Source organism: Dendropsophus ebraccatus, chromosome 7 (assembly GCF_027789765.1).
Source record: "Dendropsophus ebraccatus isolate aDenEbr1 chromosome 7, aDenEbr1.pat, whole genome shotgun sequence".
Taxonomy (NCBI): Eukaryota; Metazoa; Chordata; class Amphibia; order Anura; family Hylidae; genus Dendropsophus; species Dendropsophus ebraccatus.
Genome location: NC_091460.1, coordinates 98,997,575 through 99,138,342, shown reverse-complemented (window position 1 = coordinate 99,138,342; position 140,768 = coordinate 98,997,575). Strand labels below are relative to the sequence as shown.

At 43.5% G+C, this 140,768-nt stretch overlaps 2 protein-coding genes and 1 non-coding gene across 7 annotated transcripts; all 3 read left to right on the top strand.

The window, feature by feature from the left end:
* The first annotated feature begins 24,446 nt into the window (after window positions 1-24,446).
* MPV17L2 (MPV17 mitochondrial inner membrane protein like 2) lies at window positions 24,447-36,766 on the top strand. The gene is made up of 6 exons (XM_069977952.1): window positions 24,447-24,627; window positions 27,409-27,665; window positions 28,868-29,029; window positions 33,844-33,920; window positions 34,017-34,145; window positions 35,300-36,766. The coding sequence occupies exons 2-6, from the start codon at window positions 27,479-27,481 to the stop codon at window positions 35,408-35,410; spliced, it is 666 nt and encodes a 221-aa protein (XP_069834053.1). The 5' UTR covers window positions 24,447-24,627; window positions 27,409-27,478; the 3' UTR covers window positions 35,411-36,766.
* Window positions 36,767-50,735: 13,969 nt separating this feature from the next.
* On the top strand, window positions 50,736-121,047 carry RAB3A (RAB3A, member RAS oncogene family). 5 transcript variants are annotated; one of them, XM_069976661.1, is made up of 5 exons: window positions 50,736-50,809; window positions 100,618-100,845; window positions 114,118-114,236; window positions 118,969-119,093; window positions 120,424-121,047. In XM_069976661.1, the coding sequence occupies exons 2-5, from the start codon at window positions 100,618-100,620 to the stop codon at window positions 120,612-120,614; spliced, it is 663 nt and encodes a 220-aa protein (XP_069832762.1). In that variant the 5' UTR covers window positions 50,736-50,809; the 3' UTR covers window positions 120,615-121,047. The 5 variants fall into 5 exon arrangements, with proteins under 5 accessions (XP_069832762.1, XP_069832760.1, XP_069832761.1 ...); XM_069976659.1 differs by lacking the exon at window positions 50,736-50,809 and adding an exon at window positions 88,081-88,474; XM_069976660.1 differs by lacking the exon at window positions 50,736-50,809 and adding an exon at window positions 98,027-98,114.
* A 1,711-nt stretch (window positions 121,048-122,758) lies between these two features.
* On the top strand, window positions 122,759-122,949 carry LOC138797941 (U2 spliceosomal RNA). The gene has a single exon (XR_011364030.1). It is a non-coding gene; the product is annotated as a U2 spliceosomal RNA (small nuclear RNA).
* The last annotated feature ends 17,819 nt before the right edge of the window (window positions 122,950-140,768 follow it).

Below are 140,768 nucleotides of genomic sequence, written 5' to 3'. Positions count from 1 at the left end.
GCAGTTTGTCCACTTCACAGGGCTGTGGAGAAGGTAAGCCGCAGCTCCGACTCAGACTCCAACACCAGCTCCTTCATAAATGGCCAGTCAGACACCAGGGGAGTTATTTATCACACTGGTGTACAGTAGATCTGGCTCAGCAGCTTCTTCCTAATGTCCTACATGATCCTGTGGCGACTTCTGAGGGAATGAGGAAAGATATAAAGCGTATTCTCCTGTGTGCAGTGGACGCAGCCAGTCTCCAGCCTCCATGTCCTGAACAACTCAAAACTAAACTAAATAAATCAAGTGGTGTTTTAAAGCGACTCTGTACCCACAATCTGACCCCCCAAACCACTTGTACCTTCGGATAGCTGCTTTTAATCCATGATCTGTCCTGGGGTCCGTTCGGCAGAGGATGCAGTTATTGTTTTAAAAACCACTTTTAAACTTGCAGCCCTGTGTCTAACGGCCGGGGCTTACATTTGTATATGCATTAGGCTGGCACACCTCTCCTTCCCTCCTCCCCACCCTCCTCAGCATTAGGAATGATCCAGGAACATTTACTGCTGTTTCAGCTTTGCACAGGTGTCTTAACGATCCAGCCCATGTTCATTATGCACAAAGCTGGGGAATAGGAAGCAATCTGCCTGGAGCATTCCTAATCATGAGGAGAGTGGGGAGGAGGGAAGGAGAGGTTGTACCAGCCTAATGCATATACTAATGTAAGCCCCGGCCGTTAGACACAGGGCTGCAAGTTTAAAATTTGTTTTTAAAACAATAACTGCATCACCTGCCAAACGGACCCCAGGACAGATCTTGGATTAAAAGCAGCTATGCGAAGGTACAAGTGGTTTGGGGGGGTCAGATTGTGGGTACAGAGTCACTTTTAATGCTGACAATCTTATATGATTCTTATATTCACCATACACAAAGAAAAACTGTTAATGCCAGATACCTGTGATATGGAGGTCAGACATAAGTTATGTTTACACGTCAAAAATAGAGAAAAGGCATCAGCTTTTACAATTTAAAAAAACGTAAGTTTTTGCCGCAATTTAACTGACTGCAATGCAATGCATTGAAGTCAAGGGAAAGACGGAAGTCCAATGCACACAATGTATTGAATAATGGACGATATCTGCGCAAAAATAATGATCATGACAAATATTTTTGGACGTGGACGTTTTTTATTACTTGTTCACACACAGTTTTCCTTTTGTCACCGTTCTTTCTCCATTTTTACTGTTAAATTCAATGGACTTTTCAATTAAGCCGCACCCAAAGGGCAATTAGTAACCCCAAACTAGTAAAATGTACAAACAGCCGTCAATGCACTAAGGGAAGGCTAGACAGCTAAATGACGTGTTATTTTAGACTCAAAATAACGGACGTCATTTTAAACGGAACTGAAAAGACGTTGCGTGAACATAGCCATAGTGATATAGAGGTCAGCCATAGGCCCAGATTTATTATCTTTCTCTCTGTACTCCTGAACCATCGCAGCCCAACAGGAACTACCCACTCCGCCTGTAAGTGTCTACAGCTGTCCCCCACCTCATTCAGAATGCGTAAGCTTCTGATGGTGTGAACAGCCCTTTAGAAATCAATGGGTAATAACTCAAGTACATAATTGCAGATCCACAATTTCAGACACAATTACGGAACATGTGAATAAGGCCTTATGGTACGTTTACACAGAGATTTACCTGACAGATTTTTTAAGCCAGTCTTTCGACTAGAAAGCTAGTCCTACGACTAGAGATGAGCGAACCTCGAGCATGCTCGAGTCGATCCGAACCCGATCTTTCGGCACTTGATTAGCGGTGGCTGCTGAAGTTGGATAAAGCCCTAAGGCTATGTGGAAAACATGGATATAGTCATTGGCTGTATCCATGTTTTCCAGACAACCTTAGAGCTTTATCCAAGTTCAGCAGCCCCAGCTAATCAAATACCGTACGTTCGGGTTCGGATCGACTTGAACCCGATTCGCTCATCTCTATTTACGACATGTTCCCTGTTTATAGTCTGTTCCTGGCTTTGGCTTCAAAAATCTGTCAGATAAATCTCTCTGTGTAAACACACCATAAGAAAAACATGGCCACTTTCTCCCAGAGACAGCACCACTCAGGTGTGGTTTCCAATTAAGCTCCATTCACTTCAATGTAACCTGCACCCACACTGGAGACAAGAGAGGTGCTGTCTCCTGGTGGTACATCCTCTTTAAAGGCAAGTGAATTGACACGTCTGTCCATGGCGCCAAAAGAAAAGAACTTTAAGATTCTCTCTAGATGGTATTATGTACCAACCAGACTTCACGCCATGTTTCCGCAATCCTCAGACAGATGTTGGAGATATTTGACAGGGAAAGGGGACCTATTGCATATTTGTTGGGCCTGCCCAAATATACAGCCAATATGGGTAAAGGTCTTCAGGATCTACGAGACTTTTGCAGGCAAAAAAGTACCACATACCCCACTAGTTGCCCTGTTATCTTTACTGCTGGGGTATATATCTAAAGTTGAAAAAAGGAATACTGAGACATCTGATCACTGCAGTTCGTATGATCATTCTCTGTCACTGGAAGAGTCAGTCTGTTCCCACATTGGCAGAATGGGTAGCAGAGGTCAGAGAATTGGGTAGGATGGATGATCTCATAGCTGAGGAACGGTCGGAAAAGTGCTCTGAAATTTGGTTCCCGTGGCGCCAATTCATGGGCTTCCCTGAGTTTGCTACTCTGACCATGTCAAACAATTAAGATTTTCCTGGTCCACTGATTGCCTTGTGATTCGGAGATGGATACGCCACCGACACTGGAGTGCGACTTGTTTCTTGGGAAGAGAATCAGGTATCTTATTTATAGGAGGAGGAGGAATAGTTAAAGGGGTTATCCAGTGCTACAAAAACTTGCCCACTTTCTTTCAGCGACAACACGACTCTTGTCTCCAGTTCAGGTGCGGTCTGCAATTAAACTCCATTCACTTCAATAGAACTGAGCAGCAAAACCCCGCCCAAGCTGGAGACAAGAGAGGGGCTGTCTCTGGAAGAAAGTGGCTATGTTTTTGCAGCGCTGGATAACCCCTTTAAGTAGCGTCCCTTTTCCTTGTGTTTCCCCTTGCATGTGTTTTTGAGATGTTTTCTTTCTTACTTTCCTTTTCTGTCTTTATGGTGCATGAGAATGGTGTTCTTTGTTGCTCATATTTAAAGGGGTTATCCTGCGCTAGAAAAACATGCCCACTTTTGTCTCCAGTTCAGGTGCGGTTTGCAATTAAGCTGCATTTACCTCAATGGAACTGAGTTTTAAACCCCACCCACAAGAGAGACAAGAGTGGGGCAAAAGTGGCCATGTTTTACTAGCGCTGGATAACCCCATTAAAGCGACTCTGTACAATCACAATCAGTCCCCCCCAAACCACTTGTACCTTCGGAGAGCTGCTTTTACTCCGCGATCTGTCCTGGGGTCCGATTGGCAGGTGATGCAGTTATTGTTCTAAAAAAACATTTAAACTTGCAGCCCTGTGTAAAACAGCCGTGGCCTAGAGTGTCCGTGCCCTAACCTTGCACCACCCCTCTGTCCCTCCTCCCCACCCTCTTTATCATTAGGAATTCCACTGGCAGGATATTTCCTATTCCTCTGCAGTGAACACTGCACAGGTGCCTTTTTTTTTTTTTTTTTTTCTTTTTAATTCCAAAGAGTTTATTTGACTTAAAAAATTCACATTACAAACCACATAGCTTTCGTCCCATCAATCAGGACAATCACACACATATACATATACAAATCTTATTTCCCCCAATACATCAATCAAAAATAATTATAATATCGTAAAGAAAGAAACCCCCCCCCCATAACCCCCCACCCCTACCAGCCCCAAGACAGGAGACGAAAGAAAAAAAAATAAATAAATACATAAATAAATACATAAAAATGGATAAATTAGCCTGATTATATAAAATATTCACCACCTCCCCCAAATCCTCTTAAACTTTTCCTCTCTGCTCCTAACACCCTTTGCTGCCAACCAGTCATATCTTTTAATCACATTCACTTGATTTATCCACTCCTCTATTAAAGGTCCAGTCTTCCCTATCCAGTTTCTCAATATTACCAATCTTGCTAGAAACAGTAACCTAACCAACAAAATTCCCTCTGTCCTTAACCCTTTGAGGACCAGGCCCAAAATGACCCAGTGGACCGCGCAAATTTTGATCTTAGTGTTTTCGTTTTCCCCTCCTCCCCTTCTAAGAGCTCTAGCACTCTCAGTTTTCTATCTACAAGCCATGTAAGTGCTTGTTTTTTACAGGAATAGTTGTACTTTGTAATGGCGTCATTCATTTTACCATAACATGTATGATGGAATTCCAAATATATTATTTATGAAGATATAAATAGGTAAAATCGTAAATAAGAATGCAATATGGTAACGTTTGGGGGGTTCCTGTGTCTACGTAATGCACTATATGGTAACAGCGACATGACACTATTATTCTATAGGTCAGTCCGAACACAACCATATGCAGGTTACACAGATTCTCTAATGTTATATATGTATTTTTTTATGAAATCCTTTTTTTTGCCAATTAAATATTAATAAAATGGGCCTATTGTGACGCTTATAACGGTTTTATTTTTTCACCTACGGGGCTGTATGGGGTGTCATTTTTTCCGCCATGATCTCTAGTTTTTATTAATACCATATTTGTGAAGATCGGACGTTTTGATCACTTTTTATTGATTTTTTTTAAATATATAATGTAACAAAATCGGTAATCTGCGCACTTTTTCCCCTCTTTTCGTGTACGCCGTTTACCGATCACAATGACACTTGTTATATTTTAATAGATCGGACAATTACACACGCTACGGTATATTATATGTTTATCTATTTATTTATTTTTATATGTTTTATTTATATAATGGGAAAGGGGGGTGATTTAGACTTTTATTGGGGGAGGGGCTTTGGGGTTGTGTGTTAGTGTTTTTAACTTTTTTTTTTTTTACACTTTTGAAGTCCCTTTGGGGGACTTTTACATACACTTGTGTGATTTCTACACTGATGATTGCTATGCCATAGGCATAGCATTGATCAGTGTTATCGGCGATCTGCTCATTGAGCCTGCCTGTGCAGGCTCAGTGTAGCAGATCGCCGATCAGACCGCACGGAGGCAGGTAAGAGACCTCCGGCAGTCCGTTTCAACGATCGGGACCCCCGCAGTCAAACTGCGGGGGTCCCGATCGGTAAGTGACAGGGGACTCCCCCTGTCACTTACACTTAAACGCTGCGGCGTTTAAGGGGTTAATGACACGCGGCAGCGTGATCGCTGCAGCGTGTCATTACCGGTGAGGTCCCGGCTGCTGTTTGCAGCCGGCCCCCACCTGCTATGAAGCGCGCTCCGCTCCGGAGCACGCTTCATAGCGGGAGAAACACCCAGGACGTAAGGTTACGTCATGGGTCGTCTGGGGACAGACTTCCATGACGTAACCCTACGTCCAGGGTCGTCTAGGGGTTAATTCCGGTTCTTCCCCCAACACTGCTACCTCCAATGTGAGTTGTCCTTTGAAGATACCTTTATTATCCAAGACTCCCATTACTCCTATCCAGTATTCTTTAACCTTAGAACATAGCCAGAACATATGGGTCAGGTCTGCCTCCATCTCTCCACATCTATCGCAGCTTGAGCTCTCCCGGACTCCCACCTTGTGCAAAAACAATGGTGCATAATGAACTCTGTGCAATATTTTAAAATGTATAAGTTTGTGCTCAGAATTCTGTGATACTCTATTCACACTTTTAAGCATACCCATCCATCTAGATTCAGAAAATGATCCACACACCTTCTCCCATTTAGCCTTAAGCGCAGGCACCCCCAGTTCATATCTTTCTTTCAGTAATATTGTGTACACCCGTGAGGGAAGCCCCTTCCCTTTTATCAAAGCCATAACTTTTTCCATTCCTTCATTACAAAAAATAAAAAAACTCTCTTTATTACGTGTTCTATTAGCTGCGTGTTTTAATTGTGCATAACTAAATCTATTTTGCCAGGTATCTTCATACCCTTTAAAGAGATCTTCCCATTTCCTGAGAAGACCTTCCTCAAAAAAAAACTGTACTTTGCTATGTCTAAACTCCTTCCAGAACTTCTGGTTGGATAATTCCTCAAATTCTGGGAAATTGATATTATTCCATAGCTCAGTGCATGCCAAACTCCCTCTAATCTTACAAACCTTCTTAATTTCCTGGCAAATTTTGTGTGTTAATGTGCCGAAAAAATCTATACCCTTTGAAAAACCCTGTACACCACCTGATTCTAGCCTCTCAAAGATCCCCCTATCCCTATATTTCATACGATTTGAAAAAACCCAACTTGACTCCTTATGTGTAATAATATAAGCAAATTGAAAAGCCAGAAAGTATAAAGAGAAGTCCGGGAGAGCAAAGCCGCCCCTATCCATCCTTGGGCAGAACCGACCATACCGAAGCCTCACCCTCTTTCTACCCCATATCAATCTATTAAGTAATACCTCTATCCTCCTGAACCACTTAGTTGGTATCCAAATTGGTGAGGCAGCCAGGAAGAAGTTTATCTGGGGGAGAAGGACCATCTTGATAAGAGCCATCCTCGCCGACATTGATATAGGGAGACTTGACCACACCACCACCTTCTTCTCTATTCTGTCCACCAGAGGCTTAATATTCTGCTTTAAATATGAAGAGGGATCTACTGCCGCCATTACCCCCAAATATTCAAGACCCTCGCCCATCCTACAAACTTTCAGGTTACAGAAGCCGTCCCCTAGGTCTCTGTCCAAAGGCATAACGAACGACTTGCTCCAATTTATCGACAGGTGCCTTAATGATCCAGCCCATGGGCCGTGTTCTCACAGTTGATGAATAGGAGAAAATCTGCCTAGGGCATTCCTAATGAGGAGGACGGGGAGGAGGGACAGAGAGGTTGTGCCAGCCTAATGCATAGTCACTCTAAGCCACAGCCGTTTGGCACAGGGCTGCAAGATTAAAAGTATTTTTTTAGGACAATAGCTGCATCACCTGCCGAACAAACCGCAGGAAAGTAGCTATCCGAAGGTACAATTGGTTTGGGGGGGGGGGTCAGATTGTGGGTACAGAGTCGCTTCAATTATTGAAGCTACGAGGATTTGCACCTTCCTGTTGCCGTGTGTTTTATGTCAATACAGGTACATGCCTTGTTGGTCTGTCAGATAGGACCTTTTCATGTTTAAAATTAGACCTCTCTCGGGAATAACTTGCATTGCTTTTTTTTTTTTTTTTTTTTATATAATCTTTATTTATAAATTTTTATGTAAAAAAAACCTAAATAATTAAGAATCCAATAAGAAAAGAAATCATTATACAAAGAGAGAATCACCATATTAAGATTAATTCAATCCATCAGTCCTTCAAAGGAATATCGAATCCCCATCAAGCGAAACTGAGGGCCGGGCTTCATAAATAACAACATTCAAGATGACGTAACCAAATCACCACATAAGTTACAAATAACCGTACTATGGGCCGATGTGAGTAAACCCCGTCCCAATCAACAAAACATCCTAGATACCTTATTATAGGGTTAATCTGCAACCGTATTTACGGGATCAAGCTGAGGGACCTCACTGAACCCCAAGAAGGCGACATCCGACCAGCCAAACCTGATACGACTATCAACCAGGAAGAGATACATATTTCATGCTTTTTATTTCTATTTCCTTAAATTCATTAGGACTCATGACTCAACTAAAGTGAGTCGCTATTGTCAATCTATAACTACCACACAGCTCATCTGCCGGACACATCCATAGAGACCAGGATTTCACATAGCACTCAGAATCTATCTCAATACCCCTTGTCCCATTATTACTCCCCTGGTCTCCTAATAAACAGTGAGCATGTGTATCTAAACAGATAACTCAATACACGAGCAGTCCACCAACTTCCGTCCCCTATAAAGGGACTTACAGCCTTAAGAGATACTCCTAAAATAAAATTAAAATAAAAAAACCAGTCCGATATCACCCCATCGACGCCACGCGATAAGCCCCTCAACACATCTCCCGTTTAATAAATCCCAAGTGACTATATTAACTCCTAACTTCACATCTAACTCCTCTAGGATAGGGGTCCCTCCAATCGGCCCACAGATCACAAAGTTTAAACAAAAAAAAAAAAAAAAACACTCCGCTACTCAGAAAGTAAAAAAAAAAAAAATAAATCACGTAAATACTCTCCACGTATAATATACATTTAAATAACAATGCAACTCCCCCCCATCCCATTGACTCCCCCCCCCCCGAAAAAAAAAACAAAAAACAAACAAACAAATCTCTCACTCCTCGCCTCCTCCCCTCCTACATACACCTGAACCTACTAACTAGTACTTCTCATGCTTCCCAATCCAACCACCTCCCCCATAATTCATTGAACCTCTAAGATTCCCCTCTCTTCTTTGACTCGTACTGATCCATCATAATAACATAACTCATTTCCTTTTTCCAATCCCCAAAAGTTGGTTCACGGGGTATTTTCCATTTCTTTAAAATACAGTTCCTGGCAGCAAACAAGGCCTTATGTATGACTCTTTTTTTAGATGACGAGCAAGCCACATCTGAAAGATCTCCCAGGAGACACTGTTTAGTATTCTCACATATTTTCATTCCAGTTACTTTAGTTATATGTTGTATAATATCCCCCCAATACCGATGGAGTTTGGGACATCGCCAAAGAAGATGAATTAGATCTCCCCCCTCGTTCTTACATCTATTACATTTATTCGACTGAACTAATTTCATTCTAAATAATTTCACCGGTGTATAGTGCACCCTATAAATAATAAATAATTGAGATATTCTATGGCTAGAACTTAAGCTAGTGTACCAAACAGATTCAAACACATAATCCCAATCAACATCCGACCCAATATCAAATTCCCACTTATCTTTAAATGTAGTGTCGCTAACGACTTTGTCATACTGTGATATCTTTTTATAAATTCTGCCTATAAGACCCTTCCTTACTCTTGTGACTTTCTCATCAAATAAAACGTGCGGTATAACCAAAAAGTCGAAAGTCCTTCCACCTATTTATATAGGACATTTGTGCTGCCAAGAAATATCTCTCAAACTCGGGCCATCTCAATCCTCCTCCTTTCCTCCCGCATGTGAGGGTTGCATATTTTATTCTTACCATCTTGTTCTTCCAAATTAAAGCATTACACATTTTAGTAATTATTTTAAAATAACGTCTACTTATCCATACAGGAGAATTATAGAGCACATATAGAATTTTGGGCAATATCACCATCTTCACTATACCAACCCTGGCCGCCATCCCCACAGGGAGCTTATTCCAGACCTTAATTTTCCTATATATGTCATCAATTATAGGCAACAAGTTGTTATCTAGATATGACTTTAAATCGGAAGAGATCTCAATACCGAGATATTTAAAAGTCCCCCCAAAAGGAACAGCACTCAGCTGACCACAGTCTGCTCTATCTCCCTCAGAAAGAAACAAGATAGAAGATTTTTGACAATTGATAGAGAATCCCGAGTATAGACCAAAATTATTAATAAACTCAATAAGTAATCCTAGGGAAGAATGGACGTTGGAGAGAAAAAGTAGCATGTCGTCCGCAAACATAGACGTCTTCTCTTCTTTATCGCCATATTTAAAGCCCTCAACACCAGCAAAATTTCTCAGGCCAATAGCAAGGGGCTCCAAGGCAATATCGAACAATAAAGGCGAAAGGGGACAACCTTGCCGTGTACCCCTAGTTAACATAAAAGAAGCTGATAAGCAAGAATTAACCAATACCGTAGCAGACGGTTTATTATACAACAACTGAATCCATCGTATAAAAGTAGCACCAAAACCCATTCTCTTAAGTACTATCCAAAGAAATTCCCACTCAATGCGGTCGAATGCCTTGGTGGCGTCAAGAGCAATAATCGCCTTGCCCCCTGGGGTATTACCAGACTCTTGTATATTAACAAATGTCCTCCGAATATTGTAATACACCCCCCTAGCAGCCATAAAACCGGACTGATCTTTATGGATCAGCTTATCAACTACCGTCAGGAGCCGGTTGGACAATAATTTCGCCAAAATTTTGGCATCAGCATTGATCAGGGAGATGGGACGGTAAGAATCGGGGCTCATCGCATCCTTCCCCTCTTTAAGAATCAAAGCAATTGAAGCTTCTCTCATAGACTCTGGAAGGACATCCTCTAAATATGCGTTATTAAAGACCTCTACGAGTTCCTCAATTAGCCTACCCCCAGTCTGTTTATAGAATTCTATAGGAATGCCATCAGAGCCCGAAGCCCTACCGTCACACATCTCCCCCACCACCTTCAGACATTCGCCCTTAGTAAAAGGAACCTCTAAAGCCTCTCTCTCCTCCTGGGATATAGATGGTATATGTATCTTCTCCAAGTAAGCCTCGATTTCAACATTACTACAAGTACACTCGGAGGTATAAAGATCTCTATAATATCTCTCAAAAACCTTTAGGATAGCGTCTGTGGATGTACTAACCACCTCACCATCTTTAATTGCCACAATCCCACGCTTCCTTTAATGAACACGAATAATTCTCGCTAGATATTTTCCGGGGGCTTCCCCCTCCACTCTATATTTTGCCTGGAGAAACTGGTTTTTGAATTCTAGATCACTCAGCCTCTCCTGCTCCCACCTCTCCCTCTCCAACGTCCATGCATCCCAATCCTCCCTCAAATGTGACTCTCTATATCTCATCTCTTTCTCCTGGACAACTTCATGGAGCTTTTCCAATCTCAGCTTTACCTGCCTTTTTCTATAGGAAATTTTATGATGGAAAGAACCTCTTAACGTGGCCTTGAATGCATCCCAAACATAATTAATTGGAGCAGATCCCTTATTATCCAAAAAAAAAATTTCAGTCTCCTTCTCCAAATCAATATCAAGGTGCTGTAACCATATGGGATTAATCCTAATAGGTTGTACCTCCCTCCTTTCCTCGGTTTCTATGGTCATACCCAAAGGGGTATGATCAGAGAAACCTCTCTTTCCAAACCCAATCTTACTTACAATACCAATTGCCCTATCATTCCCAAATGCCAAGTCAATTCTCGACATAGTTTTTTGAGTTTTATTCACGCAGGAATAATCCTGCTTATCGCCCATCTTTACTCTCCAAATATCCCACCAACCCAACTCATCGGCTATCCTTTTTAGAGGGGATTGGGGTTCTATCACATCTATACCCTCCATCCTCAATCTATCCCTTGAATCTTCAAACACCGCATTAAAATCCCCGATCCAAATCACAGGGCACTCAGCCATTGAATTCACAATATGATCAATTTCAAGAAAGAGAGTCTGAGTAAAGGGTGGAGGGAAATAAACTGCCGCTAAGACCAACTCCACTTTTTCACTTATCATATTTTTAATATTCTAACTGCCAAGGCTCTATGGATAAGTATGGAAACCCCCCTGGAATAAGATGAGAAGAGTGAGTGATATGCTTCGTGAGCCCACCTCTTTTGGATCCAATGTATGGAGTCGTTGGACAGGTGTGTTTCTTGTAGACAGACTATCGCAGGTAAGTATCTATTAATGGCATCAAATATAGCGACCCGCTTTCTTCTGTCAGCCAATCCCCTTATATTCCAAGATACCATACTAAACCTACCCATTTCTCACTCTATCCACCTCACTGGGCCTAGAATAATTAACCCATAATGTTCTAATGCAACGATACATGAAAAAAAAAAAAGGGCAGAGTAAAATAATTAACAAAGTGAAGATTTGGAAAGGAGGGAAGTAGAATAGAGGTAGCCAGAGAAGAGGCAAGACAAGGAGCGAGAGGAGAGAGAAGGAAAAAAAACAAACAAAAAAAAAAAAACCGCCCCCCCCCCCAAAAGGAGAAAAAAAAAACCTCCACCTAATGGCCCTATAGATTACAGGGCAGAGAGCTGCCCTTCTCATCCAAGAACCTCTAACTCAGCTCGCCATCCCGCCCCCTCGCCCTCCTCCACCCACCAAATCAAAAACCTAATACTGATGTCCCTCATTTTATCATTTTAAATCCTTACTGTCCGCCCACTGGCAAGAGTCAACAGGATTCTCAAAGAAGTGAGCTTTTTCTTCATAAATTACCCGGAGCCTAGCAGGATATACGAGAGAGTACTTAATACCTGCATTCCTCAATCTTTTCTTTACATCAATAAAACTCGATCTCTTTTTATTTGTATCATAGGAGTAGTCAGGATATATGGCTATCTTATTGTTGTTAAAAAGCAACTCTTGATTCTTCCTATTTAGTTCCAAGACTAAATCTCTATCTCTATGAAAGAGTAATTTTGCCACAATGGGCCTAGGTTTTGCACCCGGGGGGTTAGATCTAACAGGCAACCTATGGGCACGCTCGATTCCAAAAAATTTAGACAGACCATCCTTTCCAAAGTTCAAAATCAACCAGTCATAGATAAACTGAGCACAGTCCCTTCCTTCACTCCCTTCAGGAAATCCTATCAACTTGATATTAGATCTACGGGCTCTGTCTTCTAAATCTATAACTTTCCTGATATTAGATTCAGATTCTTTCCTCAGTTTGTTAACCTCATTAGCCATTTCGTTCTGAGAGTCTTCAAGTTGGGAAATTCTCGACTCTACTTCAGTTACTCTCTCTCCCATTTTTCCCAGATCAGATCGAACATAAGACACTTCTGCCTTTAGACCACCCATCTGAGATAGTATTTCGGCAACTGAGTTGTCCAGTTTCTGGACTGTTTCCAGAATCTTTCTTAGTACATCCGGCTGTTCCCCACATCCCGCAGACATCGCACCACTCTGTAACATCTCACCTTCTGATCTACTTTCTTCGCACAAAGATGTATCTGTCTTATCTCTATGATAACTCAAAGATGTCTGAAGAAATTTAGCGATCTTCTGACTACCTCCTTTGCTACTTTGAGAGGGCAACGTAGAAAAACCTCCCGACTTCCTGCTATTAGGATCCTCCGCCCTCTTCTTTGCTCCCATTCTTTTCTATTTTTCACCTTTCTTTATCTTCTCTCCTTTTTTTCCCCTTGTCCCCTCTCTCTTTACCACTCTACTTAATTCTTGTATATAAATCACCAACCAGCAAAATTCATTAATATTACACCTTATCTGTTATAAATTAACCCTTGAGAAAAATTCATACCAGGTTACAATTTCAGAGATAAAGTTCATATATATACACCTAGAGGAAGAAAGGGCAATTCATATATATATATATATATATATATATATATATATATATATATATATATATACACACCTTGAAGCAGAGACCACGGGGGTATCACATCTATAATAGAATCATATACCCAGTGAAATCAGTTCAGGTAAAGAAGTGTAGTTAGGTACTAAGAGAAATCCAATACGGCCAAATTGCCTGCGGTAAGTAATTGTCCAGGGCGCAAATGGTGCAACTCTGCAAGAAGGATTTTAAGCCTAGCGGGGGGAAAAGATCATACGCATATATCATTAGCTGTTTCGTGGAAATGTATTCCTTAATTACTCAGTCTTCCTCAAGCAGCAACCGCGGGTATATAAGTAAGTAAATTCGAAAGTTCAAAAACAGGACAAGCATGTCTACATATCTTGCATTAAAATAAATTAGGCAGATCTCACCCTAGTAGCGGTATGTCTCCAGTCAATAGACTCCTGACAAAGCAAAAAAAAAAACATTCGGCCCTCGGTTCAAACGTGGTGACTCCAACTCACTCCTGGATCTCCCTCTCCCACAAGCAGATCAGGCACCATCAGCCCACGGCGTCTCCTCCGCTCCTCTCCCAGTCAGCAGGACCATCTCGGCAACCTCGAAGCACAGCAGCACGGCTCCTCACGATCCCTGCACCGCACTCCGGCGTCCCACGTGGTCAACAGGAAGCGGTCATCACCTCGTCACTCCTCTCCACCTCTGGACCTCGCCAGGCAAGGACCCTCGCCACACGGAAGGGAAACACCGCAGCCAAGCACTTACAGCGGCGCCCAGGTCAGGTACATCCCGGGGATATCCACACAAGCCAGCTCCTAGATTATCAAGCGCGTGGAGGAGGACGAGAGCAGGAGCGAACGCACGTCACGTCCGCTCACATGGCGAGCTCCACCCCCAGCTGAACTTGCAGTGCTTATTTAGAATTGCACAGTTTGTATATTTTCAGAGGTGTTAATACATAAAGTTTTTCCACAAACTTTAAACAAACACTTTAGTTACACTTTAAACACAGAAAAATTTGAAAAACAATAAAGCGGGTATATTGCAAAACTGCAATGTTCACGACAGGTACACCTTAACCCCTTAAAGGTGTAGTGCGGCGTTTAACATTTATTCACTAAATAACACACATTACAAAGTTACACAAGCGTGTTATTTAAGTGAATGGCCCCCTTCCCTGTGTCCCCCCCACCCCAGAAGTGTGGTACAGTATACAGTATACTGACTCAATCGCTGTCGACCCCGGCAGCCATCTTGAGTGACGTCATCTTCGTGAGGCCAGCCAAACCGCTCCAGCCATCCTTCATGCCGGCCCCCCTCTGCCGCGTCATCAGCTGCTCATCCGCGATTGGCTGAGCATAGTTGTGGATAGAATGACGTTGGCACAGGGAAGCCCGTGCTGCGGTCCTTTTTTTGAACAATGGCCCGGTTCCTCATACGGCGCCGTTCTATTCCCAGGCATCGGCTGGGGGTAAAGCACTGGGGGCGCTATCTTGTTTTTTCGTCTACAGACCCATATGAGGGTTTGTTTTTTTCTGCAAAACCAATTGTACTTTGTAAAAACAATCTTTATTTTTTTAATCAAATGTGCTTCAAAACTGAAAAGAAAGTTCCACCATGTGGTAAAAAAAAGGTTCCACCATGTGGTTATCTATATTCCTCAATTCAGTATGATAACAAGGATACCCAATTTGTTCATTTATTAAATTTTTTGAAATATTTAAACTTTAAATTGCTCTATTCTTATTCTTAAGGGTCCATTTACACAAAGATTATCTGACAGATTATCTGCCAAAGATTTGAAGCCAAAGCCAGAAACAGACTATAAACAGAGATCAGGTCATAAAGGAAAGCCTGAGATTTCTCCTCTTCTCAAATTCATTCCTGGCTTTGGCTTCAAATCTTTGGCATATAATCTTCCTGTGTAAATGGACCCTATAACTGATCCTTTTAACTTGTTTATGGGGCTTTGTGAGGGCTCATTTTGGTACCACACTTGCATATATGTGACTTTCGATTAAACACTTTATGGGATTTGATGTGAAAATGGTGGGGGGTTTTCTTACGCAGCTCCTGTTTTAGGCACTTTGATAAATCTGGACCAAAGTATTGATCACAGTAATGAAAACATATATATTACCGTGATGGGTTCTTTGGGTCCCTTTACACACACAGATTACCTGACAGATAGCTGGCAGATTTTTGCAGCCAAAGCCAGGAACAGACTATAAACAGAGAACAGGTCATAAAGGAAATAATCTGTGTATGTAAAGGGACCGTAAAAGGGGCCTTGGTGCACAGCCTGGGAGCGAACTACCCCCTGTGCTGCACATCCCCACCCTCAGCAGCCTGTAATACCAAGGCTTAAAGCATCACTAGCGGGTGAGGGATACATCTGAAGGGGTCTGCACAAATAACCAGGGTCCAGCTTCATTTTTCAGTTTTAACGGCCAGATTTTTTATGACCAGGATAATGATCACAGATGTGCTGCTAGAGCAGTACTGTATGACATGGAGCCGATGAGGCCTCTGCTGGCCAGGGACTGTATGGGACATCTGCATTAAAACGGTTCTCTGGCGAAAATCTTTTTCTTTCAAATCAACTTGTTTCACAAAGTTACATACATTTACTTAACTTATTTACTTCTATTTTTTAAACATTATTTAAGCATTTTTCATTTACTTCTATTTAAAAATCTCTAGAGATGAGCGAACGTGCTCGTCCGAGCTTAGTACTCGATCGATTATTAGGGTTCTCGATGGTACTCGTTACTCGGACGAGCATCTCGCGATACTCGAGGAAATCTCATCATCCGTTTCCTGTAAGTTTGCGCGCTTTTTCGCAGCCAATAAACATGCAGGAGACTCTGGTACATCCTGCGATGACGTGGGACCCATACATGTCGATAGCAGCGATTGGTTGGCCAGATCAGATGACCCTGCCATATAAAACTTGGCGCCAGCAGTACTCGCTTCAGACGCATGCTGTGAGAGATCAGGGACAGAGCTGCTGCTGGTCAGGGAGAGTGTTCGTGTAGGATTTAGCGTTCCAGTAGGCAGGGTATATACTAGCAATATAAACAAACAGCCCTTTTCAGGGCTTAAAAGCTTTTATTAATACTATTACTACAGACTGCTGGCTGAGAGTTGCAGTGCTGCTACCGCGATTTAACCAGCACACTGTGGTGACTGGCTGCTGGCAGAAAGGGGGCATTAGGTGTTGCATACACACCTCTAAGAAGTGCTCAGTGTACTCCTTTTTGATTTTGGGGCTGGTGGTCCTGGTGTACTGCACTGTATAGCTGGGATATGTAGTGCATCTCGCATAGAACTTACTTCACTGCTCATTGTATTGGGGTGACAAAATGTGTACAGTTGTTGCCCATACCAGATAGCACCGTCAAGCCCCTCCTAAACTAGTATGTACTCCACTGTATAGCTGGGATATGTGGTGCATCCTGCATAGAACTTACTTCACTGCTCATTGTATTGGGGTGACAAAATGTGTTCAGTTGTTGCCCATACCAGATAGCACCGTCAAGCCCCCCCTAAACTAGTGGGCACTACACTGTATTGCTTCTGTATCACTTCTAATGGTTCTTTGTGTCCTCACTGCCATGCTCTGACGTCATACTATGCCTGCGGAGGAGCGGGACTGGTTGCCGGGACTGGTTGCTAACCCTAACCCAACCAGCCAGCTGTTTTATTTAATTTTTTTTTGTCTAGCTGTGGCCGGGGCCTCACCACCCCCGGTCGAGAGGCATCAAGTGTACTCTTGATGGTGAGTGAGAGCAGGCCTAGCCAGTTAGCTGTCAGCACCCGGGTTCATGTCCACTACATATCCCAGCCCCTGGACTCACTCCAATATTTGGGTGGGCTCACTTGCTTCCTCACTCACTTGTAATGGCTCTCTGTGTGCTAAACGCCATGCAGTGTCTGGCCTAGTTTTGGAAACCTCACTTGCTTCCTCACTCACTTGTAATGGTGAGACAATTGCCAGATCCTCAAGGATCAAAGTCAATTTCAAAATCAAAAAAGCGGTGGGGGGAGAGGTTGGGAGTCACATTATGCAGGGAATGTTAACCCCAACTGCTACATTTAAATTGAAAATCTAAAGGGTGGCGGGGGTAGGAGTGGGGAGTCACGTGATGCCGGGAATGTTACCCCAACTGCTACAGGAGCGGGACTGTTTGCCGGGGGCCCGCCAATCGCGCCCCCGCCAACCAGCCAGTTTTATTTTAATTTTTCTTGTCTAGCCGTGCCCGGGGCCTCACCATCCCCGGTCCAGAGGCATCAAGTGTACCCTTGATGGTGACTGACAGCTGGCCTAGCCGGATAGTACCGTACAGCCCCCCCAAAACTAGTGGGTACTACACTGTATTGCTGGGATTTTTAGTACATCCTGCATAGCTGTTTTTTAAGACCTACCCCGCGGATGCTGACATCCTTAGGGCAGTGCAAAGGTGCTTGCAACTGCCGGCTCACAGACTGCTGTGCGACAACGCCCACAAGGTGGAATTCCACCTTCCAGATGGTAGCCAGGGTTTACCAGCAACGCAGAGCCTTTGTGGAATGCCAGATGTCAACCTCGATTTTGTCCATTTCAAACCAAATAATTTGTGGTCCATATGCCTACCTCTGCCATCCATGTTGACTACTGGTGTGCCTGCCCTGGTCTCCTTTTGGCTGGGCCTTAACTGGCATCCATGTCGACTACTGCAGGGCTCCAGACTAAAAAATTTACCTAGGAGCCATTGGCTCCTAACCTGAAAAATTTAGGCGCCAAATAGAATATTTGGTCGCCAACATTTTAAACCATGTAAAATTAATGTTATGTTAAAGGGAACCAATCACCGGAAAAACGCATATAGAGCTTTTGAAATGTGCTGTTAGAGCACACAGCACACTTGCCACACGTGTTTCCATAGCCTCCGTGCCGCCCCCGTGTAAGCCGCAAAGTAACTTTATAAAACTGGCGCCCTGTATGCTAATTACCTGAGGTAGTCACCTGGGCGGTGTTCGGCTAGCAGGTAGTCACTGTCCCCTGGGCGTTCTACCGCTGTAATCACGCCCCTCTGGGCGTGATTCAAATGGCCGAGTAGCTGTGACATTCTGATGCCGGACGCCGCCGCACATGCGCAGTGCAGCCGCTTCCATTCCGGCGGTACTGCGCCTGTGCAGAATAGCCTCGAATAGCCTGTTAGCCGGAGTTCGAGGCTATTCTGCACAGGCGCAGTCCAACCGGAATGGAAGCGGCTGCACTGCGCATGTGCGGCGGCGTCCGGCATCAGTACGTAAGCGCGCCGACGTTGGGCACGGCGCGCTCCCGAGTGACGCCACAGCCACTCTGACATTTGAATCACGCCCAGAGGGGCGTGATTACAGCGGAAGAACGCCCAGGGGACCGTGACTACCTGCTAGCCGAACACCGGCTAGGTGACTACCTCAGGTAATTAGCATACAGGGCGCCAGTTTTATAAAGTTACTTTGCGGCTTACACGGGGAAGGCACGGAGGCTATGGAAACACGTGTGGCAAGTGTGCTGTGTGCTCTAACAGCACATTTCAAAAGCTCTATATGCTTTTTTCCAGTGATTGGTTCCCTTTAAATGGGACTTACTGTGTGCAGAGGCCACGGCAGCATCCTCCTCCTTTAGATTCTCTCTTTTCTTAGTTTGAAAACTTTCAACATGGAAACTTGCAACTTGACAACCATATACCCCCCTGCTGCCGGTGTGTTCCCTCAGCCAGCTGCCATCTTACCGGCAATGATCTACTATATATATATATATATATATATATATATATATATATATATATATATATATATATAGCCCCCGGCAGCCGATGACATATAGCCCCTGTGGCAATGTATATGGGAAGTGGTACTGTGCAGTGTATACATACACACACACTGAGGGAAGTGGTACTGTGCAGTCTATATATACAGACAGAGGGAAGTGGTACTGTGCAGTCTATATATATACGGACACTGAGGGAAGTGGTACTGTGCAGTCTATATATATATACAGACACTGAGGGAAGTGGTACTGTGCAGTCTATATATATATACAGACACTGAGGGAAGTGGTACTGTGCAGTCTATATATATACAGACACTGAGGGAAGTGGTACTGTGCAGTCTATATATATACAGACACTGAGGGAAGTGGTACTGTGCAGTCTATATATATACAGACACTGAGGGAAGTGGTACTGTGCAGTCTATATATATATACAGACACTGAGGGAAGTGGTACTGTGCAGTCTATATATATATATACAGACACTGAGGGAAGTGGTACTGTGCAGTCTATATATATACAGACACTGAGGGAAGTGGTACTGTGCAGTCTATATATATACAGACACTGAGGGAAGTGGTACTGTGCAGTCTATACATCCAGACACTGAGGGAAGTGGTACTGTGCAGTGTATATACATACAGACACTGAGGGAAGTGGTACTGTGCAGTGTATACATACAGACAGTGAGGGAAGTGGTACTGTGCAGTCTATTACACATACAGACACTGAGGGAAGTGGCACTGTGCAGTCTATTACACATACAGACACTGAGGGAAGTGGTACTGTGCAGTGTATACATACAGACACTGAGGGAAGTGGTACTGTGCAGTGTATACATACAGACACTGAGGGAAGTGGTACTGTGCAGTGTATACATACAGACACTGAGGGAAGTGGTACTGTGCAGTGTATATATACAGACACTAAGGGAAGTGGTACTGTGCAGTCTATACATCCCCCCCCCACCCACACGCACTGACTACCGCACCTGGCCGCCATCACAATAGACACACTACCCAGGCCGCGGTCCCCCCCACACACATTACTGGCCGGCCGCCACCCCTGCCGCCCCTCCGGTTATACTCACCCAGTCACCAACAATCTAAGTATGGTGCCACTGGGGTGAACTTGAGGATCCGCCGGGTGAGGAGAGGCGGGATAGAGGCGCTGGATGAGTGTGGCGCCTCTGCGGCCGTCCGTCCAATGAATGACGGACGTGCTAGATGACGTCACTGGAGAAGCGTGTCCCCAGTGTGCGGAGACACGCTTCGGTGCAGCGTGCGGAAGGCGGTCACTGTCCTTAAAGAGACAGTGCGCCGCCGCCGGGGCCAGTCGCAAATGGCGCACAGATTAATAAATCTGGGCGCCATTTGCAAGATGTCAGTCGCATTGGCGACCATTTTGGTCGCCATCTGGAGCCCTGTACTGCTCGGCCTATAGTTTACTGGAGTCCCTAATTTTGCCTCCCTAGTTTACTGGAGTCCCTAGTTTTGTCCATTTCGTACCAAATAATTTGTGGTCCATATGCCTACCTCTGGCATCCATGTAGACTACTGGTGTGCCTGCCCTTGCCTGGTTGTTGCTGGGCCTTAACTGGCATTTATGTAGACTACTGGTGTGCCTGCCCTTGCCTCGTTGTTGCTGGGCCTTAACTGGCATCCATGTAGACTACTGGTATGCCTGCCCTTGCCTCGTTGTTGCTGGGCCTTAACTGGCATCTATGTAGACTACTGGTGTGCCTGCCCTTGCCTCGTTGTTGCTGGGCCTTGACTGGCATCCATGTAGACTACTGGTGTGCCTGCCCTTGCCTAGTTGTTCTCTGTATCCTCACTGCCATGCTCTGACGTCACACTACGTCTGCGGAGGAGCGGGACTGGTTGCCGGGGGCCCGCCAATAGCGCCCCCGCCAACCAGCCTGCTGTTTTATTTTTTATGTAGACGTGGCCGGGGCCTCACCACCCCCGGTCGAGAGGCATCAAGTGTACCCGTGTTGGTGAGTGCTGACTGACAACTGGCCTAGCCAGTTAGCTGTCAGCACCCGGGTTCATGTCCACTACATATCCCAGCCCCTGGACTCACTCCAATTTTTGGGTGGGCTCACTTGATTCCTCACTCACTTGTAATGGCTCTCTGTGTGCTGAATGCCATGCAGTGTCTGGCCTAATTTTTTGGGAGGCTCACTAGCTTCCTCACTCACTTGTAATGGTTCTCTGTGTGTTCAAGGCCCTACACTGTCTGACCTAGTTTTAGGGAGCCTCACTAGCTTCCTCAGTCACTTGTAATGGTTCTCTGTGTGCTGAATGCCATGCTGTGTCTGGCCTAGTTTTGAGGAGCCTCACTAGCTTCCTCACTCACTTGTAATGGTTCCCTGTGTGCTGAATGCCATGCTGTGTCTGGCCTAGTTTTGGGGAGCCTCACTAGCTTCCTCACTCACTTGTAATGGTTCTCTGTGTGCTGAATGCCATGCTGTGTCTAGCCTAGTTTTGGGGAGCTTCTCTAGCTTCCTCACTCACTTGTAATGGCTCTCTGTGTTCAAGGCCCTGCAGTGTCTGGCCTAGTTTTGGGGAGCCTCATTAGGTGTGCCTGCCCTTGCCTCGTTTTTACTGGGCCTTAACTGGCATCCATGTTGACTACTGCTGGGCCTTTATTGGCATCCATGTTGACTACTGCTGGGCCTGCCCTTGCCTCCTTTTTGCTGGGCCTTAACTGGCATCCATGTTGACTATTGCTGGGTCTTTACTGGCATCCATGTTGGCTACTGCTGGGTCTTAACTGGCATCCATGTTGACTATTGCTGGGCCTTTACTGGCATCCATGTTGGCTACTGCTGGGCCTTAACTGGCATCCATGTTGACTACTGCTGACTACTGGTGTGCCTGCCCTTGCCTCCATGTTGGCTACTGCTGATCCTGCCTGGCCTCCATGTTAACTACTGTTGCTCCTGCCTGGCCTCCATGTTGGTTACTGTTGCTCCTGCCTGGCCTCCATGTTGGCTACTGCTGATCTCGGCAGTTCTCTGTGTGCTCAATGCCATGCAGTGTTTGGCCTAATTTTGGGGAGGCTCACTTTCTTCCTCACTCACTTTTAATGGTTCTCTGTAAGCTCACAGCCATGCTAGGTCTGGTATAATTTTTGGAATGCTGACTGGCTACAGCTTCTACCTTGTTCACTCTGTCCTTACCGCTATGCTGTGTCAGGCTAAATGTTTGGGTGGTTCATGATAAGCTACCTCTGTTTTAATGGTTCCCTGTGTTCTCAATGCCATGCTGTGTCAGGCTGAGTTTATGGGTGGTCCCTATGCCTACCTCTGTTTTAACAAGGCTGTTGCACAGAATTAGGCTTAATGGTGCCATTAGGCAGCCTCAGAGGCATGCATACATGCTACCCCTGCTGTTTCCTGTCCATTTCCATTGTGTTTCCATCAATTTCTGAGGTTGACAGGTTTTCACACGACCTTCCCTCTACCGAACTTGGGTCCCCTCAAAAAATGCTCGAGTCTCCCATTGACTTCAATGGGGTTAGTTACTCAAAACGAGCACTCGAGTATCGGGAAATACTCGGCTCGAGTAACGAGCACCCGAGCATTTTAGTACTCGCCCAACACTAAAAATCTCCAATCTTCCGATACTTATCAGCTGCTGTCCTGCAACATAACTTTTTGAAAAGTTTTCTGAAAAAGATTTTTGCCTTTAACCTCTTAAGGACATAGGACGTACCGGTACGTCCTATGTCCTCACTTGCACTTCAAAGCGGGGCCGCGCGGCGGCCCCGCTTTGAAGTGCCGCGATCCCGGGTGCCGCGTGTAGCCCGGGACCGCCGCTATTAGCGGGCACGGTCTGATCGCCGTGCCCGCTAATTAGCTAATCGGAGGCAGCTGTCAAAGTTGACAGCTGCCTCCGATTACCGGAGGCAACGTTTCCCTGGTGTCTAGTGGGGGAGATCGCTCCTCCGGGACCTTGTCCCGGAGGAGCGATCTCCGTTACTGATGCCGGCCGGGGACGCGTCCAAGATGGCGCCGTCCTCGGCTCGGCACTCGTTTACTTCCGGCTGCAGCAGCCGAAAGCAAACGAATGCCGATCTCATGGATCTCTGCAGCATATCTATGCTGCAGAGATCTCAATGAGAGATCACAGTGTATATACTAGAAGTCCCCCAGGGGGGCTTCTAGTATATGTGTAAAAAAAAAAAAAAAAAGTGTTGTTAATAGTAAAAAGCCCCCTCCCCTAATAAAAGTCTGAATCACCCCCCTTTTCCCAGGTTTTAAATAAAAGTAAACAAATAAATAAATAAATAAACATGTTTGCTATCGCCGCGTGCGTAATCGCCCGAACTATTAATTAATCACATTCCTGATCTCGTACGGTAAACGGCGTCAGCGCAAAAAAATCCCAAAGTGCAAAATTGCGCATTTTTGGTCGCATCAAATCCAGAAAAAATGTAATAAAAAGCGATCAAAAAGACTTATATGGGCAATCAAGGTACCGATAGAAAGATCACATCATGGCGCAAAAAATGACACCTCGCACAGCCCCATAGACCAAAGGATAAAAGCGCTATAAGCCTGGGAATGGAGCGATTTTAAGGAACGTATATTGGTTAACAACGGTTTGAATTTTTTACAGGCCATCAGATACAATATAAGTTATACATGTTATATATCGTTTTAATCGTAACGACTTGAGGAACATGCATAACAAGTCAGTTTTACCCCAGGGTGAATGGCGTAAAAACACATTTCCCCCAAATAAAAGAAATGCGTTTTTTTTTTTTCAATTTCACCACACTTCGAATTTTTTTCTGGTTTTGCAGTGTACTTTATGCAAAAATTCAGCCTGTAATTGCAAAGTACAATTAGTGACGCAAAAAATAAGGGGTCATGGGGGTTTCTAGGTGGAAAAATGCAAGTGCTATGACCTTTTAAACACAAGGAGGAAAAACCGAAAACGTAAAAACGAAAATGGGCCATGTCCTTAAAGGGTTAATACCAAAACTATGTGCAATATAGCCCCCTACAGTCACTGCATCGCTCCCCATGTGCACGGGGCTCACAGGCTTTATCCACACTGAATCGCATAATATACCGCAATGAAAGTTCCTAGTGATCACATTGGCCCTATGATCAGTCAGGATATATCCAATGACAATATTACAAAGCAGCAGAAAACCTCCTGAGCCCGGGCACGGAGTACCAGTAAGCCGGGGACCCCCATGCGTTACACCGGTCACCCGTCACCTCTGTACACCACACACTCTGCTCACCATATAGACGCAATGAACATAACAACTCCCTCCAACGCTATTCCTACAGACCTTCACTAAAGATGGCGGAGACTGTTCACTTCCGGGTCGTAAGACGCTCACTTCCGGGCGTGTGACCTGCCGTCAGTCACATGTGCACTACGATCGGCCGGCTGTGCAGTGTGCTGGTTGTGTGTCCTCTCCCCAGCAGGCTGCTTCTCCTGTGTCATCGGGAGGTGGAGAGACCCGGACGATTCGTCCCCGGTGTGCGCCCCAGCCATGTAAAGGGATCTGCCACTGACTGATGTACTGGAGCTTCTGGCCGGATTCCCTGATTGAAGGTAACGCTTAGCCGACTACTCCACAGCCTAACTACTTATAGAATTATTATTTTTCTAATACATTGAATTAATAACGTTATAACAGGCATATAACTTCATTGAAATACATGTATAGTTTTTATGTACATTTATGTTTCCATTGACTGACAGCAGTAAGGGGCGACAAGGTCCCTCTGCTGCCTCCAATGTTTGTGTTGGGAACTGCAGTCCCCAGTACCTGCTTTGCTCTAGCACAGTGGCTCCCTATGGTATATTCTTATATTTAGTATATATATTCAGTATCGGGGGTGAGGGAAGCTGCCTGTCTGTCCTGGCTCATATATAAGATCTAGAGAAGCTGAAGACTCACACCCCAAAACATAACAGGGACACTTTACAGGGGTACTCCGGCAAATATTATTTCCTTTCAACTGATTCGAGAAGGTTATATAGATGTATAAATTTACTTATTTTTAAAAATCTCCAGTACTTAGTAGCTGCTGTATGCCCTGCAGGAAGTGGTGTATTCTTTCCAGGCTGACACAGTGCTCTCTGCTGCCACTTCTGTTCCTGTCAGGAACTGTCCAGAGCAGGAGAGGATTTCTATGGAGATTTGCTACTGCTCTGGACAGTTCCTGACCTGGACAGAAGTGGCAACAGAGAGCACTGTGTGACTGAAAAGAATACACCACTTCCTGCAGGACATGCAGCAGCTGATAAGTACTGGAAGACTGAACATTTTTAAAAATAAGTAAATTACAAATCTATATAGCTTTCTGACATTGGTTGAAATATAAATATATTTTTGCTGGAGTACACCTTTAAGGCTAAAGTGTATTTATGTATACCCATTATAGTGTCACTTTAGCACCTTTCTGACCCTCACCTATAACTGGGGGATATATTTCATAATTTACAAACAATAGAGCAACAAGTCCTCGGTATAACCCTCCTTCCCTAGCAGTTAGTTAAAACTTGCCTTTTATTAATATTTGCTTAAAAACTGTGCTAATAGTGTGTACTGTGCTTTATAAAGCTGCCCTGGTATTAGATGTGCATCAATGTCCTGAGATAAAGCGCAGCAGCTTCAAAGCTATAGGCTCGATGCAGCCGTGTCCTCTGACCCTGGATTGTATAGACAAGCGGAGGACACACCTGCCTGATGTACCATGTGATGTCTGATGCGTCTGCTCCAGAATGGCCCACTATGCGTCGCTCACTCATAGGCGCGATCAGCGTATTGTTTGTGCGGCCATTGAATGTATTGTTACTAGCCGCACATCATCGGTTTAGAAAGAGATGTGCGGCCAATAAACACTTATTTTACCGGCTGCACAAAAGCCTCAGTCAGCCTTAGGAGCGGTCATTAAAGAGGTGGTCCAGGGAAAATTAACTTGTCCTCTATCTACAGAAGCCTGGGGCCCGATACAGAGATGGGGGGGGGGGGGGGGGGGGGGGGGGGGATACATAGGTGGACACACCGCAATCTCAAACTTGTCCCCTCAATTCTCTCTGGACCACCTCTTTAATGATAATCATGTGAATGTGTCTTTAGATGTGACAGATTTATCAAACAGCTGGCGCAACATTGATATTTCTGGCACATTAAAAGATTATCTACCGGGAGGTTAAAGGAGAAGTCCGGCGAAAATCTTTATAAAAGGATTGTATTGCCCCTCCAAATTTTTACAAATCACAAATATACACTTATTATACACTTATTATGGGAAATGCACAGAAAATGTTTCTTCCCCTGCACTTACTACTCCATTAAAGGGAACCTGTCACCCCCCGTGCCGGGTAGACAGGCTCCCGACCCCCCGTTAGAGCCCCCTATACTCACCTAATCCCAATGGGTCTTGCTTCTGGAGATGGTCGGGTCCCGGAGATCTCAGCCGCTGCAGCCCGACGCGCGCGCGCTCCTCAGATGAGTCCAACGCTCATAGAGAATGACGGAGCGCTGGACTCTCCTGTCATTCTCTATGAGCGTTGGATTCATCCGAGGAGCGCACGCGCCGGGGCGCCGATATCTCCGTGACCCAACCATCTCCAGAAGCGGGATCACGTGAGTATAGGGGGCTCTAACGGGGGGTCAGGAGCCTGTCACCCTGTCACCGGGGGTGACAGGTCCTCTTTAAGGCTGGAGAGGATGATGGCAGGGGGATGCTCAGTGTCCCTCAGTGTCCCCCTGCCATCATCACCCTCTCCAGCAGCCGCAGCCCGCACAGCTCTGGGAGTCGGGTCGTGACATCACCATTTTATCCAGGAAGTGAAGCCTTGATGCAGTAGTAAGTGCAGGGAAAAAAGCACTTTATAAGTATTTCCCGTAATAAGTGTATATTGGGGATTTGTATAACTTTTAGGGGCCAATGCAATACTTTAAAATTTTTTTTTTTTTTCCAAACTCCTCTTTTAATCTTAGGTCAAGTTGCTGGTCACCTCACTGTAATTAACCCTCCTGGCATCACAGAGTGCAGAGACAGCCGAACAGGGACACTGTTTACATTAACATATTCGAAGGGAGGAGGGGGGAGACGCTTGTGTACAGTTTTCTCGGCCTTTAATAGAAAGCAGCAGCTCATAACTTGGGGAAGGAGACTGGATAGATAAGTATAAAAATGAATTGTTAGTCTCCAGGAGGGGGGATGAATCAACATATATTTTAGCTGACTGGATAACCCCTTTTATGGTGTGTTAATGGAAATAATGTAAGCTGGATAGTACGATTATCATTCTACTGATTGATGCACTGTGCCTACAAATCACTCACTCACTCATCACTCGTTTTATCTACCTTTTCAGGTGATCCACAACAGTTACTGTCCCAGGTCTATGTGGGACTGTGTGGTAGAGGAAGAAGAGTTCAGCCAGGATGCTTCCCCAGGGTAGACTGCTGCTGGCCCGTGTATCTGGCTATTGGAAGCCTTTCTTTAGAGGCCGATATTTGTTAGTCACTAACACAGTGAGCTGTGGAGCACTGCTCGGCATTGGTGATACTATCCAGCAGACTCGCGAGATGCGAAGAAATCCGGATAAACAGCGAGATTGGATGCGGACAGGTAAGTGATCCATAAGATGCAGATCTGTTGCAACTGCAGAAGAGATAGGAAATAACAGACGTATACAACTACTGACTTCTCTGTATCTAAAGCAGCTCCAGGTAGTTTTCCATCCCGCACTGTGAATTATGGAAAGGATGGGGAGAGCTTTGGGTACATTTTATACAATGGTTAAGAGGGATGTCTAGTTGTTTAATGTATCTTCACTGAAGCAGTGGGCCCTGAACTTTTTACTTTGCCAACATTTTGCTTTGATCCAGATTAGCGAGCGAGAGAGAGAGCCAGGGCCAGCCAGAGCGAGCGAGAGAGAGAGCCAGGGCCAGCCAGAGCGAAGCAGGACAAGCCACACGTAAGACCATTAGTTGTTATTCTCAGTCTAGGTATTTAGTCTTAGTGCCATAGTGATCTGCTTCTAGTCATTTTCTATTACATGCTGAGGCATTACTGATCATGCCTATCCCACATCGGCCAGTTTCACACTGTGTTTTTGTGTCCATTTAAAGAGAAACTGTCAGCAGGTTAGAAGCATCTAACCCGCTTATATTTTCCTACAGCGTTATAGCATAGGAATGCGTGTAGCTTTCCTTACCTTCATCCTCTGCACCTTTTCTGTGATAATAAACAGGTTATCCGGGTAACAAAGACAACATTCTAAACAATCCCTCTTCCCAATGGCACTATGTCTAAAATGCATGTGTAACCTGGATGTCTAAAATCATCTTCTCTGTGTCCTCTCATACAACGCGCTGCTCCCTTCGACCCCCCCCCCCCCCCCCTTTGTGGACACAGGACATGAGCTCTCCTCTCTGGGGGCCGGCTTAGCTATCTATTGACCTCGTAACCCGATCCCCCAGGATACATTATCTGCATCATCTCCATGCACCTGTGCTGCTTTCATAGACTTACATGTGTCCCTGAGCCTAGGTTTCTGTAATATGAAACGTTATAGCTCTATCTCTGCTTGCTGTCAGTAAATGCAGGCATATGTACCTGTCTTTGTGTCACAGCTCTGTATATTGTAAGTGGTATAGATGTTCTTAGAGTCTGGATGGAACTAGAATGTTTTCATTCACACTCAGCAAGCAGAAATTTAAACCAACACTACACCTGCCACCCACCAGTAAACAAGTTCTCTTACAATCAGTATTCATATGCACTGATGTCATTGAATCTTTTTTTTTTTTTTTTTTTTCCCCCTTCAGGTCGGATGTTTGCTATAGGTTGTTCAATGGGCCCCATGATGCATTTCTGGTATTCATGGCTGGATCGGGCTTTTCCAGGGCGGGGAATAAAAACTGTTTTGCGGAAAGTTCTAATTGACCAACTAGTGGCCTCCCCCTTTCTTGGGGTCTGGTACTTCTTGGGTAAGATTTCATTTTCTTGAACCATTATGTGGAAAATGTCACAGACACATTCTGACAGACTACGGAGCTTCTCTGCATCCTGGTAGTCCCTAGAGCTAACTCTATATGATTTTAATGTGAAGGGCCTCGCAGTGCTGGATACCTGCATTTATGGGTCCTTCTCAGCTGGGCATGGAGTGGCTGATGTGAGTGAGCCCTCTTCATGCTTCTAGTGCATGGTATATGTCTGACATACTCATAGTGATTACAGATCAGAACTTCAGAGATTAAAGACAATGTCATCAGAAAATTACACATTTAATGCTGTGTTCACACATGTGCAGATTTCTTATTTTTTGTTTACATAATTAGAGCCTGATTGATTCTGGTTTTAGTGCAGGTGTTTTTTTTTTGTCATAAATACTGTTGAGTGGATCTATCGCATCTGTCATCTGCATTTGATTCTTTGCAGCCGCAGGGAATCAAGAGCAGATGGAAGTCCTGGAAAACATACCATATGGGAATAAACGTAGTATAAATAGGAGAAAACCAATGTGGTTACCTACAGCTGTTAAGGGTGCAATAAATGATAAAAAAACAAGCATTCAGACTTCTAAAACAAGAAGGTAGTGAGGAAGCATTGGGCAATTATAGGCAGAAGAATAAATTATGTAAAAAACAAATAGAAGAAGCAAAAAATGCAACAGAAAGAAGGATGGTCACAGAAAGTAAAAAGAATCCCAAAATGTTCTTCACCTATATAAATAAGAAACTTTAACCCCTTAACGACATCGGGCGTAAATTTACGCCCTGATGCCGGTAAGGAAGTTCAGAGCGGGGCCGCGCGGCGACCCCGCTCTGAACCGCGCCGGTCCCGGGTGCCGCGAGTAGCCCGGGACCGTAGGTATTAGCGGGCACGGTCCGATCGCCGTGCCCGCTAATACAGTAATCAGATGCAGCTGTCAAACATGACAGCTGCATCCGATTACCGGATTCAGCCGTTCCCTGGGGTCTAGTGGAGGAGATCGCTCCTCCGGGATGTTGTCCCGGAGGAGCGATCTCCGTAACTGAAGCCGGCCGGGGACGCGTCCAAGATGGCGCCGTCCTCGGCTCAGCACTCGTTTGTTTCCGGCAGCAGCAGCCGAAAGCAAACGAGTGCCTATCTCATGGATCTCTGCAGCATATCTATGCTTCAGAGATCTCAATGAGAGATCAAAGCACTTATACTAGAAGTCCCCCAGGGGGGCTTCTAGTATAAGTGTTAAAGTAAAAAAAAAAGTGTTGTTAATAGTAAAAATCCCCCTCCCCTAATAAAAGTCTGAATCACCCCCCTTTTCCCAGGTTATAAATAAAAGTAAATAAATAAATACATAAACAAACATGTTTGCTATCGCCGCGTGCGTAATCGCCCGAACTATTAATTAATCACATTCCTGATCTCACACGGTAAACGGCGTCAGCGCAAAAAAATCCCAAAGTGCAAAATTGCGCATTTTTGGTCGCATCAAATCCAGAAAAATTGTAATAAAAAGCGATCAAAAAGTCGTATATGCGCAATCAAGGTACCGATAGAAAGTAAACATCATGGCGCAAAAAATGACACCTCACACAGCCCCATAGACCAAAGGATAAAAGCGCTATAAGCCTGGGAATGGAGCGATTTTAAGTGACGTATATTTGTTGACAATGGTTTAAATTTTTTACAGGCCATCCGATACAATAAAAGTTATACATGTTACATATCGTTTTAATCGTAACGACTTGAGGAACATATATAACAAGTCAGTTTTACCCCAGGGCGAATGGCGTAAAAACATATTTCCCCCAAATAAACAAAATGCGTTTTTTTTTTCAATTTCCCCACACTTTGAATTTTTTTCTGGTTTCGCAGTGTACTTTATGCAAAAATTCAGCCTGTCATTGCAAAGTACAATTAGTGATGCAAAAAATAAGGGCTCATGTGGGTCGCTAGGTGGAAAAATGCAAGTGCTATGGCCTTTTAAGCACAAGGAGGAAAAACCGAAAACGCAAAAATCGAAATTGGCTCTGTCCTTAAAGGGTTAAAACTGAAAGTGTTGGTCCCCTCAAAAAAATAATCCAGGTGTAATGGTGGAGGGGGGGGGATGAGGAAAAGGCCAATCTACTAATTGCATTATTCTGTACTGTATTCACAGAGGAGAATCCTCTATAACAGATGACTAGGAATAATGTAAATCCTCCCATAAATCTGTGAGGTGACACCTTAAAAACATTAAAATCCATAAATCACAGGGCCCAGAAGGTATCCATCTTACAGTTTTGCAGGAATTAAGTACTGTTTTAGACAGACCCTTATTCCTAATATTTAAAGATTCTATGATGACTGATTGTTCCACATGACTGGCGCATAGCTAATGCTATTCAGGAAGAGGTCAAAGAATGATGGCTGTAAGTCTAACATCTATAGTACTTAACGTATTCGAGGGTATTTGTAAGAGATGCTATATTGGAGTATCTTAATGATAATAATCTTAGCAGCACCAGCATGGGTTTATGAGGAATCGGTCCTGTCAAACTAATCTGTTCAGGTTCTATGAAGAGGTCAGTTATAGACTGGACCTGGGGGAGGCTGTGGATGTTGTGTATCTGGAATTTTCAAAGGCATTTAATACTGTGCCGCATGAAAGGTTGGCCTATGAAAAAGGATGCTTGGACTAGGAGAAAATTATATGTAAATGGGTAAGTAACTGGTTGAGTGATAGAAAACAGACGGTGGTCATTGATAAAACATACTCTGATTGGGTTACAGTTACTAGTGGGCTACCACAGGGGTCAGTGTTGGGTCCACTTCTTTTTAGTATGTTAATTAATGACCTTGTAGAGGGGCTACAGAGTAGAATCTCCATTTTTGCTGATTATACTAAACTGGGTAAAATCATCAGCACAGAGGAGGATAATATATTACAGAGTGATATAGAGAAGCTGGAGGCTTGGGCAGGGAAATGGCAAATGAAGTTTATTGTGGATAAATGTAAGGGTATTCATTTGGGCTGCAGAAATAAGTACAGTTTTGTGCTTAATAATAAAACACTGGGTAAAGCCTTTGATACAGTTCCCCATAAAGAGCTGATAGAGAAGGTAGATAAAATTGGGCTTAATCCCTGCATAGTTCAGAGGATTTGTGGTTGCAGAAGGATAGATATCAGAGGGTTGTTGTTAATTGTGTATATTCCGAGCAGAGACTGATTACAAGTGGTGTGCCACAGGGGTCTAGGTAAGGATAGTGACATAGGAGAAGGTTTGGAAGGTAAATTTTGTATGTTTGCTGACAACACAAAAGTGTGCAATAGGGTGGATATTCCTGGAGGTGTCAGTAATATGCAAAGTGATTTGGCTTTACTAGATAAGTGGTCCAAACAATGGAAACTGCAGTTCAATGTTTCCAAATGTAAAATAATGCACTTGGGGAGGAGGAATCCTCTATCAAAGTATCATATCGCCAGTTCTGTGTTAGCAAAGACTTCAGAGGAGAATGATATAGGGTTAGTGATTTCTGACAGCCTTAAAACGAGTCACCAGTGCAACCTGGTGGTAGGGAAAGCAAATCATATGCTCGACTGTATAGCTAGAGGTATAACCACTAGGAAGATGGAGATTGTGATCCTGCTGTATAGAGCTCTGGTGAGGCCACATCTAGAATACTGTATCCAGTTCTGATGACCTCAACTAAAGCATATTGATAAAATAGAACGGGTCGGAAGACGGGCTACAAAAATGTTCGAGGGTGTCAGGCATAAAACATATCAGGAAAGAATTAAGAATTTGAATCTGTATAGTCTGGAGGAAAGAAGGGAAACGGGGGGACATGATTGAAACCTTTAAATATGTTAAAGGAATAAATAAGGTTCAAGAGGGGAGTGTTTGTAGAAAAAAACTGAACTCAAGAACAAGAGGACAAAGTAAGAGGTTATCTAAGGGAAAGATCAGAAGCAATGTGAGAAAATATTACTTTACTGAAAGAGTAGTAAATGCTTGGAACAAACTTCCAGCACATTTGGTTGGTAAATCTATAATAACAGAATTTAAACATGCCTGGGATAAACCGATATCTATCCTAAGAAAATAAGAAAATACTTATTCTGCCTACAATCTTCTATGTTTCTAGGTCTAGAGGAAAGAAGGTTTCACTATCAGCACAGATCGGGATTCTTTACTGTAAGAGCAGTGAGGCTATGGAACTCTGTCACATGGTGTTGTCATGTCTAATTCATTAAATAAGTTCAAGGGAGGCCTGGATGCTTTTCTTGAAAAATATAATATAACAAGTTATGTGCATTAGACTACATGTAATAGGATGCTGATCCACTGATTATTCTGATTGCCATTGGAGTCAGGAAGGAATTTTCTCCCTGTGATGGGGCAATTTTCATCTGCCTCCGTAGGGGTTTTTGCCTTCCCCTGGATCAACACAGTAGAGTTTCTCTAGGTTGAACCTGATGGACTCTTGTCTTCTTCTAACCATGTTACTATGCATACAGCCTGTATCCATGTTTTCCTAGCAGGGTGACATCCATCTTCTGTCTGGAGTCAAATGCCGAGCGTTTGGGTTCTGAGAACGTTGTCGAACCTGAACAGTTCGGGAAGCTTGCCCAACACTAGTCATGATGTACATGTCCGAACGGCATCGCACTTGTAAGAAAGGGGAAGGGGTTTAGTATTTCACTGCAGGCTGACCTGGCCCATTGTATGTTCATGTCTAAAATTAGGTCAGGTGCTAAGTCTTGTTCAGTTTTCTGCTTAGATCTGCTGTATATAGTGGATAATTTACACCTCCTCCTCTGTTGTCTTTTTTACAGGTATGGGCCTGATGGAAGGACAGACTCTGGATGAAAGTTGGGCTGAATTTAAAGACAAGTTCTGGGAGTTCTATAAGGTGAGGGGGTGTCCTGTAATCAGTGCGCGGCTGTGATGAATCCATCATATCATTGTGTTACATTAGTAATGAACTTTTTTGTTTCCTTCTTTTTAGGCTGACTGGACAGTGTGGCCGGCTGCACAGATGGTCAACTTTTACTTCTTATCTCCTAAATATCGTGTTATTTATATAAATGTGATCACAGTGGGATGGGACACCTACCTCTCCTACCTCAAACACAGGGTGAGGCTTAAAGTAACATTTATTGGAAAATAGAGAGAGAGAGAGAGTGCATTTACACTAATAATGTTGTACATGATCAGGGGGATTGTGAGTACTGTATAGCAGAAAGGTAAGGTTGGGTGAGATACTGGTTGGGGGTTGGATATCAAAGAGTCGCATATTTTCTTAAATTTAGCGGGACAGCCCTGGGAGATAGAGATATAGATATATATGGGCAAAATGGCGCTTACCACATCCAACCACCGACATAATATAGGGGTCTTGAGGTGTTTTCAATTTAGAAGGATCGTTTTTTTAGTATAGTATAGAAGGAAGCACATTAGGGTTCTCAATGCAGCAGATGGTACTAGATCATTCACTATCAAAAGTAGATAAACCTTGGGGTCTAATAGTAGCCCCAAGCCCCCTGTTTGTTTGATGAATCAAGGACCTTTGTGACAAAATTTAACAACAAGCCAGTCTCTAGCTAAAACAAGAGTAGCATGTGCGGCCTCTAGCATTTCCTCTGCATCCCCAGGAGCCAAAGATGTGATTGTAGTATGGCCAGATTCACACGTCCTTGATATTCGGTCCGTAAACTGGCTGTATATCACAGACCGAACCCTTCACCTTCGCAAAGTCACGACTAACTGACCAATCACAATCTGTCTTTATTGCCACTCTTTGCATCGGTTTTCTGTGGATAGATTGTGACTTTGGCTGTGATCATCTCTGCACCTTCCCCGCAGACAGTGTTTTTTGGTTAGCAACCATGTGATCGGTCAGCCACTACCGTCTGACCAATCACAGGATGCCTGCCTAAGTTCTGGTGGATGAAACTTAATGTCTTTCAGGACTGTAGACACATAAGTATTTTTGTCTGGTAAGTTATATTACACTCCCCTTTTAATTAATGACTTAATTCTTTAGAATGAGCGGTTTGCATTACCTTATTGTTAGGTTTGTTTTTGTTTGTTTTTTGTTTTTTTACTGCACTTGTAAATTATAATAGAAATTTTACTTTTACCAAAAACATTAATTTTTAAGGGTAATAATGATAGAACTGATAGTTTTTGAACACTGTTGTATGGGTTTAGCCTTTGTATAGGACTGTATTATGTGCTGATACTATATAAATGACTATATTAGTTACTTTCCTTTTGCTTGGTTTGCAGGGTGAAAAGCATACATTACACATGGATGCAGATACTAAAAATGTCCATGCGTCTGAGCAGCTCTCCAGTACTTCCTCCCATTTGCCAAAGGCCATAGATGACAAAGTTTAAGTAAAAAAGTCGGTTTTCACATACATGTGTTATGTATCTACAATGTAACTGCTGTGCCATTATCTAATGCCGTACTGCCAAAGCTTTATTATGCTACTGATTGATATGCAAGATGAACATATCTGATTCTGAACAGCAGCAGTGTCGTATAGCTGCAGGATCTGCCAATCTTTTATAGTATTTTTGTTTTGAAATGATATTTTAGTTTTTATATATTTTTTGCAAATGCTGTATATAATTAAATGTCATTTATGTACATTGAAGAAGAAAATAGTTGACAAATGAACATTATATTGACCAATATATATATTTAATTTACTTTAGATATAAAGCCTTTACCTTCTCTTATGTTGTATTATATTAGTAATATATATTTCACTTCAGTGTGTTAAAATAACAAAATGGGAGATACTCACCTGTTCTATCCCAGCCACACCAGTGCTGATGGTGTTTGCAGCCAATCCTTTTAACCCTGTACATACTGACATTCTCTCTACATGTGCAAATATCATATTCTTCTCTGCAATCTGCTTTGTATCTGCTGTCCTCTTTTCCCTATGTGCTTTGCCCTCCAGGTTTTCTCTCCTCTTGTCCACAACCTGAGCTGAAGTTTAACCCCTTAAGGACAGAGCCTGAAATGGCCTTAAGGACAGAGACAATTGTCACTTTTGTGTTTTCGTTTTTTCCTCATCTCCTTCTAAGACCCATAACACTTTCATTTTTCCACCTACCGGGCCATGGGAGGGCTTGTTTTTTTCAGGAGCAGGTGTACTTTGTAATGGCATCTTTCAATCTGCCATTAAATGAATGACGGAACCCCCAAAATATCATTTATGGGGTGAACTTGGGTCAAAAAATGCGATTCAGCAAATTTTTTTTGGGGGGGCATCCACGTTTACGTAATTCAGTTTGCGGTAAAACTGGCATTTTTTCTTTATTCTATAGGTCGGTCTGAACGCTGTGATATGCACGTTTACTAGGTTTTCTTACGCTTTACTATTTTTATTAGCAGTAAACTTTTTTTTTTTTTTTTTTTGCAAATAGGCATATTTAAAATGGTCCTATTGTGACTCCTTTAGCGCATTATTTTTTCACCTACGGGGTTGTATGGGGTGTCATTTTTTGCGTCATGATCTCTAGTTTTTATTAACATTTTTTCTAGATCAAATGTTCTGATCTCTTTTTATTAAGTTTTTTTATACATAAAATGTCATTTAAAAAAAAGCTATCTCTGCGTATTTTTACCGCTTTTTTTTCACGCCGTTCACCGTGCGGGAAAAGTAATGTTTTATTTTAACAGATCGGACGATTACGCACGCTACGGTGTATAATATGTTAATTAACTTTATTACTTTTTGTGTTTTATGTATGCAATGGGAAGGGGGGGGGGTGATTTACACTTATTGGGGGAGGGGCTTTGGGGCACTTAGGGAACTATCACTTACATATATTAGATCAGTAACACTGATCCCTGCTATGCCATAGCATTGCAGGGATCAGTGATATCCGTGATCCTCTGATTTGGCCTGCCTGAAGACTGCACGGAGGTAAGGAGAAGACCACCGGCAGTCAGGAAAAGCGATCAAGACCCCTGAAGACACGCTGCGGGGGACCCGATCGTTAAGTGACCGGAGATGCTCCGGTCACTTATACTTAAACGCTGCGGCGTTTAAGGGGTTAATGGAGGGCGATTGCGGCGGCCCGCCATTGAGGGTATGGGGCGGGCTCAGCTCATGAGCCTGCTCCATAGCCCGGGACTGCGCCAGGGCGTACATTTACGTCCTCCTGCGTTAAGTCCCAGGCAGTGAGGGCGTAAATGTACGCCCGTTGTCGTTAAGGGTCTAGATTGGCACTTGCCCATTGAGTCTATACATGGCCTATATATCTTCATTGACAGGTTGCTTAGCCAATTACTGGTCGAGACAGGGACAGAAGGTTGCAGGACAATGGGGGAGAAAAGGTAAGTATAAATTTTTGTATTTTTACATTGTCATCAGCTGTTGCCCGGCACCACTACATGTAGCCATGCGCTGCTGGTAGATTGTGATTTTTAAACATGTTTAAAAGACATCAGTAAGCCAAGCGGCTCTTTAAGTGATCGTTGTGTTTATTACACAGAACAATAGTCTGCCGAATTGGCCTGATAGGGCAGATTATTGCTCTGTGTAATATGGCTCTAGCCTTACTCTGTTGCTATCTCTAAGGGCCCTAGTACACCAAACAATTATAGGCCGTATTCACCTGTCAAAAGAAGACTATCAGCTGACAGATCATGGTCTTAAAACAGGTTGAATAATCCCGATAGTGATGGTCTGCTGTAACAAACCGCTGCTCTCTTCAATGGGCCCACTAAACAATCTAAAGACTGTCCAGGCCGTAGCTCCCCGCGGCCCCCCTGCTCCTCCTTGCCTGATGTCTGTGCGTGTAATAGCACAGACAGCAAGTGGGGAATAAGGAGGAAGAAAGTGTTGAACTGACAGGTCAGCACTCGCTTATTCCTCTACATTGCTACATATAATACGGCCCTAACACTTAAAGAGTCACTGTCGTATTTTTTTTTTTTGCAGAAATCAATAGTCCAGGCGATTTTAAGAAACTTTGTAATTGGGTTTATTAGCCAAATCTGCCATTATCTGCATGTAAAAAGCCTTTTCCCAGGTCCCCCCCTCCTTCCTCTTTTTCATCCACTCCAAAAAATCTGAAAATTGTGACTTGTTGCAGGAGACGTACCCTGACTGTTCTAGGGAGAGGGGAGGGGGGAGGAGGAAGGAGGGAGTTAGCCGGCAGCAGAAAGCAGATAACAGAGGATTACAGGCATTACTGGGTGACAGCTGTAATCCGAGCTCAGACAGGTCACTGGTGATGTCACAGGAGATATCCCGTGAGGGATTTGTAGATTAACTCTTTGTTGTCCTGTTGTGGTCTTTTCTTTAGCTCTCTCCATAGGAGAACAATGAAGACAGGGGGGAGAGCTTCAAACTGCTTTTTAATGATAAAAATGCATTTTTCGGATAATAAACCCAATTACAAAGTTTCTTAAAATCGCATGGACTATTCATTTCTGCAAAAAAAAATTTCATGACAGTGACACTTTAAGGGGTTATCCAGTGTTAGAAAAACATGGCCACTTTCTTCCAGAGACATGACTCTTGTCTCCAGTTCAAGTGTGGTTTGCAATTAAGGTCCATTTACTTCAATGGAACTGAGCTGCAAAATTGCACCCAAAAGAGAGGAGAGTAGTGCTGTCTCTGGAAGAAAGTGGCTAACACTGAATAAACCCCTTTAAGAGAAGCTAGTTCATTTGTAAGTAGCTTAAAAAGACCTACCATCATCCAGTTCAGCCTATTACCCTATAACTGTTGATCCATGGTAGGCAAACAAAAAAAAATGGTAGAAGCCAAAAATTCCTTCTAAACTCCAAATCTGTCAATCAGAATAAATCTCTGAATCAGCGACCCTTGTACAGTACATTAGTAAGTGTAGTAAGAAAGAAGTAGGACGGCACTCACCCTTGCCATGTGAACATTTCCAGCTTTATTTGGCAAACAGAGGTAGCGGGTAAAAGGAGACTGGTAGCTGCAGTTTCACGGCTCAATGCCGCTTTGATAAACCCTCACGTGACTCCTTCGCCACTCCCTTTTAAACAACTTTCCGTGTGCTGCTAAACAAACTGTACAAAGTTATAAACAAGATATGACTTATTGCACAATGTGACAATATATCCAGGATTACATAGGTTCACTTAATATTTATATCACTACAGGTATTTAACCCCTAGCTGCAGGCTGATATGTACACTTACCATTGACAATCGGTTTTCTGCAGTATAGTTTCATTCTGGTGGTACATCGCCATTCGGGTCCTGCTGGTGGAGACGTCACCACTCTTCTGAATCTATTTTTGAAGACGGAAAGTTAGGGTCTCCAATGCATCTCTATGAGAGCGCGCTCATAGAGATGCATTGAAGAGTCTGACTTCTGACCACCAGCTGGCCTGCAGCTAATGAGAACAGGTTGTGTGGGCATCAGCAGGACCTGAACCACACGGTACCAGCGGAATGAAGCCACGCATTTGGAAACTTGAAAGTCAATTGTAATTGTACATATTAGCCTGCAGCAGGGGAAGAAATAAAAAAGAAAAAAAAAAAGTGCACTGCTTCTTTAATGATTAGATGTCTCTTTTTTTTTTACCAACACGAATTGTCTATCCTCACCAGCTTTTAATTGCGGGATCATACATTACCCTGATGTGTTTTATCATCTGCAGGCACCCATATACAGTGATCACCCATGCTCTGAAAACCTCTTCCACATGGGCCAAATGGTTTTTCCTATATAGTACAATGCACATGTGCAGTTTAGCGCATATACCACAAATTGACTTCTGCAGATTATGCAATCCATAACCATATGCATATTACCTCCCAATCTAATCTGCTGTGAATTCTCTAGGGATTGGCAATAATTTTTACATCAATAGTTACCCCTAGGTGCGTGTGATTTTATCCCGCTTATCTAGGTGGCAGTGTACCAGCAGGTCCCTAATGTCTTGGGTTCGTCTGAATGTGTCCGCCGACTATGTCAGTTTTTGTGTATAGAATTTTTTTTATTACTTTATCCAAGGTGTAAAGTCAAATGTGAATACCACGCTTCTTTTATCACTCTCATAAGAACAGTGCTGTCTTTTAGATGTGCAAAGTTGGGATCTGTATATTAGCTACAACAAAGCTTATACATTATATTTGTGTCCTCACAACGGAAAATCGAACTGGGTGGAATAAAGCACAACAATGGCAACTTAGAATTTCTTGACTTTATTATAAGGGACCCGAGGCATGGCAATAAGGCCGGGAAACTCGTGGCAAACTTGCTATTTGGCACACTAAATATCTTTGATAAAGTAAGGCCTTGTATTGTCTGTATGAAACAATGCCTCTCCAAATGGTGGAACTCACATGCCCAATCTTTAAAGAGGTTGTATCCACTGCTCCTGGGTCCTGTTGACAGCCGCCACTGTCCTGCAGCTTTTCTAGCTACAGCGTTACATCATGTACCCAGCTGTGCGAATGCCGCTCAGCCAATTAGTGACTGGGGCGAGACACTAGCCACTTACTGGCTGAGTGGGCAATCGCTCAGCCGCGCCGTGATGTTGCAGCTTGAAGAGTCGGGTATGTGGCGTACCCGGATTCCACTAGAAGATGACAACTGGCAGTTGGGACCTGGGAGTGATGCAACAGAGGCATGAGGAGGGGTACGTTTACTTTTTCATTATTTTCTTTCCCCCTGTCTGCCTGCCCTTTTTGATTTTTGTGGAACTTCCTCTTTAATTTCCCAAAGGAGACTATTTGAAGGAATCCTATAATTTCTTATACTGATCATATGTTATATGATTGGTGATAGAGGCTGAAGGAGAAGCCTTTATCAATCAGTCAATCACAGCACAAAGCCCAAACACAGATGTGTCAGGCCTGTGGCTAACAAGCAGGTGACACATTTAAAGCCTCTTCGAGACCATTTGAAAACTGGATGTATTTGAAAACTGGATGTAAGGGATTATTTCATGCTGACACAGTGATCGGACCGGTGATTTGTTTTTTCTTTTTTTTTTAACGGTGCGTGCTAAACATCCAGTGGCAGAGCGGATCATCACATCAAAGGGTGATACACCGCCAAGAATCTCATACTCTTGTGCGAGACATAAACACATAAGAGGTATCCCTCCTCTGCTGCTGCCAACATATGTCAATAAACATCCCCCTCCCAACCCCACTCCCGGACCCGCAGATGTGAGAGGAAAATAAATAAAACACAAAAAGGAAAACAAAAATACACACACCCAGGGTAACAAATTATTTTAGACAGATCATTTACACCCAATTAGGGATGGTCCGAAACTGCCAAGGTATAAAAGTAAAAAGGATGGAAGTCGCAAGCACCTGTTTATTTGAAAGGATTGGGTGTAGGGATGGTCGTACGAACCCGAACGCTCGGCATCAGACACCCACTGTCTGCCCGCTCCGTGGAGTGGGTGGATACAGCGGGAGGACCGCCTGGAAAACTGGGACACAGCCTATGGCTATGGCTGTATCCCAGTTTTCCAGGCGGTCCTCCCGCTGTATCCACCCTCTCCACGGAGCAGGCAGACAGCGGGAATCATTACCGAGAGTTCGGGTTCGTACGAACCCGAACCTAACTTGGTTCGGACCATCCCTACACCCAATCCTTCCAAATAAACAGGTGCTTGCGACTTCCATCCTTTTTACTTTTATACCTCAGAAGTTCATACTGCTTAATCTGGGAAACTAAATTCTTCCAGGCTTTTAACACGGGATAGCTGTGACAGCCATCCCCTCATAATAAGCAACCTGGCACAGAATAGACATTTGGTATACAAAGCTCTGTTCTTTGGTATATCCCAGGACCCGCCCAAAATCCCAATTACCGCTAACCTTGGGATGTACTGCTTGGTTATACAATTCAGAGTATCAAAAACCGCTTTCCAGAAACCCTGGATTTTCCTACATTCCCAGATTATGTGAAAGTCTGCATCATCTCAACCACATCTGGGACAGTTCGCCGACTCTCTTATCCCCATCTTAAACAAAATTAAAGGTGAATAGTAGTTACGGTGGAGAATTCTAAATTGAACCAGCTTGTGAGCTTCATTCATGGAAACGTTATCCAACTTTGCACATATATTTTGCCATGCCTCCTCCCGAGATTGCCAACTTCTTGTTCCCACTTTACCTTCTTACTATCTAGTGCGACATACTTAATTTCATTAGCCAAAATTTTGTAGATCAAAGAATGACCTCTTCTTGCCTTTCCCATGCCCTGTATCACTGAAAATATTCTGTGCTCATTAATCACGAAATAACTCGCACCATCTGATGCTTTACACGCGTGCTCTAGTTGTAGAAAAAAAAACCTGTGCTTATCTTCTAGCCCATAACATTCCTTAACCTCTTGAAAAGTCATGAGCTTGCCACTCTGAAAAAGCTGCGATACCAACTTAATCCCTTTTACGTGCCAAAATTTCCAGTTGTGAATCTTCATAAATTCCAACAAGTGGAAATTGTTCCATAATGGAGAACAACTCATACTACCCACTATACCACATCTTTGTTTAGTGTAGGACCATACTTTATCGTATAGATTACATAGTGAATTGTTAGTTACCCCACCACCCCAGTCACCAGCTTCAAGCAATTCAAATACATTGTCATAATTACTGATCCCAACCTTGTGCTGAAGAGGAGAAATACTTTTCCATCCTGCTAACTTACTTAAATGTGAAGAAATAAAATATAATCTAAGATCGGGTGTGGAAAAGCCACCTACCCTTTTAGGGCCACTGAAAGCTCTGTATTTAAGTCTCACCCGTTTCCTCCCCCAGACGAGGTTCCCCAGTAGGATCTCAATCTTCCTAATCCACCTATCACTCACCCATACAGGGAAAGCTCCAAAAAAGAAGAGTAGCTGGGGAAGGACGATCTTTACAATGGCAAGTCTATCTGCCATTGAAACTGGTAGCCTTTTCCACACATTAATTCTCTTTTCCAGGTTTAGGCAAATATATTCAACTCACAAAAGTCACAAACGTTGGGCCCTACCTTGATACCCAGATATTCCAACGGCTCCATGGGCCCTAAAACCCTTAACTTACCAGTGACTGCGGAGGAGAAGGAGGATCCCAAATTTAGTAAGGAAAACTTATGCCAGTTGATGGATAACCCAGACGGGATAATATACTCACTCAGTTCATCTACAATACGCGATAATTTACTGTCAGGGTCCTTAACCAACAATAGAATGTCGTCGGCATACAACAGGAGTTTGTTCTTATTACCTTCTATACCGAACCCCTCATAGTCCAACCCACTGACCCACTGTGCCAAAGGTTCTATATACAGTGAAAATAAAAAAGGGGAGAATGGACAGCCTTGCCAAGTTCCTCGGACGAGCGCAAAGGGTTCTAAAGGGTTACCATTAATTAATAAACGGGCTATGGGATCATGATATAGTGTTTTAATCTGCCCCAGAAATACCGGCCCAAAGCCAAAGTTAGCAAATACCTCCCAGAGGTACCCCCATTCCACCCTGTCGAAGGCCTTAGCTGCGTACAACGACAGGATGGAGTGGGCCCCCTTCCCACGCTCCAAGATAGCCGAATGGAGCTTAATGATGTTATCTTGCACTGTCTTATTGGGCATGAAACCCCCCTGCTCCTCACCTATCAGCTGGGGGATAACTCTTTTAATTATCTTTGCCAGCACTTTTGCAAAAAGCTTAACGTCAGTGTTAAGGAGCGAGATGGGGCGGTATGATTCGACCAATTTCAGATCCTTCCCCTTTTTCCCCAGCAAAATTATATGGGCTTCTCTCATAGACTCAGATAACATCCCCCCTTTACAGGATTCATTTAATACCTCGGCAAGTGTGGGCAGGATTACGGCGGAATATTTCCTATATATCTGGAAAGGTAACCCATCTGGACCAGGTGAGGTATTTCCTGATATAGATGCTAGAGCTTCCTCTAAATCTGACACTGTGATCTCCCCCTCCAAGCGATCCCTGTCCTCCTCCGCCACCACGGGCAGCTCCACCCCTGCAAGCCGGCCGGCAATCCGCTCATCCCACCCTGAGGACTCGGAACAGTAAAGATTCTGAAAAAAAACTCTAAATTCTTCAGCAATACCTGACTCCCACCACCAAACTCCCATCTCTACCAACAACTGATGCTATCTCCTGGTTGTCGGCCGGTTGTCAAAATTCTAGCCAGCAATTTATTGGGTTTCTCCCCATGTACAAATTTATCTTGCCCAGAAAAAAACTATCTATGTTGCACTTTCTCCTTTATAAACTTCCTGAAGTCCTCTTGTGCGACTTTTAAGCTGTCCCAGCTCTCTACAGAAGCCCTTTCCGCATGCTCCATGGTTCTCTGGTGTACTGCCTCCTGCAACTCCAATTCCCTAGACGCAAACCCCCTTTTACACCTCTTGATATGTTGGATTAGGATTCCCCTCAAAAAAGCCTTAAAAGTATCCCACACAACTAATAATGATGCAGACCCCTTGTTGGTCGATGTTGTTCTTGGTCGATAATCGACAACCAATGGGGATTAATTTTCAACCTATTATAAGCACCTGACCTCTGATCTTCCCCTAACTCAACAACGAGAGGGGTATGATCAGATATGGATCTAGGAGCATAAAAAATCCTTTTAACCTGCCGCAAAGCTGGAAGATTACACAGTAACAAGTCTATGCGTGAAGCCGCATCATACGAGCTGCTAAAGCATGAATATTCCCGCTTATCTGGGTTCAAGATACACCATACCTCCCACCACCCCAATTCCTTTAACTCCTTCCGCCCCTGTGGAAGAGGGCTACAAAGCAAAACAGGCAGAGCAAAAAAAAAAATCATAAGTATACTGTCAAGAACCGGCTTCCAGCCTCAAAATACACCAGTGCTCTTGCTCACCCAATCCTTAAAACAGCTCAGTGCTAGCTGTGTAGCCACGGACGCCGGCGTTGCAGACCCCGCCATCAGCCTTAACTGCCAACATCCAGATTTTTGTAGCCCAGTACGCTCTCACCCCTCGTCCCTCTCAGCAAGGGGAGGGGGTGCACATAAGCAGAGCCCCCAGCGTCCTTCCCGGGAGAATGCAGCGCCTGAAGGATCAGCCAGCTCCTGGGCCCGGCATCTTCCACAACCGCCAGCACCTCCGGAAGGCCGACTCCCACCGCTGTCTCCTCCACCATATGCCTCCTCTTCTCTCCATTCCCAGTTTTCATCAGAGGCCCGCACAGTGTAGCCCGGCATCCCAGCACTCATATGGGAAGCTCAGGGTTGTCATCAGCAGCTCAGGATCCTCATGGAGCAGGGAGAGAGAGCAATGTGTGCGGCTACTCCGTCATGCCACTAGCCACGCCTCTTCCTGTGTCCACCCCGGTGATTCTTTTTAACAAAACAAATTGATTCCTCTGTTAAATGGGTATTCATGGGGCAAAAAATGCCTGGGTGGTAATCCACCAATAAATTAAAAATGGTGCATGGTTTAGCGGCATCTCACATACCCCTCACATTCCACAACAGTAAATGCAATCTATTAGCCATTGCTATACATAAGTAAATATCCCCGTCCATGTATACAATAGGGGCAGTAATCTAAAATAGGAAGGTAGATGTTCGCAGAAACAAATAAATGCATTACCACAAGGTAACAACCAGATTCTAACCCAAAACATAAAAGACATGGCCTTCTGAAAGAAAGCCTTGGCGGCACCTTGAATGGGGTCTTCTTTGGGCCATTCCATCCAAACTGAACCTTTCGTAACCTTTCGTAACCTAGTTAAACATCTAATTTAGAAAAATGCAATTTAACCACAAAAGTTATAAATATACATTAAGACTCTTGTTTAAATTGCAGTTTTACTAGGTTTAACTAGGTGTTACAGGTATTACGAAAAGGTTCAGTTTGGATGGAATGGCCCCTTTACAACTCTGCTAAATAGCAGTGAGTCCAAAACATGTGCTTTTAATATGTGTAAAGTAGTTGTAGAGCTTAACCATAATGCTGAACTATTGCCTAGATGCCTAGCCGGGGCCTGCCCAGTGATAACCTTAGTAATCAAACATCAAAATTACCAACAGCTATGCTTTGGAAAAAACAAACTGCATCTCTGAATAATGGAAAAAATATATATTCAGTTTTTATGTATACACATAAATGCAAGGGACAAACATTTAAAATCATTTAAAAACATACACATTACTGTTGACCGGTTCCGATTCAACATGGTAAAAACCAATCATGGGCAAATACAAAGAGCAGCAGCATAAATAATATGTAAATAACCAAAAAGTGACAAACCTCAAATCAAGAATCCTAATACCCCAATATCCAAATAATGAAGTACTAAATGCAAGTAACCAAACAATACAAAACCATCATGCAGTGTACAAAATAGCTTGCTGCCACTCAGGATATAGTCAGAACAGAAAACCCAGCAATTGAACAGGCTAGCAATAGGAATGAATATAAATAACTTAATAGGTAAGAAGAAACATAATAAAAATGACAGTGTTGTAAGAGAACAGTTTGTGTACATAGCTACCAGTCCCATGGTAATAAGGACTGCAGTGCAGCATTATAAACGGTCTCTGGAAATGGTTAGTCCACCAATTTCCCTTGACGGATTCGCTGCTCTTTGGCATCCAGTAAAGACAATGCCTCCTGCAGAGATTCAAAGAAATGTGTAGTTCCTAGGGCAACCATCCTCAGCTTTTCCGGGTACTACATTGAATAGATGGCGTTTAAAGAGCATAGTCTTTTCTTGATATCAATAAAGTGAGAGCAACGCTTTTGAACTTCTGCTCAAAAATCTGAGAAAATTTGAATTCTTTCCACCAATTATGGTTAAAGTGGTTATTTAGCGCTACAAAAACATGGCCACTTTCTTCCAGAGACAGCACCAGTCTTGTGTCCAGTTCAGGTGTTGTTTGCAATTAAGCTCCAATCACTTCAATGGAACTGAGTTACAAAACCCCACCCAAACTGGAGACAAGAGAGGGTCTGTCTCTGGAAGAAAGTGGCCATGTTTTTATAGCGCTGGAGAACCCCTTTAAGTCAGGAGGCGATTTTCCATATCATCTCATTTAGATATCAAGGAATACATTGTGCACCACCTGTTTAAGATCACAAGTCATGGGTAGTAGCTGGTCTTCCAGATCACTGACCCTTTGTTCCATAACTGTAATCCTCTCATTAGATTGGTGAAGATTGTTTTATGAAGATCTTGTTTTTGCTTAGGTAGCAGTTCCGGCTTCTTTGCCCATCTGGCTGTGAGTTGATTTGCTGTTCAGCATCATGAAGTACTGCTCACCAGGCTCAGCAGCAGAGGAGAGCGAGGGAAGAACGAGGAGCGCCAGCTAGTGTCCGGTTATCATGGAGAGGATAGGTTGCAGGATTTGTGAGCAGGTGCTCAAAGCGACACGTCCGCTTACGTCCCCGTTCAGGCCACATCCCCATGCCAGCCCATACCTATCAAACCAGGAGGTGGCCATCAGTAATGAGGACAATCTGATGGGGTCGTGTCCCACCCTTTATCCCAGTAACAGGACACAGCTCACAAAAACACAAATGCAAGATGCAGACCCAATACAAATATGAAAATCACTAAAAGCAGACTCCCCCCCCCCCCCCCGCCAACTGCTAAAAAAAAGTCTCCATAAAAATAATAAGGGTTTTGGTTACCATTTGCAAAAAGTGTAAACCATCCCACCAACAATAAGGTGGCCTTATGCTCGGGATGGGCATACACTGTACTTTAGCCTCTCCATGGCATATAATAAGCCTATGCTCTGGGCTCACACTAGGCAGGAGCACGTTGATATGGCTGAAATTGCAAAAACACAGATGATTGCAACAGCTCGCCACAATGGCAAGATACAGACCCAATATAAATATGAAAATCATTAAAAGCAGCCCCTCCACTGCTAAAATAGTCTCCATTAAAAATAATAAGGGTTTTGGTTACCATTTGCAAATAGTGTAAACCATCCCACCAATGATAAGGTGGCCTTATGCCGGGATGGACCTTCACTGTACTAGCTTCTTCATGGCATATAATAAGCCTTTGCTCTGGGCCATACTCCTGCCTAGTGTGAATGGTGTTCTAGAAGAGGGGACCAAACAGGACACAGCTACAGGTGTTTCAGCAGCTAAAGTCTAAGTATCATCTAGATATTTTTAATGATCTGAAAATCAGATACTTATACATTGTTTGATTTTCTTTTACATTATTATAGGGTCATCTTGTCTGAGCTGTCTTTAACAGCATTTTGAGATATGATTTACAGCAAGCTTCTATGGACCAGGCACTACTAGTCTGGAGCTGTCACACTGAGGAAAAGGAGGGAGGTAAAGACTGAGCCGCGACCTTCATTGTGTGTACCTTTGTATATCTATACATTGCTGTCACCATTGACAGTTACGATACAGAGGACACTGCTGGAAAGTGATCTGTACAGAACAAGACGTCTCAGCTTAGTTGTAGGCTTAGTGGTCAGAATGAAACCTGGGTGATTTTAGGATTATTTTAAAATATAGTAGATGGAATATTAGAAAAAAAATTACCATTGATTCTTAAATTTGGTTAACAAAAAAAAAAAAACTTGGGAGATTTATCAAGTTGTCTTATAGTAAGAGGTACATAGAAACTAAAGATGAGCAAACTTGCTGAAAGTTCGGGTCACATACAATCAATCAAATGGACTGCATGGAAAACATAGATACAGTCATAGACCATAGGCTGTCCTCATGTTTTTTAGGCTATCCTCGGACTGCATCCACCTTCTCCAGGCAAAGGGATTCAAATGCCGATTATTTAGCTTTCACCAATTACAGCACTATAAGACTAAAGACTAAAATGCTACAGACCATGTGCCAGAGTCACCCTATTTACCTGAATACTAATACAAAGACATGGCTGGATGGGAGATTACCACAAATGAGCAAACAATGCATGCTCCCGAGAACCAGCCTAAACGTGAATACAAATGCTACTGGGCAGGCGCGGCCGTTGCTGGAGAGCTGCAAATATTAATAACTCTGCATGAGGAACAATGTAACATATGCTTGTTTAGATAGGAATACCCCTTTAAACATATGTGCCATGGATAGGAACATCACTGTGAGACAGTTCTTCTCATCCATTAGTACCACTAATGACTGAATGGATTCTAATCTTCAGTAAATAGCCTAGGAGGCCTGCTCCATAATAACGCCATAGTTTTGGGTTGGATAAAGGTATAACAAATATTTCCCTGGGTTTGCTTTATTTCCATCCATTGAGTCTTTGTACATTTAAATATTCTCTATTTTAATGAAGATATAACTGTCCGTCTTACTGAGAATGTGAGATAAGGGGATTTATATAAAGCTTTTACATTTAGAAGAGGAAGTTGTTGGTGGGGGTCTACTGAAGGGCGATGGGGACCGAGAAGATGCATGAAGTGGTATTAAAACATGTTTTTTTCCCCTAAACGAAGTGAAGTCTGGCAAATTTTTGTTAAAAATTAACACTGGGTAACTTACTGGTGTATAACATTACATATTTATAATGGAGAAGTTGCTGTTACACTTGAGATTGTTTATTTGTAATAGAAGCCTGTGGATTTCAGGTGTTATATCACACAACAGTATCACATATACAGTATCACACATACAGTATCACACAGACAGTACAGTATCACAAATACATTCACACATACAATATCACATATACAGTACAGTATCACACAACCGTATCACACATACATTCACACAACAGTATCACACATACAATATTACACAACAGTATCACAGATACATTATCACACAATCGCTTGTGAACAGGCGTAAATTATGGTAAATCTGGTGCAGAAGAAGGCCACGCCAGGGGCAGAGTGTTCGTAAATGTCCCCCACTGTGTTCACAGTGCAAAGCAGAAGGAGCCAGTGTTGGGCAGATGCTAAACGACAGGGGCGGCTACCCAGCAGTTGGCTCTGAGGTGCAATGCATGCTGGAAAATGTAGTTTCCCTGCCGGGTGCCATTTGTAAAAGTTTGAATCGGGGGCTAGGAGCAGCATAGACAAGTGGGAAAGGTATCAGACAATCGGTGGGGGGTCGGCGGGTGCATCTATATGCTTTTTGTGAATTACATTTTTTATGGGATCGCTGGAGTTCACCTATAATACGCTTCATCTATATTCTCTGCCTATTATCTGTTGATAATTTTGGCTTGGATAACAAATCCATGTGCACTTTTTGTGTAGCTACAAAAGAAAGTAGAGGTAGTACTTTTTTCTATATACTTTTTTTCTCTTTTTGGACTCATTCCCGACTTTGCTTTAGATGAATCGCTGTCTCAGTTTATACATCATTCTGTCTCAGGAACTGTCCAGGGTTCTGAATTGTCACATGTGAAGCATCTGTTCATGTCCCTGTATGTGATGATCAGCTCATTTATAGCCCATGTAATCATAGGCAGGAAGCACTGGCTCTCATGATTCACTCCTCACCATTTTAATCTGTTATTCATCCACACATACAAATATGGATGCAAATAAAAGGCTTCATATTCTTAGGCTCCATTGATTGTTAAGAGAGTATGTAGGCTAAATACACAAGAGGATATATGCTGAGTATTTGAAATAAGAACAAACACAAGAGTGGTCATAACATTAAAGGGGTACTTCAATTTAAGGTTTCCCCTATCCACAGGCTAAGAGTCCCGATAGTAGCTATGACAACCGGAGTGTCAGGCTCAGCCCTGTATTACAGGTCGATCACTAACGTAAATGGGTGTGTCAGCAGCTTTGTCAACAAGCGGGCAAAAGCAAGAAGAACAAATAGGTATGTATAACTTTTTTTTCAACACAGTCATCAGCCCTGCATTGCTTCGCTATTACACATAGTGATCATTGTCATCGGCTGATCATTCTCTTTATTACAAAGAGCAATACAGCAGATTACTATCAGCTATGCTTTTGAAGGGCACAATATAATGCAGTACTGATCAGCACTGCTATGTATTACACCTGTCATCAGGCAATCAGACAGTGAAGTCCTCTAAGTGGGACAGTAAAATAAAGTATAAATGTAATAAAAACATATGAAATAAGACAATAATAAATAAAGAGAAATCCCCAATACAAACGTACTAGAAAAGTACCCATATTTGGTATTGTTGCGTGTGTAGTGATGCTGGCAATAAAATTACCATACGGGGATCGCGGGTGGGATTCCTCCTCTTCAGAGTTGTCAAAATCCTGTGAATGCGCTGTAGTGAGCCCCAGTACTGACAGGACAAGGAGGAGGAATCACGCCTGAAGGCGGTGGGGAGGAATGGAGAGGCATCGCAGGCCTAATGGCTGCTCTAGGCCACGCCTCTTTGACACAGCACTGCTAGAACTCCATCACCTGACGAACAGACCCCAGGACAGAGCTTGGATTAGCCCAGTTCTAAAGGGTAAATATGCCCCATCTCTTGATTGGTACCATTGTTACAAAATGATCAATGTTATTTATTTCACCTATCAGCGGCCAATGCTTTCTCCAGCATCCACTACAACAAACACAACACAGGAGGCAGAGGAGGGAATCCTCTGTGGTGTAATGGCGGTAGCAGTCTTCTTGTGTTGGATTTGGCAGTTTCTCTGCACTGAAGGGAAAATCTTACCAGGGTGAATATAAGAGCTTCTACTGGGTTACATGTCACAATGTATTTAGGCTCTGAGAGTTATGTAGGCAGGTTTCCTTGGCTAGAATACAGAATTTCTTAAGAAACACAGTGATTACTGACAGCAGGTAGACTGTGGTCACCCAGCGTCAGGCTGCAAAGCATATAATTTGTACTGTAAACAATTAATTATGATGCTTGGAAGTAACCTCAAGCTGGATTCTGAAATAACTGGATCTGACTGATATCTTAATGTAATGTTTGTTGTAGCGGAGTGAACTAACTTCAGAAAAGACCACTGTGCCAATTTTCTAAGATAAAAAGGTTTCCAAGATGGAAATGCCCATTTAATTCCCTCCGGCTTCTGCAGTTAACCCTTTATACTGAACACAAGAAAATTTCTGCTTTCGATACTGGTATTACATTGATTTACAAGGTTGGAGAAAAACAGCAGATGTGCTGTGAAGTATGCCACACTGTGAGAAAGGCAGATGGCAGTCCTGCATGAAAACAGCAATCACCATAGATGCACTACAGTAATCTTTCATGAATCCTGCTGTCTATTAGCCTTCATTTTCAGAAATTGCATATTAAGACATGATCCTCTGTACTGTTAAAGATGATGTGTGCTGTGTAAGAGACAGCTATATCTAATTGAGGTTTGGAATTTTCTAGGCCTCAGTGGTGCTCCACTATTAGCATCAACAGAAGAATCTAAACAGGTGGCCACGTGTTCTGAACTCCCCCGCAGCTCCTAAACAGAACACAGAGTACAGATGACGAAGTAACGTATGCCATCAAAACAGGAAATCCTTAGTAATATCACACAACACCATCCAATTTCATTACGAGAAGACAATATAGGATCAGGTCTTTTCTCTATATAAAATGTAATGCTGAACACATATATCCAACCTCTGCCTTTGTGTCTTTCCTTAGAAGAACCTGGAACTTCTCAAACTCCCTTCTGCCTCTAAGTATAGTTATGATTTGCATCTTGTTATGTCCCTGCAAACAAATGATATGGTCCGTATAAGAAATAATCATGTGTACTTACAGATTGCAACTGCAAATACAGTAGTCTGTGCTCCATGTTTACATAGTAACATAGTTAATAAGGTTGAAAGAAGACAAGACTTCATTAGGTTCAACCTAGAGAAACTCTACTGTGTTGATCTAGAGGAAGGCAAAAACCCTTATGAGGCAGATGACAATTGCCGCATCACAGGGAGAAAATTCCTTTCCGACTACAATGACAATAAGAATACATTTCTGGATCATTGTCCTATCACTTGTAATCTAGTGCCCGTAACTTGTAACATTATATTTTTCAAGAAAAGCATCCAGGCCTTCCTTGAGCGTATTCAACGAATCAACCATGACAACATCATGTGGCAAAGAGTTCCATAGTCTCACTGCTCTTACAGTAAAGAATCTGCGTCAGTGCTGATGGTCAAACCGTAGAGGATGCCCCCTTGTCATGGTTACAGGCCTAAAAGTAAAAAAATCACTACAAAGACCTCTGTACTGTCCATTCATATATTTGCACATTGTGATCAGATTGCCCCTAAAACGTCTTTTTTTTCTAAACTAAATAATCCCAAGCTTGATAACCTGTCTTGGTACTGTAACCCACCCATTCCCTTAATGACTTTGGTTGCCCTCCTCTACAACCGGTCCAGTTCAGCTGTGTCCTTCTTATATACTGGTGCCCAAAACTGTGCACAGTATTCCATGTGTGGTCTGACCAGTGATTTATAAAGAGGCAAAACTAAGTTCTCATCTATGCCTTTTATGATGCATCCCATTATTTTGTCATCCTTGGCAGCTGCTGCCTGGACTAAAGTTGAGTTTACTGTCCACCTATACCCCCAGGTCCTTTTTAAAAGCAGTTTTACCCAGAGTTTTATTATTTAGCACATAACTTTACTTATTATTTGTACGGCTCAAATGCATAACCTTTAGAGATGAGCGAACCGGCTGAGGTTCGGGTTCGTATGAACCTGAACTCTCAGCTTCTGATTCCCACTGTCTGCCCGCTTCGTGGAGAGGGTGGATACAGCCTGAGGACCGCCTGGAAAATACGAACCCGAACCTCGGCCGCTTCGCTCATCTATATTTACATTTATCCACATTAAACTTCATTTGCCATTTATCTGCCCAAGCCTCTAGATTCTCCAAATCCCTCTGTAATATATTATCCTCCTCTGTGTGATTACTTACCCAGTTTAGTATTATCTGCAAAAATAGAGATTCTGTTCTGTGGCCCCTCTACAAGGTCATTAAAGAGTCACTGTCGTATTTTTTTTTTTGCAGAAATCAATAGTCCAGGCGATTTTAAGAAACTTTGTAATTGGGTTTATTAGCCAAATCTGCCATTATCTGCATGTAAAAAGCCTTTTCCCAGGTCCCCCCCCTCCTTCCTCTTTTCCATCCACTCTGAAAAATCTGAAAATTGTGACTTGTTGCAGGAGACGTCCCCTGTCTGTTCTAGGGAGAGGGGAGGGGGGAGGAGGAAGGAGGGAGTTAGCCGGCAGCAGAAAGCAGATAACAGAGGATTACAGGCACGGAGCTGGGTGACAGCTGTAATCCGAGCTCAGACAGGTCACTGGTGATGGTCAGTAGAGATATCCCGTGAGGGATTTGTAGATTAACTCTTTGTTGTCCTGTTTTGGTCTTTTCTTTAGCTCTCTCCATAGGAGAACAATGAAGACAGGGGGGAGAGCTTCAAACTGCTTTTTCATGATAAAAATGCATTTTTCGGATAATAAACCCAATTACAAAGTTTCTTAAAATCGCCTGGACTATTGATTTCTGCAAAAAAAAAATTCACGACAGTGACACTTTAATAAAGATAATAAATAGAAGTGGACCCAACACTGACCCCTGTGGTACCCCACTAGTGACTGTTACCCAATCAGAGTATGTTTAATCAATGACCACCCTTTGTTTTCTATGGGCCCTATTCCACCGGACGATTATCGTTTGCATAATCGTTAACGATTAACAATCTCAAACGACCGCTATTGCGACAGACCTGAAAACGTTCAGTCATTTCCATGGAACGATAATCGTTACTTATGATCGTAATTGCGATCGTTTTTCTTCGCTATTTATTCGCTTTTGCGTTCGTATCTATTGCTAACGACCGAACGATGTCTTATTCAATGCGAACGAGCAACGATAAAAATAGGTCCAGGTCTTATAAAGCGATCAACGATTTCTCGTTCGGTCGTTAATCGTTAACTGCATTTCATCTGAACGATTATCCCTTAGATTCGAACGATTTAACAATAATCTGAACGATAATCGTCTGGTCGAATAAGGCCCTATCATTTAACCAGTTACTTACCCATTTGCATATGTTTTCCCCTAGTCCCAGCATCCTCATTTTATAAACCAATCTTTCATGCGGCACAGTATCAAATGCCTTTAAAAAGTCCACATACAGAACATCCACAGTCTCTCCCAGGTCCAATCTATAACTGACCTTCTCATAGAAGCAGATCAGATTAGTCTGACAGGACCGATCCCTCATTAACCCATGCTGATGCTGCGTTATAATATTATTTCCATTTAGATACTCCATTATAGCATCTCTTACAAACTCCTCAAATACTTTACCCATTATAGATGTTAGATTTACAGGCTTATAGTTTCCAGTACCACTCTTTGACCCCTTTTTGAATATTGGTACCACACTAGCGATGCACCAGTCATGTCAAACAATCCCTGTCATTATAGAATCTTTAAATATCAGGAATAACGGTCTGTCTAACACAGTACAAGTGGTGCCTTGGATTATGAGCATAATTAGTTCTGGCACCGTGCTTGTAATCCAAATCCACTCTTAAACCAAAGCAAATTTTCCCATAAGAAATAATTGAAATTCAGACAACTGGTTCCACATCCTAAAAAATCATTTTTCATTCTGAATAACATGTAAAACTAATGAAACAAACATGTAGAAACAACTAAATATGTCATTATAAGTAACTGTACAGTATAGCAATCAGAATGTGGTTTATAATGTTTAGTAAGTGCATAAATGTAACGATTGGAGTGGTGGATCCACTGGACCGTCACTAGCGATGGCGTAAGCCACAACAGGAAGCGGAGTCTAAGGGGCCGCTGGTCTTCACCAGAGCCCACTGCAAGGCAGGATGGAGTTGCTGTGGCAGGCGACCCCCAGGTCGCTACCCCTGGCTTGGCTTGCTAGTGATGGCGAACGAGGTGTAGCAGTAACAGTAGGCAAGCAGGCAGACAGGCAGGTAGGCAGCTGGATACAGAGAACTGCATGTGGCAGAAACAATGTGCAAGAACAATGGATAGGTACAACAGGTAGCTGGGACTGAACACACTAGGAAGCATGCAGAGGCTCCAACACCTGTGGTGAGGCAGGGCTGCAATTTATAGGAGAGCCTCAGAGCAGTAGCCAATTAAAGGCACACTGACCCTTCAAATTATAGCAGAGCCGGCGCACGCGCTCCCTAGGAGACAGAAACGCGCACGTCGAGCTGACAGGGAGCTGGAGGAGGAGGAGCCCCGGCACAGAGCAGGAGATGGGGCAGCAGCGGTGCGGCGAAAGGTATGTGCCGCGGATGTGACAGTAAACCTGAAAAAAAAACAGCAGCAGTTTGTAGGTACAGGATGGAACTGCAGATCCCCATAATGCAGTAGTGTAGTACAACAGGCTAGAATAGAGAAGCAGGGCTGCTGTCAGAGGTCTGTGTGGTCACATGACAGCAATGGGGAAGGGGGAGATGTCCAGAGGTCTGAGTGTAAGTGCAGGGACATTATACCAGCAGTGTGTATAGCAGAGTGTAAGTGCAGGCACATTATAGCAGCAGTGTGTATAGCTGAATGTGAGGCAGATTATAGCAGGAATGGAGAGGATGGGAAACACAAGGACTGACAGAGAATGCAGGGAGCATGAAGGAATGAGAAAGGCAGATTTGGCAGGGTAGAGCAGCACTCTCTGTCCGGAGAGAGAGGGGTTACAGCTATAGCAAGATTACCTCCACGGTCCTGTCCCCTGATGCAAGCCCCAGCTTTGCTATGTAGATTTTCTATGATTTGGAAGGTGAGGGAGACTTCCTAGGTCAGAGTACAGTGCTGTAGACTTCGCTATGCAGACCATGTCCCTCTCCCACTCCATCTCCCACCCATTACAGGTAGCTCTTAAACCAAAGCAATGTTAATAAACCAAGTCACAATTTTGAAAAACTGCGAGCTCTTCTTGCAAAGTGCTCTTAATCCAAGTTACTGTTAAACCAAGGTACCACTGTACTTAATTCCTGCAAAACTTTAGGATGGATGTCTTCTTGGCCCGGTAATGTTTTTAAGGTGTCGCCCCACTTCTTGTTGTGTTAGGGTCCATTTACACAGAAAGATTATCTACCAAAGATTTGAAGCCAAAGCCAGGAATGGATTTGAAAAGAGGAAAAGTTTTAGCCTTTCCTTTTGACCTGATCTCTGTTTACAGTCTGTTTCTGGCTTTGGCTTAAAATCTTTGGCAGATAATCTTTCTGTGTAAATAGACCCTTAGGCAGGTGAGATTTCTGGGAGAATTTGCATTATCTTTAGTCATGTTATACAATAGAGAAGAATGTATTTAGTAGATTTGCCTTTTCCTCATCCCCCTCCACCTTTACACCCCAGATTATTTTTGAGGGGACCAACATTTAAATTTTTAAGTCTTCTATTATTTATTTAGATAAAGAACATTTTGGTACTCTTATTACTTTCCGTTGCATTTTTGCTTCTTTTATTGTTTTTTTATTATTATTATTTATTGTTTTTGTTTTTTACACAATTTATTCTTCTGTCTATAATTGCTCAATGCTTCCTCACTACCTTCTTGTTTTAGAAGTCTGAATGCTTCTTCCTTATCATTTATTGCTCCCTTAACAGTTGTAGTTAACCACATTGGTTTTCTTCTATTTCTACTACTTTTATTCCCATATGGTATGTGTCATTTACAAGATCTACCCAGCCAGGATGCTCTTAAATATTTCCCAATTTATGTCTGAGACCATTGTACCAGTCTATGGCCTCTCCTAGTTTTTGGAAATTAGCCTTCCTGAAGTTTAATGTTTTTGTAGCCCCCTACTAAGCATTTTATTGAAGGATAAATGAAAACTTATTATGTTGTGGTCACACCCCCCACTCCTCTACTTTTGATATTCTGTCTGGCCTATTGGTTAAAATCAGGTCCAGCAGTGACCCCCCCCCCCCCCCCCCCCACACACACACCTAGTTGGGAAAGGTAATTATCTTTTACTATTTCCAAAAACCAGCTGGCATTCAAGAGCAGGGCAAAACCATTGCAGAAAACAAACAATCTTCCAACCATCTAAATAACAAGGTTTTTACATGATTTATCTCTTCATCTAAACATCAATCAATTAAAAAGGAGTGTATAAGGACCTTTAGCTCCCATCAGCATATTGACATATGATGCTGTGCAGAGGGGGGGGGGGCTCCACGTCAGGCCTTCCACAGACAGCATGTCTCTGAAATACGGAATGTGTGTACCAGGGAGTAACACCCTACCTCCTAAAAATAATACTGCACCCCCTGAATATAATGCTGCTACACATGGAAAAAAGTTATAATTTATACTAACTTGCCTCAATTTATTTTAATGCACACTGTGTCCCCTCAGTTAGTTATAATGCAATGTGCCTTTCCTAATGCAGTATAATACACTGTGCCCTCCTCAATTAGTTATATTGCACTGGGCCCCACTTCAGTATAATAAAAAGTGCCCTCCTCAATTAGTTATATTGCACTGGGCCCCAATGCAGTATAATACATTACAAAGTGCCCTCCTCAATTAGTTATATTGCACTGGGCCCCAATGCAGTATAATACAAAGTGCCCTCCTCAATTAGTTATATTGCACTGGGCCCCAATGCAGTATGATACAAAGTGCCCTCCTCAAATAGTTATATTGCACTGGGCCCCAATGCAGTATAATACAAAGTGCCCTCCTCAATTAGTTATATTGCACTGGGCCCCAATGCAGTATGATACAAAGTGCCCTCCTCAAATAGTTATATTGCACTGGGCCCCAATGCAGTATAATACAAAGTGCCCTCCTCAATTAGTTATATTGCACTGGGCCCCAATGCAGTATGATACAAAGTGCCCTCCTCAAATAGTTATATTGCACTGGGCCCCAATGCAATATGATACAAAGTGCCCTCCTCAATTAGTTATATTGCACTTGGCCCCAATGCAGTATAATACATTACAAAGTGCCCTCCTCAATTGCTTTTATTGCTCTGTGCCCCAATGCAGTATAATACAAAGTGCCCTCCTCAATTAGTTATATTGCACTGTGCCCCACTGCAGTATAATACAAAGTGTCCTTGGTACTGTTTTCTGCTTGAGCTCTATGCATTGGGGGCATGACAATATCCTAAGTGTGACATTCTGTGATGTGGCTTCATTAGAATCAACAGGGACACGTCACAGAGGGGACAGGATATGGTAACACTGGAGGGTGGCAGGCCCGCCACAAGTGCATGGAGCCGAGTTGGTGCATGGCAAAAGAATGGCGCAGAGCGCGGGAACTGGGCGGCGTTTCAAAAAGAGGACCCCGCCACTGGGATCCCTGTGTCTATCTGCTAATATAAAAAAAATCAATGTAGATGATGGTACATTTGTTTTAAGGACACAGTCAATAATTTTTGCACCTTTGTTTTTTCCCTTCTTGTGTTTTAAAGGCCAAAGCGCTTAATTTCACCTACAAATCCATATGGGGTCTTATTTTTTGCAACACCAATTGTACTTTGCAATGACATGCTTAATTCTTCTATAAAATATGCTGAGAAACTGCAAAAAAAAAAAAAAGATTTGCATGACAAAACTGAAAAAAATAAATAATAATTTATGGGGATTTTTCGATCCCTCAAAAATGCTTTTATTTTTTGGACTGTGAGGCTATGCGAGGGCTTTTTGCGCCATGATCTGTACTCTTTATCAGTACCCAAATGACATATATATGACTTTTTGAAAGCTTTCTATTAAATTTTTTTTAGATGTGACCAAAAATCTGTAATTTTGCGTGCGTAGGAATGGGATAATTTAATAGTTTGGGTGGTTTCACACAATCTTAGCTCAATCTTAGTTGCCCACTTAGCTGCCCAGCTGTCTCATATGTTAGGCTGGTGCTGCTGTATGTCCTGCAGGAAGTGGTGTAATTTATGCATTCTGAGATTATATTGACTTGCGAGTCTCAGTACTCTATCATGAAATGCAAGTGTGCAGTGTCAGACTGGGGTACCTGGGGCAGAGGCTCCTGGTGGCTGCAATCTGTGGGTCACAACCATCAGCCCTGAAGATCCAGCAATACATCTGTCTACAGAAGCAGTTATCAGAGGATTGTCTCTTTACTGTACTACAACTCCCAGCATATCCTGAGGGCTGCAGACTGTCAACTTGGGCCTCGACCAAGTGAGGCTATTGGTATATATATATATATATATATATATATCCGCCTAACTTTGGTGAAGTTCGGATTCATATGAACCTAACCTAAAACTAACCATGCTATAATGGCTGAATAATTACAGCTACAATAGTGGGAGTCTGATAGGGTATAGTTTGGTTTAGTTGCAGTTGCTATTACAATGAAAAAAGGGGAAAAAATCTAAGTGCAAAAATAGTGAAGAAAAATTAGCCAAGTTGTAAGTGATTACACGGGACATAGGACACAAAGTTCCTTGGACCCAATAGGTGGAAAACAGACATTTGACAGTGGAACCAGCAGCATTAATTGTACTGTATTGGACCCAGTGTGGAGGAGGGGGAGGAGGAGGAGGAGGCAGTAGCACTTGATTGCAAACAGCCCAGTATGGTTGAAAAGAGACTATTGGAGGAGGCAGCACCACTTGATTGCACCAAGCCTTGTATGATTGGGAACAGACTATTTGAATAGGAGGAGGAGGCTGTACCTGATGGAACCCAGGCCAGTATGATTGCAAACAGACTATTCATGGAGGTGGATGGTCAGCCTTGGAGTGATGGCCTGGGATTCCTCGCTGATGATGTTGGTTACCGCACTTTCCAGAATACGGATGAGTGGGATAATGTCCTTGATGCCTGCTCACAGAGTCGTCCTCAAAAGGGATCAACAATTGGCACGACATGTTCGAAAAAACCTGTGCACTATGAGGTTTATCACATGTGCTATACAATGTGTACGACGCAGCCCTCCCTGCTGCACTGCAGAGAAAAGGTTCCTCCCTTTGTGGCCTACAACACTTCACACCGTTATATGAATGGCTGAGCCAAGGTCAACTATCTCCTACCTGATGGTCCGGAGGAGCTCCTGCCTAACTAAGACCAATAAAACATAGTACCAGATTACAAGTAACAAATAATACCACCATATACTGAATAACACCACCGCTGCTACTGAATAAAATCCACAGTACAAAGATAACTATCACCTCGTACAGTAATAGAGAGGGAGACCCAGCTCTACACAAGATCTGTATACCATATACATTACAGTGCAGTTATACCAGGTGACTCACAGGGGGCGTCTTCTCTCATTAGAGTTTTTCCCTTTCCCTTTCCATTTTCTTCTCCATCTGCCCTGGGCCATTATGAGAACAACTTTGAGCTACGAATCCACAGAATCTGCCAGACAAACATATTAGGCTCCTCACTCTGGAACCATCCTCGTCTCTTTACAAACTGCACATCTGTATTTGTGGTATGCCCCCGGGGTGTTATGTCAGAGGAGTGGCCGGCCACTTGCTAGTTGGTGAGGTGTGACGCCACTTCTGTGGTGGTTGGCCGAAATACAGCCGGGCCTTAAGATGTTATGTTGCGACACCAGTGCCGGTTGGGCACACAGATGTGTTGGCACACCTGCTTTTAGTTTAGAAGGCTGGTTGTACCTTGCTCCCCTGTGGACAGTGTCCTGCTGGGCTGCTATGGGGTCCCTTTAGTTAGTGTAGTCACGGTTGGTCGGAGCATATCTGATATATTTATTAAGGATTATATAAAATCATGGTACATTGAGATGTTTTTATCTTAATATATAATACCACCTTGACATAGTGACCCTCCCGGACTATTAAAACTGCCCCCCACAGAAAGGGGAAATGTCCCAAGGATGTGGTGAACAATGTGTTGGTGTGAGGTGAAGAATCAGAGTCTCTTTATCATAAATAATCTTGTTTTTACTTGAAAAGTACTTGTGTGCAGCAAGTTATACAGCTTTGCTTTGACAGGGTGCAATACACTTGATAGTTCCCTTGATAAAGCACTTGATAGTACAGCAACCAATTCTGTGATAAGGATACAGTGAGGAGTACAGTCATGCCGACTGAGTAGCGTGTTGAGAGATACAAGGAATCAGAATAGCAGAGAGGAGGATGTCGTGAGACCCAACCCAAGTAGTAACGTGCTCTTCCGGGATGTTGGTGGATGAGGGAGAAAAATACTTAGAAGAAGAGAATACTTGTGCCTGTGTATAGACCTTTAGGTCTTTACACCACCTAATGCCCACCAGGTCACCAGCAGGTGACCCTCCTATGACCTTGGATGAGCGGAATGCTGCTGGTTCCCTTCTGACAACCGCGCTGCAAGTTCCTAGGCTCTTAGCAACTTTGCTCTATCCGGATCAGTTCCTAGCGTATTGCGCCACCTGCGCACACTGAGCTCTCTGGTGCGTGCGTCAGCCGGGACACCCCCAGGGAGCCGCGTGTTAAGGTTAAATTTATATGTTGACCTCTCTCTATGGAGAGAAGCCAAAAACCCAGGTAAAGGATGGTTTTTTAATTATATCTAGAGTTGGAATCCTGCAGTATTACCAGCTCGTTACTTATACGTCATGGACACAGATAAGACAATGTATCATGATTATAAGCCTGGAGAGAATGGCCCAAGTTTTATTATGGTAATCACATTTTATAGACAGATAAAATATAGGGTGGTAACAAATGCTAATAAGGCATAGATGAGGCGGTGCTAGTGATTTAGATATTCAGTCATGCGCAATGGCATCTATATTAGTATTCATTATTATTATTCAAAAAGGTTAGAACAATACATTCTCTGCAATGATACTTTCACATTATTCCCACTGTCGCAGACAGGCAACTTTCCTCTGAGAACGGCCTTGGACGCTGATAAACATGTCTCTGAGGGAAATAGTTCTTGAGACAAAACATTCTTTCTAGTGTCCATATCAGAAGTTTTCCAAGGTAAGAAATGGTCCAACTATAAGTTAACCCTATCAGGGACTCTCTAATGTGCTGGAGCTTCTGAGCAAGAGGCCTATATATATGTGTATTCATATAGGTACGGTGCAGGTAGGTAAAATCGCATCGCTGGCCTTATCATTCCCCCATTTGACATCCGTGGAGCATGGATATGGTTCATCACTGGTGGTTGGGTCGTAGCCGGAGGTTTTAAGGACTCTACCCTCAGTCGCAGGTTGATCAAGGGACCACAGGTGAAAACATCCTCCAAGTACTAGTACAGCATCCAACCTCCAGAAATGTCCAGGCGGCACAGATTCAAGAGAACCGATAAGAGAAAGAAAGCATAGTAACGTTAGTCTCTTATATGAGGGTGAAGCTTCTTCCTGTTTGTCGAGGTTTTATACGAGAGAAAATACACATGAACACTTTTACTGAAAAACAGATCAGTATTATGCATAAGACCACTTGGAAGAGACCCTGAAGGACTCCCATTAGTTTATGGGCATCACCATAGGATAGACAAAAATAGTACCATACGTTTTATTGAAAGTTATAGATGGCGGAACAAACTTACAGCAGATGTGGTAGTAAGATCTGCAATAACCGAAAGAAAATACTAAACAATGGGCGAGTCTGTATAGTATACATCAATATACAGCTTAGTTACAACAAAACAAATAAAAGCTTATTATCAATACTCAAACAATCATATATATATGACAAATACCTCTCCGGATTTTATCAAAATAACCAAACCTTATTGTCTCATCACTCCTGTCCCTAAGATTTGTCCCTAATCTTGACTACAGATGTAGCCCCCTTCTCTAGGTCCCTTTACCGTAGGACTGCTTTAAAGGTAAGACAATCCTCCGTCCCGAACCTAACTAGTCTCCTGTCACTCCTACGTCTCCCTGTGACACTGAGTGATCAGACAATAAGTTCTTCACTGTATATAACAGACGTGACTCTATCACAAGGACTCTACCACTTCGGTATCATGTGGGTATTGGAAAGTCACAACAACTAACTTTAAAAAGTTTCTGAAAATAAAAAGTTTTGATGTGAGCAAATCTTATCTCATGGCAAAAGCAAAATGAAAAGTTGATTGATACATAAACCAAAAACAGCATAACAGGTAAATGCAATAAAATCTCCACAATGTGACCTACTATGTAACCACTAGATTCACTTATAATAACCAATTAGTGAATTCACAATCTTCAGTAAGGGATTCTCAAAATTTCCACTTCTTTTTAGTCTTTTTACTTCATTTTGTACCTAGAAAACGTCTTTATGATTAGATCCCACAGGTCTAATGACTGGTCGCATGGTCACATCTCTTCCTGTACATAATCATATAGTATAATACATACACCAATAATATGAAGTAACTGGGCGCTTATTACCGATATAATATTTGGATCCTACTGAATTGTCTCTTGTCTGACTGAGATCATCATATATTACACATAAGATAACCACCATAGAAATAACAGCAAAGTGTAAACGATACATCACCTAAGGTTTCAAAGCCTTTTTATGAGAATAATATGTATCATATGATCCTTTTTGTAATAGTAGCATTGGTATGGATCCTTTATCCTTAAACCCATCTTTTGACTGACAGGCCTCTTTACAGACACTTGGATTCTTGGCCTCAGTTATATCGCTTCTTTTAAGGCCACTAATATCACCTCAGACATTGGCTTTGTCGTCTCCCATAGTTTTGGCTTGACCTGTAAAGAAGACACCAATACAGACAAGGACATACCTGTATAGGCCACCTGTGGCAGGTGGATGACGTCCACTTACATTCCCTAAAACAGGCAGGAAGATGACAGACTATGCAGACAGGCACTTTACGGTGTTACTTACAGTAGGTTATGACAGGTGTAGATAATACAGCCGTACACAACCCTCTCTGCTATATTTGTTGTCCCCTGGGCCGCCCAATGTGAGGATACTACACCACATTACACATGGCTTCCTTCTGCTGGTTTTGTCAGATAACTTACAGTGGGATACAAGGCAGGCGGCAAACACAGTTACTTACTGTCTGACTGCCATCTTTACCCAGTACCTCTTCTCCATCCGCTGGTCTCACAGCTTGTTGCTGATTGTCTCTGGAAAAGACTTAAAAACAAACAGATCCACATCTCCTCCCCCACCTGTACGCTTTGTACGCTGTTACCTTGGGAAGAGCACAGAAACCACCGCATCACCAGCTTTATCCATCATCCATCACCCTTTTTGGCATCAGGGTTTGTCTGCGTGAACGTTGCGTCAGCCGCTCTATGGCAGCTTTTTGGTAAGCCCAGGGACCAAACAAATCTCTAATTTGCCAATTAACCCATAATGGTGGGCTTCATATAGACATCTGCACAGTTACCTTCAACCATCCTACATGTCTCAGTGATTGTCCTCACCTCCAGCTTATAGCAGGAGCGGTTTCTGCAGTGGAACGTCACTCTGCATGGCGGTCACCATATATCCTTGCGTCTTGTGTCATCCATCTTTGAAAAGTCTGAGATAATCTACAATGAAAACTTTTAAACTTTCATTAATATTTGGGCTTTCAATTACATTTTCATCTTTCACAATTTAAAATATCAAACACAATAAGTAACAAAAACATCCTTATTCAAAAATAAAAAATTTGTACGGTGTTTAAAAAGATTTAAAACATCAAAATTGGCTACTCCATCAAAATGGGCTGCTCCCATTTCCATTCACCTCTATCCCCTCCCCCATTTGAATCTACATCAATAGGCAACAGAGATGCTGGATTCAATGCACTTAGCACAAAATATATATATATTGCGGGGCATAAGGAGTGCAGACTGGAGCCATGGACATGGGTTTGGTTTTTACTAGGGATAAAAGTACATATATATTCATGAGCTAAGTTTGCTATAATCATCACAAAACTGTTAACCCTAAAAATAAAAACATTAAAAAAATAATTAAACATTGTACACTCGTCCCATATTAACCTTCTTTTGATAAAAAAAAATTAAATAAATCCACTGAAATGAATATTCCTTCAATACGCTGCTCTTATCAGTAAGCAGAACGCTCTGAGCTTCACTTCTAACCTTGAGCAGTGAGCAGTAAAATCATAGATACAAGAGTTAAAACTTCTTGGAAGTTTTTATTTTATTTTTTTTCTAACATCCTTGAAGTTACAGAAGATATCAGCGCTGTGCTCTTATGCACCAGACTGTAACCTTGGACAGTGGCACACATACCTCACTTAGTAGGAAAAAAAACAATTTGCGTAGAACTTATTAGGATAGATGTGTACACATATGTACACATATATATATATAAACACTTGTTAAATAAAGTTACATAGAAATATATATATTTTACTGTAGTAAACTACTTCTTCTTTGAAATATCATACGTTGGGGACACACACTTAAAGAAAATCTGCTTACAATATATATTGGGATACATATATATACTTTTTAAATAAATGTGTAAGTTACAGTAATAAGTTACTACAGGCTCCTTATACCATTGGGTTCTTAATAAGTGCACAAAATTCTGCGTTTGATCTTTACCAATTATCACTTTTCTCTTGACATTCCTAATAAAACGTACTTTTTCTCTCTGACTCCTACTGACACTTCCGTATAACAATCTTATACACTAATAGGTCTAATAGACCCAGCTCCTTCAAACAGTCTCATTGCTTTTCCCTCCAACAAACCTTTGTCTAACTTTCTTCACCATCAGGTAATAATATTCATTAATAAATGTGCAAAACAGTTGTTAGACTCTATCGGAGAGTCCTGTGCCCGCCCCCTCAGTGACACTAAGCAGTATGGGCGGAGGACAGAAATGCCAGGAGTTAAAATGGCCACCGGACTAGATAACCGGATATAAGGGTGTTGGCTTAGGGCGTGGTTTTGAGACGTCACAATTATAATACAGACGTGGATGATATGTGGGAGTGGTTGGCTTTCCGTCGCCATCTTTGAGGGCTGATTACAGAAAAGTGGCGTACACAAATAAGCAAATGTTCCACGGTCGGGACAACAGAAAATGATCAACATTTTTTTAACACGTAACATACTTCTAAAGGGGAACACCAGCTTAGTAAGACTGGCTGAAATACAGTATAATGTAGGAGCGTACATTACATTACACTAACAGCTCTGATTCTTTTTTTTTTTTCTTCTAATGCTGCTTGCATGTGATCTGCAGCCCTCAGAGCTGGTTGATGGCCTTGTACAAAACATAACAAATAACACACATTATGTACTTTGTATGCTGCTTCACTACGCAGCATTAATTAACCTCTTCAGCTCTCTCAGTACTGTATCTAGCAATGAGCTGGACTGTTCTCCTTGTCTGAGTACGTGGCTTTGTACTCAGACACTTACATGGCAATATACACTATTTGAGGTTAGGCTGCCCACCTCCACAAAGGCATTGGTCTTACTATCAGGTAAGGGGCACTTTAAATCAAAGTAACTACTTCAACAGCCAACCAAGGGGAAGATTCCTGCAGAACAGAGGGTCTATACGCCACCATTGGATGTAGGTTGGCTTTTCGCAGGATCTGGGGTTTGTATACAGATATAAACTGGGTACAATGGTGTAACATAATGATGTGGCTTGGGTCTGCCACACACACTACAATATTCTGTCTTATCTAGATATTGTTGGTCACCGGCACATGACATGTCCACCCAGCTGGACCTGTGCTTCCCACCCATTATCCTAAATGTTTTCCTTCTGTCTGACCCTCTGGCTCTCATCTATCTACTCCACACCCTCCCCTCTTAGAACTCTAATCCTTGATTCCCCCTTAGGGATAGTACTTCGATTAACCCCTAAGATTCCTGGAAATTCCAAGGACCCATTTGCCCTGCATGTTACATGTAGGTCTGGTTACCTACCCACAAGGCAAAAATAAGTGTGCACAGGAGTGTAAGGGGTTTCCCAGGTGTTGGTCAGAGAGCCAGAGGTTGGTGGGGCTAAGGCATGTATCTGCCTTCATATCAAGCCTCCTAAAGATCTGTTCTAGATCTTGCACTGCATCTTTACATGCCCATCGCTATCTTCCTTAGCTTCACATCAGCTTCACATAAACTTCTTGTGGAGACTGGTGATCCCTTTTTTTTAGAGAATAACTGTCTCATCCTTGCTCAGCTAATCCCTAGGTAGCGTATTGGGGAACGAAACCTAAACCTTAGGTTTTAACAAGCACAGCCGCTATAGGCCCAGCCGTCACAGTGACACACTATGGCGACGCACTACAGCAACCTTGCTATAGGCCCAGCCGTCACAGTGACACACTATGGCGACGCACTACAGCAACCTACTGTCCCTCGTTGCTAATTCCTCCTAGGGGGCAAGGGGGTAAGTCACAGATCTTCTGACCTGCTCTCTACCACAGTACAAGCACAAATAATGGGATCAATACGAGTATTGTTCCCGCTGCTCGAGACAGATATCACTTATCAGGAACCCGTTCACTCCAAAAGTTATGTGCCTGCTGTCTGTGACCTCGCAGCTGTTCTCGATGCCATGCTGTATTACAAGGGTTAAGAATTAATCACAGCCTCCCCGTAAGGACGCAGAAGTGATCATGTTCGGCAATCCCTTTCCTTAATTCAGCATAAATACAGCAACAGCTTATCTCAATCACACAACAGTTTGCGACGGCAATGCAGCACTTTAACCTTGTCCTATCCTGGGTTACAGAGTTCTTTGTCTAACAAATAGACTCAGCTTTACAAACATATATAGAGAACACAGGTGTGACGGGAATCTGATTAGATCCGTTCCCCTGAGGCGCAGATAGTACGTAAGAAAGGAAAGTCTTTCTTACCTGGCCAGTTATATCTGCGCGTCCGATGACGGATAAATCACCACATCCCGTCAGTCTGCGTTCTAGTTTGCAAGCGGCTGAGTCCCTGCCAAGGGCGCCAAATGTTAAGGTTAAATTTATATGTTGACCTCTCTCTATGGAGAGAAGCCAAAAACCCAGGTAAAGGATGGTTTTTTAATTATATCTAGAGTTGGAATCCTGCAGTATTACCAGCTCGTTACTTATACGTCATGGACACAGATAAGACAATGTATCATGATTATAAGCCTGGAGAGAATGGCCCAAGTTTTATTATGGTAATCACATTTTATAGACAGATAAAATATAGGGTGGTAACAAATGCTAATAAGGCATAGATGAGGCGGTGCTAGTGATTTAGATATTCAGTCATGCGCAATGGCATCTATATTAGTATTCATTATTATTATTCAAAAAGGTTAGAACAATACATTCTCTGCAATGATACTTTCACATTATTCCCACTGTCGCAGACAGGCAACTTTCCTCTGAGAACGGCCTTGGACGCTGATAAACATGTCTCTGAGGGAAATAGTTCTTGAGACAAAACATTCTTTCTAGTGTCCATATCAGAAGTTTTCCAAGGTAAGAAATGGTCCAACTATAAGTTAACCCTATCAGGGACTCTCTAATGTGCTGGAGCTTCTGAGCAAGAGGCCTATATATATGTGTATTCATATAGGTACGGTGCAGGTAGGTAAAATCGCATCGCTGGCCTTATCACGCGTGTCAGCTGAGGCCAGAGTACCTCTTGCGACCGCAACACTGCTTGCTGTCACAAGAGGACGGGACGCATATGGGGAGAGAAAGCAGTTCGACGACGAAAAATCTTTCAAATCAATTGGTGTTAGAAAATTATATAGGTTTGTAATTTACTTATATTTAAAGAGAACCAGTCAGCCCAATTGGACTGATATGGTTCCCTGCATCACTATATAAAGCTCCTTTGCAGCTCGCGGCACGTATTGGCCGTGGCTGTAGCAGAAGCTTTATACCAGAGAAAGAGAAGTTTTATTCCCCGGGCGCGTGGCAGGCAGAGGCGGGGAGATAGTCATCTGGGCAGCTCCCTGCCCGTGTGTAGTCACCATTCTCTCCCTGTCAGCGCGATCAGAGGGGATGATTGACAGGTAGAGAGGCCTGTTACTGGGATAAGTACTGGAAGTAAATTACTAATCTCGGCCACTTTCTGTCACCAGTTGAATAACCCCTTATTTAAGGGTACGTTCACATGTACAGGATCTGCAGCAGATTTGATGGCGCAGATTTGAAATAGCAAATTTGCTTTGAATCTAATGAGGGTCATCAAATCTGCTGCGGATCTGCTGCAGAGTCTAATTTGTAGGTGTGAACGCACCTTCAAAGGGGTTGTCTGGGCAGAGGACTTTTTTTTTTTTTTTTTTTACTATATGCCTAGAAAGGGGGTGAATTAAAAATAAACTACACGTCCCTCTCGCACCACTGGTATCACAACACTTCTTCCCCGCTGTGCATCTGCTTCTGCTGCAGACACATCCTGTTTAATTGGCTGAGTGTGCCTGGAATGTCACTACCCCAAAATTTGGAAGCTGCCACACAGCGGGGATGGAGCATTACAATACCAGTGGCAATGCGGGAGGCAGGGAGGTATGTGTATTTTATTATTCATCACCCCCTTCCCCGGGCATATAATAAAAAAGACCCCTGCCCCTTTAATAGATCAAAGAGCATAACAGGCCTTGAACATGACAAGTGTATGTATATAGACAGCTTAAATCTCTGTTCTCTACATTGCAGACAGTAACCTTATGTTCAGAAAGTAGTTACAAAGGTTTCCAGGGAGGTAATTGTAGTTTCTTTTTAATCGCCCCCTCCCAGGGCAAATAAAATACCTTGCTTGTAAATGATAGATAACATGGTGCATGTATGTGGCATGCACCATGTTGTTCTTTATTTTTTATATTTTTTTTTAGATCTTGTCAGATTTACATTTTGAGGCTGGGTTCACACTACGTATATTACAGTCAGTATTGTGGTCCTCATATTGCAACCAAAACCAGAAGTGGATTAAAAACACAGAAAGGATCTGTTCACACAATGTTGAAATTGAGTGGATGGCCGTCATATAACAGTAAATAACTGCCATTATTTCAATACAACAGCCGTTGTTTTAAAATAAATGCAAATATTTGCCATTAAATGGCGGCCATCCACTCAATTTCAACATTGTGTGAACAGATCCTTTCTGTGTTTTTAATCCACTCCTGGTTTTGGTTGCAATATGAGGACCACAATATTGACTGAAATATACGTAGTTTGAACCCAGCCTTATTTTATGAAAATTAAAATGCAATTGCACCCTTGTTTTTTCCTATTTTTTTACAGTGTCCAATTTAAAAATGAATAGAGGTCATAAATGTATTGCACAGGTAAGGCGATGGCAGCCTTGATTATGCTATCTTGACAATTGATCTTAATTTTATATTCCATCAGTGGAGCAGAATGCTCACGAGTGAATATTCCCCACCCCTGCTCATTTCCTTTGTTTGCCTTGTCTTTACCATTTTATGTCTTTCTATGATATGCTTTAGGCTAATGACCTCTGAGCTTCAGTTGAGCTGATATGGGTATACTGGGAAAGAGTGATATGGTTATACCGTTTATAGCTTCTGCTGACAATACAGTTTGTGCATTTTAAAACATTATGAGGTTGATTGCATCTTCTTTGGATTTTTTTTTGTACTCAAGAATAATTTTTCTTACTTTTTTATTTTATTTAAATCTCTTTAAAATTTTTATATTCTGCTTTGGGGACTTTATAGTTAAATATTTTACTCAAATATATTGGGGGAAATTTATTAAATGTGCGCATGTTAGGAAAAAAGTACTGATGTTTCCAGATAAACCCTTCAACCATTTTTGCAAATACAATAATTTAACAAACTTGCCTCCTTCTCCTCTTATACTGCTCTTTTTCTCCCCTTGTTGACAGCGTGTTGTCTACGTTACGACTTGTAAACAAGCTGTCCGCAAGTTTGGTAAATTATTGTATTTGCAGTTGTATTTGAGTTGTGCTGCGAGCCGCTGTAAAAGTTCTGGAAAGAAGCGTCAATCTAGGAGATTGAGGGTAAATTCAAGCCATGATTTTGCCATATTTTGACCGTATATTTTTTTAGGGTTCAAGTGTATATGCAGTGTCCCAGAACAGACTCTCTATTCCTGTTCTGGAAAGCATATCCACTGCAACTGTTTGCCATGTCTTCCCCTGCCACTCTCAAGTTCTATGGTTATACTCAGGTTTCCTGTATATTCCTTTGTGCACATATTTTTGCATAGTGGTTATGCAAAGGCTGGTGACCACGTGACTGTGCCACCATGGTAACCCCAATGGCCGTCGAGCTTTGGCTAGGGGTTGCCATGTGACTTCCTCTAGCCCTCAGCTCCTGTTCCCTACCTCAGAGGGGATAGGTGTGTTCCCTGCAGTCTCTCTCCCCTGTTAGGAGAGTAGTCTGTGCTCTGCTGCTCCAGTTACTGGCTGTCCGCCTGCGTCAAGTGCCAAGAGTATCCTCTTATCTGGGTGTCATTCCAGTCCTCAACTTCCTCATCAACTCAAGTTATTTACCGCAAGTACTCATTCTTCGTATATTCCACCAAGCATCTCTACTCTATTGTCACCACTACTCTTATCATCCGGCACACTTCACCAACAGCCTATTGCAGCACCACCCTTACTCTGCTCATACAAGGTTATTATATTCCCGGTTGCATCCGGAAGAGACTGTTGCTATTGGTTACTACTGTTACAATAAAATTGTAACCACCATTGTTACTGAACCCTGGCATTGGTGTGTTAATCGGTGCCCCGACTAAGTGCAACGAAGAATCGCATGCCCAGTATCCCCGCATGGTCAGGGATTTGCATTGACAAACAGGGGTACAACAAGGGTGCATATGTTGAACTCTGTCCCCATCCTTTTTTTTTCTTGGATGCCAATGCGCAGCCTACATTAAATAAAGTTTTTATACCATTGGAATCAATGGAAAATGTATGCACACATGTGTGTATATATTTACATACATATGTGGTTGAGGTACAGCAAAATTATGGTGTGAATGCACCCTAGCCCTGATTTAAAATATCCGAAATGGCCTCTGTGGTGATAAAAGGGCTATGGATATCTTTACAGAGAGCTTTCCTGATGCAAGCATACACAATAGTGTAGTGTGAAAAACAAACATGAAAAACAACACTGGACAGAGCTGGCAGCTCTGGGGCAACTGGGTGGCATGTGAATACAATAACTGATGACTGGGAGGGGAGTGAAAGAGGAGGGGAAGGGTTGGACATGGAGGAAAGGAAGGGTGGCAGGTTTAAAGAAAACCCCTACTAAACCTGCCCACCTGTCTGTTTCTCCTTTTCCTACAAACCTGTAGGACACACACCAAAGCCCAGTGTCGGTTACTCTTATCCCTCTGATGTTGGGAGTGTGACCTTGTGGTCACGCAGGATCAGTGGTGTATGGGTCATGCCAGACATACCACTTATTTGCAGTTTGGCTCAGTAGTGAGGTGGACACAAACTTTGCAGCAGGTCCCCATTTGGTTTTGTCGAGGTTGATCACGGTGATCAACGGCTACTTGGGGGAGAGTTATAGAGTTGTCAGAGAATGGCATGTAATAAAAGGAGTCAGTGGAACCACAGTGACAAGTCTGAAGATACAGGAATAACCAAATATCCCTCCTGGAAAGGAAACCTCCTAGTGAGAAGATCACCAAACCACCCTGATATTGCAGGGAACAGCATGCCCCAGCTTGGCAGTAAGGTGCCTCCATCAGTCAATCTTCCCAATTTTGGAAAAAAGTAGTGCTCTCACCACAAGTATTGCCACATATGGCCTGTAATTTTTGGGTGCTATCTGTACAATTTTGTTTTTAAAAAATGCTCACATTTCATTAAAAAAATTATAAACTTATAAGCATTTTTTACCTTAAAATTTTCTGTGGTCAACGTGTGGGTTTTTTGGCGTGATAATTTGTTACACACATGGAGATATTAAATATGTGTAATTTTTTTTTTCTACATTTATTATTGCATTGGGGGCTATGGAGAATATGTGTGTATTGCACTTTATTTATTTATATTTCTTCCACTTTATTTTTCTGTCCCACTATGGGGATTTCACTATTTGATTGCCTGATGACAGGAATATTACATTGCAATGCTGATCTGCAGTACAAGTGTGGCGGTGGTGGGAGACTTGGCCAGTGATGTAGATGTTATTTGTCGTGACGCCAGTGCTGTGTCAGCACACAGGTGTGATGTTGATACCTACTTTGTATATGTCAGGTTGATGTCCCCAAATGGTTGGTAACCTCAGGGCTTGTTGTGGGTCCCTTGGGCTACTGTCACGGCAACCTGGAGTGGTAGAAGACCAACCTGGGATGTTGGTACGCCACCCACAGAGAGGGGAAAAATAACCCAAGGTATACGGTGGTGTATGTATGGGTGCAGGTGCAGACAAAGGAAGACAGAGTCCTGTGCATTTCATACAAAAGTATAAAAATTTACTGGATAACATTGCAGGTGAACAGTACAAGCTCTGTAGATGCAAATCTACAAAGTAGTAGGAGTGCTTTTGTAAAGACAGAGAGAAGAGGAGTTGCCAGAGGAGCCCTTGTCCAGTGTAGATCCTGTACTCTGCCGGAACTGTAGTGTGTCCACCCGCTGCACGGAGGGAACAGACAGCGGGAGTCAGCCGCCGAGATTTCTGATTCATACGAACCAGAAATCCGTCTGATTCGCTCATCTCTAGTCATAAGGGAGCGTGGACAGGTATGTAAGTTTATTATTTTTTTTACACATTCATTAGCCATCGGCCGTGCATCACATCACATAGAGATAATTTTAGGTCAGGACCAAAAGATAATGATCAGCCAATAACAATAATTATTGGCTGAAGATCTGCCAAATCGGATAGGGCCCTTTGGGCCACCATAGCTATGACACTGGAGGCCCCAGGAAGGTCTCTGGTAGGGATGATCCGAAAATGCAGAGGTTTGGGTTCATATGAACCCGAACGCTCGGCATCAGATTCCTGCTGTCTGCCCGCTCCGTGCAGCCGGTGGATACAGCGAGAGGTCCGCCTGGAAAACTGGGATACAGCCTATGGCTATGGCTGTATCCCAGTTTTCCAGTCGGTCCTCCCGCTGTATCCATCCTCTCCACAGAGAGGGCAGACAGCGGGAATCATTGCCGAGCGTTCGGGTTCGTACAAACCCAAACCGAACTCGGTTTGGACCATCCCTAGTCTCTGGTTGTCATAGCAACCATCGTGGCTGTCTGATCACTTTGCGGTGGTCAACAGAGGGAGAATTTACATGCTATCACATTGTGAGATGGTGAAACAACCAGAGATGTAACTGTGTATAATAGTGTGTATGATATAAGGGTTTAAACTAAAATTCTGCATTTGGCCACAAGATGTCGCTGTTTTGCAGTACACAGCCAGTGTTGTTAAGGCTGTGCTGTTGTCAAGGGAGACGAACCTGACAGTTGCAAGATGTGACCTGAGGGAAGACGAAGCAGGTGCTGACTGTAGCAGACTGAGAGACCTGACGCCTTCTATGTGAGGCATATATCTTCTGAGACCCCCCCCCAATCGCTGTGGAGAGCAGTTATACTAGTCTATGACTAGGTCCTGTTGAAAGATTTGCTGAGACAGTTTAGTAGCTGCGTCAAATCCAGTTGTGAAGAGAAACGACTGCCATCTTTGCTACAGAACTTTGGCAAGAGGAACCCCCTCATTCAGTAACCGTTTAAAGGAGACCTGGGTCAGTAAGCGTGATCGCCAAACTTTCTGGGACAGATATTGGGCCTGTAGATAGTTTAGTCAGGGCTATTGTCTGTGACAGGCCACATTATACTATGTAAGGAACATCCCAGCATACTCAGCCATTTGTCTTGTTATATTGTTATTTGTGGTTTAAGAAACAGTGTAAATAGTTGATAAAGATTGTAAGCTGCTGTGGTACACCGTAAACTCCAAATATATAGGGTTAACTGCCGCAGTCTGAGCTCTGCTCGGCTCTTGGCGGTGCCTGGCTATCACTGACAGCCAGAACTTGCCGTAGAAGGCACGGGCATGGATATAGCCCTATTTAATGGAGTTAATTTACATCCTGGTAGAAATTGTTCGTCATTTGACGACCAGTGGATGAAGAAGTTGCATGCCACCCTAGGAAGTCCAGGAAAACATGGGTACAGTTTATGGCATATTTGGGGCTAATATAAAGTAAGAAAGCAGACAGTTTCTAGAGCAACATAAAAAGTTTATTAATGCCAATCTCATTCCTAGGTTAAAAAGACGGACATGTAAAGGGCAAAGAGGGACGTGGGTCAAAAGTAGGGACTGTCCCTCCAAAGGAGGGATACTTGGGAGGTATGCTGACACATAAAATATAAACATGGGTACTGTACAGTGAACTACTCTAATACTAACACACAGGGGCGAATTAACTTTACCATAGGCCCCGGGCTGTTCACCAAGCCTGAGCCCCCCCCCCTACTATGGCAGCACTAGCATGGTGTTCATAGTAATGTCACACATAATGTCATGATGCCATGATTTGTGCAAAATCGAGGTAAAAAAGCTTTGCAAATTTTGGCAGAACTGTAGCCAGAAGACATTTTACCACTAAAAGTATAAGTCTGTTTGGGTAGCCATGGCCCCCCAGGAGCTCTGGGCCCCGGACTACTGCCCAAAAAGGACCTATTATAATCTGCTACTGCTAACACATAATATATAGACCTGGGTGTGTATTGACTTCCTCTACCATACTGACACATAATATATAGACCTGGGTACTGTATAGTGATCATTGAGTGGTATAGGACCCACCCCGGACAGTTTGGGGCCCCGCCCGCTGAGAAAGGTTTAACCCAAGTGTAAGTGTGTATAGGTGTGGGTGCACAAAAATAGGCCAAAGCCTAATACTTGAAAAATAGAACAGTTTACTAGGAGGAACTTAGCACAATACAAGTATACTTGACAAAAATACAGTTAAGGGCAATAGAAAATACTTGATGTTACGCAGGTGCTTGTGGTTGAGGTAAAGATAAGGTTTGCTAGCACTAGGAAGTTTACACAGAGGGATGAGATGGCACATCTCCGAAAACCTATCCACAACCACCCAAATTACAGTTTTACCTTTAGACAGCGGCAGGTAATAAAATCCATAGAAATGTGCGTCCAAGGTCTTGTAGGCAGCGGCAGGGAATGTAAGAGACTGTGCACAGGTCTCACAAGCTTCAACAAAGGAATTAACGTTTTGGGCCCAGGATGGTCACCAGTAATGGCGCGAGAGCAGATACTTAGTAACTGCCACTCCCGGGTGGCCAGCCAAGACCGAACTAGGAATCTCTTCCAAGACCCGGAGGCGAAGATTCGGGGGTACAAACAATAGTGATTCCAAAGTATTCTGGGGCGCCAGGGATTGAGACTCTGCGATCTGAGTCACCAGGTCCGGTTGTAAGATGGCTACAACAACATCGGTGCTCAAAATAGTATTGGTCCGGTTCCTAGGGGAGTTCTCAATGACAAGGCACCTTGATATTTTTGGAACCAGGCCGATAGGTGATTTCGAAGTTGAACTTGATTCTTATGATTAGTAAGCACAACCACCTTATGTTTTGCACCCTCTAGGAAGTGTCTCCATTCATCGAAAGCCATCTTTTTAGCTAGTAACTCTCTGTTGCTGATATCGTAGTTACATTCTGCATTCTGCTTTGGAGAACTTCCTAGAAAAGAATGCAACAGGACAAAGGTTGGCTGATCAATGAGACAAGAGCGCTCCTACCCCCACCTCGGAAAAGGCCGCTGAAAGTCCGTCTGTGCCAGCACTGGAGCCTCTGAGAAACATCGCCGAAGTTTGTCGAATGCCATGACAGTTTCAGGGGGCCAGTTTACCAGATCCGCCCCCTTCCTAGTCAAATCAGTAAGAGGTTTGGCTATGAGCGAGAACCCCTTGATAAATTTCCTGTAGTAATTGGCGAAGCCCAAAAACCTCTGCAGGGCCTTCAGGTTCTTGGGTCTCTCCCAGTTTTCACTGGCTATGACTTTAAGCGGATCCATACCAAACGAGTTTGGGGTTGTACTATACCCTAGAATTGAGACCTTCTGGACACCAAACTGGCATTTCGACAACTTGGCACAAAGACTATTTTGTCTCAGAAGCTCCATGACTGTACGGACATGCATAATGTGAGAAGCCCAATTGGGAGAAAAAATCAAAATGTCGTCTAGATATACAAGGAAACGACCGAGGGGCTCAGGAAAAATATCATTAACGAAGTGTTGGAAGACCGCCACAGCATTACATAACCCAAAGGCCATGACAAGACTCCAGAAAATGTTTCTGTAAGGACCCTGCAGAGACGTACTGTAGTTCCCTCTTCACAATGGCGCAGGGGAATAGATCAAGGTACCGGCCACCACAAGCTGCACAGGCAGACCACAAAGCGCTAGGCATATGGTCAAGTTCAAACAGTGTGCAATCCAGGGGGTATTATGTAAAAAGTATTTATTGTGGCCTCAATAAATTTATTGTGTGCCACAATAAATACTTTTTACATAATACCCCCGTATCGCCCGCTGTTCGTGCTTGACCGTATGCCTAGCGCTTTGTGGTCTGCCTGTGGTGGCTGTTACCTTGATCTATTCACCTGCGCCATTGTGAAGAGGGAACTACGTCTCTGCAGGGTCCTTGCAGAAACATTTTCTGGAGTCTTGTTTCCTCACAACAGTTTGTTCATGAGGTCCCTCTGATGTGCTGCGGTGATTATTAACTGCATTCAGTAGAGTTGTGCCTATTATTTGCACAACTCTAATAAGTGAGTGCGTTTGAGAAGCTCTGATAGTGGTTATATTGCTATACCTGCTGGTTTCAGATGCTATTGCACTAGGAAGCACCCTTCTTTCTTTTTCTTTTAAAGGGCATGACAAGGTATTCAAAGTGGCCCTCTGGGGTATTGAAGGCAGTCTTCCACTCATCTCCTTCCCTGATTCTGATTAAGTTATATGCTCCCCGTAAGTCAACCTTTGAAAACCACTTACCTCCCACTATCTGATTAAACAAATCCGGGTGCTGGCAGCGGGTGCTGGTTCTTAAAGGGGTAGTGCGGCGCTAAAGAATTATTCACATAATAACACACATTACAAAGTTATACAACTTGTATAACAATGTATGTTATGTCTGTGAATCGCCCCCTTCCCGTGTCCCACACCCCTGCCCGTGTACCCGGAAGTGTGTGGTGGATTATACATTACCTGATCCGTGTCTAGGGCCGTCCGCCATTTTGTGCCAAACGTCATCTTCGGACGGACGAATCCCTGCCGCCGTCCCCCTTCTGCCGCGTCACAACTGTGCTCAGCCGCGATTGGCTGAGCACAGTTATGCTTAGCCAATCGCGGCTGAGCACCTGATGACGCAAAGTTGTATAACTTTGTAATGTGTGTTATTCTGTGAATAATTTTCTAGCGCCGCACTACCCCTTTAACCCTTAGGCGACCCTGGACGTGCCCGTACGTCCAGGGCCACCTCCACGTGTTCAGAGCGGGGCCGTGCGGCAGCCACACTCTGAACCGCCGCGGTCCCGGGTGCCGCTCGTAGCTCACAGCTTTTAGCGGGCAGGGTTCGATCGCCGTGCCCGCTAATAAAGTAATTGGATGCAGCTGTCAAAGTTGACAGCTGCATCCGATTACTTGAATGCAGCCATCCCTGGTGCCTAGTGGGGTGGATCGCTCCTCGATGATGTCCCGACGACGACGTCCCGGAGGAGCGATCCACACATCTTACCCCTTCCAGGGTCAGCGCCCTAATGGCACTGATCCTGGCTCGGCACTCGATCACTTCTGGCTGCAGCAGCCGGAAGCAATCAATGTGCCTATCTTATCGATCTATGCTGCATATATCGATAGGGGGGCTTCTAGTATATGTGTAAAAAAAAAAAAAGTGTTATCAATAAAAAGCCCCATCCCCTAATAAAAGTCAAAATCACCCCCTTTTTCCTATGTTATAAATAAAAATAAATAAATAAACATGTTTGGTATCGCTGCGTGCGTAATCGCCCAAACTATTAATTAATCACATTCCTGATCTCGCACGGTAAATGGCGTAAGCGCCAAAAAAAAACTAAGTGCAAAATTGCACATTTTTGGTCGCATCAAATCCAGAAAAATTGTAATAAAAAGCGATCAAAAAGTTGCAATCGAGGTACCGATAGAAAGAACACATCATGGCGCAAAAAATGACACCTCATACAGCCCCATAGACCAAAGGATAAAAGGGCTATAAGCCTGGGAAATTGAGCGATTTTAAGGAACATATATTTATTAACAATGGTTTGAATTTTTTACAGGCCATCAGATACAATGAAAGTTATACATGTTACATATTGTTGTAACAAGTCAGTTTTACCCTACGGTACACAGAGTAAAAACGAAAAAAAAAAAAAACCAAATAAAAGAAATGTGTTTTTTTGTTTTTTTTTTCAATTTCCCCACACATTGAATTTTTTTCTGGTTCGCAGTGTACTTTATGAAAAAATTTAGCCTGTCATTGCAAAGTACAATTAGTGGCGCAATAAATAAGGGCTCATGTGGGTTTCTAGGTGGAAAAATGCAAGTGCTATGGCCTTTTAAGCACAAGAAGGGAAAAACGAAAACGCTAAAATTTAAATTGGCCCGGTCCTCTAAGGGTTAAAGAGAACCAATCACGCACAAAATTCTATCTTTTTTATTCCCTAATTCAATGTAATTTTTTATTTTATTAACATTTGTAAATACTTTTAATTATTTTTTCGGCCGCTTTTTTACTTTATTCACTTTTTACTGCACTGCCTCGCGTCAGCTCTTTTCAAAAGTGTCGGCGCGAAACAGGAAGCTCCCATCATGCACAGCGGCAGCAAGGACGGGCGCTGCCATCTTGATTACGTCATTTGCGTTCCAGTGGTGGAACGCAAGTAACGTAATAAAGATGGTGGCACCTGGCCCCAACAAGAGGATTGGGTAAAGGATAAGATACAGACTGCAAAGGCAGTCTGTATCTTCATTTTGTCTATTTATGAAGATACAGACTGCCTTTGCAGTCTGTATCTTATACTTTACCTCATCCTCTTGTCCGCTGCAGCAAGGCCGGCGCCGCCATCTTGATTAAGTCACTTGTGTTCCAACGGTGGTACGCAAGTAATGTAATCAAGATGGCGGCGCCGACCTTGCTGCAGCTGCCAAAAGGATCAGGAAAAGTATAAGATACAGACTGCCTTTGCAGTCTGTATCTTTATAAATAGGCAAAATGAAGATACAGACTGCCTTTGCCCAATCCTCTTTTGCGGTGCAGCAAGGCCGGCGCCGCCATCTTGATTACGTCACTTGCGTTCCAGCTGTGGAACACAATTGACATCATCAAGATGGCGGTGCCCAGCCTTGCTGCAGCCAAAAACAGGGTAAAGTATAAGATACAGACTGCAAAGGCAGATGACCTTTGATAATAGGGACAGTGAGTTTTAGGTGATAGGTTCTCTTTAACTGTGATTTTGTTCAATTCTCCGTAGTCAATACAGGGCCGAAACTCCGTCTTTTTTGCCCACAAAAAAGAATCCTGCCACCAATGTAGAGGAGGAGGGGCAAATATGGCCCTTACGTAATACATCCTTTATGTATTCCCGCATAGCCTCCCTCTCAGGACAGGACAAGTTGAATATACGTCCCCTAGGATATTTGACACTGGGGATTAAATCAATTGAACAGTCATATGGTCTATAGGGAGGCAATCCATCCACTGCCTTCTCATCGAATACATCTGCATAATCAGACAAAAATTCTGAAATCTCCTCCTCCCCAGGGGAGCATTCTGCAAGAGATACAGCAATACAGTGGGAAGCACACTCAAGCCCCCACTGAATAAATTCCCTGCTGGACCAATCAAAGACAGGATTATGTGCTTCCAGCCAGGGCAATCCCAGAATCACATCAGAAGACAAATTATGCATGAGAAGAAAATCAAGGTATTTAACATGAACATACCCCACCTTCCAGGCAGGGGGTTATATACTGTACGTCCCCTTGGGCAAAGGGGGCAGAGTCCAGCTCGGAACTGAAACCGGAGGGCAGAGTGAAGGGCCGCTCCACTGCCTAAATTCTGAATAGTAGTCCTCCACTGGACGTCTGCCCTGTCTCAACATTTTCAACTGACGCTTGGCATAAGCTGCACTGTCAGGATCGTCATAAAGCAACCCCAATGTCGAGAAAAATTTGTCAACCTTCAGTAAGTCACGAGAATCAGGTGGCAAGGAGAAGGCCCATTCCTGCGGTGGCCCTTGGAGAAGGGACTTAACGATGCCTACCTTCTGAGCCTCATCTCCAGAGGAGCGAGGACATAACCTAAAGAACAACTTACATCCTTTACGGAAGGCACAAAAGCTTCTCCTGTCCCCCGTTAATTTTTCTGGGAGCTGGACGGGCAGCTCAGGAGGTGCCGGGGAGGTCATAGTAAACTGTTGAGGGGCCTTCTCCTGTTCCTGGACCCTTACAACCAGCTCCTGCACCATGGTGTTGAGCCAATGCATCTGGTCCACTATATTGGTCATGGCGGTCCTGTTGTCCATGAGGCAAACAACAGTTGGGCTTGCTATTCTGTCAGGACAGGGAGGTACAGACAGGACAAGACAGTGGGCCCTAGGTCTGAACCCACCCACTGTCCCTACCTACTTGCCTCAATCGGCCCTAGACAGCCGCGGACAACCACAAAGACGTTCCCTATGCTGAGTATGTGGAATACAAAACGAGACAGACAGACAAACACAATATCGGATAGTAAACAAGCTAAGTTAGAACCAAACGGGCAACGCAGTACAAAGTCAGAAAACAATCACATAGTCAAAAGGTAAGCGGGAGGTCAGATAAGTTGAGCAAGCAAAGGGAGTCGAAGGAATAGACACAGGGGAGCTGGGACCAGGGAATTAACCTAATAGCCAGCTATCAGTGAACGACCACTGGCTCTTTAACCCCTTAACGACCGCGGGTGTATATTTACGCCCTGCGGTCGTTAAGGACGTTCAGAGCGGGGCCGCACGGCGGCCGCGCTGTGAGCCGCGACGGTCCCGGGTGCCGCTTGTAGCCCGGGACCGCAGGTATAAGTGGGCACGGTCCGATTGCCGTGCCCGCTAATACAGTAATCGGATGCAGCTGTCAAAGTTGACAGCTGCATCCGATTACTGTTTGCAGCGTCATCCCTGGTGTCTAGTGGGGAGATCGCTCCTCCGAAACGATCTCCGTTACTAAAGCCGGCCGGGGACTGCTCCAAGATGGCGCTGTCCCCGGCTCGGCACTCGTTTTCTTCCGGCTGCAGCAGCCGGAAGTAAACGAGTGCCTATCTCATGGATCTCTGCAGCATATCTATGCTGCAGAGATCTCTATGAGAGATCAGTGCAATTATACTAGAAGTCCCCTAGGGGGGCTTCTAGTATAAGTGTAAAAGTTAAAAAAAAAGTGTCATTATTAATAAAAAGCCCCCTCCCCTAATAAAAGTCTGAATCACCCCCCTTTTCCCAGGTTATTAATAAAAGTAAATGAATAAATAAACATGTTTGCTATCCCTGTGTGCGTAATCGCCCGAACTATTAATTAATCACATTCCTGATCTCGCACGGCGTCAGCGCAAAAAAATCCCAAAGTGCAAAATTGCGCATTTTTGGTCGCATCAAATCCAGAAAAATGTTAATAAAAAGCGATCAAAAAGTCGTATATGCGCAATCAAGGTACCGATAGAAAGATCACATCATGGCGCAAAAAATTACACCACATGACATCACACAGCCCCATAGACCAAAGGATAAAAGTGCTATAAGCCTGGGAATAGAGCGATTTTAAGGAACATATATTTGTAAACAATGGTTTGAATTTTTTACAGGTCATCACATAATATAAAAGTTATACATGTTTTATATCGTTTTATTCGTAACGACTTGTGGAACATATATAACAAGTCAGTTTTACCCCAGGGCGAACGGCGTAAAAACACATATCCACTAAATACACAAATTGTGGGGTTTTTTTTTCAATTTCACCACACATTGAATTTTTTCCTGCTTTTGCAGTGTACTTTATGCAAAAAATCAGCCTGTCATTGCAAAGTACAATTAGTGGTGCAAAAAATAAGGGCTCATGTGGGTTTCTAGGTGAAAAAATGCAAGTGCTATGGCCTTTTATGCACAAGGAGGAAAAAACGAAAACGCAAAAATCTAAATTGCCCCGGTCCTTAAGGGGTTAAATACAGGACCAGGAGCCCGGATCAGAATGTAATTAGTCCGGACTCCTGAGTCCTGACCACAGTGAGCTGCAGTGCTACAGAACGAGTGGCAAAGACGCCTGCCACTCACCCTGAGCACTGACGCCGTCCAGCTGAGCAATATACCGCTCAGCTGGGCGGCCGTACGTCACTGGAGCCCACGGCACCCTCGGTAACTAGAGACGCCTTGGGTCTCCGTGACATCACGCAGCCCCGGATGGAGAGGCGGCGATGCGCTCCAGCGAGAGAGGACGCCGCTGGAGCGCGATCAGGTAAGTTCCTGACAAGGTGCTTCTAAGAAAAAGGTTTTGCAGAGAAGAGAGTACAGGAGAGAGGGTGTCTGAAGGGCTTTGTCCAATTTAGTACTGTACTCTGCCTGGAACAGTTTGTACTGAAGAGAATTTAGAGAGCACACTCGTACTCATGTCTGACTGTCTTCTGCCCTACAGTTGCGAGTTTCTCATTCTGTCAGGGTACTACCAGCTTCCCGGTCGTCTTGCACACATTATATATAGACCTGGGTGTATAGTGACCTTCTCTACCATACTGACACATAATATAGTGACCTCCTCTATACTGACACATCATATATAGACCTGGGTGTATAGTGATCTCCTCTATACTGACACGTAATATATAGACCTGGGTATTATATAGTGATCTCCTCTATACTGACACATCATATATAGACCTGGGTATTGTATAGTGATCTCCTCTATACTGACAAATCATATATAGACCTGGATGTATAGTGCAGGGGCGGATTAACTTTACCATAGGCCCCGGGCTGTTCACCAAGCCTGGCCACCCCCACCCCACTGTAACTATGGAAGCACTAGCCTGGCGTTTATAGTACAGGATAGATAATGTCATGATGTCCTGATTTGTGCAAAATTGCCATAAAAAACAGTGATTTTTTTGCAAATCATGGCAGAAGTGTAGCCAGGAGACAGTACACCACTGAAAGTAAAAGTCTTTTTGGGTGGTCATGGGCCCCCCAGGAGCTCAGGGCCCCGGGCTACCGCCCAAAACGCCCCTATTATAATCCACTACTGGTATAGTGACCTCCTCTATACTGACACATCATATATAGCCCTGGATGTATAGCGATCTCCTCTATACTAACACATCATATATAGACCTGGGTATTATATAGTGATCTCCTCTATACTGACACATCAAATATAGACCTGGGTGTATAGTGATCTCCTCTATACTGACACATCATATATAGACCTGTGTATTGTATAGTGACCTCCTCTATACTGACACATCATATATAGACCCGGGTGTACAGTGACCTCCTCTATACTGACACATAATATATAGACCTGGGTGTATAGTGATTTCCTCCTCTATACTGACACATCATATATAGCCCTGGGTGTATAGTGATCTCCTCTATACTGACACATCATATATAGACCTGGGTGTATAGTGATTTCCTCCTCTATACTGACACATCATATATAGACCTGGGTGTATAGTGATCTCCTCTATACTGACACATCATATATAGACCTGGGTGTATAGTGACCTCCTCTATACTGACACATAATATATAGACCTGGGTATTATATAGTGATCTCCTCTATACTGACACATCATATATAGACCTGGGTGTATAGTGATCTCCTCTATACTGACACATCATATATAGACCTGGGTGTATAGTGACCTCCTCTCTACTGATACATAATATATAGACCTAGGTGTATAGTGACCTCCTCTATACTGACACATCATATATAGACCTGGGTGTATAGTGATCTCCTCTATACTGACACATCATATATAGACCTGGGTATTATATAGTGATCTCCTTTATACTGACACATCATATATAGACCTGGGTGTACAGTGATCTCATCTATACTGACACATCATATATAGACCTGGGTGTATAGTGATTTCCTCTATACTGACACATCATATATAGACCTGGGTGTATAGTGACCTCCTCTATACTGACACATAATATATAGACCTGGGTATTATATAGTGATCTCCTCTATACTGACACATCATATATAGACCTGGGTGTATAGTGATCTCCTCTATACTGACACATCATATATAGACCTGGGTGTATAGTGACCTCCTCTCTACTGACACATAATATATAGACCTAGGTGTATAGTGACCTCCTCTATACTGACACATAATATATAGACCTGGGTGTACAGTGACCTCCTCTCTACTGGCACATCATATATAGACCTGGGTATTATATAGTGATCTCCTCTATACTGACACATCATATATAGACCTGGGTGTACAGTGACCTCCTCTCTACTGGCACATCATATATAGACCTGGGTATTATATAGTGATCTCCTCTATACTGACACATCATATATAGACCTGGGTGTATAGTGACCTCCTCTATACTGACACATAATATATAGACCTGGGTGTACAGTGACCTCCTCTCTACTGGCACATCATATATAGACCTGGGTATTATATAGTGATCTCCTCTATACTGACACATCATATATAGACCTGGGTGTACAGTGACCTCCTCTCTACTGACACATTATATATAGACCTGGGTGTATAGTGACCTCCTTTATACTGACACATAATATATAGACCTGGGTGTACAGTGACCTCCTCTCTACTGACACATAATATATAGACCTGGGTATTATATAGTGATCTCCTCTATATTGACACATCATATATAGACCTGGGTGTACAGCGACCTCCTCTCTACTGACACATCATATATAGCCCTGGGTATTATATAGTGACCTCCTCTATACTGACACATCATATATAGATCTGTGTATTGTATAGTGATCTCCTCTATTCTGACACATCATATATAGACCTGGGTATTATATAGTGACCTCCTCTATACTGACACATCATATATAGACCTGGGTATTATATAGTGACCTCCTCTATACTGACACATCATATATAGACCTGGGTGTATAGTGATCTCCTCTATACTGGCACATCATATATAGACCTGGGTATTATATAGTGATCTCCTCTATACTGACACATCATATATAGACCTGGGTATTATATAGTGACCTCCTCTATACTGACACATCATATATAGACCTGTGTATTATATAGTGACCTCCTCTATACTGACACATCATATATAGCCCTGGGTGTATAGTGACCTCCTCTATACTGACACATCATATATAGACCTGGGTATTATATAGTGACCTCCTCTATACTGACACATAATATATAGACCTGGGTGTACAGTGACCTCCTCTATACTGACACATCATATATAGACCTGGGTATTATATAGTGACCTCCTCTTTACTGACACATCATATATAGATCTGTGTATTGTATAGTGATCTCCTCTATACTGACACATCATATATAGACCTGGGTGTATAGTGATCTCCTCTATACTGACACATCATATATAGACCTGGGTGTATAGTGATCTCCTCTATACTGACACATCATATATAGACCTGGGTGTATAGTGATCTCCTCTATACTGACACATCATATATAGACCTGGGTGTATAGTGATCTCCTCTATACTGACACATCATATATAGACCTGGGTGTATAGTGATCTCCTCTATACTGACACATCATATATAGACCTGGGTATTATATAGTGACCTCCTCTATACTGACACATCATATATAGACCTGGGTGTATAGTGACCTCCTCTATACTGACACATCATATATAGACCTGGGTATTATATAGTGATTTCCTCCTCTATACTGACACATCATATATAGCCCTGGGTGTATAGTGATCTCCTCTATACTGACACATCATATATAGACCTGGGTGTATAGTGACCTCCTCTATACTGACACATCATATATAGACCTGTGTATTATATAGTGACCTCCTCTATACTGACACATCATATATAGACCTGGGTATTATATAGTGACCTCCTCTATACTGACACATCATATATAGCCCTGGTCGTTGTGTCGTAGTGAGGCGATGGCATCTATAGTGTGAGGTAAAGTTATCACGGGGCGGCCTCGCTCTATCGTCGTTATGTCGGCTGCACGGACTGTTTTCTCAGCCTATGACTTATTGCTGGAGCTCAGCAGCGCAGCCCTATCTTCCCGGGCGGCAGGTGACATTGACCGCCGCCAGCAGCCTCCTCCATCAATAATTCAGCCTGTACCAGAATGGAGGCTGATGGGGGCGGAGCTCACCGTCCGCTTCACCGAGGCAACCGCGCCCACCCCCTTCTAATTATCAACACAGGCGGCGCTTTCTCATTGGTCGGCTCTGATTGCCAATGAAATCATTCATTTTTCACCGAGGGGGCGGAGAAGCGTCGCTGAGACCCCGCCCAGCACCATTTTGCTGCTGTCAATCATCTGACGTCAGCGTGTGCTCTGCAGGTGCAGGGAGAGAGCTGCTGCATTGGTGCAATAAGACTCAAGCTAAATAAAGGAAGGTAAGAGACTGTCGTGTTCTTGTTCTCGGGGGCTGAGGGGGTGAGGGCTGTGGGCGCTGCTGTGGTGCCAGCCTTGTGCCCATGGCTGGGTGTAGCATGTAACCTTCATTTGTCATACAGGGATGCTGTGGCTGTGGCTGTGGCATCCTCAGTGTATGGCCATGTTAGCTCCATGGAGCAGCCTCTGCTATAAATCCCGTGTGGGGGAGGGAGGAATGATCAGTGTGTGATCAGCAGCCCCAGTCCTCCTTCCCCTATCACATCTGCAGCCTTGTCCCCCCCTTCTCCCCAGTGCTGGGGTTCTGTCTCCTCTGCAGGGATCAGCTGCAGCCCCTGGTCTCTTATAATGGGCGCCTGCCATAATCTGCCCATCCTCTAGCTGCCGGGCACATTGCTGCCTGTCATTGTCGATGGCTTCTTGGCCGTCTCTTATCCCGGGGTGTATGATATGTGATCTCCGTCCGGCTATTTATAAACATAGGTGTTAAAATAAAGACGCTGAATAATTGATGCCCTCCATTCAAGGCTGGGCATTTTTCTAGATTATTTTACGCTGTATGGCAGAGAGGGAGGGGTGAGATCTCTGGAAGGATCACTCTATGGCATCTGATCAATAAATAACCAGTCACACAATGGATGATGCCGTAAGGTCAGACGGATCTTATGCATTTGCAGCTTGTTCCTTTAAATAGCCCTGTGTTCAGATAATGCTTGACCTTCATGGCCAGACCCTGGCGCACATTGCATGTTAATATTTGTGTTCTGCCCAAGGATACAGAATGATTGTGTGGCTGGCGATTTTTGTACGGTTATGTGTATACCATATATACAGCCGTCAGTAGTGAGACGTTGTATGTGCTATATGTCATCTGTGTAATGGGAGATGCTCTTTAACAATAGGGGCACTAGAATTTAAATATGAATGAATGGCGTTGAATGTAGATATCTGTCTGTTAAAATCCTATATTTATTGCAGTGTGCGGACCTTTTTTTAGATGCCATTTCCTATATCTGCCACTTCATGCATAGTGAGTGCCCCATATAGGTGCCCTGGCAGGCTGCAGGCCGCCCCTTTGTTCTCTGTGAACGCAGGGCTCGTTCTCCTCTGCTCCTGCAAATCCTGATGCTTTTGCCACCTCTTCCCAAGAAATCGTGCAGAATTCTAATTTGCCAGTGCCTGTTGTCCCTCCTTCTCTGCAGTAAGGTTTCTGGAGAGGCCCTCCAGCAGCTTATTCACTCGTGCAGTCGCTTTGCCACCATCTTAACATTTGCACTGAGCATTTTCCTGGGCTATACATCGAAATACAGCAACTCAGCCTATATGTACGTATGTCGTATGTTCGTAGACGTAGGTTGGTTCAGTGGGTCACTCAGTAGACATTGACAATTATCTCATGTACACCGGTGGTATAGATCCTTATTTACTATAGACACAGATATAGCAGTATCTCACAGTGTATGAAGAATACAATGCAACAACTACCTCCATTCCTCTCTTGAACATATGGTGTGAAATGTCCTGTACAGTCAGAACAAAATGTTGTAAAGCAGAACCGTCATGTCCTTGAGATGGCCATAATAAAGTGGTGACACAAAGGGCAAAAGACATGGAGTACCTGGGCTCCCCTAAGCAGTGATGGGGCTCAAGTCTTCTCTGGAGTGACTACAGAATTAGCATTTCTCTATACACTTTGGGGATGAGGAAGCTGGCAGAGTCTTAGGCCTCATGCACATGAATCATGGAACATGCGAGCCGTGAAGCTGTGTGGTGGAATCAAAGACTTTCCGTCCGAAAGCGTTTTATGGTGCCTACAGACGTACCGTATGGCAACAGATTTCGCTTCTGTACTGTTATGGCCTAGCGGGCTTTCATTCTGCTTCCAGAATGTAGCCACTGCCTACTTAACTGAGCATCTAAGTCAACAAGCGAATACATTACCCATCCGCGCTCCGGCTCCCCAGGTCATCGATGTCCCGCTCAGCCAATCAGTGGCTGTGGTGGAACAATGCACTGATTGGCTGAGCGGGATGCCAGTGACCCAGGAGCAGAAGAAGCAGGCTGGAGCGCGGACAGGTAATGTATTCGCTTGTTAGCCATGGCCCATTTCACACTGTGGGGCTTACAGTACAGGGTATCTCAATGGATTTAGATGTGGAACTCGCAGCATGCAATACGGTACGTGTGAAGGCACAAAAATCCGTGGGACTGCACTGACACAGCCACGTGGTTGTATCGGTATAGTCCTGAAAAGGCTCAACTGCTTTTGGTTCTCCAGGCATCATAATGATACATGATGCCAGGAGGTCTTTGATTCCACTGCACAGCTTCACAGATCGTGTGCATGAGGCCTAAGGCTCTGTATTTTCTGACGCATTAATTTGTGTCCACTTGCTCTCATATGACCTGTCACAGAGGCTCCTGTAGAAGGCAATGAGTCCTTTTTAAAACAGATTACAAATGGATGCACCGTCTGTGGGTGATCCCTATTTACTGATGCATTGCCCAGCAACCCCTAGGCAGGTGCCCCCAGTGGCCGTTTATTATCTTCCTACCCAAAAATGGCTGTATCATAGAGGCCATACGGGTTCTCAAGGACATCACTGATTCTGGTTTCTTAGGTCCAATGTGTGGATGAGGCATGACAGCTTTTTGGGCATCTTATAGTCTCATGACTATGGCACTTTGTACAGGCTTTATTGTACACAGCCCATTCGTACTAAAATGACATGAATTCATTCTTTCTGCTTTGGGCCTGTAACTGGCTTCCTCTTCTATTGTACATTTGTGGATATAATGCAGTGCCGCCCACAGGTTTCTATCAGCGTTGTATCCCTGCTCAGTGTAGTGCTGGAATACTATGTATGTGAATCCTTAAATGTCCAGCTAAAAATACACACAACACACATTACACACTTAGGCTATGTTCACACTACGTATATTTCAGGCAGTATTTGGTCCTCATGTGAGGTCCTCATAGCAGCCAAAACCAGGAGTGGATTGAAAACACAGAAAGGCTCTGTTCACACAATGTTGTAATTGAGTGGATGGCCGTCATTTAATGGCAAATATTTGCTGTTATTTTAAAAAAACGGCTGTTATATTGAAATAATGGCAGTTATTTACTGTTATATGACGGCCATCCACTCAATTTCAACATTGTGTGGACAGAGCCTTTCTGTGTTTTCAATCCACTCCTGGTTTTGGTTGCTATGAGGACCTGACATGAGGACCAAATACTGCCTGAAATATACGTAATGTGAACCCAGCCTCAAACACAATGGCGTGCATGGTGTCCCCCAGTTTAGCACTGTTTGTAGGGACTGAATACAGACACCATTGTTTGCATTACGATATTGTACTTTATGTCTGTGTATGCGCCAAATGGCCAGGACTCTAAAAGCATAAGTACTCCATTGTCTGTGTTTACTTAGAATGAACCAATCTTCATATCTGCATAATACTTATCCAAAGTTATTGATCAGGGCCCTGAATTCTTTAGGTCATGACCTCTTGACCTTTTTTTTTCTGCCCATCTCCCTATAGGTTTTACTTGTCCTCTCTGATTTATTGAATGCAATGATTTTTTTTCTCTCTAGACTTTAGTGACACATGCAGAACTGGGGAGCTGCCTGGCGGTGCATGTCAGGTCCTTTTCTGGAAGGTTCTCAGTTAGCCGTAATTTATCACTTCACTAACTGTTTATTTATTAAATGGGATCCCACATTATTTGCCACCTTCTTTGTTTAGGCTTTGTAGTAGAGAATATATTTGTTTATTATGCTTGTTGTGTATGATATGTAGAATTCCCAGGGCGTATTGAAGTATATGATATGCAAATAGCCCGGGGGTATTCAAGTAAGTGATATGTATATAGCCCGGGGGTATTGAAGTATGTTATATGTATATAGCCCGGGGGTATTAAAGTATGTTATACGGTTCAATGGATTTTTATTAAGGTTTAAGAAATTTTTTTCAAGTCATATCATAACACAGTGTGTCCACACAGTATAACAGCATAACAGTAAAGGTCCTCTAATAGGAGAAACGAGGAAGGCTAACAATCGTAGCTAATGAGGCCATAGCCTTTAAGGATTATTGTCCACAGATTCGGGTCGAGTCCAGCGGCAGGTATGGTATCCAGGAGGAATGGAACAGTTAGCAAGGTATAGTTGGACCACGATAACAAGGTTGGTGCGAACATGCACCACAAAACCATAAACTCAATTAGAACTAATACAGACTAGACTTGTCACAGGCGAATTACAAAATGAAATAGAGCCCGGCATGTATAACACTTAGATGGTCAGCTGAGTCCTAGCCGAGTCTTAGCTGAATCCTAGCTGAGTCCTCCAGCAGTGGTTATCCAAGGAGAAGGATATGGGAAATGGGGTACTGCATTAGGTGCCAGCCAACTCCTGTTGAGCTCTCAAAACGCAGGGGGTTCAGAGTGAAACGGGCCCTCAACCCATATAGCCCACTGGGCAGTGAACGAGGTGGGCGTGTCTCGTTCATAAGCTATTTGTCGTTCTAATGAGTAGACGCTTCACATTTCAGTTAGCACTTCAGCAGCTATGGGGGGAGTAGGGGTTTTCCATTTCCGAGTGATCGCCATTTTGGCTAACGTAATAAATTTACATATTACATGCCTAGTTTTAGGTGGAAATTTGTCTATCCCTAGGTATAGCAGTGCCAGAGAGGGGGTCAGTACAACCTTGATGCCTACTATGTTAGAAATCATGTCCTGGACCTGTGTCCAGTATAATTTTAGCAGGGGGCATGCCCATAAAATATGTAATAAGTCTCCACATTTGCCACATCCTCTCCAGCATGCTGCAGGTACTGTGGGATATATGTTGTGTAATTTGGCGGGCGTGTAATACCATAGTAAACGCACCTTCAATATGTTTTCTCTTTGTGGAGTACTGATTACAGATTTCAGAGCCCAGCGAAAAGCTAGGTTCCAGTCTTTAAGTAGGATTTGAAGTATGTTATATGTACATAGCCCGCGGGTATTGATGTGTGTGATATGGAGAATACATGTGTGTGATATGTAGATAACCCAGGGGTATTGATGTGTATGTTATGTAGAATGCAGTTTTGATACCGGATTTCTATGGGCAGCACCGCATTCTTTCTGCTAATTATTAGGGTAATAAGCTATTATTGTGTCATTGTCAGGCACTGTAGCCCAAGGTTTATTGCGACATTAGGATGGCCATAGGAATACGAAGGGCAGATCAGAGAGAATAGGACATCTCTATTACAGACGCCTATAAATACACTGTATGCTGTAAGATGTCTCTGTGAGGCATCCTTTTCTAATTACACACACAGATTATCTGACAGATTTTTGAAGCCAAACCCAGGAATGGATTTGAAAAGAGGAGAAAGTCTTTCCTTTATGACCTGTTTACAGTCCGTTCCTGGATTTGGCTTCAATAATCCGTCAGACAAATCTGTTAGTGTAATAGCGTCCTTAGGGAGAATACCTCTACAATGTTGGCACATCATTTAATAATTAGATTTCTTTGGTCATTCGGAACTTATTGGGGGTATGTCGAGGCCTTGGGGGAGAAAATGTAAAATATGAAGAAAACACTTTTTCTACTTGCTGACATTTATTAAGCAACTTCAGCTACTTCTCAAAACATCTGCAGAAAATGTTCATTAAAGGGGTACTCAACAAAAAAAAAAAAAAAATCTTTCAAATCAACTGAGATCTGTAATTTACTTGTGATTGAGACTTGAGATTGTTTTAATAAAAGTAAATTACAAATCTCTTGCACCAGTTGATTTGAAAGATTTTTTTTTCTGGAGTACCCCTTTAAATCTGAAGTGCCAATTTTCATAAAATCTGCTCTGATCATATCTATATTGTTCAGTTATTTCACCAAATTTTGCACAAATCAATCGTACAAGTGAATATAAGAAAGGTCATAATATATTTTATAATATAATAATATTTTTTGTGTGTGTGTTGCTAATCAAGCTCTTTTCTATCCCTCTACTATACCTTCACTCATTTCCCTTAAAGTGATATGGTCACCGTGCTTTCCCTTCCCCTTAATGTCATCAGCAGGTGCCGCCAATACCACAGTGGAGAGCGAGAAATCATGTTGCCAGCAATCTGTGGCGCAGTGGCGGTAAGGGCAGCTAAGGATAAGGCAGTGTCACTGTCCGACCGCACTTGTGCTACAGATTCCCACCAAGTTTCACGGCCTACACTGCATTATGGATGGTACCTGCTGAGATGTCGGGGCGGAGACTATGGCGCCCACATACATGGGAAGATGGGGGGCAAACGACCTACAGCCAGGCCCAGATGACACTGTCTACTAATGATAAAAGGCAGTTTTGAGCAGAAAAACATGTTTTATAGAAGTATATATGAAATGTGCAGCATGTAAGCTTTTTAATGGTGCAGATAACTGCACATACCAAAAAGGGGTGACAATATTACTTTAAGGCTATGTTCCCCCAATGGAAAAATAAGGGCAGATAACAGAAATTATTAATGATCATGCTTCCCATGTATGCACACTGCAGGTTATCCCGAAAAAGGAACTGAAATGACCGCTAAACGGGCCAAAAAAAGAGATTTTAGACAGCAAAAAGCTGATTTATGGCCCTATTACATTGTGGGAAGTTGATAATAGCCCCATGTGATGTTGCCAGTCACTAAGCCCATTACGTGGCTTGATATTGGGTAGGCATGGCTAGCATTCCTATTACAGAGGGTGATGTCGGTGTTGAACGAGATAAAACAAGCAATGTTTGTTTGTGGACACATCACCCTGTGTAATAGGACATATACTGCTGAAAATAGACAGAAGGGCCACACGAATAATCCTGCACACACACACATTTTTGAACAGGCTATAACCCTGCAAATTAACCACCCAATCATAGCTATCACCCAGCCAGGTTTAGCTTATCCCCCATATTTTTCCAAAATTATCAGTTCTAATTCCTACACCTTGGCATAAATTGGCAAAAAGGGACAAATTTTGCGTAAATGACCCATTTATGGCTTTTTGCCAGTCTAGTCCCTGCTCACCTGATGGGCAGGGGGCACAATGGAACGTGGTCCCTCCCTGTATCCAGTTTACCATGATTGAAATCTGCAAACAAACATGAATCATGGTGGAAATCTATGCCAGCTCTGAGCTGATGCAGCAACAGCTTCTATCATTTCTTGTCTGCTTAGGAAGATGGTGATGTAGGCTGGAGGTCAGATCACTCAGTTGGTGGAGCTAGAGCTCAGAGACTAGATTCAGCCAAAGCCTTCTGTGACATCACAGGATGACGTGTTGTCTCAGACAAGAGAGAGGAGCCCAGGACCTGGAGACAAAACACGTTTTGTAGTAGTTCTTTTTTCCATTTCCTGTCATCCATAGGCATGCCCAAGTGATAAAACTGTAATTAGTAAGTTATATGTCCTGGGGTGATAGGTATTAGTTATTTAAATACAATTTTCTGCTACCAGATAACCAGCATATTGCCATATTCACAGGCAGCAATATCCATAACAGATTTGTATGAAAATGCACTTGTATCACATGGAGTTCATGGCAAAATCTGCTTAGGCATATGTTGAAATCTGTGTATTAGAACACCTTCATAACTATTGCATGACTATAGGGCCCCTGTAACTACACACCTCATGCAGCTTTATTATATTCAGGGGTGGATCTTATAAGAGATTGTAATAAAATTGTAATGAAAAGCAGTCAAAAAGTTGCATATACGCAATCAAGGTACCAATAGAAAGTACAGATCATGGCGCAAAAATGACACCTGAACCAGCCCCATAGACCAAAGGATAAAAGCGTTATAAGCATGGTCATAGAGCAATTTTAAGGAGCATTAAGAATTTTAAAAAGGTTTTAATTTTTTAAAAGCCATCAAATAAAAAAAAAGTTTCACAAGTTACATATCGTGGTAATCGTACTTACTTGAGGAACATACACTCACCGGCCACTTTATTAGGTACACCTGTCCAACTGCACGTTACCACTTAATTTCTAATCAGCCAATCACATGGCGGCAACTCAGTGCATTTAGGCATGTAGACATGGTCAAGACAATCTCCTGCAGTTCAAACCGAGCATCAGTATGGGGAAGAAAGGTGATTTGAGTGCCTTTGAACGTGGCATGGTTGTTGGTGCCAGAAAGGCTGGTCTGAGTATTTCAGAAACTGCTGATCTACTGGGATTTTCACGCACAACCATCTCTAGGGTTTACAGAGAATGGTCCGAAAAAGAAAAAACATCCAGTGAGCGGCAGTTCTGTGGGCGGAAATGCCTTGTTGATGCCAGAGGTCAGAGGAGAATGAGCAGACTGGTTCGAGCTGATAGAAAGGCAACAGTGACTCAAATAGCCAACCGTTACAACCAAGGTAGGCAGAAGAGCATCTCTGAACGGACAGTACGTCGAACTTTGAGGCAGATGGACTACAGCAGCAGAAGACCACACCAGGTGCCACTCCTTTCAGCTAAGAACAGAAAACTGAGGCTACAATTTGCACAAGCTCATCGAAATTGGACAGTAGAAGATTGGAAAAACGTTGCCTGGTCTGATGAGTCTCGATTTCTGCTGCGACATTCGGATGGTAGGGTCAGAATTTAGCGTCAACAACATGAAAGCATGGATCCATCCTGCCTTGTATCAACGGTTCAGGCTGGTGGTGGTGGTGTCATGGTGTGGGGAATATTTTCTTGGCACTCTTTGGGCCCCTTGGTACCAATTGAGCATCGTTGCAACGCCACAGCCTACCTGAGTATTGTTGCTGACCATGTCCATCCCTTTATGACCACAATGTACCCAACATCTGATGGCTACTTTCAGCAGGATAATGCACCATGTCATAAAGCTAGAATCATCTCAGACTGGTTTCTTAAACATGACAATGAGTTCACTGTACTCAAATGGCCTCCTCAGTCACCAGATCTCAATCCAATAGAGCATCTTTGGGATGTGGTGGAACGGGAGATTCGCATCATGGATGTGCAGCCGACAAATCTGCGGCAACTGTGTGATGCCATCATGTCAATATGGACCAAAATCTCTGAGGATTGCTTCCAGCACCTTGTTGAATCTATGGCACGAAGAATTGAGGCAGTTCTGAAGGCAAAAAGGGGTCCAACCAGTTACTAGCATGGTGTACCTAATAAAGTGGCCGGTGAGTGTAGATAACAGTTTTACCATAGGACAAACGGTGTAAACACAACACCCCCCCCCCCCCCCCAAATACAAAAAAATTGCATTTTATTTTCAATTTCACTGCGCAAATATTTTTTCCCTTGTTTCACAGCATATTTTATGGAAAAATTAAGTCTGTCATTGCAAAGTACAATTGGTGGTGCAAAAAATAAGGGGTTTGTGTGGGCCTGTAGATTAAAAAAAAATGAAGTGCTACGGCCTTTTAAAACGAGAGGAGGAAAAATCCTCTCCGAACCGTGACACTGCTATTGCCATGTAACAGTGTAGACTGTTTCCCACAATCCCTCTTGCATGTGAAGTGAAAACCAACTGCCAGTACTAATGAGACGGATCACGTGACTGTGATTGAACTTAGTATGAGTAACCCAACCTGGCGGATGCCTGGTGGGTCGTTACCAAGGGCAACAGGTTATAAAAGTAAGCAGCACATGGGCGATTAGTGAGTCTATATCTCTCAAACAATACATTGTAAGAAATGCTTGCACATTGGATAGAGCTATAGACTAGAGATGAGCGAACCTCGAGCATGCTCGAGTCCATCCGAACCCGATCGTTAAGCATTTGATTAGCTGGGGCTGCTGAACTTGGATAAAGCTCTAAGGTTATCTGGAAAACATGGATACAGCCAATGACTATATCCAATATAGCCAATGACTATATCCTAAAACTATATGTTTTCTACATAGCCTTAGGGCTTTATCCAACTTCAGCAGCCTTGAGCATGGACTCGAGCATGCTTGAGGTTCGCTCATCTCTACTATAGACCTAATTTTTTTTGTGACAACCCCTTTAGGCTCAAAGAAAGCTGACACTGAGGTGGAGCCTGTAAATCGGTAACCAGGAATAAAATTCCATATACTAGTCATGTAATGGTCAGCAAAGAGATGACCATCGTATTGTTTCGGGACATGTTTTGGGCTGTTTATAACTCCAAATACATTTAAAAAAAAAAAAAACTAAAAAACACAAGAAAAATAATTTTACGTCCAAAAAATGATATGTTTACACAGGACTAAAATGCAGCATTTTATTGCCAAATTTTATTTCCCCATTCAAGCTATTTGGGTAAACCCACAAGAGAGAAAAATACCCAGTATAACATAAATGCTGCATATATAAAATCTGCACTATAGTCAGCTTACATTCAGGCTTTTCCTGCAGTCGCATTTTCGTAAAAAAAAAAAAAAAAACACGTACGCCCAAGCAAAAATGAATGTTAAAATGAAAAAGAAAGCATACTCTGCCCTGATTTCCTCCGCTACTGCTGATCTGATGGCTTCCAGCCTGCCTCTCACTGCTGCTTCCTGGTCCCTGTCATGTCAGCTGTGCACTAAGCCAATCAGTGACTGCAGCAGTGACCAGCCCCGCCAGCACTAGATGAGTGGGCAGGAAGCAGCGCCGAATGGCGGGATCAGGCGTGGCATGGTATGATTTGCAAGGATTGGGTCCCCACTCCTGCTACTAGCTCATTCTATGGAGCATTTTATTCTATGAACTGTATGAAGATTTTATAATAGTATAGAATAATTTTACTGAACTTAGCACTAGGATCACAACCGTTTCACTTTCTGGAGTAAATCCATATGCATTTTTTTTTCCATTTTTATACCACTTACAGCTCAGTACCATCTGTCACATTTAACACCATCGCCACAACCCCCCTCCCCCCTTTTTCATTTATCTTTAAACACAAAACTATTTTTAGCATATAAAAAAAACAAAAGTTTCTCCAAAATTAAGACCTCAAAAATAAGACCTAGCTTTATATTGCAGGCGTTTTGGAGTAGGCTTAAAATATAGGTACATGCTGTTTAAGGTGTAGCTCACCTGTGCCGAAGTGTAAAGGCCCTTTACTTTATATCAGCTCTTATTCGCAGAAATGGAGGATGGAGGAGCATCATTATTGGACGCACATCTCTCTGTGTAAGCAGTGGATGAGCGGCTGATAATGATTATTACGATACAGCGATCTCGCTGGCCCCCGTTTGCAGACGTAGTCGGACAAATATTTTTACAGCCCATAAAATGCCATAATTCAGTTGCTGCTTATTGATACCAGTATCTATGTGTGTAGATAGTTTCTATGTGCTATCCCTAAGCTTGTATATGTAAACAGAGAAGTGGTGCTATACAGAAATTCAAGAAATTCAAGAGAAGGAGACAGCATAGATCTGCGTATGGTGCTATCTTCTCTCTGAATAGCAAGGCCTCCCTAGTGTAAAAATGTGTTTTGTCATTCTTTTAGCTTGTTTATTAAAAAAAAAATCAGAAATCGCAGTTAAAGTGGTTAGGCTGCATTCACACGTTCCGAGAAATTTATAGCCCATTGCTTTGTATTGGGCTATTCACATGATTTCCATTCCGTTCTGTTAAAATAAGACATGTCATAACTCAGAACGGAAGCACAGCATGGATTTTCCATAGAAATCAATGAGATCCATGTTTTTCACGGATGTACTTTCTGGCCTGTATCGGCCAGCCCTACAATAATCTGTGGGGCCAATGTTTCTATGGCAGTTTTCTGATAGGTCAGTTGTAAAAAAGCGGGTATACTCCGCAAATGTGCAAAAAAGAAAGGAAAGGATCAATAATAAATATGCGGTACTAGTATGTACATGCGCAAACCATTTTAATAGCCAAATGGGCCAAAACAGTGCACAGCTAAACACGTGTGTGGTGCGATGATGGCATATGTATTAAGATAAATCTTTATTATTATTATTTTTTTTTTACCTTTGATGGAAACCTAAACCAGCTGGCTTACTGTGTGGGGCATGAACAGTCAGATACCTTTTTATATGGCATGCATTTCCTAATGCCTTTATAATTATTACGGTATTTATAGTGTGTATAGTGTTGTGATATTGCCACTATGACCTGTGCGTTCCATTATAATCTGTGTGCATCTCTTCCCATGCAGATGGCATCAGCTACAGACTCTCGCTATGGGCAGAAAGAATCCTCTGACCAAAACTTTGATTACATGTTCAAGATCCTAATTATTGGGAACAGCAGCGTGGGCAAAACCTCCTTTCTTTTCCGATATGCAGACGACTCGTTCACCCCGGCATTTGTCAGCACGGTTGGAATAGACTTCAAAGTGAAAACTATTTACAGGAATGACAAAAGAATCAAGCTGCAGATCTGGGTAAGGCTATAATCAGTACTCCATTACTATTACAGCAGGCACAGAGATGGCAATGTGCAGGTTCTAGCTTCTTAAAGGCAATTTATAGAAATACATGATTTATGCAGAGATGTATATCAGATTTTTTTTTTTTTGCTTCCTCAACTGAGAGCAAGAGAAGGGTTTATGCAATGTTGAGCCATTTTGTAAATGCTTTGCTTGATGTATCTTTTATTGATATGGAGTCGCAAAACTCCATTCATGCCTAAAGGGTGTCAGAAAGTTATATAGATGTGGAAATGACTTATTTGCTCCTGCTCTGGACAGTTCCTGACATGAACAGAGGTGGCAGAAGAGAGCACTGTGTCAGACTGGAAAGAATACACCACTTCCTGCAGGGCATACAGCAGCTAATAAGTACTGGAAGAAAAGAGGTAATTTTACAAATCTATATAACTTTCGGACACCAGTTGATTTGAAAGGAAAATATTTCTTCCTGAGTACCCTTTTAAATGTCTAATTCTACAGGTTATCTTTTAGGCTATAGTCACACTACGTTTTTGCTGTCCATTTAATGTGTACTTAAAAGAAAAAAAAAAAACGGATGCTGTTGTATACAACTAGAGCGAAGCTGTTAGGTCACGTCTGATAGTGGCATGGAAGTAAATTACTATGTGTTTCCAATGGCAACCTGCAGACTCTGAAAAGCTGCTTTGTATATGAATGGGAGAAAGCAATATGAAATGACTCACAATGAATACAGTAAGAAAACAATATTTGCAAAATTCTTGTATCAATTTGCATTCGACATATTATGTGCAGAATAAAACTTTTAAACCTACCCATCCCTTCATAATAAGGGTTCGAGCCAACATAAGTATCTTACTGATCAAAACTCTATTATTAAGCCCATCCGGAATGTTACCCAAAATAAAGACATCCGGGGTGAGCTCCAAATTAGTAGCAAGCTTCTGAAATATTTTATCTGCAACCTCCCGCCAGAACTTTCCGATGGCTTGACATTCCCACAACATGTGTACCATATCTGCATTCCACTCACCACACTTCAAACAGCATTTCTCCCCCCCGTTAGTAAATTTATTTAAGAGCTTTGGGGTACAATACAGATTGTAAATAATCTTAAGCTGGGTCAGTCGATGGTTGCGATTGTTTGAGGAGATAGCAACATTCTTAAATATTCGATCCCAGTCGTCGCGATCATGGAGGTTCAACACTTCCTTCCAATACCTGTTAGCCTTAAACATGGATTTGCTAGCGGTTGTATTCATCAAATGCTTATATATTACTGTAAGTGGTTTCCCTTTAGCATGAGGATCCCCTAAATAATCTATTACTATGTGTGATTCTAACCAAAACTTTTCCTTCTCTCGTGTCTTTCTGCATTCTTAATTTGTGCGTATCTAAATTTAAATCCCTCATGGAGGGAGTATCTCTCTTGCAATTCCTCATAGGGAATCAACTTCCCATCCCGAAACAAATGTGCAACTTTATCTATTCCTAACTTTTCCCAGCAACCAAAATCCTGCATTTTGAAAAACTCTTCACAATACCTATTTCTCCATATAGGGGTACAATTCAGACTCCCTTTTATTCCTAAAATCTTTTTTAAGTGTACCCACACTTTCTCAAACAAACGGTGCGTTCCCCAGTTACCTTGTGCTAATGTTCCATTCTCTAACATGGCAAAAAAATCTTGACTCACCCCTTGACAGTGTTTAATTAAATGGAAACCTAGTTCCGAACCAGACAAAGTCTTTATTTTGGCCAACTGGGTAGCTAAAAAATATACCCAAAAGTTGGGAAGTGCGACCCCGCCACCATGTACTGGGAGACAGAAGAAATGCTGCTTGATCCTGACTCTCTTCCTTCCCCATATGAGACTGTTGAGAACCCTCTCAAGCTCTTTAAAATACTTATCCTCAATCGATATGGGGGAGGCCCTGAGAAAGTACAACATTTGTGGAAGGACCACTATTTTAATTAATGCAAACCTGTCTGCCATGGAGAGGGGCAGGGATCCCCAAATACCGACCTTATTCCTTATCCTCTCCATGGCAGGCAATACGTTAAGCCTGACATAATCTTTCACATTACCAGATATGCGAACCCCTAAATACTCTATGTTCTCCTTACAATGTTTAACTACCAATTTATCACCTAAAGATACCTGACCCTCATCTAAAAGCAACAATGTAGACTTTTGCCAATTGATCCGAAGACCAGAGAAGCGACCATAGTTCTCAATAGACTGAATAATTCCCGGTATAGCACACTGAGGGTCCCTTACAAACAAAACAATATCGTCGGCATAGAGGAGAAGTTTCTCCGCCTCACCGCTCACCCCAAATCCCCTGAAACCTACATTACTAGCAACAATTCAAGCCAATGGCTCAATAAACAAAGCAAATAGTAACGGGGAGAGAGGGCACCCTTGTCTTGTTCCTCTTTCCAACAAAAAGGACTCCGTCAGGACACCACCAACATTAATCCTAGCTGAGGGGCAACTGTATAACATCCTTACCCATTTTACAAAATATTCACCTAATCCAAATCTTTCCAGGGTGGGGAAGAGGAAGGTCCACTCGACCCTGTCAAAGCCTTATTATGAAAGGATGGGTTACAAAAGAGCCCCCCTCAGTTATGAATTGGAGTAACCTAATTAGTATTGTGAGAAAGTATGAAGTGAGTTATTATAGACAAGGACCTAAAGGATTGAAGATTGGGAAGTTATGGGCAGCATGGGATAACGAATGAGACCCCTATGGTGACAGTATGTTAATTAATAATGATTTGGGTGTATTTGTGTAATTAGGAATCTTTGGGTTAGAGGTTAGATGTGTATTTGCGTTGGAGGGTTTTTTTTTTCTTCTCCTCTCTCTCTTCGGTCCAGGGGTGGGGGGTTAGAAGGGTAAGGGTTTTGATAATATTACAATGTAATGATATGAGAACTTGTATGTATATGGAAACAGGTTAATGTAATATTTGGATATGCTGAGAGCTGTGCTTAATGTTTTTATATTCTTATTTGGCTTGGATAAATAAAAAAATTATAAAAAAAAAAAACCTACCCATCCCTACTCCATCCCCCAGTGTCCATCCCCACTCACTGATTAGCTGAGCGTGCAGACAGGTACATGAGGTTGCAACTTAAGGAGCCAGGTATGTGAAAATGACAGGAGGCAGCCATCAGCGAGACCCAGGAGCAGGGATGCAAGGGGCGGCCTGCCATCAGTGCCAGTTTGTCTATGCACTGGAGAGAGGCCTTGTGCCCCCTGGGTGATGTGCCTTCATCAGAATCAGGTCTGGCCATGAAACTGGCACCAATGGCAGAAACTGGGCGGTGGTGTAAAAAAATGCACTGTGCCACGGAGATGTACGTGCCAACGCTTACCAGGTAGTGTAAAAAATGTTCCCACTAAGTGAAGAAGTACATTCGCTTAAACATACCATCCACATGTCTGGTATTGTAATATGAGGTGCAAATCGGCAGGGCGAAATTCTGCCATGTGTGAACATACCCTTTCAGGTGGTATTCTGTAATATCTCCCTCTGGAGAGGCTCTGGTTTACCCTTAGGAAGAAATACCTTTTCCCCATTTTAATGTCTCGCTGCCTTTCCCCAGCTGTGTTGACTTCTTCTGTTGACTTTAAGCCACACTAAGACCTAATGGAATACTCCGGGCATTGATAATTATTTTTATATATTGCTAGGGTTGTATAGAAAGTAATAAGCATCCTATTCTTACCTACCCTGCTCCCTGGACATCCTCCTGTCATATCTTCGGGTACCCTGCTGAAGGCTCCAGTTGCTTCTTCTGAGATGGACTAGTCTTGGCAGTGACAGCCTGCTCAGCCAATCACTGACAGTGGCGCTATCCTGCATCAGTCGGTGATTGGCTGAGCCTGCTGATACAGGTCCATCTTGGAAATAGCGGCCAGAGTCTCCAGCAGGGAACCTGAAAGTGTGACAGGAGGATGTCCAGGGAGCAGAGTAGGTGAGAATAGGGTGTTTATTACTTTCTAAGCAACCCCAGCAATATATGAAAAGATATTGATGGCCAGAGTATTCCTTTAACCCCTTAACGACATCGGGCGTAAATTTACGCCCTGATGCCGGTAAGGGAGTTCAGAGCGGGGCCGCGCGGCGGCCCCGCTCTGAACCGCGCCGGTCCCGGGTGCCGCGTGTAGCCCGGGACAGTAGGTATTAGCGGGCACGGTCCGATCGCCGTACCCGCTAATACAGTAATCAGATGCAGCTATCAAACATGACAGCTGCATCCGATTACCGGACGCAGCGTCATCCCTGGTGTCTAGTGGGGAGATCGCTCCTCCGGGATGTTATCCCGGAGGAGCGATCTCCGTAAATGAAGCCGGCCGGGGACCGCTCCAAGATGGCGCTGTCCCCGGCTCGGCACTCGTTTACCCGGAAGTAAACGAGTGCCTATCTCATGGATCTCTGCAGCATATCTATGCTGCAGAGATCTCAATGAGAGATCAAAGCACTTATACTAGAAGTCCCCCAGGGGGGCTTCTAGTATAAGTGTAAAAGTTTAAAAAAAAATGTCATTATTAGTAAAAAGCCCCCTCCCCTAATAAAAGTCTGAATCACCCCCCTTTTCCCAGGTTATAAATAAAAGTAAATAAATAAATAAATAAACATGTTTGCTATCGCCGCGTGCATAATCGCCCGAACTATTACTTAATCACATTCCTGATCTCGCACGGTAAATGGCGTCAGCGCAAAAAAATCCCAAAGTGCAAAATTGTGCATTTTTGGTCGCATCAAATCCAGAAAAATTTTAATAAAAAGCGATCAAAAAGTCGTATATGCGCAATTAAGGTACCGATAGAAAGAACACATCATGGCGCAAAAAATGACACCTGACACAGCCCCATAGACCAAAGGATAAAAGCGCTATAAGCCTGGGAATGGAGCGGTTTTAAGTGTCGTATATTTGTTGACAATGGTTTAAATTTTTTACAGGCCATCAAATACAATATAAGTTATACATGTTACATATCGTTTTAATTGTAACGACTTGAGGAACATATATAACAAGTCAGTTTTACCCCAGGGCGAATGGCGTAAAAACACATTTTCCCCAAATAAACAAAATGCGTTTTTTTTTTCAATTTCACCACACTTTGAATTTTTTTCTGGTTTCGCAGTGTACTTTATGCAAAAATTCAGCCTGTCATTGCAAAGTACAATTAGTGACGCAAAAAATAAGGGCTCATGTGGGTCTCTAGGTGGAAAAATGCAAAGCTATGGCCTTTTATGCACAAGGAGGAAAAAACGAAAACGCAAAAATCGAAATTTGCTCTGTCCTTAAAGGGTTAATGCTGACTTGGCTATTTTAAGAGCGGTCAGTGGTGAATAAAGTGTAGACCTCTCTGTCTATGGCAAGACTGAGCACAGCAACCAGACACATTGTCGTTATACTACATCAGCAAGGTCTCACATTACAGAAAAAAGCCATATGCATGAAAACACAGGCATTACAGTGTAGTAAAATAGCAGCAGGTGCAGAAGTGTTGGAGAGTGGTCCAATAATGATTGAAGGCAACAATGAAGCATGGTGGAAGTTTATTGCACAATTGGGACTGAGGATTTGGTCAGAATTAATGGTGTCCATAATGCTCAGAAATACATGCTCCAACTCCGAGCATTCAGCATTTGATTACCGGTGGCAGAAGAAGTTGGATGCAGCCCTAGGGAGTCCTGGTGGATGCAGCCTATGGCCTATTATTGTATTCAAAAAGCAGAGCAGCACTGTATGCTTAGGGAATGTGGATAAGTGCACACTAGAGGTGGACTGTCACCTTGCAGGGCCTTAGGCTTTATGTGTGTATCCCCACACAGGGGTAGCTGGTGTTGTCAGGAAGTGTTTGCCGGCCAGCTAATCCAGAGAACGGTATGCTCCCACTAGTGGGACCTGTTTAAACCATGCAGTAGGAAGAGGGAAAAATTGGATAAAAAGTACTAAAAATCTAGTTTATTGATATAAAAAACAAAAAAAGTACATATAGTAAGGCAAAAACACATTTTGGGAGTCACATATGCAATCTGATGAAGGGACTGAGTGACTCTCGAAATGTGTTATTGCCTGTACTATTTGTACTTTTATAATAGCTTTTATACCAATAAACTAGCTTTTTATACCTTTTACGATTTGTTGTGGAGAATACTGGTAGCACCAGGAATATATCCAATTTTTTTTCCTCTTCCTACTGCAATGTAGCACATGAGTCACCTCAAAGTCATACCTCGTAGCTAGGTACAAAGCCAGATACATGGGTCTTTCATTGCAGTTGTTAACATAGTGCATTTTAAAGTAACTTCCACTGTGAGGTAGGGACAGGGAGGCGCCTGTGAAGGGTTATGCATGTTATTCTATAATGGGTATGTCGTAGGTACTTTATTTTAATGAAATTGGAACCAACCTCACAGAGAAAGACCTATATATTTGGCTTTGTACAGTGGGGTTTGACTTTGAGCCGACCCATGTGCTTGTTCTTGGAAACAGCTCTATGCTTTACCCTCACTGGTATATACACTCACCGGCCACTTTATTAGGTACACCATGCTAGTAACGGGTTGGACCCCCTTATGCCACGAAGAACTGCCTCAGTTCTTCGTGGCATAGACACAACAAGGTGCTGGAAGCATTCCTCAGAGATTTTTGTCCATATTGACATGATGGCATCACACAGTTGCCGCAGATTTGTCGGCTGCACATCCATGATGCGAATCTCCCGTTCCACCACATCCCAAAGATGCTCTATTGGATTGAGATCTGGTGACTGTGGAGGCCATTTGAGTACAGTGAACTCATTGTCATGTTCAAGCAGAAATCGAGACTCATCAGACCAGGCAACGTTTTTTCAATCTTCTACTGTCCAATTTCGATGAGCTTTTGCAAATTGTAGCCTCAGTTTCCTGTTCTTAGCTGAAAGGAGTGGCACCCGCTGTGGTCTTCTGCTGCTGTAGCCCATCTGCCTCAAAGTTCGACGTGCTGTCCGTTCAGAGATGCTCTTCTGCCTACCTTGGTTGTAACGGTTGGCTATTTGAGTCACTGTTGCCTTTCTATCAGCGCGAACCAGTCTGCCCATTCTCCTCTGACCTCTGGCATCAACAAGGCATTTCTGCCCACAGAACTGCCGCTCACTGGATGTTTTTTCTTTTTTGGACCATTCTTTGTAAACCTTAGAGATGGTTGTGCGTGAAAATCCCAGTAGATCAGCAGTTTCTGAAATACTCAGACCAGCCGCCATGTGATTGGCTGATTAGAAATTAAGTGGTAACGTGCAGTTGGACAGGTGTACCTAATAAAGTATTAAAAATTCCTTTACAGAACAGACCCTGTATCCAACAACCCACCCCACCAAACTGCTAGCACTGTCCGTTTTGATGACAGTAAATCCTTACCGGTCTGGTCTTTTAAAATGCGCCTGGTGCCTTGGTTAGAGCAAAAAAATATCTTTTAATCTGTAGCAGGCAAGTCCAACTGGTGTGGCCTAGAGCATCTGTGCCCCAGGTTTGCGACACCTCTCCTTTCTTCCTCCTCACCCCCTTCATCAAGAACACCCCTGGGCTCCCCGCCCGTGTCTAGTCTCCGCGCTTTGCCTGTCTGCGCACTCTGAGGGTATGAATGACAGACAGAGAGGTCTGTTACTGGCTGTCAGTCTTCCCTCCAAGCGCGCTGACAAGCAGAGAGTGGTGACTAGACTGGCTGGGAGCCGCCCAGATTAGAAGACTACCTTCCCTCCTCTGCCTGTCATGCGCCTGGGTGATTAAACAGTTTTTTTTTTTTCTTTCGGGTATACAGCTCCTGGGGCTGCTGCAGGAGCTTTAAACAGCTGTTCAGGGAACCATATCAGGCTGATTGGTTCCCTTAAAGCCTAGGAGGGGTGAGCTTAGTGAGCACCTAGTGAGAATATTTACTCATGTATGTTATTGGTATAGAATTTTTATTTATTTTTTTTGCTTAGATTCTAATGGATTTGCTTAAAGTTCTATTTAAATTGTTCTTATTTAGAGTGGGACTTCGTCCCGATGCCCTGTGTCCTCGGTGCCGGAGAGACGAGGGAGGGATCCTGCACATGTTCTGGCGCCCAAAATTAATGAGGTATTGGCAAGAGGTTGCTTCAATTATCCACAAAGTCTATTCTGTTCACCTTGAACAGTCTCCCTTAGTTTGCATCTTAGGCTACGTAGAGGACATAGCCTTACCTAATCCTGGTAAAGTAGCTGTTGCTAGGATCTTGTATATGGCTAGAAAGCTGATAGCTCAATCCTGGCTTGACCAGGACCCTCTGACGAGTACTGTCTTTGTAGCTAAAGTTAACTGGCTTATTGCCAATGATAAATATGCCTATGAAAAGCGGGAGGCGATGAAAAAATTTGAGAAGATCTGGGCCCCTTGGCTAGATACCCCCGGTATGGCGCCGCCATCACTTACTAGAGGCAGGCTCTCTCCCTCAACGGCCACCTAAACATATATCCAGGAGTTTCTGCTTATAATGGAGGTTATAGAGCCTCTGTAATGGTTTACTGTCATTACTGCTGCGTACCCCTCCTCTTCTGAAGGGTTGTCTTTTTGGACTATTTTGGTTGTTGCCAATTTGTTGTTTTTACTTTCTGTTCTGTACTGTTTTGCGCAGGGTTTGGGCTACTGTACTGGCCTCCCTGTGGTTATGTGTCTTTCAAAAAATGCAAAACCTTTTAATAAAAATTATTTGATTAAAAAAAAAAGTTCTATTTAAATTAAATTACATTGTGCTACTTTTTATTTAAAAAGCAAACCAAACCTATAGTGCATGATGCTGGATGTCTTTGTATGGAATAGCACAATGATAAGGCTACACCTCCTATTATGTCAGAGGGTTATAATGTCCTTTTATTGTTGTCTGGGGAGATAAATTAGACAACAACAAGAACTTTCTTTTCCACATTCAAAAAATGCAAAAAATTCTGGTTAAGCCTAGATAAAATGCAATGTGCCATGTAATATGTCTATTATAGTATGATGACAGAGGTACAGTGAGGGGCCACATGATAGGATCTTTATATAAGCCCTTATATAGTCCCCCATACAATGCCCATGCTAGGCATGCTATGGCACCCTCACCAGGTGGTTTGCTTTAGGGCTGCTGTTACGGTTGAAACCATCACACTTTGTGGCCGTTTGGCCATGTAGGTTGCCCCTTCCATAAGGCCTTATGCACACATTCCGTGCACGGTACAAATATATATGGACATGTGCAACGGAACAGATTATCGCAACTCTCGGCATCATGCTGCAGAATCTGTTGGCTCTATATAAATATTATTATTATTATGATGCCGGGAGCCCCGAAACAGTTTAAATCTTAGCGCTGCTGTACTGATACAGATACTGGGAGTTCCGATAATTTGCTCTGTTGCAAAGCTCCTGAATATGAGGAATGTGTGCATAATGGCTGAAGATTTAAACATTTGTAGGCACGCAGACGAATTGATGGAGCGTCTTCAGCTCCCTATGGTTCACACGGTGTCCTGAATTTGACGCTTAAAGATATTGTGGTTGCGCTGATAACAAGCCTGGTCAGTGTTATGTTCCATCTGGAAAAAGCCAGGCATCATCAACTGAAAAACATATCCTGTGAAGACGTGATTAACAGGCAGCATGTTGTTTGTGGGAGGTTCAGCGGCGTCACTGGCAGATCTAGCTGGTTCACACAAGACATGGACTTGGAAGAACAGTGCTAGAAATCTGGGCACCTTTAGCCGTGTTTCTTAGCAACTTCTTCTAGGATCTGAGTTTGTGCAGAAAAGATGGTTGCTAAATGCCTCAAAGATTCTCCTTTAAAGAAGCAGTTCACCCCCAAAAATTTTTGGCCCCCCCAGTAGCCGCTGGCATGTATACTCACGGAAGATGGTCGATGTCCCGCGGCGCAGCTCCGTTCCCGTCCCGTGGTGCCGTTCAAATCTGGCGCGCACTCACTTCCGCCGGCGCTGTGACTCCTCTTCTCTCCCTTGTAATTTGAACGCCGAAAGTCACACGCTTCCATAGAGAATGCATGGAAGCGAGTGACTTCCGGCCTATAATGACAGCTCAGAGAAGAGGAGTCACAGCGCCGGCAGAAGTGAGCGCGCGCCAGATTTGAACGGCACCGCGGGACGGGAACGGAGCTGCGCCGCAGAACATCGATTATCTGCGCCGCAGAACATCGATTTTGGGTGAACTGCTTCTTTAACAGAACCTATAGACTCCTGTTGGGGCTTTTTTTTTTTTTTTTTTTTTCAAATGATTTTAAAGGGGTTTTTCAGTGTTAGAAAAACATGGCCACTTTCTTCCAGACACAGCCCCTCTCTAGTCTCCAGTTTGGGTAGGGTTTTGTAACTCCATTGAAGTGAATGGAGTTTAATTGCAAACCACACCTGAACTGGAGACAAGAGTGGTGCTGTCTCTGGAAGAAAGTGGCCATGTAGCAGACTATTGCTCCGTATAATAAAGACAATGATCATCGCCTGATCTTTGTAGTTTAAACTTGCCTAAAAATCATCGGTATAAAGTTTATATTTTCCTATTCTCCCCTGTTGTCCTGCAGCCTTCTGTCCATGTTCCCTGCTTACCACTGACACTTCTAGCCCATCTGTTCAGTGACAGGCTGCTCAACCAGTCACTGGCTAGGAGCTGTCCAGTCTTAACCAGTGATTGGCTGAGTGGCCTGTCACTGAAGTGATGGGCCAGAAGTGTGAGTTTTTATTTTTACAGTTGAAAGCAAGGACTGCATGGACATCACTAACTATATAAATGTGTGTGTGTGTGTGAGAGAGAGAGAGATATGGCCCTTACTGTCACCTCTTTACCTGTCCAGCAGATGAAATGGTAGTAAATAGCTTTGTATAGGAAAGGGCTCAATATCACATGTTAAATGAATTCTAAATCCCCATTGGCCTGTTAATGTGCTACTAAAATGTGCCAATACAATTTGATACATTGAATAGACTTCCAAATCTGTGTTGGATGTAGTTGAGCATGAAAACCCATAGGTATATGCAGGATTTATTATTGGCTGGCTAATAGACGCTGAAGGTTTCTACATAGAGTGAGTGTTCAGTGTGGAGGGTACGCAGACAGTCTGTAGTTAAAGCTGTTGTGACACTTTTCATTACAGCTCAATTATGGCGCATTAGTCACTATTAGACAGCAGATAGAACAGGTACGGCTTATTACCAATCTTTATACTGGATATAGTAACTGTTTAACTGCCCTCAGAATCTGGAATGCAAGAGCGGTAACATTTGAAGAGACGACTGCCCAGAGATATAACATATGGAAACCGTTTTAAGGGTAAATTCACACAAACATAAATTCCACTGCAGATCCTATGCCTATTACTTTCAATGAGGATACATACTCGCAGCGGGATTTACATCCCGCTGGGAGTATGTACGTGAAAGCGGCCCCCAGCCGGCCAGAGCATACTTTACCTCCTCCCCGCTACCGCTTGCTTCGGGGGCTCCCGACGTTTTCACGTCCTGTTCAGCATATCAGTGGCTGCGGCAGAGCAGCGCAGACAGCAGGAATCAGAAGCCGATAGTTCAGGTTCATACAAACCCGAACCTCAGCCGGTTCGCTCATGCCTACCGAGAACCCCCGAAGCAAGCCGGAGCGGGGTGGAGGTAAAGTATGCTCTGGCCGGCCAGTCTCAGATATGGCTTTTTCTTTGCCACACTGCCCTGAAGCCCAAAATCCCGCAGCCGCCTCTTCCCTGTAGATGTTGACACTGGTGTTTTGCGGGTACTATTTAATGAAGATGCCAGTTGGGGACCTGTGAGGCGTCTGTTTCTCAAACTAGAGACTTTATAATGTGCTTATCTTCTTGCTTGGTTGTGCAACGCGGCCTCCCACTTCTTTTTCTACTCTAGTTAGAGCCTGTTTGTGCTGTCCTATGAAGGGAGTAGTACACACTGTTGTAGGAAATCTTCAATTTCTTAGCAATTTCTCGCATGGAATAGCCTTCATTTCTAAGAACAAGAATAGACTGTCGAGTTTCAGATGAAAGTTCTCTTTTTCTGGCCATTTTGAGCGTTTAATTGACCCCACAAATGTGATGCTCCAGAAACACAATCTGCTCAAAGGAAGGTCAGTTTTGTAGCTTCTGTAACGAGCTAGACTGTTTTCAGATGTGTGAACATGATTGCACAAGGGTTTTCTAATCATCAATTAGCCTTCTGAGCCAATGAGCAAACACATTGTACCATTAGAACACTGGAGTGATAGTTGCTGGAAATGGGCCTCTATACACCAATGTAGATATTGCACCAAAAACCAGACATTTGCAGTTAGAATAGTCATTTACCACATTAGCAATGTATAGAGTGTATTTGTTTAAAGTTAGGACTAGTTTAAAGTTATCTTCATTGAAAAGTACAGTGCTTTTCCTTCAAAAATAAGGACATTTCAATGTGACCCCAAACTTTTGAACAGTAGTGTACATACTGATCCTGCAATGTCACAGCCCCACTAAAAATGCCAATCGGTGACTAAGGCTGGACACAGCTGTAGTCACTGATTTGCCGAGCAGGTTGCCCCTGTGGGGCGGTGATGATTCAGAAGCATGGATGCTAACCTCTGTATCACTATGTCTGACCTCTATAACACAGGTATCTGGCATTGGTAGCAGTTTTTCTTTGTGTATGGTGAATATTCAATTAGAAACTTAGAATATTGTCAGCAGAAAAGACCACCTGCTCCATCTAGTCTAGTTCTGAATTGTTCTGGACATGAAGGCTAGAGACTAGCTGCATCTACTGCACGCACAGGAGAATCTGCTTTATATCTTTGCCTTATTTAGTCAGAAGTCGCTCCAGGATCATGTAGGACATTTCACAGGAGAAGCTGCTAAGCCAGATCTACTTACACCAGATACACTAATAGATACACACAATACGATAAATAACCCCCATCATGACTGGCCCTTTTATGAAGGAGTCTGAGTCGGTCATTGATAGACTCTGCAGCCCTGCATACGACCACGCTGGGTTGGTTCCGTGCAGAAGCCATATTGGATGAGAATAGGACTTTTGCACGGAAATGACCTGGCTTGGCCATATCCATAATTACCGGAACTTCCTGTTGCAAGAGCCCCTGCATGACAATTGGGTCAGCAAACTTCATGAGAGAGACGTTTTAATATTCTGTCTTTTCGCCACTCTGTTGACATACTCTCTGATTATACAATACAGGTTCTCTCACCTAATTCTAATATCTATGTCTTGCAGGACACCGCTGGACAGGAAAGGTACAGAACAATTACCACTGCTTATTACCGGGGGGCTATGGGCTTTATCCTGATGTACGACATAACCAATGAAGAATCGTTTAATGCTGTACAGGACTGGTGAGTACAGACAATCTGCCTGGTGCTGGTATAAGGTCTGTCTGTGCCCAATGATGTTGACTGTCGGTGCCCCAGATCCAGAGCCTTACAACTGATGAATATAAATTGAGGGAAAGCACTGGAGTTCAATATTTATTTTACACTTGTGGCTTTAAAACATACTGAAGTTGTGACTTTTTTTTTTTTTTTTTGCAAGCGTCTACCTAGTCTGGCACCAGAGCGCAATTAAGTGTAAAGACCATGGGGAAGTGGGGCAAAGGAAAGGATATTGCCAGGCGTGTTCCTAGAAATGCTCCTTTGGCCTATAATTGTCCCGGGAAAACGCATGATCCTCGGCAACTTTTGGACTGCAGCAAAATTTATCACTATTGGCTGCACAACTTCCTGTGTAAAAGAGGGCTGTGTGGCTGATAGCAAAGGGAAACTGACAGTACAGATATGTAATTAGGATATAACGTACATATAGGATATGTATATCCACTGCTGTATCTTCAGGCCACCGGGGGGAGAGGTGTCCCCTGAAGATACAGCAGCACTGAAGGTATTTTTTTACTGCCGTGTGATCTGGTAACTCAGATCTGTACTCTTGGTTTCCATGGCTGCATGAACTATACAACCTGGCTGCGCGATTAATTGTGCTGTGTAGGACTACGTTCACACGTAGCAAAAGTGGCAGAATTCCGCCAGCCTCCCTGTCATAATGAGAGTCTATGGGAGGCTCGCACGGCTCCTCTCTGCGTGCTGAAGAATGAACACGTTTATTCTTCAGTGCCGAGAGAGGAGGCGCGCAAGCCTCCCATAGACTCTCATTATGACAGGGACGATGGCGGCATTCTCCGCCGCAGAATTCCGCCACTTTTGCTATGTGTGATTGTAGCCTAAAAGCACTGCAGACGAGCGCCAATCTCGTGGCCGGTACATCGTATAGTATAACGGGACCCTTAGGGCCCCATTCCACCGGACGATTATTGTTCAGATTATCGTTAAATTGTTCGAATCTAAACGATAATCGTTCGGTTGAAATGCAGTTAACGATTAACGACCGAACGAGAAATCGTTGATCACTTTATAAGACCTGGACCTATTTTTATCATTGCTCGTTCGCAAAACGTTCGCATTGAATAACACGTCGTTCGCAGTAGATACGAACACAATAGCGAAGAAAAATTGATCGCAAATACGATCATAAGTAACGATTATCGTTCCATGGAAATGAGTGAACATTTTCAGGTCTTTAGCAATAGCGGTCGTTTGAGATCGTTGATCGTTAACGATTATGCAAACGATAATCGTCCGGTGGAATAGGGCCCTTACTCTTTAGCAGATAGGGGAATATAGGGGCAGGGAAACAGCCAGAAGTACAGTTTTTGGGGATGCTTTTTCTAAATTTCCATTTTACTATCTGTATTTTAAAATAATCCAGAAATTTTGAAGTTTTCATCTAGACCTCTAGGCTTAATCTAGGTGACACTGAATGTGTCAACACATATCAGCACATTGGAGAAGCCTTGCAGGAGAATTTTCAAATCCAACAAGGGACAACATCCGCATTGAGTGCTCTGGTTTTCTCCCATATCCCAAAGCATTACCAATAGGTGAATTTGGAATTTATATTGTAAGCCCCAATGGGGACAAGGACAACTTTGAGTGATGACAAGCTCTATGAATTGCTGTGGAATATGTTGGTGCTATATAAAGGACAGTCTCTTAAAGGGAACCTGTCACCGGGGACGATGGCACAGAGCCCGCCCGACCCCCCGTTGCATCTCCCGGATACTTACCCTTCCCAACGAGTCCTGTTCCTGGAGCCGGTCCCAGGAGGAATATATCTGAGATGAGTCGGATGTCCATAGAGAATGATGGGAGCCCCGCCCGTCATTTTCTATGGGCGTCTGACTCATCTCATCGGCACGCGCGCACGGCTTCGGGCGCTGATATCTTTGTCCCGGGACTGGCTCCAGGAATGGGACTAGTCTGAAAGGGTAAGTATCCGGGGGCTGCAGTGGGGGGTTGGGCAGGGCCATCTTAACAGCATTATGGGCCCCTGGGCAGAGGTGCGAATTGGGCCCCCCACGGCCGCCACCATCAAAACCCCCCCATCTTGGCAACCCCTCCCCTAGCCAGTACAATTATTTCTGACCCCCCCTACACACACACTACCCCCATCTGACCCCCCTACACACACACTACACTCATCTGACCCCCCCTACACACACTACCCCATCTGACCCCCCTACACACACACACACACACTACCCCCATCTGCCCCCTCTAAAAACACACTACCCCCATCTTCCCCCCATCCTCCTACACACAATACCCCCATCCTCCTCCTCCTACACACACTACCCCCATCCTCCTACACACACTACCCCCATCCTCACACTCACACTACCCCCTACACACACACACACACTACCCCATCTGCCCCCCCTAAAAACACACTACCCCCATCTTCCCCCCTCCTCCCCCTAAACACACACTACCCTATCCTCCTCCCCTACCCCCATCCTCCTCCTACACACACACACACAACCCCCACCTGACCCATACACACACACTACCCCCATCCTACTCCTCCTTCACACACTACCCCCATCATCCTCCTCCTCCTACACACACTACCCCCATCCTCCTACACACACTACCCCATCCTCCTCCTACTCCTCCTCACACTACCCCCATCCTCCTCCTCCTCACACTACCCCAATCCTCCTCCTCCTCCTCACACTACCCCAATCCTCCTCCTCCTCCTCACACTACCCCAATCCTCCTCCTCCTCCTTACACTACCCCCATCCTCCTCCTACACACACTACCCCCATCCTCCTCCTCCTCACACTACCCCAATCCTCCTCCTCCTCACACTATCCCCATCCTCCTCCTCCTACACACACTACCCCCATCCTCCTACACACACTACCCCCATCCTCCTCCTCCTACACACACTACCCCCATTCTCCTCCTCCTACACACACTACCCCCATCCTCCTACACACACTACCCCCATCCTCCTACACACACTACCCCCATCCTCCTCCTCCTACACACACTACCCCCATTCTCCTCCTCCTACACACACTACCCCCATCCTCCTACACACACTACCCCCATCCTCCTACACACACTACCCCATCCTCCTCCTCACACTACCCCCATCCTCCTCCTCCTCACACTACCCCCATCCTCCTCCTCCTCACACTACCCCAATCCTCCTCCTCCTCCTCACACTACCCCCATCCTCCTCCTCCTCACACTACCCCAATCCTCCTCCTCCTCCTCACACTACCCCCATCCTCCTCCTCCTCACACTACCCCAATCCTCCTCCTCCTCCTCCTCACACTACCCCCATCCTCCTCCTCCTCACACTACCCCAATCCTCCTCCTCCTCCTCACACTACCCCAATCCTCCTCCTCCTCCTTACACTACCCCAATCCTCCTCCTCCTAACACTACCCCCATCCTCCTCCTCCTACACGCACTACCCCCATCCTCCTCCTCCTACACGCACTACCCCCATCCTCCTACACACACTACCCCCATCCTCCTCCTCCTACACACACTACTACCCCCATCCTTCTCCTCCTACACACACTACTACCCCCATCCTTCTCCTCCTACACACACACACATTACCCCCATCCTCCTCCTCCTACACACACTACCCCCATCCTCCTACACACACTACCCCAATCCTCCTCCTCCTAACACTACCCCCATCCTCCTCCTCCTACACACACTACCCCCATCCTCCTCCTCCTACACACACTACCCCCATCCTCCTCCTCCTACACACACTACTACCCCCATCCTCCTCCTCCTACACACACACACATTACCCCTATCCTCCTCCTACACACACTACTACCCCCATCCTCCTCCTCCACACACATTACCCCCATCCTCCTCCTCCTACACACACTACTACCCCCATCCTTCTCCTCCTACACACACACATTACCCCCATCCTCCTCCTCCTACACACACTACTACCCCCATCCTCCTCCTCCTACACACACACATTACCCCTATCCTCCTCCTTCTCCTACACACACTACTACCCCCATCCTCCTCCTCCACACACATTACCCCCATCCTCCTCCTCCTACACACACTACTACCCCCATTCTCCTCCTCCTCCTCCTCTTACACACACACACTGCCACCCCCCGGCCGCCAACACTATTCCCCACACACTATCCCTGCAGACCGCCATCCCCCCCGCCCCAAACACACACAGTAATCCTCCGGGGGTTACAATACTCACCCCCGTGGCCGTGCAGCAGTCTGAGGTAAAGGAGCGCGGCGGGGGAGAAGCCTCACGGCGCTACAGCTACTTGTGGACAGGAGAGAGGCGGGGCCGGAGCGTGCGGCCGTCCACTGCGGCCCTCCGTCCAATGAAGAGTGGGGTGATGACGTCACGATGGCGTCTGGACGTACGACAGCACTAAGTGATGCTGGCTGATCCCGCTCCCGCGGCCCGCTAGCGCCGAAGTAACAGCAGCATGGGGCCTCTGATAGTGATCTCTCACAGGCTCCGGCTGCTGTTATTTCGGCGCTGACGGGATCAAAAAGACTTTCGGGGCCCCCTCGGACGCAAGGGCCCCCGGGCAGCCGCCTACCTTGCCCAATGGGTAAGACGGCCCTGGGGTTGGGCGGGCTCTGTGCCATTGTCCCCTGTGACAGGTTACCTTTAATACCTTTAAATTAACCTGTTGATTGCACTTACTAGGTCAACTCAGATCAAAACCTATTCCTGGGACAATGCTCAAGTTCTGTTGGTCGGTAACAAATGTGACATGGAGGATGAAAGGGTTGTGTCATCAGAGCGGGGACGGCAGCTGGCAGAACACCTTGGTAAGACACCACTTTAGGAGTTCACCACTGATGGTGCCTATTATCACAGATAGGATAGGAGTAGTTTTTCACTGTTATGCATTTTATTTTTCGTTCTTTTGTCCTTGATTTTTATTTATTTATAATTTATAAAGAATAATTATGAGAGGTGCGGCTCAGGCGTTGGCTCCATGCTTCACATATGGTGGGACTGTCCGGTAATGCAGCTGTTCTGGATTGCTGTTTTTCCAGATCTATACACAGGTGACAGTATCTGACATTATGCCTACCCCAAAAATCGCTTTGCTATTCCCAGACCTATCACTCATGCAAAAAGGCTAGCTGTGCCACTTTTTGGCGGCATCAAGAACTGTTATCCCGAGACGCTGGGAGGTTCCCCCCCCCTCGGCTGTTCTTCTTTAACCAAACCCCCCGACACCCCCCCCCCCCCTTTTTTTTCCCCTTGTCTTTTCCCTTGTTTTTATTTTTATTCAGACACAGTGCTCCCTGCTGACATGTCTGGCCGAGACAGGAACTTTCCAGAGTAGGAGAGGTTTTCTATGGGGATTCATAGAAAATCGAGACAGAGTTTCGGCTAGAAATGTCAGCAGAGGGCACTGTGTCAGACGGAGTATAAAACTACATTTCCTGCAGGACATATTGTAGCTAATAAGTATGGAAAGACTTGGGATTTTTTAATAGAAGTAAATTACAAATCTATATAAACTTCTGATATCAGTTGATTTGAAAGAAAAAGATTTTCACTGGAAAACCCCTTTTAATGATGTTGATTTTTGTCGTGTTGTTTGATCGACAGCCCATATCCTGCATGTTAGGTGCATCGTAGGTAAACTACCTGACTGACACACTACCTGACTCAGACTTTTCTTTAGCCTGGGCATGTTACGACTTGCTACCTCTCTTTCATGGACTTCTGGGCATTGTTTGCCCTTCAAGACCCATCAGCCCTAGTTAAGACTTTGTTGAGCGCTCTCATGTCCAGATTTGTGAAAATGTATTGAGGGATTTCGTGTCTCTTTTTGTTTTTACTGATTACTTGTATTGTCAAAACAACTTCTTCTTTTTAAAAAATATATTTACAAAAAAATTATTATACAATACAATATAATCTCATCAATTATTTTATTTATTAAACATTTATTAGTAACGTGACAGCCTGTGTCCGTTAGGACGGGACCGTCTGTGTCACCTATAACCCTTTTTATAGTTTACATTTGTGAAAATTCTTTCCATCTGGTCCATCAAGAAGTTTGGTTTTGAGGTTTCCCTGTTAGGATAGGGAGGCAAGATGGATGATAAAATCTACTTACTCTATATTGTTACTTTGCAGGTTTTGAATTCTTTGAAGCCAGCGCTAAAGACAACATTAATGTGAAGCAGACATTTGAACGTTTGGTGGACATAATCTGTGAAAAGATGTCCGAGAGCTTGGATACAGCTGATCCAGCTGTTACTGGAGCCAAACAGGGACCTCAGCTCACTGACCAGCAGGCTCCACCACACCAGGACTGTGCCTGCTAAGGAACATGCCTTTCCCTGTCCACATATATACACACACACATACAGCATTCCGCACCCCTACCCCTATCCGCTGTAAGATGGTGACCTCTCCCTCACTGACCCTTAGGACCTGCATATCATCAGAAGATGACTTTGTCTGTTACAGCCTTTTTAGTTAGAATCTATGTAGCAAAGAGAGAGTTAAAACTGAGTGGTTGAATAAAAAAAAAAAATAGTTTAAAAATAAATTATATATAAATATATATATGTATAGAGAGAGTGGGTTAACATTAGTAATGAGAAAAAAATGACTGGAAAACTGCCATTTTTGTACAGTGTCTACTGAACTATTAAAATCACTGGTGACTTAAAGGTGAACTTGACTAAATGCTTTTTCTTTCACATCAACTGGTGTCAGAAAGTTATATAGATTTACAATTTACTTCTATTTAAAAATGTCCAGCCTTCCAGTGCTTATCAGCTGCTGTATGCCCTGCAGGAAGTGTGTATTCTTTCCAGTCTGACTCTCTGCTGCCACCTCTGTCCATCAGGAACTGTCCAAAACAGGAGAGTTTTTCTATGAGGATTTGCTACTGCTCTGAACGGTTCCGGACATGGACAGAGGTTACAGCAGAGAGCACTGTGCCAGATTGGAAAGAATACACCACTTCCTGCAGGACATACAGCAGCTGATAAGTACTTGGAAGGCTGAAGATTTCTAAATAGAAGTAAATTAAAAATCTATATAACTTTCTGACACCAGTTAATTTGAAAGAGAAACCTTTTTGACCACTTTAGCACTACGATCTCTATAGAGACTTAGACTCTGTACAAACTGGATTTTTTTTTAGCATTTTAATGGCAATATCCATCAGAAATAAGAGATCCTATAAACGTGTCCGCATGAAACATGAATGTTCTATCAGTTTTCCCTGAATTGCTTTTTGTGTGTGTGCATTGAAACACTTCCATATCGTACCTCTTGCCACTCTTTTGTGTTAAGATTATTTATATATATATATACAGTATATATTTTATTATTCTTTTGTTTTCCTGTGTCTGACTTTGCAATATGTATGTGAGAATCTATCTTCCTATTTTAATGGAGTGCCGTTCCAGGTTCCCGCCACAAGGAGGCAGCTGCTTATAGAGGAGTACTGTGGCCAGTAATAGTCTTTTTAATGTCCTGACTTTAGGCGGTGATAGAATATTATCCTTTCAATAAATATTCCGGTCCTATTTAATTTTTGATCTATTAGAGTATATAGTCACAAATATATATATATATAGCAAATTGTATGTTCAATATTACAGGCTTTTAATACCAATGCATTTGAGTGCCGTGAATCTCCTCTGCAATTTTGTTGATGTCGTTACAATAGAGTAAGTGGAAAAAAAAGGATCATTTTCGTTTTAATAAATGTATTTCTAAAAATAGTCAACTCTGAAAAAAACTGAAAAAAAACCTCTTTAAAGGTGCAACGTTTCTATAGTTCTGTAGTATAATAGAAGTCTTTCAGCACACAGCATCCAGTGGTAGAAGAAGTGCCCACCCCAGTATTGTAGATGACAGCCGCCAGTATCACTGCAAATTATTCACTTCTTAAACTGGCTACAAATAAGCAGTGGATGCCAAAAAAGACCTTTTATCAGATCCGTATTGTTTATTGGAGCTACTAGACTGTATTTCATTGCCATAACCCTCCAGCCATACCCTCCCGTCATCATTCAGTCGGATTCGTATTTTATCAGGTATTCAGTTTTAAATACTGTTAATGGTTGGAAAATCTGAACACAAACCACCTGAAGTGGCTCCAGAGTGATAACCAGAGCATTGTGCATGCATACGTAACATGTGCGGGACTGGCAGGGGATAAGGGAAGCATTGTTAGTTGCACCTTTAACAGAAATGGTTTACTTGATTTTTCCAAGTTAAGAATAAAGTCTTCAGTCTGCTGTTGGTCATGGTATTTCTTCTTCTTTCTCCTCACTGGTCAGGTCTCTATTCTTTCTCACCTTGAGGGTTCGTTAACATATTCAGGTTTCTAATTGCTGTTACTGAATACAAATCCGGCAACATCCCAGTCTTTTCGTTGTACGTGTCCTCTGTTTATGATCTGTTCCTGGATTATCTGTTCAATAACTGCAAATAAACCTGAACATGTAACACTTCTCGGCCTTTTGGCTAAGATCAAGTGTAGTATCTGTTCTTATCAGTTTAATATCTGATATGTCCCCTTTCTGGGGACCATGTATTAAATGGATTTTTAGAACAGGGAGATGAAAAAAGAGCTTGTTCTGTCATCTCCAGGCATTCACCTGGTATTGCAGTGCCTCCAGGTTCAGTGCACAAAAAAAGGGGAAAAAAACTGAACTTGAGAACACAGATGTAACACTCAACATAAAATGTTCAAAAAGCATATACTGTAGGTGCACTCCCTGATCCGCCACCGATTGTCTGACAACTTGTATTTATAATACTGGTATCTTATGTAAGTGTTCTTGTTAATGACAGCACATACGGGAAATTTGCACACTGTTAAAAAAAAAAAAAAAACACACACAAAACACTGTCTCCTAAAGGGGTTATTCAGAATTACAATGTTGTAGTTACCTCTCTGCCGTTCCTGAGCTTTTACATCCGACCCGCCCCCTCTGGACACTGAAAAGCTGCTAGAGGGAATCCACTCCATCTAGCTCCTTCTCTCCCCTCTGTTCTCGGAGATGTGGATTAGGGCTTATTACTGTGAATGACACGCTCCCAGCACGCCCTGCCCCGTCACCCACTCAGCTGTTCGCCGCTGGTTTCCTGGATTGGAAAAGTAGTCCCTGTTCCCATGTGTATGCTGACATTTTCATTCAGACTCCTGGTCTAAACTACGAAAGTGGAGAAATCAGCATCTGCCTTGCTCTCAAACTGATTTTGGAGAGGGTCTGAGTGGAATACCCCCTTTTGAATGAGAATGAACAGCTGTGAGCTGAAGTACCAGGCACGAAACACCACAGAATGGCTGGTACTGTGCCCCTAATAGATGTAATCTATCGACTATACACTGCCTGAGAAAGATACTGTTCTTGTCTAGAAGCGTGTTGCTGTGTAAATAAACATTTTAATACAAGTTCCAGCTCCATTTTTGGATTATTGTTAGAGGTGATTGTCACCAAGGAACTGATTTTAAAGTGTTTGTATGTGTACAATATCCTGGGTAGCCTACTGTAACTTCCTACAGTACCTTGTGGTTTGCTGTATCCTTCTGTATAGAAACTTTCAGAGTTTCCAGTCCTTATCAGTAAAGATGATCGAACCTCGGGATTTTGCAGGTTCAATCGAACACGAACGTTCTCGAACCTGCAGCTTTTGATTCCCAATGCCTTCCCAGTCTGTGGGGAAGGAGGAGACAGCCCGGGTACCGCCTGAAATTCCGGGATACAGCCTAGGTAATAGGCTGTATCCCGTAATTCCAGGCGGTACTCTAACTGTCTACCTAGGCTGTATGCCTGTTTTCCAGGTGGTACTCGGGCTGACTTCACCTTCCCCACAGAATGGGAAGGCATCGGGAATCAAATGATGATGGTTCGAGAGGGTTTAAGTTCGATCAAACCTGACAATTCCCGATGTTCGATCATCTTTATCGGTGAGCACCTGGACAAGGATGAGGAAACAGAACAGTGACAGCCTCCTGAGTAGTATAGGGGAAAGGAAACAGTTGTTTTATCTCTCTCTCTTTCTAATCTATTTATGTAGATAGATGAAGTGTGATTGGTTGCTATGGGCAACAGGCAAATTGAGAAATATGGGCCAATACGTTCACTTTAGAACCACTGTGCATTGGCAATAGCAGGGTCCATTGTACTGTATGTGCCGGAAAGGCTCCTAATGTATGCTGTTACTCTACCCATAGACCCCTATTAATGAATGGAGACCAAAAGCATGATTTTGGTCACTGTTCAGACAGCATAGGTAAGGGGCTTCTATTTGCTGTAAGAAATAGCACAGAAGACTGCATAATTCCATAGGAAAGCATCCATTAAAAAGACACATACTACACACAATAGGATTTTTTTTGTAACATGTATGTCAAACAGGTTTCCCTCAGATTGGCGCTGCAAGAAGCTGTGGGAGAAAACAGGATTTATAAAGTGACACTACATACTGTAACAGATCTGTTAGAAGAAAATGGGTGTAAATATGCACTTGACTAGATAGGGCTTAGCATCATGATTCCAGGAAGATCTAAGCAGTTTTGTTGTTATGCACATGAGGCTCAAGTGTCCAAGGGGCATTCCCCAGTGTGGCAGGAGCCCATGTCCTCTTTATCTAATGTCTTTTACATAAACTGTAGCAGGCCAGGGGGCAGTGTTGGACAGGGAAAAGCCCCCTAGTAAAGACACTGGTTATACCTTTATTTTAGCTGTCCTTGTCAATGAAGCAGGGGGCGGGGAAACAGCAGTGAAGCGTTGCAGCTCTTTGTCACACCTCCTTGACACTTTAAAAAAAAAAAATTCAATAAAAATAAAGACATGGACAGCCAAACTAAAGGCATTACCAGTCAATTCCTGTCAAACTGTCAGCAGTTTAGTAGTAAATTTCAGATGCCCACATTTTTTTTACCATTACAGTCATATGTATAAATGTTTCCTTCTTGGTGTGATCACAATATTAAGAGTGAAGTGAAGTTTATTGGGGAAAACTAAAATTAAAAAGAGGATAAGGTTAGGTCTGCAGGTTCTGTGTGATGTCCTGGGGTAGATCTGCCTACAGCTATTGCAGCTGGGCCTGTAATTGCTGCATACCTACTAAGGTTGTCCAGCTGGTCCCATTAATGCTAGATTAGCCATAAATCTGGCAATTGGGCAGGCCAGGAAGTGATGCAAATCTGGCATAATTCCTAGGAATTATAGATTCCTGTTTAGCAGTGAAAAAGTATTGGAGAAGTCCCATGGAAGGACAAGAACTGCAGGCAGGCTGATGGCAGCAGGGAAATAATAATAAAGTGACCTCAACTTGTGCCTCTGATGCGCCGCTCCTGGGTCTAGTATCAGTGAAGTACCCAACTTCACTTAATGAAACGTCATGGCCAGCTGAGCGATCACCGACTCAACCAGTCGGTGACTGGGGCAGTGCGGGCAATCACTCAGCCGGGGTTGTGACGTTGCAGCTAGCAGAGCTGCAAGTCACCAGCTGATGTGAACAGGACCCGGGACCAGCGTATGGGAGGAACAGGCGAGTTCAGTTCTTATTATTTTCTTACCCCCACCAGCCTGCCTTCAGTTTTTGTCCTTCCATGAGACTACCATGGTTTTGCATTTTTCCAACTCTGTCTTAGCCTTTTCCCCACTCATAGTGTCCTAAACAGTAATAAAACCACACTTAGTAGGTAGGTGTCTCCCAGTAGATCATGGTCCCTCATGAGTAAAGAACTGCTCCCAGTATATAGAGCTACTGACCAGTAGGTATAGTTGCTGCCTTTAGCCAGTAGGTAAAGTCACCCTCCAGTAGATAGATCTGTGTCCACAGATGCTGTATAGTTGCTGCTGGTAGGTATAGCCCCCCCTTTTTTTAGAGCTACCTTCATGTAATAAATTTGCAATCAAGATGGTCATTTTAGAATACTGGAATCCCTATTAAGGTGGTAAAAAGAGAGGAGTGTGGGTCAAGATGTGTGATGGCTCAGATTTTGTTCCACAACTTCCATGCGCATATTATGAGGGCATAGTTGCCAACAGTCCCGTTTTCGCCGGGACTGTCCCGAATTTGAGAAGCCACTCCCAGCTAAGTAATGTCCCGTGTTTGTACTGGTAAGCTCTGCCCCCTGTGACGCCACGCTCCGCCCCCGTAAGGGCCCCCAATGCATTGAAGCCTAAGCATAGGCTTTTTGGCTGGAGGCTGTATATTCTGCCTCCAGCCACCAGTGGCCGCTCTTTCCTCCTAGCCTGACAGTGAGATCACTCACTCCTGCCTCTGGGATAGAAGAGCTGTATGATGCAGGCAGACAGGTAATAAGGTGACCACATGAGCGGGATGATGCTGAAGGACTGGTAAACACTGTATACCAGTCACAGCTCTGATTACCAGTCTTCCAGTATACTAGCCTCTCATATCAATGTATAGTTTATAATCCCCCTCATGAGGGCTCCTCATTATACCACCAGTATTATGGTATACTGAGGGGCCCACAGGAGGGGATTATGCTGAAGGTAATAAAGTTCCAGTCTGCTCCAGCTACCCCCAGTCTCTCCCAGTAACCCCAAGTCTGCCCCAGTCACCCCCAAGTCTGCCCCAGCTACCCCCCCCCAAGTCTGCCCCAGTCACCCCCAAGTCTGCCCCAGCTACCCCCCCAAGTCTGCCCCAGTTACTCCCAGTCACCCCCCAGTGTGCTCCAGCCACCCCCAGTCTGCCCCAATCTCCCCCAGCTACCCCCAGTCTGCCCCAGCTACTCCCAGTCTTTCCCAGTCTGTTTAAGTTTCCCCTAGTCTGCTCCAGTCACCCCCAGTCTGCTCCAGTCACCCCAAGTCTGCTCCATTTACTCCCAGTCACCCTCAGTCTGCTCCAGTCACCCCCAGTGTGCTCCAGTCACCCCCAAATTGTGCTTATAAAGTTATGGTTCAAAATATTTTTATTAAAGATTTGTGTGCAATAGCAGGGGAAGGCAAAAACCCTTATGAGGCAGATGCCAATTGCCCCAGCACAGGGAGAGAATTCCTTCCCGACTCCAATGGCAATCAGAATAATCCCTGTATCAACGTATATATCACCAAAAATCTAATGCCCATAACTTGTAATATATTATATTTTTCGAAAAAAAGCATCCAGGCTTCCCTTGAACTTATTTAATGGATCAGCCATGACAGCATCATGTGGCAGAGAGTTCCATAGTCTCACTGCTCTTACAGTAAAGAATCCGCAGATGCCCCCTTGTCATGAGATGAGTGAAATTAGAGAACAAATGAAGCAAGTCGCTTAGTTGGCGTAGCAATCTGCTTATCAGCTAGCTGCCAAGTCTTTGCTGCTCTGTCCTGGATGCTTGGAAAAGCTGGGTTAAGTCCTGGGAGAAGTAACCCAGGACTGAAGCCAGCTTTTCCAAGCACCAGGAGTGGAGCTGCACGGAACGGCATGGACTTCAAAGGCAGCAGGGTGATAAACAGATTGACGAGCTTATTTTCTACTGAGAGAAGAGTTCTTTCCGAAATGCGTATAGAACTTTAAGACAGAAGCTACTTCTACACCTATCATGAACTGCATCCCAGCAACTACAATCCATCACCTCTGCATTCAGACCTCTTCTACTTCTGGACTCTGCTACCATCTGCTGCTGATCGCAGGTGCAGTGGTCACAGCACACTACTATGCTAACAAGCTTACTATTCAGAGACTACATTGTGTCCACACCCGGGAGAGACTCTTGGGCTCTTCCCAGTACCCCTGGTGGCATAAGGTACTGGGGTAATAATGGTGGGGGTGTTAGTCATTTTATACCGACTAACACTAAGCCCTGACTTAGTAGTGGAAGCCGTCTAATAGACAGAATCCATTACTAAGTCTATATAGTAAAGAAATAAAGACAAGACACAAGTAAAAAAAATGTTTGATTCGAATAATTGCTGCTTACCGTGTGGCACCCAGAGGGTTAAGGAAGGATGCATTGCAGGGGTTCTTACTTAACCCTTTGGGGGCCAGACTGATATCAGACTGCACCCATCCCAGCAAGGAAGGGGTTAAGTGACCCCCTTCCTTGCTGGGATAGGTGCAGTGCAGTGGAGGGGGTGAGAGGTTTCTACTCACCCTCCGATGTCTTCTCTTTTCGCCGGAGCCCGACACACTGAGCTCAGTGTGTCAACTCCAACTCCTTATAAACATATAAAACAAAAACTTTCTTCTAATGTTACTATTGTGATCAAAAAATAGCATAGTGCTTTGTGCTGTTTGTTGTGTTTGTATGTTTGTTGGCTGCAAGTTGGTTATGTCTTACATGTTTTGTTGTATACTCTTATTTTTTGTTTGTTTACTCTGATGTGTCCCCCGCCTCCTAGGGCGCGCGCGCGCCGGCTGTCTCAGATTTAAAGGGCCAGTCCGCCCCTGATTGGTAGTTGCACCAATCACTCCCTATAAATCCCAGCATGCCCTGTCCCTCGTGTTGGAGCCTCTACTTGCTTCCCATAGTGTTTGGCCCAGCTCCCTGTTGTTTCCTGACCTCAGTCCCTGTCCGCTGCTTACCTATTGTTCTTAAGCACTGCCTGCCACCTGCGGTTAAGTCTACAGACCTCTGCCTGCACTTCTGCCTACTGCTCCTTCCACGCCTCGCCTGCTGTCACTAGCAACCAAGCCAGGGGTAGCGACCTGGGGGTCGCCTGCCGCAGCAAGCCCATCCTGCCTTGCGGCAGGCTCTGGTGAAAACCAGCGGCCCCTTAGACTCTGCTCCCTGGTGCGGTTAATACCATCGCTAGTGACGGTCCAGTGGATCCACGACTCCAGGCGTTACAATATATATATAGTTACATAGTAAATAAGGTTGAAAGAAGACAAGAGTCCATCAGGTTCAACCTAGGGAAATCCTACTGTGTTGATCCAGGAAGGCAAAACCCCCCATGAGGCAGACGACAATTGCCCCATCACAGGGAGAAAACTCCCTCCCGACTCCAATGGCAACCAGAACAATCCCTGGATTAACGTATCACCGGAAATCTAATGCCCATAACTTGTAATATTATATTGTTCAAGAAAAGCATCCAGGCCTCGCTTAAACTTATTTAATGAATCAGCCATGACAACATCATGTGGTAGAGAGTTCCACAGTCTTACCGCTCGTACAGTAAAGAACCCGCGTTGATGCTGATGATGAAATCTTCTTTCCTCTAGACGTAGAGGATGCCCCCTTGTCATGGTTACAGACCTAGGAGTAAAAAGACCACTACAAAGATCTCTGTACTGTCCATTCATATATTTGTACATTGTGATCAGATGGCCCCTAAGACGTCTTTTTTCTAGCGTAAATAACCCCAAGCTTGATAACCTGTCCTGGTACTGTAACCCACCCATTCCCTTAATGACCTTTGTTGCCCTCCTCATCACCCGCTCCAGTTCAGCTGTGTCCTTCTTATATACCGGTGCCCAAAACTGTACACAGTATTCCATATGTGGTCTGACCAGTGATTTATAAAGAGGCAAAACGATGTTCTCATCTTTAGCATCTATACCTCTTTTGATGCATCCCATTATTTTATTAGCCTTGGCAGCTGCTGCCTGGCACTGATCACTAAAGTTGAGTTTACTGTCCACCAATACCCCCAGGTCCTTTTCGGAAGTAGTTTTACCCAGTGTTTTATTATTTAGCACATAACTGTACTTATTATTTATACGGCCCAAGTGCATAACCTTACATTTATCCACATTAAACTTCATTTGCCATTTCACCACCCAAGCCTCTAGCTTCTCCAAATCCCTCTGTAATATGATATTATCCTCCACTGTACTGATTACTTTACCCAGTTTCAGTGGCGGATTAAATGTACCCTGGGCCCCGGGCTGTCTGCCCTACCTGGGCCCCTCCTCCCCTCCTTCCATGCTTTCTCATGCTTGAGAAAGGCTGATATACAGCCGAAACGTTGCATGGCTTGGTGAATAAAGCTACACTTTCACGATTTTTGGATGCTGTCTCCATATCTCTTTACTGTGGTCCTCTATGAACAACGTCTGAGATGTCAAAGACCGAACTTAGAGGAATAGATGTTGTCTGCAGCCGCGTCGTATGCACTAGGGGACACAGACACTACACACACACAGTATACAGCCTGACCCAGTGTAACACCACACACACAGTATACAGCCTGACCCAGTGTAACACCACACACACACAGTATACTGTGTGTGTGGTGTTACACTGGGTCAGGCTGTATACTGTGTGTGTGGTGTTACACTGGGTCAGGCTGTATACTGTGTGTGGTGTTACACTGGGTCAGGCTGTATACTGTGTGTGTGGTGTTACACTGGGTCAGGCTGTATACAGCCTGACCCAGTGTAACACCACACACAGTATACAGCCTGACCCAGTGTAACACCACACACACAGTATACAGCCTGACCCAGTGTAACACCACACACAGTATACAGCCTGACCCAGTGTAACACCACACACACAGTATACAGCCTGACCCAGTGTAACACCACACACACAGTATACAGCCTGACCCAGTGTAACACCACACACAGTATACAGCCTGACCCAGTGTAACACCACATACAGTATACAGCCTGACCCAGTGTAACACCACACACAGTATACAGCCTGACCCAGTGTAACAGACACCACACACACAGTATACTGGTGTATCTTAATGAAAATAATCTTATGACGCAGCACCAGCATGGATTTTTGAGGGATCGGTCCTGTCAGACTAATCTGATCTGCTTCTATGAAGAGGTAAGTTATAGATTGGACCTGGGGGAGGCTGTGGATGTTGTGTATCTGGACTTTTCAAAGGCATTTGATACTGTGCCGCATGAAAAGTTAGTCTACAAAATGAGGATGCTGGGACTCGGGGAAAACGTATGCAAATGGGTAACTGGTTGTGTGATAGAAAACAGAGGGTGGTCATTGATGGAACATATTCAGATTGGGTTTTAGTTACTAGTGGGGTACCACAGGGGTCAGTGTTGGGTCCACTTCTTTTTAATATTTTTATTAATGATCTTGTAGAGGGGCTACAGAGTAGAATCTCCATTTTTGCAGATGATACTAAACTGGGCAGTGGCGGATTATAATATGGGCGGTATGGGCGGCCGCCCGGGGCCCAAGGCTCCGGGGGGGGCCCATGCCACCCACATTATTACTATGCATGAGGTTACACAGCAGCACATCACTTTCGGGGCCCAGTGGGCCCCTGAGTGATGTGCTGCTGTGGTGCGCTGTCCCTGGAGTGGCTGTACGCTGCTCCAGGGGGGCGGGACGCAGCGGTCAAAGGAAGATGGTGATGCAGGAAGTGAGGCTGAGCTGACCGAGTCTGTGCCTCATTGCAGCCAGCAGTCTGGGGCCCTGTTTCCTCCCCTATCTGCTCTCCTCTGCTGTCGGGGGAGGAGGGGAGGAAGAACCCGGTGCCCACCTGGATGAAGGTAGAAGCAAAACTGCAGTGAGCCTGCAGTCTGGGGTCCTGCATGGGAGCAGGAGGGGGAGGGACGGAAGAACCCGGTGCCGGGACCAGGAGGAAGATGGAGGAGGGAGGCAAGAGGCTGCTGTCTGCTGACAACCAGGAGCTTCTTTGTAATAAGTAAGTGTGTGTGTGTGTGTGTGTGTGTGTGTGCGTGTGTGTGGTGTTACACTGGGTCAGGCTGTATACTGTGTGTGGTGTTACACTGGGTCAGGCTGTATACTGTGTGTGGTGTTACACTGGGTCAGGCTGTATACTGTGTGTGGTGTTACACTGGGTCAGGCTGTATACTGTGTGTGTGGTGTTGCACTGGGTCAGGCTGTATACTGTGTGTGGTGTTGCACTGGGTCAGGCTGTATACTGTGTGTGGTGTTACACTGGGTCAGGCTGTATACTGTATGTGGTGTTACACTGGGTCAGGCTGTATAGCATCTCTTACAATCCCCTCAAATACTTTACCTATTATAGATGCTAGACTTACGGGCCTGTAGTTTTCAGGATCACTCTTTGACCCCTTCTTGAATATTGGTACCACCAGTAGTGGATTATAATAGGGCGTTTTGGGCGGCAGCCAGGGGCCCTGAGCTCCTGGGGGGCCCATGACCACCCAAAAGACATACTTTCAATGATGTACTGTCTCCTGGCTACACTTCTGCCATGATTTTCAAAAAAATCACTGTTTTTTTTATGACAATTTTGCACAAATCAGGACATCATGACATAATCTATCCTGTACTATGAACGCCAGGCTAGTGCTGCCATAGTTACAGTGGAGTGGGGGGCCCAGGCTTGGTGAACAGCCCGGGGCCTATGGTAAAGTTAATCCGCCCCTGGGTACCACATTAGCTATGCGCCAGTCCTGTGGAACAATCCTGTGGAACTATGCGCCAGTCCTGTGGAACCTGTCGTAATAGAATCTTTAAATATTAGGAATAACGGTCTGTCTAACACAGTATTTAATTCTTGCAAAACTCTAGGAAGGATACCTTCTGGGCCCGGTGACTTATGGATTTTAATGTTTTTTAAGGCATCTCCCCACTTCTTGTTGTGTTAGGCAGGTGAGATTTATGGGAGGATTAACATTATCCCTAGTCATGTCCTCTGTTATGGGATTCTCCTCTGTGAATACAGTAGAGAAGAATGTATTTAGTAGATTGGCCTTTTCCTCTTCCCCCTCCACCATTACACCCAGATGTTTTTTGAGGGGACCAACATTTTCGGTTTTAAGTCTTTTGTTGTTTATATAGGTGAAGAACATTTTGGGATTCGTTTTACTTTCTGTGGCAATCCTTTTTGTTGCTATTTTCGCTTCTTTTATTTGCTTTTTACACATTCTATTCTTCTGTCTATAGTTGCTCAATGCTTCCCCACTACCTTCTTGTTTTAGTAGTCTGAATGCTTGTTTCTTATCTTTTATTGCACCCCTTACAGCTGAAGTTAATCACATTGGATTTCTCTTATTTCTACTACTTTTATTCCCATATGGTATGTGTCGTTCACACGATTTACCCAGGATGCTCTTGTATATATGCCCTGTATGTAAATTTGTCCCATTTCTCTTGTGTACTTTTATTTCTGAAGGCATTGTCCCAGTCTATGTTCATAAGGTCCTCTCTTAGTTTTTGGAAATTAGCCTTCCTGAAATTTAATGTTTTTGTAGCCCCTCTGCTAATTATTTTATTGAAGGATAATTGAAAACTTACTATGTTATGGTCACTATTACCTAGGTGACCCCCCACCTCTATTTTTGATAATCTGTCTGGCATATTGGTTAAGATTAGGTCCAGGAGTGCCCCCCCTCTTGTTGGTTCCTGTGCTAGTTGGGAAAAGTAATTATCTTTTACTATTTCCAAAAACACGCTTCCCTTCCTGGAGCTGCAGGTTTCTGCTTTCCAGTTTATATTTGGGTAGTTAAAGTCCCCCATAATAATGACTTCCCCCTGCTTCGCTGCCACATCTATTTGTCTTATAAGAAGATTTTCTGATTCTTCCACTATACTTGGAGGTTTATAACACACTCCTATAAGAATTTTATTATTCTTCTTCCCTCCCCTTATTTCTACCCAAAGATATTCCACATTATCTTCACTTATATCCTCCCGCAGAATGGGCTTAAGGCATGATTTAACATATAGACAGACCCCTTACCCTTTCTTATTTTTATGGTCATTTCTGAATAGACTATAACCCTGGATATTAACAGCCCAGTCATAACTCTCATCCAGCCATGTCTCGCTTATCCCCACTATATCATATTTCTCTTCAATCATTATGAGTTCTAATTCCTCAACTTTATTAGTGAGGCTTCGAGCATTAGTATACATACATTTAATATGTTTGTCCATATTCCCTTTCCTCTTGTCACTAGTGACTGTTCTAACCCCTCCCGCCGCTCCACCCCCAGTTCCATAATCTAGACCCAGCTCTCCATCTACTCTGTCTTCACTTACTATATTGTAGTTGCCCTCCCCCCGGTCCCTAGTTTAAACACTCCTCCAACCTCTTAGCCATCTTCTCCCCCAGCACGGCTGCACCCTCCTCATTGAGATGCAGCCCGTCCCTACCGTAGAGCCTGTAACCGACCGAGAAGTCGGCCCAGTTCTCCATGAACTGAAACCCCTCTATGCTACACCAGCTCTTGAGCCACTTTTTCACCTCCCTAATCTACCGCTGTCTCTCAGGTGTGGCTCGTGGTACAGGTAATATTTCGGAAAATATTATCTTGGAGGTCCTAGTTTTAAGCTTCCTGCACAAGTCCCTGAAATCGCTTTTAAGGACCCGCCACCTACCTCTAACTTTATCATTGGTGCCAATGTGCACCATGACTGCTGGGTCATCACCAGCCCCTCCCAGTAATCTGTCAGCCCAATCCGCGATGTGACGAACTCAAGCGCCAGGAAGGCAACACACTGTTCGACGATCCCGGTCTTTGTGACAGATTGCCCTGTCTGTCCCCCTAATAATTGAGTCCCTCACTACCAGTACCTGCCTGGCCTGCCCTGAACTCCTTACTGGAGCAGACACCCCCCCTTGTTGGGGTGTGCCAGATCAGGACTGGCCTCCCTCACACTCTTCCCTCTACCCCATTTTCTAACTGTGACCCAACTAGTTGCCTCTTCCTCCTGTACCTCCATGCTATCACTCTCTCCCCCATCAACCCCTTGGAGCGCTTGTTCAGTGAGCAGCAGACCCCTTTCCAGTTTGCCAATGCATCTCAATCGTCGCAGCCGCTCATTTAGATCCAGGATCTGGGCTTCCAAACCAGCAACATGCACACATCTCCCACAATGGTATGCACCCTCGATCGGTTGATCAAGGATTGCATACATCGCACAAGATGTTTATTGGGCCGCATTGTCAAACATGGCGCTCATTTTTATGGGGATATTATGTATAACTAAACAAAACAAAAACAACAAGCAACAAAAGCAAACAATGTATTCAAAAGCAAATAAACTATTTGTTTTCCTCTAAAACTCCCCGAATCTAAAGTCCCAGAATATTAAAATCCCACACTTGAGACAAAAACACACTTCAGATCAAAAACTCGCACACTCCAAAACTCGCTCACAAATGCAATATAAGGGTAGCTTCACACGTACCATATCGCTGAGTTTTTAATGCTGCGTTTTTATCGCTGCGTTTTTGGTGCGATTTCTACATGCCAGTTTTGTTTTTTTATGTGAAAATTAAAACGCGCAAGTAAACCAGATACAATGTATATAACCCCTAGGAAAATAAATACAGATAAACTAATCTATAGTACCTTGCTATATACTATTTGTGTACAGGGATTTGTTATATATAAACCCAGTAAGGACAGATATCACTCAGTAACAGGTAGGTTATATACTCCTTCCCAGAATATTAAAGTCCCAAACTTGAGACAAAAACACACTTCAGATCAAAAACTCGCATGCTCCAAAACTCACTCACAAATGCAATATAAGGGTAGCTTCACACGTACCGTATCGCTGCGTTTTTATCGCTGCGTTTTTGGTGCGATTTTTACATGCCAGTTTTGATTTTCACATGAAAATCATGTGAAAATCAAAACACGCATGTAAAAATTGCAATAAAAACGCAGCGATAAAAACGCAGCGATACGGTACGTGTGAAGGCACCCTAAAAGAACTTAGCTTGCAGAGATAGCTGTTTCTGGCTCCTGTGTTAGAAGGGACTGGGAGGCTTTACACAGATGTAATTTATCAACTGCTAATTAGCAATCAATCCCCCTGACCATCCATCTGTGTTACACCCAGCAAGCTTGTGTGTATACAGGCTATAGTAATGTGTCCCAAGTGCACCAGATACAATGTATATAACCCCTAGGAAAATAAATACAGATAAACTAATCTATAGTACCTTGCTATATACTATATGTGTACAACAGGGCCGGATTAAGGTTGGTGGAGGCCCTGGGCAACAATTTTGTTTGGGGCCCCCCCATTTTCTTCCCCCACAAATAAACCATACAGTAATCTATACAAGTGGCTGATTACTGTTGGGGACTTAGCACCTACCTCTCTTCACTCCTGGCTGTATGGCTCAGCATCCTCCTCTTTTCTGCATATGATGGTCCCTAGAGGCTGCAGTCCAGAGGAAGATGCCAGGCCCTAGAGACAGGAATGGGGAGGGGTGAGCGTCGCAGTGTGTTCCCACTTAATTCAATGCGAGAACACAGCACTTTAGCACTTTCTGTGCTCTCTTGCCCACTGTGTTAGCCACCACAGCTAGCATATGCAGTTGTGAATCGCAGGCAGAACCTGGACTTCCAAGTCTAGGTCCCGTCTTCAGTTCCCAACCATATAAACTACCTGAAGCAGTAAAGAGCAGAAAGTACTTAAAGGCTGTGTATTATCTATAGCAGATATGTCGTGGCAGGGAGGTATGGGGTAATTAGGGTAATTTATTCTGCCACGCTTCAACTGACTGTCTATGTCTCAATTGTAAAATAGGGAAGTGTCGGCCGTAAGGAAATCACACCAACAACCAGTTTGGTCCAAGTTCCATATACACTCCTCTTTATTACTTCCTTGATCCATACATTTATACGGTAGAATATAGGGGTGGTTACAATATAACATTATTACATTCCTCTTTGATCTAATTGGATTACACCAAATTTCTATTCATTTATGCATTTTCTACTGCGTAGCTTAGGCCTTTAGACTCTTGTAGTAGTAACGTTTTCTATCTTCACATATCTTCTGGACGTGACTTCCTCTAGCTTCCTCTGCAGACCACCAGCATACCATTCTTTGTCCAGGACAGGAACCATTAATCTTCCATGTGAAGGCTTTGCCTTGTAGAAGCAGTTACGAGCTACTAGTATATATATATATATATATATATATATATATATATGTCTCTGAAGCAGTTTGTTAAGAATTATATATTGTAATGAAAATCACATGTTAGTATACATTGTAGATTTAAATGTTTCTCTTATGAGGGTCATACCTTGACCCCATACCTGACAGATATGCTACATGTGAATATACCCTAAGGATCATGGCATATATAGCTGCACACAGGCTACATGCCATATGCTGCACACAGGCTATATATATACACCATATGCTGCACACAGGCTATATATCATACACTGCACACAAGCTATATATCATACACTGCACACAGGCTATATGCCATACACTGCACACAAGCTATATATCATATGCTGCACACAGGCTATATACCATACACTGCACACATGCTATATACCATACACTGCACACAAGCTATATATCATACACTGCACACAGGCTATATGCCATACACTGCACACAAGCTATATATCATATGCTGCACACAAGCTATATACCATACACTGCACACAGGCTATATATCATACACTGCACACGGGCTATTTACCATACACTGCACATAGGCAATATGTCATAGGCTGCACACAGGCTATATATCATACACTGCACACAGGCTACATGTCATATGCTGCACACAGGCTATATATCATACACTGCACACAGGTTACATGTCATATGCTGCTCACAGGCTATATATCATACACTGCACACAGGCTATATACCATACACTGCACACAAGCTATATAATATATCATATGCTGCACACAGGCTGTATATATCATACACTGCACATAGGCAATATATCATAGGCTACACACAGGCTATATATCATGCAATGCACACAAGCTATATATCATACACTGCACACAGGCTATATGCCATACACTGCACACAAGCTATATATCATATGCTGCACACAGGCTATATACCATACACTGCACACATGCTATATATTATACACTGCACACAGGCTATATACCATACACTGCACACAAGCTATATATATATATATATATATATATATATATATATATATATATATATACACCATATGCTGCACACAGGCTATATATCATACACTGCACACAGGCTTTATATACCATATGCTGCACACAGGCTATATATATATATATATATATATATACACCATATGCTGCACACAGGCTATATATCATACACTGCAAACAGGCTTTATATACCATATGCTGCACACAGGCTATATATATATATATATATATATACACCATATGCTGCACACAGGCTATATATCATACACTGCAAACAGGCTATATACCATACACTGCACACAAGCTATATATCATACACTGCACACAGGCTATATGCCATACACTGCACACAAGCTATATATCATATGCTGCACACAGGCTATATACCATACACTGCACACAGGCTATATATCATACACTGCACACGGGCTATTTACCATACACTGCACATAGGCAATATGTCATAGGCTGCACACAGGCTATATATCATACACTGCACACAGGCTACATGTCATATGCTGCACACAGGCTATATATCATACACTGCACACAGGTTACATGTCATATGCTGCTCACAGGCTATATATCATACACTGCACACAGGCTATATACCATACACTGCACACAAGCTATATAATATATCATATGCTGCACACAGGCTGTATATATCATACACTGCACATAGGCAATATATCATAGGCTACACACAGGCTATATATCATGCAATGCACACAAGCTATATATCATACACTGCACACAGGCTATATGCCATACACTGCACACAAGCTATATATCATATGCTGCACACAGGCTATATACCATACACTGCACACATGCTATATATTATACACTGCACACAGGCTATATACCATACACTGCACACAAGCTATATATATATATATATATATATATATATATATATATATATATATATACATACACCATATGCTGCACACAGGCTATATATCATACACTGCACACAGGCTTTATATACCATATGCTGCACACAGGCTATATATATATATATATATATATATATATATACACCATATGCTGCACACAGGCTATATATCATACACTGCAAACAGGCTATATACCATACACTGCACACAAGCTATATATCATACACTGCACACAGGCTATATGCCATACACTGCACACAAGCTATATATCATATGCTGCACACAGGCTATATATTACACACTGCACACAGGCTATATACCATACACTGCACACAAGCTATATATCATACACTACACACAGGCTATATGCCATACACTGCACACAAGCTATATATCATATGCTGCACACAGGCTATATACCATACACTGCACACAGGCTATATATCATACACTGCACACAGGCTATATACCATACACTACACACAAGCTATATATCATATTCTGCACACAGGCTATATATCATACACTGCACATAGGCAATATATCATAGGCTGCACACAGACTATATATCATACACTGCACACAGGCTACATGTCATATGCTGCACACAGGCTATATATCATACACTGCACACAGGTTACATGTCATATGCTGCACACAGGTTACATGTCATATGCTGCACACAGGCTATATATCATACACTGCACACAGGCTATATACCATACACTGCACACAAGCTATATATCATATGATGCACACAGGCTGTATATATCATACACTGCACATAGGCAATATATCATAGGCAATATATCATGGGGAGGGGTGAGCATCGTGGTGTGTTCCCACTTAATTCAATGCGAGAACACAGCACTTTAGCACTTTCTGTGCTCTCTTGCCCACTGTGTTAGCCACCACAGCTAACATATGCAGTTGTGAATCGCAGGCAGAACCTGGACTTCCAAGTCTAGGTCCCATCTTCAGTTCCCAACCATATAAACTACCTGAAGCAGTAAAGAGCAGAAAGTACTTAAAGGCTGTTTATAATCTATAGCAGATATGCTACGTGTGAATATACCCTAAGGATCATGGCATATATAGCTGCACACAGGCTACATGCCATATGCTGCACACAGGCTTTATATACCATATGCTGCACACAGGCTATATATATACACCATATGCTGCACAAAGGCTATATATCATACACTACACACAAGCTATATATCATACACTGCACACAGGCTATATGCCATACACTGCACACAAGCTATATATCATATGCTGCACACAGGCTATATACCATACACTGCACACATGCTATATATTATACACTGCACACAGGGTATATACCATACACTGCACACAAGCTATATATCATACACTGCACACAGGCTATATGCCATACACTGCACACAAGCTATATATCATATGCTGCACACAGGCTATATACCATACACTGCACACAGGCTATATATCATACACTGCACACAGGCTATATACCATACACTGCACACAAGCTATATATCATATGCTGCACACAGGTTACATGTCATATGCTGCACACAGGTTACATGTCATATGCTGCACACAGGCTATATATCATACACTGCACACAGGCTATATACCATACACTGCACACAAACTATATATCATATGATGCACACAGGCTGTATATATCATACACTGCACATAGGCAATATATCATAGGCAATATATCATGGGGAGGGGTGAGCATCGTGGTGTGTTCCCACTTAATTCAATGCGAGAACACAGCACTTTAGCACTTTCTGTGCT

Bases quoted from the DNA above. Each gene is read 5' to 3' on its own strand.
- MPV17L2 (XM_069977952.1), top strand. From the start codon at position 27,479: ATGCTTCCCCAGGGTAGACTGCTGCTGGCCCGTGTATCTGGCTATTGG. The intron at 27,666-28,867 runs GTAAGTGATCCA...TTCCCCCTTCAG, and splicing joins GCGAGATTGGATGCGGACAG to GTCGGATGTTTGCTATAGGT. The intron at 29,030-33,843 runs GTAAGATTTCAT...TCTTTTTTACAG, and splicing joins TGGGGTCTGGTACTTCTTGG to GTATGGGCCTGATGGAAGGA.
- RAB3A (XM_069976658.1), top strand. From the start codon at position 100,612: ATGCAGATGGCATCAGCTACAGACTCTCGCTATGGGCAGAAAGAATCC. The intron at 100,846-114,117 runs GTAAGGCTATAA...TATGTCTTGCAG, and splicing joins GAATCAAGCTGCAGATCTGG to GACACCGCTGGACAGGAAAG. The intron at 114,237-118,968 runs GTGAGTACAGAC...TGCACTTACTAG, and splicing joins TTTAATGCTGTACAGGACTG to GTCAACTCAGATCAAAACCT.